This window comes from Camelus dromedarius, unplaced genomic scaffold, assembly GCF_036321535.1.
Source record: "Camelus dromedarius isolate mCamDro1 unplaced genomic scaffold, mCamDro1.pat HAP1_SCAFFOLD_19, whole genome shotgun sequence".
NCBI lineage: Eukaryota > Metazoa > Chordata > Mammalia > Artiodactyla > Camelidae > Camelus > Camelus dromedarius.
The window spans coordinates 14,093-158,271 of record NW_026989808.1 but is presented as its reverse complement, the minus strand read 5'-3'; the positions used below and the strand labels follow the sequence as shown (position 1 = coordinate 158,271).

At 37.2% G+C, this 144,179-nt stretch overlaps 1 long non-coding RNA gene and 2 pseudogenes across 13 annotated transcripts; 1 reads left to right on the top strand and 2 right to left on the bottom strand.

The window, feature by feature from the left end:
* Positions 1-71,514: 71,514 nt before the first annotated feature.
* On the bottom strand, positions 71,515-73,433 carry LOC135320818 (diphosphoinositol polyphosphate phosphohydrolase 2-like; annotated as a pseudogene).
* A 279-nt stretch (positions 73,434-73,712) lies between these two features.
* LOC135320819 (uncharacterized) lies at positions 73,713-113,787 on the top strand. Of its 13 annotated transcripts, none has more exons than XR_010380157.1 (14): positions 73,714-74,180; positions 75,150-75,301; positions 75,990-76,100; positions 76,487-76,631; positions 85,591-85,686; positions 88,288-89,539; positions 90,582-90,722; positions 93,643-93,816; positions 98,859-98,952; positions 100,613-100,725; positions 104,280-106,416; positions 106,515-106,637; positions 109,411-109,511; positions 111,462-113,787. It is a non-coding gene; the product is annotated as an uncharacterized LOC135320819 (long non-coding RNA). The 13 variants fall into 13 exon arrangements; XR_010380156.1 differs by having other exon boundaries at positions 73,715-74,180; positions 75,150-75,274; positions 76,502-76,631; XR_010380153.1 differs by having other exon boundaries at positions 73,715-74,180; positions 75,150-75,274; positions 76,458-76,631; positions 111,462-113,786.
* An 8,625-nt stretch (positions 113,788-122,412) lies between these two features.
* On the bottom strand, positions 122,413-133,065 carry LOC135318473 (guanylate-binding protein 6-like; annotated as a pseudogene).
* Between the last annotated feature and the right edge of the window lie 11,114 nt (positions 133,066-144,179).

The window sequence follows — 144,179 nt, the reverse complement described above, 5'->3', positions numbered from 1 at the left end:
ATATTTTAAAAATGTAACTGGAAAAAAGTCAGAGACCACAATTATCCTAATTTGGAAAGACTAAGAAGAAAAAGGAAAAAAGAAGAAGAAAAGTTGAACTCTATCAAAGATATACTGTGATGTTATTAACAAGCTTCATACAGCTCCTTCATGAAGCAAAGAAAACTAACACACTATATTATAAGAGAAAGAAATTCTGTACTGCAGTCTTCATTGTACCACTTAATCTGTATACATAAATATATTAAATTTCAGAAATAAAGGGCAATTTATAATCTAATCCTGTGGATTTTAAACTTTTCATAAAAAATAAATGGAATCATTTTGTTTTCAAATGAAATGATTTCTCAATCTCTAATTCTAAAAAGGTAAAAACATAACTGCACTGCTGAAGTGGAAGCCCTGTCTGTTCTAGCTCCCCTAACAAATATTTCTAAAACACACTAGAAACCTGAAGAATAGACTGTCTATTTCAAGAATCTAATTCTGTGCCCTCAAAGAGCAGAAAATTGAAGCTAAGAGGTAGTTAAATGACTTGCTAAAAGTAAGAAATTTTTTTTAAAAAGGTCTGAATCAGAAGCAGAACCCAAGCTTTCAGATTTCAAATACAGTTTTTGTGATTATCAGCCACAACTACTCCTTGTAAACCTCATTTAATATATATATATACTATATATATATATATATATATAGTAGTGAAAAGTTTAGAGCTAAGTGGGGACCTTAGAGATGGTCTAGTCCAGTGGTTTCTTAATTTTTTAAGGGTGGGAGAAGGATACAGCAGTGGAACCTTCTTCTATATAAAAGAAATACAATAGACACTACTCAGCTGAGGAAGAGGTGAGGTCACGTGTGGAAGCTAGAGCTTTGCCTATTCAGTGTCCACCACCCTGACCTTGCACCAGATGCTGAGGCACCGCACTGGAGCACAGTTTCATAATGATTGTCTTGGTCAAACTGATTTTATAAATGAGAATATTCAGGTGCAGAAAGGTAAACCAACTTACACAAGGCTCCAAAGGTGGAACAAGGCTCACGTGTTTACCAAAGAACATTTGTAGAAAATAGAAGGATTCCCATCTTCACTCAGAGATGGACAAATTGGTGGTGAAGCCAATGGGCCAAATGTCTCTAAATCAAATCATCCAGTTCGGGATTGAGCCCTCAGCAACCAACAGCATTTCTCCAGATGAATGATGTCTGATTCCTCCACTGACAATCAAATCAAAAAAGATTATAAAATCTCACTCTTCTCTTCTGGACAATTAATTAGTTCATCCTGATAATGTAACTTCTAAAGATACATTTTAATTTCCCAGTTAAACTGTTAAAAAACTACCTAAAACAAAAACTCTGAAAGACAAATATATTGTATATAAAGTGGCATGAAAATTAAATTCAAATTAACATAAAAGAGGCTTTAAAATGGGAAAAAAACTTGCAATTTCCCATTAAGCAGGCTGTTTAATTCCAACATGTAAAATAATAAACTAAGATATTTATTTTTTGCTTCCCACACTTTTATCTGTATTCACTTTGGTGATTTTAATCTCTATCTTGGATTTGAAAATTCTTGATCATAGTCTCTCCTGGCTACACAGGTAACACACTAATAGCAGAATCTCTGTTTGATTTATCCTGTCATTATGGTAACCACTTACACATTTAATACTTATTAAATAAATGTACAAAGGGGATAGACCTAAGCTTCTCCTTCTTGGTCCTAAAATTCTTACTACCCCTCCTATAAAGGCAGGAGCCTCCTCTGTAGGACAGAGTGTAAGTGTATCTCCTGAGAAGGATTCCCCAACAAGGGCTGTCTTTACAGCGTGCTTTTAGATAAGATGTTTTTATGGGACATTTCAATAAAAGGATCAAGGACCTAAGCTTCCCAGTATGGTGGGAGTTGTGATGGGCATGGGAGAATGCTCACTTGGGAGGATGAGATGTTAAAGACACTAACAGTGAAAAGGACAGGGCAAGATGAAGGGCGATTGGGAAACAGGACCACAGAGATGTGAAATCTACTTCCCACTGTCATCTAAGTGATACCTACTTGAAAGAAATATTTTTACAGTTAAATTCTATAATGGGGGGTTATTTAAATGAAGCACACATATACTCAATGAGTAGATCACATAATTTTTAGAGATTCAGAGTGCATTAGCATTTTCAGAGTACTTTTTACATCAATAACTAGTATTTATAAATTCCTGTGCACTAAATAATTATGTGGAATTATTTCCATTTTGCTTTTAGACTTACTACAGCTTAACCTATTCAATGCACTGATACAGAGTAATTTTTCTAATGAATAAAAATGATAATATACAACCTTGTTAAAGATTCTTTAATTTCTCCATCACCAGATTTATGAACACTTAGGCCTATGTGTCAGGCCCCATTTCTTGCCAGCTTTTTCACCAACACCTTACATTTAGGTTATATTGCATTACCCAGAGGTCGGGAAATGTTCTTTCACACATCCATGTCTTTATTAGGTCCTGTGTCCTCTGAGGAGAAACCTTCTCCCCACTTTCACATCCTTCCATTTTACAGCCTAACCACTAATCCTTCTGTAAACACCTTCTAATGCTTTCCAAACTCACCAGCTACCCCAGGGTTTTAACTTCTCTCCTCCACAACTGTCCTCCACTGTATATAGTATCCAATATTCAAGTGAAGTATGAGTCCTCATTTACAGGTCTGTGGCCTCTCTAGATTATAAAGTATTTGGATTCAGAAACCTTGTGCTTTTATCACTGTAGCTGCTAGAATTCATTTCATAGGACCTGATACATAGTAACCACACAATAAATACTTGCTGAATGAATGAATGAATGAATGAATAGCCAAGGCAATCTTCACAGCCAAGGCTTCCCCATCCCAGCTCAGTATTCTTTCTGTTATATCAAAGAGACTCTGCCCCATGAAACAATAGACCCTGCACATTTTAACAAATGTATACAATTATTAGGAACTATTATTAGAACAGAGACTAGCACTACTGTTCTCATAGTTATGTCACATAAGTAGTGTATTAAAGCTCATTCTGATTTGTTATTTATACAAATCAGCTATGTCTGTCACCAGTTTAAATATTAGTAATTTAGAAAACAAAAGTTATTGATTTATCCACTCATCAAAAAACATTATGACAGATCTACTTACATACCTCTTTTGTCAGTTTATATACCAACTGGAAAAGAAGGGGTATACAGTCAACTCTGAGAGTATAATTGCCTGCAAAATAAATAAGAGAGTATTTTAATACCTCCAAATGGACTTCAAACCTGTATTTAATTCTAACTTTATTTTCTAATTATAAACAAGATATAACAGATTTCAAATTGAAGGCATCATTCCTGGAGAATTAAAAATAGGGTGGACCCTACAGATTATCATATTCAGTGAAGTATGTCAGACAGAGAAAGGCAAATATCAAATTATATCACTTATATGTGGAATGTAAACAAACAAAAAAATGATACAAATGAACTTATTTACAAACCAGAAATACATTCACGACATAGAAAAGAAACTATGGTTACCCAAGGGGAAAGGGGGAAGGGAAGAGAGATGTTAGGAGTTCAGGACTAACAGATATACACTATTATATATGAAACAGATAAACAACAAGGACCTACTGTATAGCACAGGGAATTATATTCAGTATCTTATAATAACCTATAATGGAAAAGAATCTAAAAACAATGTATATGTATATGTATATGTATATGTATATGTATATGTATATGTATATGTAAACTGTGTAACTTCGCTGTACACCTGAAACTAATATTACAAATCAAATGTACTTCAGTAAAAACAAATAAATAAAATTTTAGAATAGATAGATAGGTAGGTAGATAAATAGACAGACAGACAGTCTGGCTAAAACTAAAACACAAGGTGGAAATAACTCTTCAGGAGCCAGAGAGGCTGCAGCACACACTCAGGATAGGAGACTGCAGAGGCAGACTCTGCTGCTAAGGCCGCAGCTCCTGCAGTAACAGTAAGGGCCATTGCTCATTATGGCAGCAGTACCTAGGGGTCTTTGGCAAAGGAAGTGGTAAGGCCATAATGTTCACGTTTTTATTCATTCATTCAATTCAATATCAAGACGTTAGACTAGAGCGTGTCAGTAACTAACATGTATCCTGTGACACTTACCTAGAAATGACCATAACACGATGAAAGCCTACAGATGCACATGCCACATGTCAGGGTCAAAAGGAAGTCTGTAGTGGGTGCTTATTTCAGAGTTGTTCCAATACATACAGGAACTATTTCTGTATGAAATACTTTAGCCCAACTTTTAAAAATAGCTCCACAGGAAGAATGTCAAAAGTACTAAAGTTTTAAGTAGTAATCCAAGATAGGCCAATGGTAAATATACTAAAGAAATTAGGATCAATAGCTTAGTTATGAATCATATTGATTCATTTGAATCATAATAATGTTCTCTCTGGTAAAATGGAGAAATGGAGGTATTATTGAGGCATCTCATAGAAAGAGGATAATCCTAGTTTATGAGTTGGACTTGACAGACTTAAATACTGGTATACTATTTAATGACAATCTGAAATAAAATTTACCTTCTGTGTATGAGTCTGCATTGATATATGCAACCTCTCTCTCCTGGAGTGTTTTCACATTCTCCTGTAGTTGAAGCAAAGCAGTCACTTAACTCACGGCATTTACAATTGTGGAAATACAAGCAAAACAAATTAACTCATTAAAAGAGTGGTTTGCAGATACCATTATAAATCAAATGCCTATGCCTTTGACCATAATTTTAAGAAAATGCCATTAACTGGTTGATAATACTAATGCAATTAAAACAAGAAAGAAAAATATTAGTGATGCTGTAGCCACTGTTCATAGCAACAGCAGGGAGACCCAGAGGAAAACTGTCCCTGATCCCCTGCACCATAATATGAAGGGGTAAGGCTCGGAGATGCTCAGCCTCACCCTGGATCTACTGGAAGAGAACTGCTCAAAGTAAGGCCTGGAAATCTGTATTTTTAAAAGGTGTCCCTGGCAATCCTTACAGACATTAAAGTATGAGACCCCTTGACGTTGGGGATCCAAGTAACTTTACCATATTAAAAGTGAGGAAGTTGGAAATTTGATTTATCAAGAATTTTTTGAAAGAGAAGATATTGATGAAAAAGAAAAAGGAGGGGAGGATAGAGAAAAAACTAGAGGGAGAGAAGAGTGGCTATTAGGACAAAGACAAGACATTTCTCTCTCACACATACATGCACACACGCACACACATTCTAGAAAAATACAGCAGAAGAAGACTAATGCCATCATACACATGGGAATATGCGGAGAGAGCTCTTTTCTTCTCTCTGTTTCTCTCTCTCTCTCTAGCTTGCTACCTTATAAGAGCAGTTACAGTAAAAACATTTAAAGCTGTGACTGGTCATCCCACAAATGAGAATTCTCACCTCTGCACTTGGCCACACGGGATAGATGACAGCTGATTCTGCTGCAGAGTTTCCATTATGACAGAGCTACAGTAGAAATAAAAAAGATTCCTTAACTATATGTAAAGGTAAATGTGCTGCTGAATATGATCAAGAAGCCAGTAGAAAATGGGAAACAATTTTCAAATTGTCTTTTAATTCAAATGAATTTAAATTAATGCAAGGCATATTATCTTGTATCTTGGATTTATTTTATCTGTATTCTAAGATGCTTAAATTATAGAAAGACACATGTATTTCTATATACATGTATTCTCAAGAAATTACATATTTCTAAAAGTAAGTGACCTTAATGAATAAGATCTGATTCATGTAAATAAGTGTATTATGAAATGCATGTTCATAACACCAACATAATAATAAGACTTTGCAATATACATGGAATCAAATATGATACAAGTAACTGTGATTTTATTCCCATACTTATTTGATTCATATTATTATTTTAAAGTATGCGGAAATGAGTCAGAAGGAAAGCATTTTAAAAACCAGACACAATGATAAGAAAGATATGATATTCTTTAAACCAATTCTATAAAATTTGGACTCATAAATGATGAACAAAACAGAGGATAGTCACAGGAAAGTGCTTTTTGGTGCACCTGCCTTTAAAAAAATACACAAGCCTACCTTGAACATGTAAGAACTTAGAGTTACTGGACAGAGAGCCTAAGGGAAGAAGATGAAAGAAGGGGGCCTATGAGAGACACTTTAAAATAAAGCATTAAGAGCCAGTGACAAATGAAAATTAAATCATAATTGAATTAAAAATAAATCCTTGAAATTTTAGAGTAATTCAATTTACAAAATCAATGTATTATACTTCCCAATCAGGCACTTTTGTAAATGGTAAAATATACGTATGGTTACAATTTAGTATGGAATCCATAAAGGAGAGACTATAATCAGAGTATAGTCATCTTAAAAGAGCATGTTGTTTTCCTAGATAGAAGAAATCCAAGGAAAATGTAAAAACTTGAAAATTAATGCCAAGGATCTATATCAGATTTTCAATAAGCTAATTCACTTGTCAGAAGCAGCTTCCTAGGTTTGACTATTTTCTGAGCTTACAGATTTTACTTATCACAAAACAAATATAAACAGAAACTAAAATATTTTAAAAATAATGAAAAAATTGGTTTGTACTTAGTAATTAAGAGGTTGTTTTGCTTTGCCAAACTGATGTAAAAGCAAAAACAAACTCTATTTCTTAAATTTTCTTGAGTATTTATCCAAATTAAAACAATATCAGGTAATGGAACACATCTGTGATTACCCTGAGTTACATGTTGACCAAGAAGATACATTTTCTGTCTTAGTTACCTCAGCCCATTTGTGGAACCCAGAAGTCCGATTTTTTCTTCATCCCAGCCGGCAAAAATGGTAGTTCTTCTCGGTCTCCAGCCTGTAATCATTGTTAAAATACATGGTTAAGTACATCTGCCTAAAAACAAAGGAAAATTCACTCAAGTCACTTTCTGTCATCACTTGCCAAGGAAACATTATTTACCTCTACTAATCAGTTTTCCAAAATTCTGGACAACTTCTAATAAATCAGCAGTTCCACTGGTTAGGTCAATACCTCCAAATACCCAGAAGTCCTGATGATCTCCCAGAATAACACACCTGTTTGGAAAGGAAGGCATTCAAAAGAATGACAACTTAGAATGTATTACAAAGAGCAGTAATTTATGTTTTTAAATTAAACTTCCTCCTGTTTGAGTTTCCACCATAGAAAACCATCAAGGTAGTGTCTCCTTTTAGAATTTACCTTTTTTCCCCCACATTTAATTATATCACATCAACCAGGAAAAAAATATTAAGAGTTGATTAAAATTTATCTTCTCTTACTCCTGTAATCTTTGTAAAAACAAAATGTTTTAAGACATTTTAAAAAATTCACCAACTCACCAAGTTTCACAGATCCTCAGGTAGTTCTGATTACACCGTAAATGCTTGTGATTTTCTTGATGTTATTTTAACCTTCCTAGAATTTCACAAAGGGAACAAATTACTTCACATACAGCATTATGTCTAACAGGTTCCTTTCAATGTTTTGTTATAAGTCTCAGAAGTACAGAAAACTGTTTAATAGGATGATAAATTCCCATATGCCCACCACCTAAATTCAATCATCGTTAATACTGTTGAACTATTTGCAAGCGAGTTGCGCAAATCATGACAGTTCTCTCCTATGTATTTAAGAATGCACCTTATGGTGAAGTTAAAAAAAAAAATCAGTATTTTATATTTTTCCTCCCTCATAGCTCAATTGTTGGTATTTATTTAAACTTCAAAATTATTATTCAACGTGAAAAAGAATCTTGTTCTTAGCAATTTTTTTAAAAAAAAAATGTGTATTTGTCCATTTAGAGCTCAAATCAATTAAGGGATATAAGCCCCAGGTGCTTTTTTTGATATTTTGACCAGGGAAAATTTCTGTTTCTGACTTTTCTCTTAAACTGTTACTGAAGCTACATGCTCTGTTTTCCTTGTGTCTGTATGTGTCTGTTTATAAATCACATTTGTCATTGTGTGCCTCTAGCAGGTATTAATACATGAGATAATAAAGTCTCCTATGTTAAAGGAACTCCATTCTAGTTGAGTTAAATATAGACTTTTTAAAAAAATTCTTATAAAATAAAACTGAACTTCTAATATCTTAAGAGTTCTGAAATTTTAAAACAAGCTTCTTACAGAACTTATAAAATACTTGCAGAATCCAAATTCACATTGCTAAGGCAAATCATTAACCAACAAGGCTCATTTAACCATTTTAGTTTAATAAAAACAGCTATCTCCTCTCTGATTCATCAGTGTGAAGTTTCCCTTTCCCTCTACCTTTCAAGCCAGTCAAACTAAAGTTCTGATCATGCCATGCTGTTTCCCAACCCTGCACAAGCTGTCCTCTGCAGCTGGCGTTTACTGCGTGTCTTGATTCCTTGGAAATCTTACTGTTTGTGTAAAATTAAGCTCAATGAGCACCTGTTCCGTGGTCATGCCTCCTTAACACCAGTGCTGTCTGGGGTTAGTAACAGTAACGACTATGATGGTAAGCGCACGGGGCCATGTAGCAGTTAAGCGTTCACCACTGTGACCATCTAACCCACCCCCACAGAAGTGACCGGTGAACTTCGCTCCTTTCCCCCTTCTCTCCTACTCCTTCCCTTAAGTTAACCTAGGGTTTTGCATGCATAGTGTTTTGACAGTTATCTGAAACACTGTTTTAAACCGTCAGTTGAAAAGGGAAGACAAAATGTTACACCTGGCCCGGAGGAGGAGAGGGGTGGGAGTGGCCCAGAAGAAGCCGAACGGGACGCGCGGCCTCGGATCACAACACAGCCCCGTTCCTTCCTGAGTTTCGCACCCGGGAAAGCAGAGGCCTGGGGCCCGGACCACCTCGGGGCCTTCAGGGGAGGCCGAGGGAGGGACGGAGACCCGCGCAGGGCTGGGGAGGGGCCCGCAGGGACTCACCGTCTGTGCAGCGGCTCCTGACCCACGGCTGGGCGGGCGGCGGTGGCGGTTGAGGGTGCGGTGCCGGCTGAGGCGGCGGTACCGGCTGAGGGGGCTAAGGCGGCGGCGGTACCGGCTGAGAGGGCTGAGGCGGCGGCGATACCGCCTGAGGGTGCTGAGGCGGCGGCGGTACCGGCTGAGGCGGCGGTACCGGCTGAGGCGGCGGTACCGGCTGAGAGGGCTGCGGCGGCGGCGGTACCGGCTGAGGCGGCGTCGGCTGCGGTGCCGGCTGAGGGGGCTGCGGCGGCTGCGGTACCGGCTGAGGCGGCGGCGGCTGAGACGGCTGAGGTGGCGGCGGTACCGGCTGAGGCGGCGGTACCGGCTGAGAGGGCTGAGGCTGCGGCGGCTGCGGTGCCGGCTGAAGGGGCTGAGGCGGCGGCGGTACCGGCTGAGGCGGCGTTACCGGCTGAGAGGGCTGAGGCGGCGGTGGTACAGGCTGAGGCTGCGGCGGCTGCGGTACCGGCTGAGGCGGCGGTACCGGCTGAGGGGGCTGAGGCGGCGGCGGTACCGGCTGAGGCGGCGGCGGTACCGGCTGAGGCGGCGTTACCGGCTGAGAGGGCTGAGGCGGCGGTGGTACAGGCTGAGGCTGCGGCGGCTGCGGTACCGGCTGAGGCGGCGGTACCGGCTGAGAGGGCTGGGCGGGCGGCTGTGGCGGTTGAGGCCGCGGGGCCTGAGGCGGCGTCGGCTGCGGTGCCGGCTGAGGGGGCTGGGCGGGCGGCTGTGGCGGTTGAGGCCGCGGGTCCGGCTGAGAGGGCTGAGGCGGCGGCGGTTGCGGTGCCGGCTGAGGCAGCGGCGGCGGCGGTGGCGGCCGCTGGAAGGACTTGAGGGACTCGAAGGCCTTCGCCAGCTTTTCCAGGGTCGCCATGGCGGCCTCCCGCCCCGCGGGGTCAGCCCCCGGAGTCGCCGGGCCAACCGGCGGCTCTGGTCAGCAGCGGTGGCAGTGAACGGGGCTCGGGGCTGCCAGCAGGTGCGGACCCCAAGCGCGCGGCCATCTTGGAGCCGTCCCGACAGCCCCCGCGGCCCTGCGTCCTGCCACGCTCCCCCGGTGGGGCGGGGCCGGGCCGCGGGATTGACAGCCGGAGGCAGCGGCCTCCGCCAATGGCTGCCGCGCCCGCCCCTTGGGCCCAAAGAGCCGACAGGGCTGCTGGAGTCACTGCGTTCTTCCCGGCGAGGGGCGAGGGGTACTGCACGGAGATCGGGAGGGCGGTTCGGGGGCGGGGTTGCGTGGCACGGCGAGGACGGTGGGGAGGGCGGGGTGACTTGTGATTGAGGGTCTCTCTCGGCGAGGGGCGTCCCCGGACGACGCCTAGCGGGTGGCAGGGAGGCGGGGCAGTGGGCTGGGAACCCGAGACCCCCGCGGGGCGCTTGCCCACCCCGCGGCGCGGGCGGTGGGCCGGCTGGCCGGACAGCCTGCTGTAATATGCTGACTGTTATATATTTGGCCTTACCCTTGTTAGTTGCCTCAAATCACTCCTTGTTCACCTTCATGATCATTACCATAGATATACGTCTTACAATCCTCGTACTTACTATGTTCCCTCATGCTACAGGGCCATACACATGCTATTCTCACTCTCAGGAATAATCTTTTACACATCAATGCCCTACTCCCCTCAAGAGATTTGCCTATCTAATTCCAATCACTCTCAGTGCTCAGCTAATTTGTGAATTCATAAAGCCCATTACATTAACATAATTTCTTAACACCATGTCATTCTCCTTTATCACATTATTAAAGTATGCTTTATAATAACATAAAAACTCTTCCATGCATGAAGGTAGATATTAAACAATTAAGTTCACAGTATAAAGTTGTAAGTACATATACTGTATATTATGAAAAATGTTAAGGAATAACATACTATCGTTAAATTCATTCACAATTTTTCATAGAAATATGGAAATATTTATTCCAAGTTGGATCATCACTATATGTGTGTGTGTATATATGTATATATCTTTCATCCTTCATTCACAATATAAGTTCTGATAAAATATTGCCAACAATTAACTTTTATACCCCAAATTACCAATAAAGGAATAGGAAAGAAGGGAGAAAAGAAGAAAGGAAAGAAGGAAATTGAGGGGTTTTAGAACTCTTGAGATTGAGACATATTAGATAAAGACTCAGATCTGTACATTTATGTATGATAATTATTTTCCTGAAATTATATAAAAACATAAAGAAAACTGAAAGCTAAATATAAAATTATTTACAACCCAAATTTGAGGTTAATTTATATCTTCAATTGATATGCATTTTTTAAATTTAATATTACACTGTTCCATTGCTATAATATAATCAAATTCATAAACAGAAAACTATATATGATATATACATCCTCTCACCATTGATAACATCTCTGAAAGCATTTTTGAAGTAGAATACTTTATATTTAAAGTTTTTATCATTAGAAAGGCTTTGAATATTTTAACACTATTAGTTTTAATTTGCTTCATAGTATTATTTTTTCCATTACATGAGAAATAATATCTTATATGGTTTTGATTCATTCTTTAAGTAGTTTGTTAATATTGTGTAATAAGTGAATTCATGGAATTGAGGAAAGAATGTATTTTAGGGCCTGACATGTAACAGTTTGACTACATATCCTTCCTTCCTTCCTTCCCTCCTTTTTCTCTTTCACTCCCTCTCATCTTCCTCTCTCCCTCTCTTCCCTACTTTCTTCTTATTCCTTCCTGATTTTAATAATCAGATTTACTAGCTAGCAGGACCATTTTACTACCTCTGTAGATCTAGTCTTCCACAATTATAGCCATCTTATTCTACATTATATTAGTGTGATAAGCACACATATAGATTACTTTTATCAAATATGTAACTTATAGTTTTGATTTTAAGTTAATTAGCTATTTAATTCAGATTGTCCATCATTTCTTAGAAGTCATGGAGTATTCTTTCCAACACTTAAATGAGATATGTAACCAATGGAATTTTTTCAACAGAATAGTGAAACTGAATTTTAGCAGTGACATGCAATAGTTTTGTGGATATTTATTGATAGAATTTTGTAAGATCTCTTCTGTAATGTATACAGTATGTACATTTTTTGCACCTGTCAAAGAACTCCAGGCTTTGAAAAGAGAGGTTCTAATGGATCATGTGTTAAACTGCATTGGTTGATTGATCCTTATAAAAGCATGTTTAGTCATTGCTGTTTTTGGTAGTGGTTTTAACAAAAAAAACTGACAAATTTAATTGTGATAGTTAACAAATAATTCATAGATTATGTGTTATCACATAAAATAGAATGAATAATTGAATGCAAAAAATTCAACATGACTACTTCTACTCTATTGAAGTGTTCATATTGACAACTACCGTCTCCTTACACAATAGTTGCATTTAGTTAAATGTCTTGAAAAACATAATTTGGAAAACTCAAGGTCCTCGGGTGCCAGAACCTTTAATGTGCAATTCATTTTCACAATTTATGATTCTAAGAGAGTTGCTCCAAGTCAAGAAGAGGGAATCTGTTAACCAAAATTGGCAGAGAGGTACAGAGAAGATTGCTTCCAGGTAGTTTTCTTTTTTCAAAGACACACAGGCATTGTGTGAACAAGACACTTCTGTTGTTTTTGTTTTTGAGTTAAGATTTTATTGTTGAATTCTGATCAAAATAATTTATAAATTTTAAATTTTCACTGAATGAAGGGAAAATCTGCACAAGATGGATCAGTTAGATTGAACTTTGTATTCTCTTTTGACAAGTGTGTGTCCCTATACTTTTGCATATAGATCAAAAACAATACTTCAAGGCATTCTCACCAACAGCAAGCAGATCTCCAATTTAGAGTGTCTTGTCTTGCTTTTAATTTGCATTTAGAGTGTACCTTATTCTAGTTGGGAAGTTGTAGTCTCACTTCTGTAAGTGGAATAGTGAAGCTGTTTATATGTGAACTTGTTACATGTTGGTATTATTGTGTCTGTTGGGGGCTGGGAAATAAGTAAGCTTAATAAATTGATTCAACTTTGAGTGTGTTTGAATTTAATGAAACTTAAATTGTACTGATTGATTCTCAACACTTTAATTACAGGTTAATTTCAGATCACTGAATTGTTTTATTTACATCAGGGCATCACAGATAGGATAGAATGATATGTTGTAATATTTTGGATACAGTTATTTTGGTTTTCACACTAATTAAAAGTTTTACCTCCATCTCCACCAAGGACAAAGGGACAAGAATACAGTTGTTTAGAAAATGATACATTTGTAGGCCATCTGCTCTTTGCATAGAACTGCATGAGCATTTGCTTATAAAAAGGAATTACGCTCCTCTTTTTAGTGTGCAGATTAAAGACAAGCCAGGAGAGAAAATATTAATGCAGACAATGAGAGGGCAAAAGCAATATGATTTGTTAATTACTACAGGAATGTAAAATGCAGGTGGAAAGGTACATCAGTGAAGGTTAACCTAAATCTTGAATTGTGAAACAAGCTATAACCGTGTAATTAAGCTGAACTATTTACAATTGTTCCAATGCTTTGAATTTTTTAATCTCAAATCCTTTGCTCAGAATGTTCTTCCCTGTGTCCTATTAGCTTGTTATTTATTTTGAAGATTTTTCAGAATTGCTCCATATTATCCTTCTGTAACTCCTCTGAACTACCCTCAGTAGAATTAAATGTTTCCTCCATTGTGCTCCATTAGTAGCTAGTACATACCTTTATCATATAACTATTCAGATACTTGTATATCTCTTCAGCTTGACCTTAATCCCCTAGAAGTCAAAGCTTTGTTCTATTTTTTCTGTATCTCCATTTCCTAGTGCATGCTCCCAGATTTTATTCCTCTACTCAAACCTTACTATTGAATCTATACTGGAAGTATCTTCTCTAGACACTCTTTGTTTTTATGACTTATAATTGCAGCCCAAGATATCTCTCATTATACCTCTAACTTCAATCTGATCACCTCCTCTGAAGTTTGACCTATACTCAGCTTTCCACCTGACATCTCTGCTTTAGTGCCAGAAAGGGTGTCTCTAACACATTTTGCAAACTCATCTCACTCCTTCCATAAACTATGTCCCCTATTTTGCTGCTTAAGCTCAGATTTTAGGGGCCATCCTTGATACTTCTGTATTCCTTAGTCCTCACATACAAAAAATCACCAATTCCTGATAATTATATTTCCAAAAAACACCTTCTTGATCTTCAGCATCAGGGCCACCACCCAGCACCTTCTAATATCTTTCTCTCCTTTTATTCACTGAATTTCAGTTGCACTGGACTCTGGTGTACTGAAGACTGTGACTTTTACCCATCTCAGTACTTAAATGTGATGATATTCTATCAGAAAAACATGAATTTGAATTCTTGGGCATGGCTATTTCCTTTTCTTCACTCAGCTCTCAGGTTGATTTACTTCTTTAAGGACAATATTGGGCTGCATATTCTATACAAGAATCTGCTACCCAGATTGTTTTCTTACAAAGCACTTGTATCTTTCTTAGTACTTAAAATGTCATTATTTTGTATTCATGTCTGCCTTTGTTATATAATATTCATTTCCCCATTCTAATTTAAAAACCACGAAGATAGTAATCATCTCACCATTATGTGCCAAACATGTAGAACAAAGCCAAGCACATAAGAACACCATAAATATTTGTTAAAAAGATGAATGCATAGATTGAGAAAGAATCAAGAGAAACACCATAATCAGAAGGATAGAGGATGCTATAATGCAAGTTTCGTGGAGGCAGGCATATTTTGTTTTAATCATTATATCCCTTTGTCTAAGGACATTCTGATGTGTTATATGTATTCAATATTTGTTGAATAAATGTAAGAATTTAGAAAGCAATGCTTAAAGCAGTTTTGAATGACAACATCAATGTCAGGATATAGATTCAAGAAAAATAAAATTAAATCCTTCCACATGCATGACACACTTCAGTTTTTACAAAATTTCTGCTAACTATATTCACTGCCTTATCAATCAGTAAATAAAAGGGGTAAGAGCAGTTTTTTGGATCACTGTATAAGATAATGTAATCAAGGTAATGAAGAAGCAGAAATAACTTAAAATCAAGGAACACAGTAATAAACTGACTAATTATCAAAATGACTTTCATGGAGAAGAAAAAATAACAAAAAGCACTCATTATAAATTTTGATCTGTAAGTAACAAAGGGAAAAACAAGAATTTCAAAAAAAATTAAGTATACATTTAATGGTATAAAACTTCTATAAAAATTGGTTTTCTGTCACTTTATACAATAGTTATCCAACTGCAAAACTGTACAATAACAGCTTTCACATTTATTTCTTCTAAAGTCAATGCGTTAGGCTAATTTCTCCTATCCCATTTCTGTTTCTTTTCACTCTCTCCAGGAGACAATGGAAAAGACTTCTAAATAACTACAGCATTTGGCCAGTTCACAATGGAGGGAAAAATGAATGGCGTAAGGAGCTAAAAATCATCTATAGATTGAGTGTTAACTTTCAGATGATAAACAACCCTCAATCTATTTTAGATTCTATTTTAGAAAGAATGAGAGGAGTAAATATGATATAACTAAATATCCATCCAAATAAATTTCAGAAATACACATAAATAAATTTTTAAAAAAGTTAACATAAAAGCATAATTTAAATTACAACTTAAACAAGGCTTATATTTAATCCTAATTAAGCTACACATATCTTTGTATAATGTTCAGTGTGAGGATCTCATTAAATAAGTGTTTTCTTCTAAGTCTTCTCAAAAAGCAAGGGCATTATATTGTTTTTCATATGCTTAATGATATCTGTTTTGTAGTGTACTCTGATAGACACTAAAAAAATTCCTTTTATGGGCCCCAAGATCCCTGACATCACAAGGAAATGATTCATTTACAACTTCGGTAACAGATGAGTTTTTAAAGCAGTGATTTGGGACTATTGTTAATAACAAGGTACATGAAAGCTTCTTTATAAAACTAAAATTGTATAATAAGTGAGGGTTTATTATATTAAATGGTAAATGTATTATGTAAATTGTTTCATGGAATCCCACACTGGGGACCTGGGCCTATTGTTTCCCTTTGAATAACAGATTCTTCCCTAAATCATTTGAAATCTGTTCCCTGTAAATTTTAAATAGGATAACATTATTTCGTTATAATAGAGTAGTTTAAATTTAAGCACAACCATTCTGTTTCAATTATAGAAGTGTCATTGGGATTTAATTACACAATTTGAAAGACTGAGAGCAAAAACTACCTGTGTGCTCCTGATCTGGGAAGGAAGGCCTATCTCCTCCAGACCAGGGTTTCTGGACTTTGGCATTATTGCCATTTTGGACGGAATTGTGCTTGTGTGTGTGTCTGTGGTAGGGGGGAGTGAGGAGGGATGCTGACTTGTACATTTTATGACATTTAGCAGCATCTTAGACGAGATCGCAATAGCATTGCACTCCTAGTATGACAATCAAAAATCTTTGCAGATCTTACCAAATGTCCCAGGGATGAATTACTCCAGGTGGAGACCTACTGCTTAAAAAAATAAATAAATAAATAAAAAACTCTGAGCAACCCACCTGGCCACTTAAAAGCATAATACTTCAGCCTCTCTTCCTTGGATACCTGGTGGAATCAGTGCTGCAGCTGTCAGCCATTCCCTACGAAAATCACTGCCTTTGTCTGAAGTAGTAAAGCTGAGATACTGCACTCAAGAACTCACTACCAAGCAGTGAGCAATCTCCTCTCTACAAACATCATGGACTCAAGTCAGGAGCCCTTTATCCTTTACCCTCTTCCTCCACCCTCTAAGGTAGATGGAGGTAGTAACCAGATGTGCTTTATTCAATCTATGGTTTCTGCTAATAGCCACATTAGAGAAATGAAGCTGCTCTTGTTGTTTCAAAAACTGACCCCATGCATGGAGGGCAAAGAGAGCCTGAAGAAAGAGGCAAACCACTCCAGACTGGTAGGTGGCAGGTTTAATAAGCATGGGAAGTTACATATGAGGTTTGTCTTGGGTGGCTGTGGGACAAATAGACTTCTGAACCTGCCCACCAGAATCTTAAAAGTTTATTTGCAGGCCTTTACTGGATTCAGTCACATGTACTTTCCAGATGGTCTGCATCATACATTGCTCTCTCAAGGCTGTGTCCTTGAAAACAGCTCCAGCTGTGGGAAAGGTAGTCAGAAGTTACATGGCAAGGGCAGGGGAGGGGCTGAGGAGCCTCTGATTGGTGGGTCCAGCTCATGAGTCAGCTGAAGTCACATCCTCTCATTGATGACCTCCAATAGCTCTTTGTTTCATTTTTGAAGCTCAAAGATCAATCTTTACCTAAGCCTTTATTAAGGACATGTATGTGTTAATAAGCCAGGGCTGTTGACATTTTATATCTATTTAAAAGAACATAGTGATGTGTCCTTCCATGGATTGTGATCACATGTAACCATAGGTCCACAGTTTCTGCTCTGGAGAAAATAATAAATAGGAACAGTGCAGAATCCCACCTTTAGATGAGCAGCTACCTTCAGATGTGGCTGACAGAGGACAAGGCCAATAAGCAGGCTAGTCCACTCTCATCCATCCTTTCTAAGAAAGAAGCAACCACAGCTCAGGGTCTCTAGAATTTCTAGACAGGTGAAGAAAGCCACATTCTGGCAGGGGGCATGAATAGTGAACTTAATATCTAGATATCACTTGATATTTAATTTGTCAGGGAAAATTTATTGAAATAATTTTGTCCAATTCCTGTTGGTCAGTGTTGTATCAGTTATTTTGTGTTGAATGAAAGAAACACCTGGAAACTTAACAACTTAAAAAGATAACCATTACTTCTGTCAGGTTCTCTGGGTCAAAGCAAGTCATAGACAAGCCCAGATTCACAGAACTGAGATGCAGATTCCATCTCTTGAATAGGAGGCGCTATAAAATATGTTAGTCATTTGTTTTGTAATTTTTCTTAGATGTTCTGAATTTCATTAATTTTGCAGTTAAAACAATTAAATGAGGTGTTTTTCAAAGAAAATATCCTTAATTTTGGCAGGAGCTATGAAATTTATAATATAGATTTGCACAATGTTTATAAATGATTCTATTTGAAGAGCAGGCATAGACAATTGTATTTTATAAAGTGCCAAGCCCAGGAAAAAGGTACTGCTTCTAGGAAAATTGACTGCAAGCCTTTTTTCTACTTATTTCTTTTTCTTCCTTTGTTCTTTCCACTCAAATTCTTGATACTTGGATGTCCTCACGTCGTAGAACAGAAGTAGTATTTTTTTTTAAATAACATTGAATAAATATTTTACTATATCCTCTTACACAGTTTCCTGTAATATTAATCTATAGGTTTATTTACTTTTAGGGGAAATCATGATTCCATTAATGTGCCCAGGATCTTTTAAAGAGTGTTTTTGGTTCATATTCAGATAACAGATGCTCTGAGGCTATGTAAACTACATAACTTTCTCTCTGCCATGACAACAATTATAAGCACTTTGCTTCTGGCTTATTTCCATAGCTTTTAATATATAAAAATTCCAATTTATATCATTTTATATTTGGTGTCTGTGTATTTGCAAACATACTATTCACATGGAGATTTTGCTTATAAGCTTAAAAATGACAAAAATATTTGTATAAAATTATAGATTTAGGAGTCCTATAAAGTTTGCTATTCTATGATCATATATATATTATATATTTTTCTCTTAAAAAATAAGATATATTCACAAATGTACTATAAGACTGTAGATCTAAGAATAAAGGCTTATGCCACAAAGAAACAAAGCACAGTATGAAAAAGGACATGAAGAAGGGACATAAGAAAGTTTGAAGCCATTAAGTAAGAAAGGACAATAGAAAAGAGGATGAGGAGGACAATGATATAGAGTAGTTTAAAAAAATTACAAAAAAGCAATGTATGTTTTCTTTCCTCTTTTTCATAATTTTATGTGCTTTTACTGTTTTCAGAGTAAGCCACACAGTAAAAGAAACCCACATTCTACTGCTGAATACTCAAGCATGCTTTGAAAGAAGCCATGGTTTAAACTGTGTGGGACAGCAGAATAATTCGGTGGACCTGAGCTCAGATCTAGTCCTACCCCGACATTTGCCATCTGAAATGAGCTGGGGGAGCCTCCCTGAAACTCATTTTCTTCAACAGGAAATTGAACATGATAATAGTTCCCTGTTAGTGTCAATGTAAATTTTGAATTTTTTTTAACACAATCTTTTTTTGAGGTGAGTGGGGACCAAGGTAATTTGGTCTGTTTGTTTGTTTGTATAATGGAGGTCCGGGATTGAACGTAGGACCTCGTGCATGCTAGGCATGCACTCTACCACTGAACTTTACCCTCCTCCTCAAATCTGAATTCTTGAAAAATTAAAATATGTGCAGAACAGTGTAATAGTCCAATAAATGGTAGATATTTTACAAATATACACCAACATATTTTTGAGGAACCACTTTCTATTCTGTTTCTGTTATACAAGAAATTTTTATATTTGTAGTAAATAAAATATATGCAGATACTTGAGAAGTCAACCTCTCAACCTTTGCTCAACCTTTAAGCAAACACGTGTAGACTGTTTAAAACTTCAGGGATGTCAAAAAATTTCAGTTGCATCTTGCTGATATTTATGTTTTTTGACAAAATCAAGGGTTTAAAAAATGTTAGTGTAAAGTTGATTCACCAATACTTAAATACTTAAAAAGTGCTTTTTTCCTCTTGTTCATCTGGACTGGAACTCAAAGCTTTCACAATTCAGTTCTCACATTGATTCCTTTGGACATCTTTCAGTACATGGTGTCCTATCTCTGTGTCTAGACAACTTTTTCATAAGACAAAAGATGTTTGAGTAGTGTGTGTGTGTGTAAATTTTTTAAGAAATTATCTAATAGATAATATCACTGCCTTAGAGAAAATGCTCCACTGAAGATCAATTGAAATTAGAAGAATATCTAAGACTTTTTCATGGCCAAATTGAGCCCATATTATTCCTTCACATCCACCCCATAAAACTTGTCATGGTTTTCTTCAATCCCACTAACTTTTTCTCATCTTTTTCTCTCTTTCTCTCTCTCTCTCCCTCTTCCTTCCTTCCCTTTCTTCTTCAATTCTTTGGAAACCTCAAGCCACTATCCTCTTTGGAAATTAAGCCTGACATTCTCTTCTCCCAATATCCTGTTGTGGCTGAGTGTCCATTTGTCACACCCCAGCTTGAAATGTAACTCCCTAAGAGAAGACATTCAGAACACTAGCTCTAAAATAGCCATGAAAACATCCTCACTCTATACCTCTGCCCCCTTATTTCTTCTTTACATTTTTATTTTTTGCATTCTGAAATTACTTTACTTTTTTTTTTTTCATTTACAGTGTCTCTCTCCCAGTTAGAATGTAAGTTCTTGGAATGCAAAAATTCCACAGCCCTTTAGTATAGAGAAAATGTGTGATGAATACATAGTATATATATTTGAATGACTAACCTTTTGAATCAATAGATGTATGAATATATTAATAAGGGCTGGAGAGGGGACAGGGAGACACACTTTGACTTACTCCATTCATAATTATTTCCTAAAGAATGGGTGAGTGGTTTATCTCCTGGAACACATGTAAGTCAGTGTTACACTCCTATGTGTGCGTGGGGAGGAAGTTTATTATGACATCACTGAGTGGCTCACTTGAATCTCCTTTTATCCTGAAAATGTTTAGATATATCTGCTGTGCTACACACAGAAAAAGTGATAGAGAAAGCTGGCCACCACTTGGTTTATTCCCTTCCAAGTCCATTATAGTTTTCAATTTAAATATGAGAGATAATCAATACACTGGGTGCATTCCAGATGTGTTTTTAAGACAGTAAACTGTAAATGTGATATGACCTGAGGTTGAAAAAAGAAAACTGTGTGCAGAGGCATCAGTGAATTTCAGTGCCATCACTGAGCAGAAGTAGCAAGAAGGATTTTGAAAGCAGGGAATGCAGCTTGTTCCTAGGAGCATTCTAAGATTTAGGCAGTTTCTGCTTTTTTTCTCTTCCAAAAATATTAAATGATCTTACCAATGTTATTCATCTTTCTTACAGTAATTTTATTTTACATATTTACCATGGCTGATTCTACTAGAACCTGAGTTAACCTATCACAAGAAAATCATTCTGAACAGAGACACAGTAAATTATCACAAGGTATGGGTTAAAGCCGTTTATGAAAAAAACTATCTTACTCAGGAAACAACTTAAAGGAAAATTGGATTAATTCTCTTCAGGAAGCAAAAACTGTTTGTTTATTTACTTATCTGCTTAGACATCAGGCATATAATGAAATTATAGATAGATATGCAAGTATATGTATATAAAGTCCTGCTCTTCTTTTCTTCAAAATTCCTAGATTTTCTATGAAGTCTTTTCTATTAGCTTCATTACATTCACCCTTTTATTCATTTATCTATAAGTAAAGTTGTATTATAAAATTACCAAATGCCAGGCACTAATCTATAGTAGTGAATTCACAGGTCCCTAGCCTCACAGTGTTTACACTGTATTGGAAATTATTAGCTGGCGTTTAAGAGCACTCCTGATACTCCAGCAGTCTTAGTTCTTTGGTGGGCATTATGTTAATATCATTTCTCATTGAAAGGACAAGGAGATGAAGTCTCAGAGCATGCAAATCATTTCTTCAAGATCATCAAGCTAGTAAGCATTAAATATGAGATTTAACCCCATCCAGTTTGCCCATGCCCACGAGTCCAGCTGCCATGCTATTTCACCTTTTTAACACATATTCTTCTAATACGTATTATCTATGCTACTCACAAGTTTCCTTGCGTTTTTAAGTAAATTTAATATTTTAATGGTGAAAATAGAAAACAACACAGAAATTTGGAAAATGGAGAAAATATTCATATTGACACCATGTTATAACTATTATTCTCTAAATATTCTCATGTTTCAATCTGTTAACACTTGGAATCATAGTTCATGAGCAATTTCACCTCCTGTCTTTTCCATTTTATTATAATGTTTCTATTATGTTACATGCAATTCACATACATTTTATTATAATGTTTCCACAATACTACACAGAGTTCATAATCATTATTTTTAGAGGCCACTTAAATGTATATTGAGTTGATATAGCATAATATAATTAATAATCTCATTGGTAGCTATTTTACTTCACTGGAGGGAAGAACCCCATGATTTTATCACATAAAAAAGGTCTTTAGAATTTCAATTCAAGTTAAATTGAACATGTGCAATTGTTTGACAACTTTATGATAGCTAGCCTTCCCGGTACTGATATGTCTCCAAAAATGCACTTCAACAAATATTTCTTGTAGCCTAACATTCACCACTCACTGTGATAGGTCTTAAGGATGTTTAATTGGTGGGAAACAGTCTCTAAACTGAAGAAGCTTCTAAATCAGTCACAGGTGACAGAAATCCAAAACAGTATTAGCTAGAACATATAAAAATGCAGCAAGTCTAGTAATGTGGTGTTGATGAAAATGGATGTGATAGCAAGGGCTTTGGAAAAGGTGATATTTACACAGAAATCTGAAAGGGTGGTAGAAATTGGTTGCTTAGGTTGAGACTGCTCAGGCTGCTATAACAAGATACCACAGACTGGGTGGATTAAACAACAGGCACACTTATTTCCATACCATTCTGGAGGCTGGCAGTCTGATATATAGTTGCCAACAGGTTGGTCTCTGGGAGACCTCTCTTTCTGCCTTGTAGATGATGATCTGCTCTCTGTGTCTTCATATGTCCCCTTTTTTGTATGTACATGGAGAGAGAACCGGTATCTTTTCCTCTTTTGATAAAGACAGAAGTCCTGTGGGATTAGGGTCCTACCCTAATGACTTAATTTAACTAATTACCTCATAACTGTCCTATGTATGGCCACAATCACATTGGGGGTTAGGACATCATATGACATCATATGAATTTTAGAAAGACACAATTCAGTCCACAACAGATAAGCAGAAGGGTGGAGATGAGAAATGAGTTAAATCCTGAGGAAGGGAAGGGATAGATGGATAGATAGGTAGGTAAAGTTCATCAATAATACATTTAGAAAATTGTTTTAAAAACTTATGATGGGGAGAGAAGAAACTAGTAAAATAACTTCATGCTATCTTAGAGGAGATTAAATTGAAATTTCCAGCAAAATTAACAATCACAGTTTGAACAGGTCTCTTAAAACAAGACAGGAAATCAATTATTTAATAGCATTTTTAGTTTATAGATTTGCTTCTAGTTAGGGTCAAGTATGAATAATTAACTTACTTGATTACAAAATCATTCTGAATAATCTGCTTATAATTTTAAAGATAATATGAAAACTATAATCATAAAATGTGAGAGAAGAAAATATATAGAGAGATGAAAGAAGGTTGTTAACAAGAAATATGTACCTCCAACAGAGGTCTCTAAAGAAACTAAACTAAACCTTTGTCAGGGCAGGAGACAGGAATAAGATTATAGACTCAGATTTTTCTTTTGACCAATATTTGGACAAACTTGATCAGATTGATAAAGATGAAAAGATGACACCTGCCTTAAACTTATTATCTAATAATGATGTACAAATGTTTTCAAAGGCTGTCTGTATTTCAATATATGAAATCTCTTTCTGTATTATGGGAGTTAGAGTTCAAAAAATCTTCCTTTGTGGACTCACAATATATGTGAATATGACAGCTAAATTTTTTACATATTTTTAGAAAATGAAAATGATTTATTAAATACAATTTTAATAATTTGATTTATAAAAGAGCTGGAGGTGGCAACCCACAATAAATTAATCTATTGTGAATTATGAAAATATTAATCAGCTTGATGTAAACATCTGTGGTTCACAGAAATGGCCTGGAATTATTTATCAGTGTCATTTCTCCTTTCTGCCTCACCTAACTCCACTTAATGACTGGGACTCTCATGTCTTTGTCATTACATAGGGAATAGAATATGTGCCAAAACATACAGCTCAGGGTTTAAAAGTTAAATTGCATGAATATTTATGAATACACTGTCTAGTATACAAAAATTCTAAAATACCTCAATGATTGAGATTTAGCATTCAACTTGACAGAGTGAGAAAATGTTCGCTTTAAATTTAAAACAAAATAACTACCATTTCTTAATCTGTTAGACTGTACTAACAGCTTTACCTCCCCTATTTAATTTAACTGTTCAAAACAATTTTATTTAAAAAATACTGAAGAATGCATGGGAATGCAAATTGATGGTAAGTTATAAAGCCAGAATTTGAAATCAAGTATATCTGATTCAAGATGCCATACTCATTTTTCTCATCAGCAAAATTGAAAAAATATATACCATGTCCTCCTTAACTCACATTATATTGAGGTTCAAATGTAAGAGTGAGAATATTGTAAATTGTGACATCAAAATAGTTGTACAATTATTTATTCAGCTATGGGTGATGGTTGCTAGTACAAGCTAATAACAACATAAAACTCATATATATGTGGATAGTTGAGTTAGAATGAAGTTCTTCAGTGGATTAACAGGAATTACTGAAAACTTGTCTTGTGGTTGTTAAGTTCATCAAATCATTGAAGAAGAAATGTTTGAAAAGTCCTTTAAATCACATAAAGAAGGTAGATGTTTGATCCAATTCCAAATCAATATCCCTTCCTCCTTTAAAAATATATGTCTAATTTCCAGCTCACTTTACAAAATTTTTCCAAATCTTTCAAACCTCTATGGCATTCTTCTCTGGTGTTTCTATATGAAAAGCTTCCTGGATGTCTGTTTTATATTGTTCTAGTACTTATCCAAATATTCATTTTTAATTAACATTCCCTATCTCTATTTCCTAAGGCTGTTATGTAACTGTGTCTATGATACCAGAGAGATCACGGACTTTGCTTCTGTAAGTCACAAAACCCTTCAACTAATTATCCTGCAATTAGCAATGCACAATGAAGAAGTAAGTTCTTAATATTTGCTTGTGGTTGACAAGTATTATGACAATGCAATTTTCTGAAAAGGTTACCAGCTCACTGGGAGTGTTTAACAAACTGGGGCCTGACATAATAGACCATATTGCATTCATATCTAACATCATGAGGCCCACTATAATATAAATGATGAAACTAAGCAAATAGCTAAACTGATAGAGACTTTATGCATGGATTAATGTCTTTGAAAAATGTTTATTAGTGTATTTGTACCTCCAGTATGTCTGAAAAATGTAGGTAATAATCTACCTTCTGGAACAGCACTGAATATATATATGTAAATGTGTGTATATAAATATATATGTATATGTGTATATATATGTATGTGTATATATATATATGTGTATATGAATACATTTACTTAGTTTCACATCCACACACCCAGAAGCAAACATACAAAATATCCATTATATATATTTGTAAACTTATATAGAGGACTTCCTTTTTTATGTGTGAACTATGCAAGTGGTATCTTATTTTTAAAACACATTATGCGTATAAGAAAGACTGCATTACACATATCCATATGTAGGAGCCTAAGCGATTGTTGATCTTTTTTTTAAATAGGACTATTACTCCATGATCTCTTATTTCTAAATCCAGAACTCTCTTCCATACTGTCCTATGAAGGGGAAAGTGGCATGTGTGTTGAAGAGCAGAAGTAGATGAGAGGCCTTTGTAAATCAAAGAATGAAAACTCATCATTTTGTCCTTAGATATGTGACATAAAATTTAACGACATTCGTCAAAGGAAAAACATTCAGGAAAAACTTTAAGTCCCCTAGTTCTATTTGTTAAAGGTGATATAAGTTGATCTTTTTTATTGCTTTATGCTTTTTTTTTTTTTTGAAAAATGGATTTTCCTCATTGAAGAAGTTTGCCCTGCCTTGGAAAACAACTTGCCATCAAACAAGTTCACAAGATATTTACAAGCTTGATGCATTAAAGGGAAGAATTTTTGTATACAAGTCTTTGCAAATTTTCTTGGATGAAATGCAAGAAGGGTTTGATTTCTATGAGATTCTACTTGATGGCAAACAGGGCAGAGCTATCACATGGTTCCCAGGAGGCTTACACCCAACAGCATGAAAACTTGGAAGTCTGGCTGTATTACCTTATGTGATGACTGCAGAGCTCAATCGCATTTAAGATTTAATATCATTGGCAATATGCCTCCAGCAGCCACTGAATAATATGGAGTAAAAATGTCTTAATCTCCAAAAGATTGCTGCCTTGTGAAGTAAATTACTCTAGTTACATTAACAAGTTAACTAGGTACAAGGTGAGAATATAAAATCTTAGAACTAAACTCTGGTTCATATATATTCAAAAGGTAGCAGGATAAAAGCAATGTATAGACTAAGAAGAAGCAGGGAGAAATTTGTGATGTTTGGACACCAAAGATGTCTGAAATTTATGAGAAAGAAGTATCAACCTAGTGTAAAAAGCCGGGTCTCCTTTGGCTCTAATACTAAGTTTGTCATTTATAAGTAGTGTGATCTTGGACAAGTAACTTAAATTCTTAATATCTGTTTTCTTGATTGTAAAATTGGATTAATAATGAAACTTAGCTCATGGAATTATCAGGGAGGCTTTAAAGGATAAAATACATTAAATTATTAGAACATCTAGACTTTTATACTATAGTTTTATGTTATTATCATTATCAAAGTCATTAAAATTAGGAATTAAAAGTGATCATTTTCTTCACTTTTCTATATGTAACTTCTATTGTTACCACAATTTCTTTATTTCTTAATGCCTACATTCAGTTCAAGCTCTAAAGAGAAAAGACTGAAATTTTTCTATTATTTTAAAGGTTTAATAACACATTCTTTAGAATGGAACAAAGTCTCTTATTCTTTATCCTAAAATGACCCACTAAAATAGTAACCTGTAAGTTACAGAGAATTTGGTAAATCTAAAAACTCACCTTGCTATTTATTTTAACATTAAATTAAGATGAATGCAAAGATTCTTTAATCTGGAAATAAAGATTAGAGATGCATCAGTACATATTTGGTGATTGAAGCCAAAAAATTAGTAATTTTGGACATTAGGAAATTTAAATCCTAGGACATTATTTAAGAATGTACAACTGCTAGACTGGCACTAAAACACAACCACTGGAGTGGAGGCTACCAATTGTAAAGCTAGTATTCATAAACACTAAGGACTTCTCTCACAATACTTTGATATTTTTTCCCCAAAGTGTGACCAAGGATAGAGCATTTATCGAGACTTAATTGTGATAAGTATCAGGATTATGTGTTTGTCTGAAATCCATCAATGAAACATAATGAAATAGTCTATAACCACGGATTTAATATTTCCCCCGTCATTTGATTGTGAATATGGGGGGTGGAGAATAAAGTTTAATAAAATTTCAATCACATAGATGCAATAGCATTCAATCTCAATATCCCAAACAAGTGGTTCAAAACAGAATGTCATATATCAAATCACTGATATGCTCATCCAGGACAATGACATTAGCATTTGTCATCTTGTCACTCGTAAAAACCCTGAAGACCTCAAGAGGCTGAAATATCCATTTTCCTGCCCCCAAAGGCCAGTCTCAGATAGGTTGATGTAAATTCTCATGTATTTAGAATCAATTGGAGACTTTTCAATAAAACTAAAATTATATAGCAGTTTTAAAAAGAATTTTACTCTCAGAGGAAACACAGCAGTAATGAGAGAGAGAAAAAATAAAAAAAAAAAAAAACCTTGCATTTACTTGGCATTAGTTTTGGCTATTTAGATTCTGCTTTCAAAGGATGTCCGTGATAATTATTTTTCTTTATTTTCCTTCGGATTGGCCCTTCATTTGACAATGACTGTGTAAGCTCTATGTTTTGAATATGTGGCTGATTGACAACAGCAAAAGAGGAAGAAATGGTCACTTAACTTGAAACTCCACAGGAAAACAGGACACTCATATAAAGATGATTTTAAGAGCTGAATATATGTTATTCTGTTTGAAAATCATTGTACTGAGAGAATTTTATTAATAATATTTTAATTAATGTGTGATGAGAAGGAACTCTGCATTTATGGTACTTGTACAATATCCACTTTGATTTCATGTCTTTTAAAAATATATTTTCTACAGTAACATATCTGGTTCATTGACAGTCATTTATACTACTCATTAGATGATAATACATGAATGAAATTGTAGTTAAATGCATAAACTATCACTACAGGAGGCAAAGATTCTAAAACAAATGCATTAAAGCTGTCTGTCATTCTGCCTGATGCTCCAGTTGATCGCTGATATTTAGGTTGCCATGACAACATGAAATGTGTGTACTACTTAGCATTTAAGAATTTATTTTAATTTTTATCCTTATTTGATTTTTTAATATATTAAATGATAATTTCTCACATATTTCTGTTATATATCAAAATAATAAAACATTTGAGCACCTTAAACTTTTCTAATGTTATTATAAATATTATTGTAATAAATTATATAGTTAATGTTTATGAAGTTACAATAAATTATATAATTAATAAAAATATATAGCTATATAGTTTTCTGACAAATTATTAAAATACTATAATAAAGGACACAAAAAGTTATGGCAAATGCTTTGCCCTCTTGGAATACTTCTTTATTCCTAGTAATACAAATAATTCTAAGAATTAACAGCAGCCCTGATATTTAATAATTTAGTCCATACACACACATGCAGACACACATACACTGACACTAACACACAAAAATCATATACTGGCCAATGTTAAGGGCTCCTTCTTAAGAAGAAAGTGTCATATCTAACACTTGTTTTGTTGTTTTGGTGGTTGAAACTCTCCCAGTAGAGACTTTGCTTTATTGGTAACCCTCTTTTCCCAAAATGCCATCACAAGGAAATGACTGATTCAACTGTGGCTAAAGAGTTTATGAGTGATTTGTTCACAACTTATTTCTATTTTTCATTTTGTGAAGATCAATGGAAGTCAGCAGTTATGATACTTAAAAATCTAAAAAGCATTAAGTGCACCACCACATATTAGGTCCAGGAATGTTCCCATGTGTGATTATCAGCTTTACTTATGCAAAAGCCTACAGCAAAACTCCAAAGAAGGACTCCATCTTTTCACCTCCTGCTCCTGGGAAGGCGGTGGGGATATTCAGCCTGAGGGGCCAATCATATTAAAATAAAAGGTAAAGAAATGGAGCACAACCTTATGCAAGGCCAAAAATAATATAGACCTTGTTTAGAACTATTACCTATTAAAGGACGTGTGAAAAGCAAGAACAACTACCAATAAACAAACAGCCTTTGATCCCAAAAGCCTGTCTTTCCTTCCCACTTCTCTGTTAAAAACCACAAATAAACTTAATAAGGTTATCAGTGTTTTCATATGACACCTTAAACTCAGGAAATGACCAATATTCAGCCCAATTGGCTTAGTTTGTCAGGGATTGTCTTCAAAGAGAACATAAGAGAAAATACTTGGTGTTTCAGGGAACATTATTTCTTCCTGATGAAAAGGGAGAGTAGTAAGAAAGATCTCCTCTACACACTTCTTCCTTGCTGCTTTCAGATGTTGTTAACTGAGGATTTGATACTGAAACCCCAGCACCATCTGATGAATGGGGGAGTAGCCCAAATACTCAGCAGAATGCTTGAAAAGGATTCCATCATTCCATCACTGGAACACCGTTTTTGATATTCTCTTTTTCTAGAATTTCTATTAAAGGAAAGCACACAAGTGCCTACAGTAGAAGCCAAAATTATTCAGATTTTCTGCAACTTGAAGACAACACATCCTCACTGAATCAGATGCCCACTTGGAAATCAGATTCAGGATTACACATATTTGTTGATTTTCTCCATTCTCTTATTCCACTAGGAAGCAGTTTTGGTTAATTTGTGAAACCAGAAAGAATTTGAAGCCATAGGAAATATATAAATTATGATGGCTATAGAATCTGCTTGCCCTCATTTTGTCCACTTGTAATTTTATCTGGTACCCTTCTTTTCTCTATTTCACTTACTTTTACTGCTTCATTTTCATGTGCTTTATCCTATCAATTGACATCAATTCATATTACCATATTTGGTTGGGCAAGATAAGAAATTATTACCCATGCTAATCCAAATAGCATAACATTCAACTATCAGTGAGTACACATGTATATCATATAATTTTGTGCCTTATGTTTATCTTTGCAATTATGCTCTGTTTACCATGATATCCAATTGAGGACAGAGAGAGGGCAAAGATAGAAAACATTCAGGAAAAAGTCAGAGCATACCACAAAAATGCAACAAATTAGAAAGCTAGAAGGTTAATAGTAACTACTTAATCCAGTTCCATTCATGATAAAACTAAGATGAGAGACACAAAGCAGTATCAATCCCTGTGGTGGTATAGTCAAGAAATGAATCCAGGTTCCTATTTACTGACATGGTCCTCTCTTAACTGCATTACATGGCATGCTTTCAAATGGAGCATCTTGGATGTCACATGATTTGCCCTGCTGATAAGCCAAGGCAAGTTAGCCTTACCTATGTAAAATATTAAATGAAGGATGGATGCAGAAATGAGCTAACAAGAGTGAAGCTAAAAGAACAATTTAATTTAATTCAAAACACTACAGATAGATTTTCTTTTTAATCCTCTCTTCTCCCAATTCCCCTGTTTGAATATTTCTTCTGGGCATTATCTTATTTAATTATAATTATTTGTTGATATCTTCTTACATCTGTATGTATATTTTTTAACTCTGGTCTTTCTATTCATGTATAGGCCAGGCATTTTTTCTAGGATCTAGGAAGATTGTGTAAATAAACTGACAAATTGCCCCTTCTCATGTATCTTTCACTCTAATGTGAGAAATAAATAATAACAAATAAATATATAACCTAACATTGGGTATTTTCCATGTGCCAGGCACTGTTTATAGCCCCTTAGATAAAGTAACATTATCACTATCAAGGTACTATTATTAGCCTCGTTTTTAGGGTTATGGAAACCAGAGCACAGAGTGGTAGGTAAAATTGCTCAAGGTCACATAACTACTAAAAAGTAAAACTGAGGAAATATGGCTCCAAAATCTGTACTCTTAATCACTATGCTATGACAGTTCTCCATGTAAGAAGAGTTCTGAAAACAAATTAGAGTGTAACTTGTTAAGAGAAATAGCATGAATGTGTGAAAGGTGAGAGAGTTTTTAGTTAAGGAAATAGATACATGCACCCCAATGTACATAGCAGCAATATATACAACAGCCAAGACATGGAAGCAACCTAAATGTCCATTGATAGATGACTAGATAAAGAAGTTGTGGTATATTTACACAATGGAATGCTACTCAGTGATTAAAAAAAAAGAATAAAATAATACCATTTGCAGCAACATGGATGGATCTGGAGGTTGTCATTCTAAGTGAAGTAAGCCAGAAAGAGAAAGAAAAATACCATATGATATTACTCATATGAGGAATCTAAAAAAAAAAAAAAAAAGAAAAGAAAAGGAAAGAAAAGAAAAGAAAAGAAAAGAAAAGAAAAGAAAAGAAAAGAAAAGAAAAGAAAAAGAGGGCACTAATGGACTCATCTACAAAACAGAAACAGATTCTCAGACATAGTAAACAATCTTATGATTACTGGGGGAAATGGGTTAGGAAGGGATATATTTGGAAGTTTGAGATTTGCAAATGTTAACAATTATATATAAAGATAGATTAAAAACAAATTTCTTCTATATAGCACAAGGAACTATAGTCAATATTTTGCAATAACCTTTAATGGAAAAGAATATGAAAATGAATATAGGTATGTATATATGCATGACTGGGACATGATGCTGTACACCAGAAACTGATACATTCTAGCTGACTATACTTCAATTAAAAAAATGAAATAAAATAAAAAAATAATAGGATAGCCTCAATGAGAAGATAAGGGAGTTAGCCAAGTAACTAGATGAGAAGGAACTTCAAAGGGGTCTGCAAAGGTAAAGCCTTACTGTGAGATGTGCTTCCTGTGGTCAGGGCATAATCAAGAAAACACCTTGAATGGTCTGCAGATGGCGGATGAGTCAACAGAGGGAGAAATGACCAGATCATGTCAGACTTTTGATTGCAGTATGTTTTTTATGAGTAATGAAAACATTTTGAGGAACTCTGAGCAACTAAGTAGCACATTCAGATGAAAAGGATTAGTTAGCCTTGGAAATACCATATAGGCACTAAAAGTGAAAGAAGAAGAATCAATAAATATTTGAGCTTTAACAGCAGAGGTGGTGAATGGTGGTCAGTTGTTTTTTTTTTTTTTTTACATTTGTATCACAATTTCCTGGACACTGGATATGAGGGGTGGAAATAGCCTAGAGTTAAGTCTGACTTCAAGTTTTTGACCTTAGCCCACAGGCAAATGACAGTGCCAGGTACTGTAGTCAGGAAGCCTAGGAGAGAAGCAGATTTGAGGGTAGGGTAAACATGCAATTTGTGAATCTGTAACTTTGAGACACCTGTTTTTCCTACATTGTTTTATGTGGTAGCCTCTGGTACTTAGCAGAGACCAAATTTTACATTTTATTTAATCTACTGAAGTTAAACTTAAATTTAAAGCTGCTACTCAACTCACTGAAAAATTTTCCTTGTATTTGGATCAACTTAGCTTGTGACTCTACTTTCTGAATTGCAAATTTTATAAAATCCAAATACAGATCAAGTAATTGATGAAAATCTAGTATCTGAATTGGGATATCTTTTAAGTGTAAAATACATGCTAGTTTTCAAAGATTTGAGTTGAGTACCCCATTAAATATATTGTCTTCCATTCATTAGAGATATTGAGATTGGAGATACGCATTTTGAAAGCATCAGTAAAAACATGGTGTTGAAGCTTTGGAAATTAATGATTTGATTAAAGAGTGTGTTTGGTTAGCAAGGAGTAACATCTTCCTATGGGTAGACAATGTGACCATGGTGAGCACCTGGCTTCTTCAGAGGAGGTTTGGTTTGCTTATTTGTGTTCAGGAGTTGGAGGATGGGTGGGGAAGGAAGGGAGAGGAAGGAGAGCTTTTATCCTCTTTGTTTTCATACAATCTTAGAAAAATAGCTAGATGCTTAGTTTTCAGTCCTTTTCACCCACCATTCTTCAGTACATCTAGACCAATTTTGGCAAGATAAAACTAACCATCAAATCATTTAGCTAATTTTCAAAAATTTTCCCAGAAAAGTAGTGATTAATTAAGATTAGTATTTAAATACATTTCAATGTATAATTCAGCAATGATTCCATTATCCTCAGGGTGACCAGATGCCCAGGTTTTCACAGCCTGCTTTAGTTAGAAGTTTCTTGTTTGATTTAATTATCAATAGTGCTCCTTTTCACCCTAAACTCTTTCCTGATTCAGATGATAAATTATATATTCACCCAAATTATTCTACTGTTTTTCTTTAGTCTGATGAATCAAGGGTTTTTTTTTTTATTAGTTTATTTCATCTGGTTTTCTGTTTTTGCTTTTATTTTGTTTTTTGGTTTTGTGCTTTACTTTGTTTAATTTCATATTTTTATTTTATATTTCCTAATACCTGTCTTATTGTTTTCCGTTCATCTCCACCACATTATTTTATATCAGGTCAGCATCAATTCTTACTTGGATTATACAATCAGATTTTTAGCTAGTGTTCCTGCCTCCTCATCTCATTACTCTAATCCTATCAACACTGCAGGACTGATCTTTCTAAACTACTATAAAGGAAGTAAATGTGAAGGATTCAGAATGGCAGAAAAGGAAGAGATTGATAAAAGAAAGACAGAACTGGAGGTGAGACCATCCTCACAATGTGCTGACATTTAAATTTGACCTTGATAAAGAGACAGACATTTCCCCATGGGGGTAAAAAATGAAAAGAAAAGGCAGAGACTTTGATAAAGAAGAAAAGAAGGTAAAACCAGGAGAAGGTTGTAGACCTCCCTGACATAGGACTGTTCAGTTTATGCTTTCCTGCTACAAAGCTCTTAAACTTTTTTTATCTCTTCTCAGAAAACATTTTTTTGCAGAATAATGTTTATTTTTTACATAAATGCATACTGAATGCACTATAAAATGTGATAACTCAACAATATGATTCCAAACAAAGACACACCCAAAAATGAAAAGAGGTTTCTAGTGACAAATTGTCTAGCTTGTACAATGTCACATGGGGCATTTTGAGTCACCTGCCATGTTTTGATGGACCCCAAGCAATTTACATTCCCCTACCTATGCCAATCAAGACAAGTAAAAATGTAGCATTTTCTGCAACTCCTCTATCTGTTTTGCACATGCAATATTTCCAAGTATTTTTAAACCCTCTCTAATATAGCCTTTATCTTTTCCTAAGCATGTTTTCTGTGTTGTAACAATATTTAAGGGCTGTTTGTTTGCCAGAATAACTGGCACACTAAAAGCCTGGAAACATAAACAAAGAATAAATTAACTTTCTAAGAATGATCCCTTTGCTGCTTTTATCTACCAACCACAAGTCATTTATTCTTTTTTTAGTGAGGCCAGCACACATTCAGTAGAATACATGTTATGGAAATAATTTTCTAATTAATAATTTGGTGTTTTAAATAATTACTTTTAGGACCAGAGATTCTTAGCATGTTAAAATGCTAAATGTAGCCACTTCTTCCAAAAATACACACCAGGCTCATGGCATCAGTGAGGTCACTTTCATTAGGGCATGGGTGAAATGAGGTAGGTAGAGTAATTAGGAATTGGGAAATCAGAACAAGAATCTTAATTCTGCTAAGAAAATCCCCAGACTTTCTTTTATTTACTGCGGTGTTCTAGCATCTAGACCAAAGCCTGACTTTCATTAGCACTAAATAAACACTGATGAATGAACTCAAGGATACCAAGCACAGCAGTTCTTCAGTTTTCTCATCTGATGTTAAAGGGTCATATCAAAGAATTCTGATGTTTCTGTTGCATCCTATATTCTATAGTTTAGCTAACAAAACAATGTTAAATGTTATTTTTGTTGCCTATCATTTTCCATATATCATTCTTCCTTCCTTCCTTTCCTTTCCTTTCCTTCCTTTTCTTCTCTTTGCTTTTTTCTCTTTTGTCCTCTCCATCTTTGTCTTTTTTCTTTTTTTTCTTTCTTATTAACATCTTAAAGATAGTAGAACTGAATCTTTTCAAGTTTAAATAGCATGAGTTATCTTTGCTTAGAAGCAGATGATAAGTAGTGGTCCAGAAAAAAGGAAACAAGAAGCCCTTCTCTGCCTTTCAGAGAATGCACAGAACATAGGAAACACTTCTTTTCACATAGAAAAGGAAAAGCTGTCAGCCCTGAGACACAGGGAGGTGCTGAGGTACAGGTAGAAATCACTGATTATTAACTCAATTTTTGGCCTATCTCTCCTCCCTGGAGAACAGGGGATGAGGCTGAAAGTTCCAAACTTCTGATAATGGCTTGGCCTGGTGACCAGCTCTGATGCTGAAGCTATCCAAAAGCCCACCAAGAATTTACTCATTAGAACAAAAGATATTCTCATCATCCAGGAAGTTACAAGAGATTTAGAAGCTCTGTGTCAGAAATTGGTGGCAGAGACCAAATATATATCCTATGTTTCACATATATTCATATATTCAAGATAAGAAAATATATTTAATAATTAAAATAATATGCCTTCAATGAGCATTTTACTTATATTGTAGTATCAATTGCCACAATCACTCATTTGGAAAGTACTATTTTAATCCTTAGTTTTACAGATAAGGAAACTAAAGCACAAAGGCTTTAAGTTACTTGATTATATCTAGAACATGCCTGAGCCAGAATTCCAATCCACGCAGTTTACTCTAGAGTTTACTATTTTAAACATTTGTACATTTATGTAGTGATAGCTGCAATTGTTTGGATAAAATAATTTAGAAATATTTTAAATAAGATTCTTTATATAAGTGGCTGTTCATGGTTCTACTGCACATAATCATATAGTGATGTCTGAGTTTACCATATTGAATGGAAAATGATATTGTTTTTTAAAATCATAAGTAGAAGGTTTGCCAGAAGTGTTAATAATTTCCTGGAAGTGCTATAACACTTGAGTAAAGAAATTGTTTTGATCTATGTGCTATGATTATTACTTTACAAGAAAGAACAATTCTGAGAATATCAGAGAGTGACAATTTAATTTGGATATATCACAAAACCATAAATGAGTTTGTAGATTGAAACAAATTTATGTCTGGGAGACTCATTAAACTAATTTGTTATCTTTTCCTGTTAATGAATTATATGAATATCAATAATTATCTATCCTATAGTACTGCCATCAATGACAGTTCATTTTTTTCTATAAAGTAATTTAAGATAAAACAGCTGATCAAAATGTTCATAATGATGCAAAATATTTTTAATGTATTAATGTCCATATGCATAAAATAGAAACGCTCACATGGTATCATGTAAAGATTAAAACATATTGAGATCACACGTGTTTTCCCCCCACAAGATTAGTCTCCAACTTTTCTAATGAAATCATCAAGACATATAAAATAAGTAAAATTTTCTATCAGCAAAATAGATTAAAATTTACTCACAGATTTGACATTTGAAAAATTACTCCCAGACAAAAACAAGTAAAGCCAGCTTCAAAAATTTGCCAACCAAAAAATCTGTAAAGCAGAATTGAACACATAGGGATCAAAGAATGACCACATTCATGGCCTCCAGTATCACACTAGATGAGAAAGCTTATTATTCTTATTCAGATTTGTTAAGAAAATTCTCAATTCTGTAGGAATCCCTGCTGGGGAAAAAAAATTCATCCATTCAGGACACAAATCTCATTGAAATTCTTAGTCTAGCCCAGTCTTTCATATGCTTATTTGGCTGTGAAATGCACTATGGGATCATTTTCATGAGTTTTTGATAATGCAGGCCACTGGGCTATTAATCCCAGCTTGTGGACATTGTTCTAGATAAATTCATTGACTTTGTCTTCAGAAAAAGAAATTCTTACTGCAGGATGAATTTACCCACCTTGGCTACATCAGTATGCAGCAACTTCCTTCCTGTTCATCAGCCATTAGCCTCATCTGAGGGCTGGACAAATCAAACACTCTGAGAATGGCAGAGAAGAAAGATGAGAAGAACTGGGTCTTTGTTGATGTCACTGCATGTCAACAAATACAGTTTCATGATGTCCTGCCTCTAAATGTCTTGTATACAAATAATATACATACAGTTAAATGCAAATTGTTTTGGAGTCTTCTGTTATTTGAAATCTAACAATATGCACCGACCTGTTGTGCTTGATTCTCTAGAAAATTTCCTGATCAACTTTATTGCCTTACAATGTTGTTTCTGGGATGTAGAAGGTTTGTATCTAACACTTGAATTTTATAAACTATGGCCTAAGGCTTAAAATCTGTACCTTAATATATTCTAACTTTTATTTTCAAATAGCAAACTTTGCAGTACTGAGATATGCTCCTCTAATTTTTGTACCTTCTTTATTTATTAAATACTTAGTGAAAGGAGCAAAACAAGCTGAGTTAGTGATTTTCATGTTACACGTTGCAGCATCAAGTAAAATATTCACTTGCAGCTTAGACTAATCATGAAAAAAAATCCAAGTTTCCTTGGATAAAATATAATCCTTGCCATTCAGTGGTCAGAGATAAATTTATTATGGTTATTTATGTTGTTATGTTTTATTTTATCTAAACAATCTTTCAATCCCCCAAATGTGAGGTTATTTGCTTGTGTTTTTTCTGCAATCTGACACCTATAGGTGAGAGAGAAAAGCCCTACACTCATTTCTTTCTTTATACACATTCTCTGAAAGCATTCTCAAATATATATCATGCCTCTAAAGAAAAGCATAGTACATCCTCTGAAATTTTCCTGGCTCCCTCACTAGGCACATTTCCAGCATCATGTTGATGGGCCTTTTCAGACTGTCAGCATCTGTGATTTTATGCTTGCACTGTAGGGAAAACTGAATGTGTAGTTAGATGATGCAACCAACCTATATCCTTTAGCTTGACCATGATAATTTCAGTTAGACTTCATCGAACTAAACGCACTTGGTTTTGTTCATCTAAAGCTAAAGAATAACAAAGAAATACAACATTGAATATCTTTGTAGGACAATTTTTTTTTTCAGGAAAATATATGTGCTGCTGCTTCTTTTTTTGCCTTTTACAGCAGAGCCTCTAAATACTCCACAAACAATATGAACAAATGAAACCAATGGATTTGTTAATATCTGAAGTGTTGTCATAAGGAGAAGCCAAGAACTTAGATATATTGGGAAAGTCTTTAAAAACATGAGGAAAACAGATTAAATGGAGACATACATCTTGAATAATCCTTTATAATAAGAAAAAAAAAGAAAAAAAAAAGACTCTAGAGGGAATGCATGGAACTACTGTGTATTCATTTTAAAGGTTCTATTTGTTGGTTCTTTACTTAAGACTCACTCCCTAGAATTCTAACTAGAGCACTCAGTTTTTCTTTTGTGAAATGGCATTCCCATTCCACTCTCTCCTTGAGTTCGATGGGAATGATTTATCTTAAGCTCCGTGAAGGACTCCTATTCTCCTAGCCACAGAATTCAGTTCTGAGATGACCACAAGACCTAATCCATGTCATGTGACATTGAGAACACTTAGCTAAGGCAGTAAGGAAAGAAGCTTTGTCTAACTCCTTGAGAACAACAGAATATTGGACTGGTGGGAGTAGCATAGGGATTTTAGGAACTCCTATATATATTTTACTCATCAGATGAGCTGTCCTAATGGTGAAAGTGACTCACAGAGGAAAAAAAATGCCCAAAACATCACAGAATACACAGAAATAAAGCAAAATTTCTGAGGATGTGTGAATGTGGAAATTAACATTCAAAAGAATCCAGGGCTCTTTTTAAGTTTTCTGCTCTGTGATCTAAACAGTTACCTTTTAATTTAAATGAGTATATATACATTTATTTACAAATATTTAATATATTAAATATAATATGTATATAGTTATATTTAACTATAAAACTCTTAAATTTTTCAAAGACCAAGTTCAAAATTGAGACTACCAATAAGCCTTAGAAGTAAGTGAAACAATGCTGAATTCAGATTTCTAATCACTTAATAATGAAGAAATAACATTGCAATATCATTTATTCTAAAAATTGTACATATTATAGCATACATAAATTTGTATTCATTTTAAAATTTTTTTATATATATATAAACAATCAAATATTTCAAGAAGGCAATTTTGCTGAGCATCTAATATGTCTCAAACATTGTTCTAAATATTTTCACATATTAAATCATGTAATCTATAAAACAACACCATGAATTAGGTTTCTGTATTATCTTGATATTATAGGAAAACACATCCAAGATATTGGGCATCAGCATCCAGGAACTTAACATTTATTTATTATATAAATAATAGGTTGATTGTGAAAAGAGATTGTAGGAGGTAAAGTATAAAACCAGTGTATCACAGGTTAAGATTTAAGTTTCACCCATTAGGTTAGAATAGCTCTATTTTTGTTTTTCCTCTCACTATTGCAGACTTGTAGTACAAGAATTAAGTACATATTTCCCCATTCTACTTTCTACATGCTTTCAATATCCCCAGTTCCCCAAACAGAGATATTCTAATGCTTTGGGCATGAATAATTGAATATATGTGTCTACACACATATGTTGAATATATATGTATCCTTTAAAGTATAATGTATTTTTCTTGCATATCTTCATTGTTTACATGCATAAATGTGATTGAGAAATGATAATACAATGACATTTTATTTTTCTTCTTGTTTGTGCTCAACTTCATGTTTTAAGATCCATCAAAATGCTCTGAGGGCCTCTAGTTTATACATATTTGTTTTGCTACCTATTATGGCATCGTATGTATTACACATATCCTACATTTACATTGTTATTTTTAGTAATCAGTAACAAGGATGGTTCCAATTGCTTGCTTCTACATAGAATGCTGTAATAAACGTCTTGAAAATATACACTAAAGGACATATCATGTATAGAGGCCCCTCTTTCCTTTGCTTATTAGTGAGCTTTGTCCTCTTCGCATTTGGTCTCTACTTTTTTTTATTATGTTGATATAAACTTGTATAGTGTAGATGTGAAATATTTTTCAGATACTAATTTTGCAAATACCTTCATTTCTCTGTTATCTCAGCTTATTTTTCAGTTGTGCCTTTGATTGAACAACAATATTAAATTTGCCAATACTGAACCAGAATTTTTAATTTTTGGCCTTGTATATGTGCTTTCAAATGCTTTATTAAAATCCCTTACTGAACACAATGGTGAATATAGTTTCCTTGGTTTTATTCTATTACCTTTACAATTTTACTATTCCCATATAGTTCTTTGTGTATATTGATATGTAGAGATCCAAAGTTATAATCCTCTCCATGATTCAGTTTTTCCAATACCTTCCCTTAAACAAGCTGCACTTTGTCCAATTTTTGTGATACTTTTACCACAGAATAGATTCATTCATATGTGTTTTATTTCTATTTTAAAAATTTCCAATTTATTCCAAGAAGCTGATTTGTTTACTGTGATGTTTATACTACATTGTTTTGTTTCTTTAAAATATGACATCTTCTCAGGTAGGAAAAGTCTTCCAGGTTCTTTTTTTTTTTTTTTTTTTGAAATGATTGAACTATTATTAAATAGATGCTCTTGTGTATGTATGTTGAGTATTTACTAAAAATAATTTGTCAGGAATTATAATTTAAACTTCACTGAAGTTATGATGGTTTGGGTAGTGATAGTGGGTGACCTGGTCTTATTGTCAATCTTAAGAAAATATGGAATGAGCAAATGCAAATTACAATATATAAAATAGATGAGCAATAAGGATTTACTGTATAACATGGAGAATTATACCTAATATCTTGTAATAACACATACTGGAATAAAATCTGCAAAAATACTGAATCACTATGCTGCATACCTGAAACTAATACCAAAAAAACCCATATAAATTTTTCTAGTACATTTAACTTTTACAGAAAGTTATATATCATTTACAATCTTAAAATAGCTACCCTCTGTTCATTGCATTAATAGGATAATATTCTTTAAGTACTTTTATGTATCTATTTAAATATAAACAAATATAAAGCACTTCCTGAAGTTGATGTCCCAATAGGGTAGAATAGATTTGGACTACCCCATAGAGCCTTATTCCTACAGATATCTTTTATTATTATTTGGCATGGCAGCCCCCTGTAAACCCAAATTCAACAGCTGCTTTTTATTTGATACGAGTCAGCATGTAGAGTGGAAATTTTTACCCCAGGACACGTGTTAAAAACCATCAGCCATAATTGTTTAGTACCACAACTGCTTGAGCCAATAACAACACCTGGAGCAAATGGGAAGATGACCAAAAGACTTAAAAGGAAAAATTGGAAAATAGGACATCCATAGGGGGTTTTAAATAGCTCTGATATATTCCTGAGAATGTGGAAGGTCATGTATAGGGCAGTTTTTAAGCCCAGGAGGAACTAAGAAGGTCTTAATATCTCACTTCTGGCTGATATTGAAACTTCAAAGTGAGAGATGAAGCATAGTGTAAACTGAAGGAGCATTAAAGATGTGTCTAACATGCACATAAAACCCCTCAACAATATCCAGGAGACTTATTGGAACATCGCATTTAAGTAAAATATGTGCACTTATTAGGTGACCGCTAAGCTAATAAAAAAGGTAGTTCTGGTGACAAGTGATATAGAACACAGACTTTACAGATTTGTTCAGGAAATGTAACAAAAAAAAAAAGCAGTAAGAACAAAAATCTTATTTCCACAATTGCCACATTATATTACTTTAAATGTTCAGTTTTCAAAAAAAAAAAATCAAATTTATGAGACATGCAAAGAATCACGAAACTATGCTACACAATAGGGAAAAAGAGTAAAGAAACTGTCCCTGAGAAAACTTAGATGTGGGATACACTTTACAAAGACTTTATATCAACTTCTACAAATATCTCCCAAGAATCAAATTAAATCATGTTTAATGAACTAAAGGAAAACATGAGAGTTATGCCTTCCTAAATATAAAAATGTTTCCATATACTTACAGATGACATGTGAGTGGATACAGAAATTACAAAGAATTTCACACACACTCAAACACAATTAGAAGTAACAAATGAGTTTAGCAAGATTGTTGGATATCAAATCAGTATAAAATATTAGTTGTTATTCTATACAATAGCAGTGGACAAATTTCATACATTTATGATCTTGCATATAAAAGAATAAAATGTTTAAAATCTATTTATCAAAAGAACTATAAGACTTGTACACTGAAAACTGTAAAACCTTTTTTAAAGAAATTAAGGTAAACTTACATAAGTGGAAAGGAATCTTGTATTCATACATTGGCAAACAATATTTTGGGGGGATCAGTAGTTCCCAGACTGATTTAGATTCAGTGAATTCCCTATTGAAATTCTACCTAACTTTTTCACAGAAATTGATAAGCTGACTGTAAAATTTATATGGAAATTCAAGGGTCCAAGATACCACAAAAATGGAAAAGAAAAACAAAGGTAGAAGACTCACATTTCCCAATTTCAAAACTTTCTATAAATTACATTATTCAAGATGGTGTGGCACTGTCAGAAGGATAGAGATCAAGTTAACATAACCCACCTCTTGATAAACAATGTTGGAGGGATTACAATTCAAATGATATTAAAAGAAAAACATAGTTACTAACAACTTGTGAGCCATGAAAGTATAGTGCAGAATCAAATATATTGAACAAAATACAAAACACTTAAAGGAGGGTATTAATTCTGAAAATGATCTGTTCCATAATTTGGAAAATGTTTGGGAAATTGTTTTGAATTCTCAGAAGAATGTTATTGATTAAGTGACATGGGGAACAATTTGAAAAGGTTTCCCTGAATTCACAGGACAAGATGAAAATTAACAGAAAAAATATGCAAGTATCTATAGAAGCTGTAAACTGGTGATTCTAAAATGCAGATTACTGGTGATTACTGATAGAACAGAACAAAAAGGGAAGAAGTGGTAGCCAAAATTGTAGTGTGGATATGTTTTCTAGACAAGTAAAAATGTTTAAAAATCATTGCATGTGCAATGAAATGCTCCCTATGTTACATGTAATATAATTCTTAAGACACCTACATGTAAACACAGAGGAGAGAGGAAGGAAATTCATCCCATAAAATATATAACAGAAAAGTCAAAGATAAAGGTTAGCTTCATACTAAAAATAGCAAATAAACAAACTCATATTCCTCACATTTTCTTTTGAAACACAAAATGATAGAAGAAAAAATAAACTCACAGCATCATCCATAGTTTAATATTGAAAATAAAAGCTCATGATCAGATATTCCTTTTCAAGATAAAATCCACTTAAATTAAACAGGACTCAAGAAGAATTTAAACCTGTTTACTTTGCCTAAAAAAAAAAAATAAATAAATAAAGATCTATTTTAACCAATTGATAGAAAAAGGAAAATTAATACTCTTAAATAGAAAGATTGATTAAAATGTCTAACAATGAACAAGGCTTAATGATAATTCAGAGATGATATAAATAATTGTTAACTTTATTACAACTGTAATAGCAAATTATAATTAATAAGATAATATCTATAGCATATTGGACCATTAAAACTAAAACTGATTGTGATTATTGTGTATTTATTTCTTACATGGTTGTAACAAACACATACACCCCCTTTTTTTGGTTATCTATTCTTCTACTTTGTGGAAATTTCTACCAAAATGTGTCATTTACCATTCCCAAAATTAGGCACATTGAGGTTGTTTCAAACATGTTCTCAAATTCTCACAAGATATATGAGTCTTTGGAATATGGACTGGTTTATTGACTCATTTCTAATGAATGTAATGTGTCAGAAGTTACATTGTATAACTTGTAACTCTAAGAAAAAGGAAACACAGCTTCCTTCCACCTGGATCTCTTGTTCTGGAACTTTTGAGCTGACACATTAAAAGCCTGATTACCCTAAGCTTCATACTGAGGTCAGGTGATGAGACCACATGGAGTAAGGAAGAGATGCCATAGGATTCCTGTCTATTCTGTCCCTAAGCTGTCCAACTCCCTCTAACTTCAACCTGCAGACATATGAGTGAGAGAGACTTCAGATTACTTCAGAACCCTGCCTCTGAGATGCCCTGGCAGATGTCAAGTGAAGCAGACAAGGCTTCCCCTCCATTCCCTGTCTGAAACACTGACCCACAGAACCAACCAGCAAAATGAATTTTCACAACAAAAGTTTTGATAATTTGTCAAGAAGCAGTCACTGCAAAACACAGAGACCAACATTTCAGTTCGAATGTATCTTCCACAGATTGCAATTGGTTTAAGGATGATTATGTGGTTTAAGCTAAGCAAGACAGAATTGAGATTGCTTGCTTGCCTGATTGCTTGATTAATTTGATTTATCTTGACTGATTCTTTTTTCTGGGTGGTAGAAGTAGACATATGTGGAGTTTTCAACGTGGAATTTGGAAAGGAGGATATCTCTGCATGTGAGGTCCTGAAAAATAAGTTCCTTGTTAAACTGGAACTCTGAGCAGCATTCATAATGATGAAGAGAGGGTGTCTCAGAAAGAAGTCAGAAATGAGATGCAGAAAATGATACAGGTTGCTAGTTACATATTTGAAGCCTGGAATCCATTCTCACCTGAAATAAGCATTTTTCCCCTTGGTTGGCCTGCTCCCGATCCTCAGAAGTGTACTCTCTTTTAGTACCTTTTTACTTTACTAATAAAAACCTTGCTTATATCACACTTTCTATCTCTCATTAATTTTTTTTCAGTTCCCTAAGAACCATGATAATTCTTATTTCCCTTATCACAGTATCTATCCTTCTCAATGTATGGACTGATAAGTAATTTTTTATGGCTTAAACTAGTTTGAATCAATGTCACTTTTAACCAAACGGTTACTGAATAATGCAGTAGTAAAACATGTTTTATTGTCCTCTTACAAATCTGATTCTCACAGATTTCTTCCAAACAGTATTCACTTTCTATCAGTGTTGTTCCTCAGTAATTCTCCAAAGGGGCATAATACCCTCTGAGAGCTGCCCTACATAAAAGAAAATAAAAAAGTCAGTTTATATGGTTATAATACAAATTTGGGAACACTTTTTTATAAGGAAGTTGCTTTTTAAAAAATTTGGATCTGTTACAATTGTGATTTATTACAAGTCATAAAAACCCCAGACAATGTCAAAACTTTGAGCAATTGACAATGGATATTTGAAAATAGATAATTGAAAAGAGATATTTGACAGTATCTCATTTCCATACTCATAAAGGAAGACAAGAAGGGTTGCAGATGATCTTTCTCATCTATTGATATTATGCTGTCTATCAGATCCTAATAACATACCTGATGTATATAGTTTCAGATGCATTTAAAGCTATTTTTAGGACATTCAAAAATTAATTGTTGTAAGATTATTAAAGGAATAAACTCAAAATATTTTCTTCTTTAAAATATTAAAATACTGTTTGAGAATTAATATTTTAAGAGACTAGTTATATTCTCCATTTCAAACTTGGGGATTGTAAATAAATAGAAACAAGTATGAAACTCAGTTTTAGAAAAAAATATGGATAACCATACATTTTGTTCTACTATTTTCTTTTCTTTCTTGTTTTAAACCTGAAGCTGCCAATCATGTTTTTCCATAGGACATATATTCTTCTGAATTTATTCCTTTCAAAATCTAGTTTTTCCCTTAGGGAAAAATTTTTATATTTTAAAAAAGGATCTGGAATTTCTCAACAGAGTCAAGGAACCATGTTGTATGAGTCAAGGGTACAAATGGTGTCTTTTTCCCTGCACCGCTCCCACCCAATCAATCTGCATGAAACACTGATGCATGGCAAATTCCAGAATAAAAAAATATACTGTCAAGAGGAATAAAGCATGACAACAAGAGTGATACAAGATTCAATTTTCTGATTGTGTGCACATTCTCCATTTCCCCATTGTATTGTCATTAAGTTCTCACACTATGTAACAGTGCAGAGTGGCCAGAAGTTGGTGAACTATCCTTTCCATCAGAAAGCATACATGCATAAACAAACAAACAAACAAACAAACAAAAAAGTACAATTGTAAAACACAAACCCCAAAAAATAAGGAAAGAGAAGAGGAGTAGAGGGGAGGGGAAGATCATAAGAGAGAATGCTGTCAAAAACCCACTAGCATAAATATTTAACACACAGGAAACAGAAGCAATGTAGCAGGTGTGACCCAGAAAGAGAGCAATTGACTTAAGATACAGGAGAAATTAAGCCTTGGAAAGATAACACAGAAAGAAGATTTTCCTGTCACAGATTTGACAGGATTGTTTAATACATGTTAATTCCTGTTTTATTCTTACAACTGTATCCCACACAACAAAGAGTGAGAGACCAAGGTAACCCTCCTCCTCAAAGTCAGAGAAGCATTGTGTCCTGGGAATTGTGGCTATTCTAGACTTAAACGGACAATGGTGAGAAACTAATTTGAATATTCAAATTTTAGAATTAGAGTATTCCAAAATGTGTAAACGAAAAAAGAGTATAACTGAAAGACAGCTGCATGGCCCCAAATGATGATTTTCATAGAGTATTTTCCTAAGCTCTGGCTCTATTACTACATGCTGCATTTGTTGCTGTGCACCATCTCTGGGTCTTGCCAGGTCTCTTGCTGAGCTAAAGAGAGATAAGCTGTCAGATGTTGAAGTAGTTGATCAAGACAAAAGGCCAGATGAATGTAACAGTCAAGCCTTCTATCACTTGTTGAGATGACACAGTTAGAGGTTAAACAGGAGAAAGTGCCAGCACCCATGGTGGTTCACTTTCCCCCAGGATATTGCCCAAGACAGTGGTCAGGTGGATCAATGAAAATATTTGTCTTACTTTCCAGGAAGCCCCCAAACGAAATGCTCCTGTCATGTTGGATCTGAGGTCTGTGGGGAGCCAAATGGTAAGGGCTAGGATACCACAGAGAAAAATATTTTCAAGGGTCCCTGATAAGGTTATCAGGGCAGAGGTGCCTGAGAGCCTCCTCTGCAGTGAGACACTGATGATGAAGCCTCCAAGAGGAGGGCCTGGGCCAGGAAATGAGGTAAGCATAAAGACATGCATGACTAGGGTCCCTGGGTTCTGAGACTGCAATTCATTGGCTGGGCACTGAGTCTGGGTGGGCTGAGCAGCTTTCCCCTGTGAATTTCCTCAAGTAAATCCTTTGCAATTGCCTATAGTTGGACTTAAATTAGACATAGGCTTTTGGCCTGGAGCCTGACAAACTCAATTCTGTCTATGTGAATGATAGTAGTGATAGGACATTAGCCAACTAGTTTGGATGCTTTCAAAAAGAGCAGAGACCTAAGATTGATGTGCTGAATAGATCATGTCAGGGAGGGAGTCTGTGTGTAGGGGAGAGCATTGTCTAACTTACCAGCCAGTGAAAGTCCCCAAGGGTCAAATGTAAAACTGCCAGTGAGGAGGAAACAGCTACCTATTGAGTAACTTGGCTGAATAGAATAAATATTTCTCACCACATAAGGAAGAGGTGTTAATATACAAGTGGTTTGATTTAAGGAAATTAAAGCAACATAATATTTCTTAACCTGAAAGATATTCAGCAAAAATATACCCATTATACAACTATAAAAATATACCAGTGAGGATTGTATTCAGCAGAATATTACAACCTCATGTTCACCACAAACACAGGACTTTTTTTTTTTTAAATTATTTAGCATCATTCCAAGTGATAGATTTTACAAAGGGGACCTAATTTATGTTATCCCAGAAGAGACTTAATGTCTCAAGGATATGTAGGAGATATTCTGAAAAGTGTATCCCAGGTGACAAACATGTGGACCACAAGATACCAAGGATCCTGGGCTGCTGGAGGGTCTGGATGAGGCCTCCCTGGGCCAAGTCTGATGGCAGGAGATAAAATTGGAGAGGCAATAAGATATTCTTTTCTGATATAAATTTAAAACTCTCAAAAAAAAAACACTCATGACATTTTCTTTTATTGTACCATATGTCTCCCCCCTTATAACTGTTAACCTAAGATATGAAATATTTTTTAGTGATATGTACTAATGATTTCCTAGAAAGGCATTATAATATATTCAGTCTAGAAACCCATTAGAATTGCTCTTTTAAGATTTATAGTCATGACTTTTTACTGTATGATTTTTCATGATTTTAGAAATGTGTCTAAATTTTCCAAATTGTGAAAATAGCTTGATTTCCAGTTATTCTTTTCCTTCCTATTTTTATCTGAATGTGAAGCTATCATCTGAACAATGAAGCTGTCTGATCCCTCACAGCCAAAATGAAAAAGACCCTTAGAAAAGTAGTCCTTCCCTGAGAAAGCAAGAATATGCAGCTTCACTTATAAGGGAAACTAGAACATCTTAAATTTACCAACCTCACAAAGAATACAGGGATGTGATATTGGAATGAATGGCTAGAAGTAATTATAAAACTTTCATCCTTACAACCCTAACAGGTTTACTCCCATTTAGAAATCTCCAGTGCATGAGAAATCAAATATGTCAATTTATGAACTTTTAATTCCTTATCATTAAGAGAATATGCTTCACGTTTCACTGTAATTTACTAAGTTCTTTCTGAAACTGCATTTCATGTTCTCCTTACACCTATCTGTGAGATAAAGTGAGCAAATGCTTTAATTCCAATTTTGTACATATGGAAATCAAAACAGAGAGAAAGGAAATAATTTTCTCCAATTTCTTGAAACCAGTCAGTGACCAAATTGGGTTTCAAATCTAAGTCTTCATTTTTCAAACACTTAATGGCCTAAATAAATAATTGGATCTGAAGGGCTGTAAAGTTAACCCAAGCAACAATAGATTTTCTCTAAGAAGCTTAATTTTCATGGGAAAATTATTGCACACATGTGGGTAGATAATATCATCCAATGTAGCTCAAAGAAGCGAAAGGATAGGTCAAAAGAAAAAACATTTAGAGATGATAAATAATCATCATCCAAGAATACTGTAAGTATCTTCTTAGCTATATAAGCAAACATAAAATTGGAGAGTTGAAATTATTTAAGATTAGAAGTAGAATAAGAATCAGATGGCTTTTTTCAGGTCCTCAACATCAATTATATCTTTTTCTTTGTGATTAGTTAAAAGGAAACTATTTCTTCCCATTCAACTTCTGAAAGGAGAGTTAGGCAGTCTTTGCCTTTGACTCATAGTAGCTGGTAAAGATGAGGTGTTCAATAAACATTTCTCAAAAATATAGTCTTACAGAATGTTTTTAGTGCTCTTCATTTTTAAAATTCTTGTTTATTCTTGTCTCCAAAACAGACAGACAGTTTAAAAGTAATAAAAAAAAAAAAGAGTCATTGTTTTGGAATATAATGTATGTTTTAGCTGTGGTGTGTGCAATTAGCAGAGCAACGCTCCCCATTCTCTCTTGACTCATGAATCACAGCTGAGCCCAACACATGGCATCATCAAGTGACACACATACAAATTTTCATAAAATATAGTAATACATTTCTCACATAAATTATATTTATTGGCTATTCGTCAAGTCACAGGTTCTTTCCCTGAGTTTTCACAATGATTCAGGACTTAGGACAGTTTGGTTTTGGCAGCTGTTCTCATAATTGCCTGATTGTCAGTCATTAAATTTGCTCTGTTTTTTTAATAACCTATGGGTTCACACACACTTGGTGTAACAATGATTAAGCCTACACTTATTCAATTATCACTTTTTTATTGTAAAATATTTCTAAATAATTTTGAAAAGAAATTCACTTAACTCTTGCAACATCTGTTAATGAGGGAATCAGATCACCAGTATTGTCTTTTTGGTTTTATTTTTGTTTGCTTGTTTTTGTTTTGCCAATGACCAGCACCAAGAGGTTGTTGGCTTTATTTTATTTTTTTAAATTAAAGTATAGTTGATTTACAATGTTGTGTTAATTTCAGCTGTACAGCATAGTGATTTAGTATATATATATTATTTTTCAGACTCCTTCCCATTATTGGTTATTACAAGAGATTGAATATAGTTCCCTGTGCTATACCTTGTGCGTCTGTTGATCCCAGACTCCTAATTTATCCCTCCACTGCCTTTTCCCCTTTTGTAACCATAGTTTGTTTTCTATGTCTGTAAGTCTGGTTTAGTTTTGTAAATATGTCCATTTGTATCATTTTTAGATTCAGCATGTAAGTAATATGATATTTGATTTTCTCTGACTTCAGATAATATGATAATCTCTAGATCCAAAAATAATTAATAAAAACCATTCTTAGTTTCTAATCAATTCTCTCATTTGGTGGACTCAACACTTGTAGATTTTAACTTTAAACTTTTAACTCTTCCCAAGGAACCCTACAAGTTCATAGCATGTAATATTTTGTATCTTAGTTATAGTGAAATTTAGATTCACAATTTCTCTTGCTGGGTTGAAGAAAAATGTTTTTGAACTATAATAAATTCACATGACCATCTCATATAAGAATATCAGTGCTTTTTCTGGTTCTTAATTCCCTGTCAATGCATAAAACTCGAGAGGAGTGCTATGAATAATATTTCCTAAGGAACAAAAACATTGTTTTTAAATTTTAAAACATTGAGTGAGAGAGAAAACTTCTGCCAGAAGTGAAAAGTTTTGCTATGTAGATATTTTCCCATGACATATCAAAATATAGTGACTTAAAATCACATCTACCTGTTATTTTTTGCAAGGTTTTGACTCAGTTTGGAGGTCTTGCTAATCTGAATTGAGTTGGACTGACATTGCTGAAGGTTCTTTCTCCTGTATAATAAACTTATGAGTCAGTAGTGAACTGACCAGACTTGGCTGGCTTCAGCTGGGGTGACTTAACCCAGCTTGATGGGGTCTCTTAGCTGCCAGGAAGCTAGTCTCAGCTCATTCTCAGGTTGATGGTGAGGATTCAAGAGAGAGTAGGTCATGTTATGAACAGGACAATCAAAAGTGCACTCTTCTATCTTCAATTAATTTTCAGCTTATATCACAATTGTTAACATTGCTTTGACCAGAGCTTGCAACGTAGAAAAGTCCATTGTCAAAGGGAAGAGCAGAAAATTACAAAGTAAATAACAGGATTTAGAAAAGAATTAATGAGACCATGAATGAAATTAGCCTACCACAAAAGGTGATTCACTTGTTAATAACACTGTTGAAGACCTGTCTTCTAAGACAGGGACTGATTCTCCATTGAAGGGTGAAGACAGTAGTAGTAGTAGTACTACTACTACTACTACTACTACTACTAATAATAATAATAATAATTAATAATAATAATAAATAATAATTAGAACAGATATAGCAAAGCAGACACAGACTCACAGATACAGAGAATGGACTGTTGGTTGTCAGGAGAGAGGGGTGTGGGGTGGGGCAAAGCTATTATAGAGGATTATGGAATACAAGCTACTATGCATAAAACAAGATACAAAAAGACCTAATGGATAGCACAAGGAAAATAGTCACTATTTTATAATAGCTTTGTATGCAGTATAATCTATAAAAATATAAAATTTCCATGCTGTACACCAGAACTAATATATTGTAAGTCAAAAATACTTCAGTTTAAAATAAAAGAACTTAGTGAATGAAATGAGGGTCATTTGGTTTTTTACTATAAAATAATTACCATACAATAATTACTAGCTTCCTGATGGCATTTATAATGACTATAACTTTCAGTTAGAGGCAAACTAGGAACCTCTAAGAAGTCAAAGAAAACACATATTTTGCATGATTGACAAGTCTTTCCTTCCAAAATACACTCATACTTCAATTTAAAAAAAAAATCTTTATTGAGAGCCTGGAAATACCGTTATGTTCAATTCAGAGTCCTTGCAGTTGAATTGGCAATTGAAATATAAAGAAATCCATGTGCCAATAGAGCTAAATACATGAATTCTATGGAGTGCTACATAATCAAAAACTAAACTTTGCCACATATATGCTTTACTCTAAAAGTCTTTATTGAAATATATAAATGATAAGACAAGTGCATAAAACTTAACTTTAAAGCTTGATGAGATTTCACAAATTGAAAACACTGACATAACCAGCTCTGGGATGCTTTTGAATGTTTTCTCTGTGTTGTCTCTTTCTTTCCCCTTATTATTGGCAAATACTTAGAATAGCAAGTGCGTGTAGTGCAAAATTTGTGGCTCAAACTAGACCAGATAGCTGACCATGTTTTTTTTTCCAGATGCATTTTTCTTGAGAGACATTAAACTGTAATATAATTGTTATCAGTGCATTGCCTCTCTGCTGCAAACCACCCTTAAATGACTGCTCTGAAATAATATATTTGGACCCTGTAGATGTTTCTCCTGTGGCAGATGGCATGCTTTGTTAGTAGAGAGTACCAGAGAGACACTAGAGTAAGAAAGGGGTTTCTCTTCCAAGTCTGCTGTGTTTTCCTAGGCAGGCTCCTGCACCATGTCAACTTCCAAGCTCAGCAGAGGGCATAGCTCCTCCAGTCCCTTGACTCCAGAAGTACATGACTTATAAGCAGCTCAGGATATTCCTGGGGGGTAGATTTCTCCACCAACTCCACAGTGGCTTCTTAGTGGGGATTTTCCAGCAGGGTACCTCCTATTAAAAATTTCTTCCTGTACTCCCTGGGAGGCTTGTGGCCTCGGTGAACTTCTCCACTCTCTCATGAGCCATAGATATACACACCCTCTAAAAAGAGGTCTGGGTGTTCTCCACACTTCAGGAAATGAGTCTCTCCCTGTGGTTCATGATCTTATCTCTAGGAGATCTGGTTGTTATTTTATCTGTTATTTCTAGATTTTCTATAGGACCCTTTACATTCTAGTAGATGTTTCCCTGTTATAGTTAATACTTTTAATTAAAATATCCACATTCAAGGTACCACATGGTTCCTGCCTCTGGATTAGTGCTTGACTGATGTGCTTGCTTTCTTCAGGGTCCCAGAGCTCTTCTGATTCAAGACATGATTCACAGTAGTAAAGTTGGGTGCATTTTGCATAGTATTATTTGTCAGTTGAATCTATGAAATTTAAAATATCTGTCAATGAATATTAAGCTCAACTTAGTAGAATATTAAAATCAACCTGAGATATTGGAAAGGTAATTATTGAAATTACATTGAAAGAAAGAAGCAAATGTTATTGAAAAGCAAATCAAAAGGGAGTGGGAAGGAATAAATTGGGAGTTTGAGATTTGCTGACACTACTATGTATAAGATAGATAAACAACAAGCTATACTCTTTAGCACAGGGAACTATGTTCAATATTTTTCAGTGACCTGTAATAAAGAATACGAAAAGGGATATATGTATGTATATGTCTGATTGAAATATTATGCTGTACACCAGAAATTGATACATTGTAAACTGAATATACTTATATTAAAAAAAAATCAGAAATGTATATTATTTGAGTACAAATACCGAGACATATTTTGTTTTATCATTTGAATATATAATAGCATCAGAATATAATTTTAAATTGTCTTTATTAGTTATTTATATATGTTCATACAGTTAATTAATTGATTCATTGATTTGTACACTATATATGACTGGGTGATCCAACTTCTAGCCAGGAAAAGCATACTTTACACGGGATAACTGACCTTGTTACCTCCCTTCTCTGATTTCTCTTAACCCCTTTGGCGGATCATTCACTCCTCTAAATTATACATCATTTTTTTAGGCACGTTGATAAATTTATTCTGGTTCCACCTGGTCTCAAACACCTGGGAGACACCCCATTTCCTAAAGATGATCATGTAATTTTCTCTGACAGAGTTTAATGCTTCCCTTCATCTTTGGCCTTTAGCAGTATGAATTTATTTCTAGGTTGTTTTTTAATTCATTATTTGTTGAAAATTCTTGACCATTCATTTTGCAATTTTTTTCCCTCATTCTTTTACTTTCTTTTTCCTTCTGGGACTTCAATTAAATATATTTCAGACTGATTGGCCTACATCTCTTGGATACTCTGTTCTTTTAAATTTAAATTATTAAAATTTTCCAAGAATTTCCTCTTTTGTTTTCATTTGAGTAATGTCTGTTGACCTATATTCAAGTCCACCAAGGCTTTCCTTGAATATGTCAGGCCTACTGATGAGCCTGTCAAAGACATTCTTCATTCCCTTTGCTGGGCATGTGTTTAAATTTATTCCTAGCCTGCTCTTTGACATTTTCTTATTGTTTCCATTTCTCTGCTGAAATGACCCATCTATTCATGAATGTCTTCAAGTCTTTTCACTGGAGCGTGTGATGTATTAATCATAGTGATTTTATATTCCCTGTCTGATTTTCACTTCTATTATTTGATTTATCTTTCAACAGTGGATTCTTTTTTCTTTCCATTTCATAGGTCTCATAACTTTTAGTTGAAATCTACATATTCCATGTAGGGGGTCAGAAGCCTAAGTAAATAATGTTTAAGGCTGGAAATAGGCACGCCTCTTTTCCTGCTAGGCTTTCATTGAGGAGCTGAGCTGTGTTTCTGTTTTGCTGGTAGTTTCAATTACCTGCCATGCATGGCCAACCTCAGGTTCCTTCAGTGTCACCTTGTGGTTAGGGCGGGAGCTAGACTGATAGACTATCTGAGTTTTATTCTGGAATGTGCTTGGTCCACCTTCAGTTGTAGATGTTCCCTGTGACCCTGCATCTTGGTCCCTGTGTGCTCTTATCCCTCTGCTGGGGGTTGGTCTGCTGTTGCTTGTTTCTTGGTCTTGGTTACTCCAGGTGGTGAGGAACAAAGAGGCTTTCCACATTTTCCTCATTTAGCATCAGTCTTAGGTAGCTCACGTGTCTCTGAGCCAAGTTTCCTTGGTGATCCTGCCCTGCCCTCCATGGTAAAAAGAAATCTTTAATTTTCTGAAACTAGGAGGATGTCTGCCTGTCTCCATTAACCAAACTCTGAGTTTTCAACCCCCTGAAAGTGACAGGATTTACTGCCCTTTATTTTCAGCATCTTAAGACATTATTCCACTGGGGAAAGCATCCAGGTAAGAATTGTTTTCTCCCTCAGCAGTGCCATCCCAGGGCAACAGGAACACACCAAATGTGGGAGGCTTTCTCCACTCTTTCCTGCCCCCAGGCTTTTTCACAAGCAAACAGTGAGGTCCATGGAGAAGGGGCTGTGACCATCTGTGCTCCCAGGACTCCATACTCTCCCAACTGGGAGTGCTCAGCTTTGAGCAGTTCATTAAGGAGTTAGTTGATACTTTTGTATCTGTTTGCATAGCCACCTTGTCTCCCTCTGTTACCCTAAAAGGGGGAAGGAAAAGGCCCCAGTTCTTGACTTACTCAAAAGATAAGAATTCACAAGGGAGATGAAAGCATTGTGCAGTGAAAGATTTTATTAGGAAAGGTGAAGTACCCCTCCAAGAACAGGAGGCAGGCTGATCCAAGTGCAGACAGCAATGGTCTTTGCTCCTTCCTCTTGTACCCTCACTTAGAGGTGGTCTTTTGATTGATTGATGGCTCTTGCCCCTGGAGTGCTCAGTCATGTTTGTCCCCTTTTGTGAATGCCCTTATCCATGATAAACACAGAAAAACCCATGGAGGGGCCAGAACCTCAATGCTAATTATATTACAATGAGAACTGGGTCATGTCCGGTTAGGTCCTTGTCACTACCATGAAGTTCCAGCCTTTTAGTTCTAACTGGTTTCTTGCTGACACTCACTTAAAAGAAGTAAAGCCCTTTTATGCTGGAGGCAGTCATGCCACCATCATCCAGACCATCCTCTCTCTCCTCCACCTGTCTGCCTGGTACCCCCACTTATCTAACTACCTAACACTTCCAGTGCTCTGGGACAGGTGAGGGATTGCCAGTGTCTCGTCTGTCTGGAGGCTCATGCCAGCGTTCCTCAAATTTTACCCTGATGGTAGCCGTTCAAAGTCAGCACTCTGATGGGTTCAGCAGCAGTGTGATTTTGCAGATTTCCCAGCTTCTTCTTATGGTTGGTAAGTATGACACTCTTTCCATGTGTCTATCCTTAGATGGAATCAGGTCTCTGTAATACATGTGATTAAATCACTAATTATTCATGGTTACCAAGATTCCAGGTATTTTTGGTTATTATGTTATTAATATTTCATGATGAAACCAAAATAAAGTTGTGTTCTCCTTTGAAATATGCCAAAATATAGCTTAAAATCTAAATGTTTTATTTTTATTCCATTAAATTAAAAAATACAGTTCCTGTCTATTTAAAGCAATAAGAAAGAGATGTGGGATTTTCTATGTATACTTAGGGGAACCTATGTACTTTGAAATATGTGACAATTTTTATTGAATTTTTTATACGTATTGCACACATGAGGGTATCTATAAGCTACATACGACTTAAAGTAAAATAATACTCTGATAAATGTAGAATTAATAATCATTTAAAAATATACAATGGCAAAGACACTTGAAGCCCTTGGAGGCTCCTCCCCACTAAATTCTCCTTTTTCTCTAGAGGTAACTCCTACCATGAGTCCTATGTTAACCAGTTCTTTGCTAGTCTTTGTATTTTTACTGTAAATGTATGTATCTGTAAAACATGCCATTTATTTTTGCCTGTTTGGAATTTTACATAAATTAAGCCATACCTCATACATGTATGACAGAGTCTGGAGTTCCATCTGTGTTAATATCTATGTCTATAAGTGTGGACTTTCAGAACAGGGACTCAAGAGCCAGAAGGCCTTGTTTTGAATATTATATCATTAACTTAACAGCCTTCATATAGAAGTTCCTTAATTTTCCTGTCCTGTTTCTTTGTGTGTAAAGCATATTGTCATATTAATTAAACAAATTAATGCAGTCGATTCATATAGCTAACTAATACAGCTCAAGGCTATATGACCCTTTAACTTTTAAAGCCCCTCCATTTTGAAGCGGCTCTATTTAAGAAATAGAAGACAAATTATAAATAACTATCAGTCACAAAATAAAATATTAATTACAATAAGAAAAAAATCACAATTATAAATATATTTCAAAATGTAACAAAAATAACTGACCATATAAACACATTCTAGGACTGTTTTCAGGTCCCTGGAACGGTTTGTACAAATGAGGTGCTCGGAAACAAATTCCATCAGCTTCATGGCAAGTCTGACTCCGCATATGTAAAACACTTTGCATAATAGTTCTTTAAAAGTGACTGATATTTTTACGTATTTTCATTATGCATGTTAATAGAAATTTTTTACAGTATTGTTTCCTTAAGTGAAATAAAATTAATCTAACTAATTACATGTACCATCAAATAATATTTTCACATAGAATTTTCATACTTTTGGTTTTAGTTTTCTTTTGTTGTTGTTCTCAAAGTTTATTGTTGCAGGGATTAAAAAGAAATTGAAACTAATGCTGTTATTCACTCGTGCAGTTAAATACCTTCAGGCACATATGAGACACGGAGTGAAAATTTGAAGCTTATCTTTCTGCAGTCAGGGATTGGGGACGAGGGAGGGAAGCACGCTCCAGTTCCGGGGGAGGGGGCTGTTTGCGAGTGTATGCGGTGCGCGGTCCAGATCCGGGGATGCCCGCGGGCAGCGGGGTTCCCGAGGGGCGATCACGTCTCCCAGGTGCCCCCCTGGGGCTCTAGATCCCGCGCGCTTGGCACGACCAGCAGCGCTCCAGCCCCTCCCGCTCCAATTCGGACTCGCGGTTGGGCGGCAGAGGACGCACATCTGTCCCGCTGGAGACCTTTTCTCTCTCTGACTTGGACACCAAGCTGGGCCCAGTCAGCCCAAAGTCCCAGCTCCGGGAGCCAGGCTCTGACCCCGGATACTCGCCGGCCCTGCACTGAGGCCTGCGTGCCAGGACCTGACCCCCAACCTACCTGGAGAGGTTCTACCCCGGGCCAGGGCTGGCCACGCGGGCAGTCCCCTCTTCCACGCCAGGCCTTGATGCTGGATGTCCCCGCACCGCGTGTCCCGCCGCCCCTGCCCAGGTCCGAATCCCGGCTGGGCGACTTTCTGGGCGTCGCAGCCACGTTAGGGACAGGGGTGCGCATCGCTGAACGGTGGCGCCCGCGCCGGGCTTACGTTGGATCGGGAGCGGCGGCACAGGCTCGGGCGCAGCCACGCCGCCTGTGCCCGCGGCGCGGGGCGCTCCGGTCTCGTCCTGGAGTTACTTTCTCTCTCGGTCCCAACCCTGCCAGCACCCCCCGGCCTGGGCCCAGCTCCGCGCGGCCCCTCCCCTCCCCTTACCGCCTCCTCGCCCTGCTCTCCGGCTGCCCTCCCGCCGCTCCCACCCCCTGTCCTCCCTCCCCTCTCTCCAGCGGCCTTCCCCGATGGCCTGCGAGAAAACCAGCCCCCACCCCAGCCGGTAGCTGGCGCCCCACGGCGGCCAGCCCAGGCGCGAAGGGCAGCGGTCCGGCTCCCAGTCACCCAGCGCGGCGCGCGCGAGCGGGAGCGCGCGGCCACTCCTGGCTGGGGGCTCAGCTGCGCCGCCTGGTGATAGCTTTTCTACCAGATAACGCATTTGCTTCACTTTTTGTTTGCTACCAATTTGAAATAAGAATTTTAATTCTTGTACATTTCGTTTTCTGCTGTGTTTCTTTGAATTGATACATGAAATTTTTTTTACTTTAGGAAGGAAAGTTGTTAAGAGTAATGTATCTATCAAATTCAATTTATATATTTAATTTATATTTCACTGTGCTATTTATTGATGAAAGATTAAATATCTAAGTAAATAGGCCAGTAAGAAATTGCCATAATTTTTAGAAAATCACATAAATTTTTAGATAATAGTATTTCTGTGACCTTCAATAATTAGAAGCTTGCCTAAATTACTTTTATTGCTATTTTATAAACATATATTTTGCGCACATTAAAAGCTAGGAAAATAGTTTTCACAATATTACAAAGTAAAAAGCATACTGACATAATCAAACTTAGAAAGGAAACGACTTTAATGTCACTGTATATGAAAGCAATGCATGTTACATAGAAAACTGCATTTAAAGTGTACTAATATGTGGAGACCATGTAATTTAGAACCGTGAGTACAAACTAATATGAAATGGGAAAATAAACTTAAATTTACAATTGACCACATTGTAACAGACAGAATTTATCTTTTACATCGTAACAAACGCCTAGGGTTAAATACAGGTCTGAAATTCAGCTGCTGGAGTCCGGTGTAATCACACCTGATGTTCACTGCCTTGTACATTCTGACTGAAAAGTGCTCATCACCTACAGGTTGTCAAACCTTGTGATTATTATTCTCACACAATATATTACAGTCAATTAGCACTAGCCATACAATTTTCAAAATTTTAGAAATGTACTACAAATTTTCTCCCCCCCACCAGTTCCCTTCTGTGCTGTCTTGAAAATAAAATTAGCAATCAACTCAGTATAATACATTATTTTAGGTATTTCCTATTGACTTTCCAGATATTAGCACCCTGAGGCAACTGTTTAATAGTGTTGAGGCCTATAAAGATTTAATCACTGAGAAAATATTTATGGAGTGTCTATTAGCAGCAAGACTATAGAGACGTAATAAGGGTTCTGAATAAGTCAAGATTTTGTCCCTGAATATAAGAAGTGTCGGTTCTAAGGCCATAGCTCTCCCTGGTGACTAAACATCACAATCACACATTTGACTTCATCTGTTTAAGATTGGGAGAATGCTGAGAAAATCAAAGAGTAAAAGATCAGAAATGCTGAATCAGGATGGAGGTAAAGAGTAGAACTGATGTATCTGTGTTAAAGAAAAACTCAACAGATGATTTTGATGTTTCACTAAATTAGTGGAGAATTGGGAAAGAGGAAGATGGGTTAGTAATTGTGATATCACAAGAGCAGGTCAGTTCTAGAGTCTGACTGGTTGGATGCCAATCTTAGACCATTGCTTTGACTTATGTCTTATTCTGCTGGGCTGCTGTGACAAAATCCTACCACATTAGTGACATAAACAACAAAAATGTCTTTCTCACAGATCTGAGGCTAAGTCCAAGATCAAGGTATGAGCACGTTAATGTCCTGGGTGAGGGCCTCACCTTATGGCTCATAGCCAGTATTCTCCTGTGTTCTCAAATGATGGAATGGGTGAGAGATCTCTGTGGGGTCTCTTTTCTAAGGGCACTGACCCATTCCTGGGGGCTTCACCCTCACAACCTAATCACCTCCCACAGGCACCAGGATTTCAACAGATGAACTGTGGGGTGGGGCACACATTCAGCCCATAGCGGTCGATGACCCCCAAACTTAATTTAACATAAGTATATTTCAGTTTTCTTGTATATAACATGGGGCTAATAGTAGTGCATTTTAAAAAGATAGTTTAAAGGATGAAGTTTAATTATTTATTTAAATTCTTAATCACAGTGCCTGACATATTTAAGTGATCAATAAATATTTATCGAGTTTTACTTTAAATGTAGTGAAAAGATCCATGCTTTATTCAAAGTGGGGAGGCAATATTAAAATATGACTTATTCAGAAATGCTGTCTGGAATGGTGATTGTAAAGTTGAGTCTGGAAGATTTTGCTTCCACTTAGAAGAAAGAGGAAAAAAACATGGAAAGATATATAAGTTAGAAGTGATCACACAATATTCTGATTGAGACAATATCTAAATTAAAGGGATTTCCTGTTGCAGAATGACACAGATAGCAAATTAAGATACTTTAATAAACATTCTCAAGGTTATATTCTTGGATAATTTTCACTTCACTGGGTGAAGGGATCTTGATTATAGCAGATAGCGAAGGGCTGTGCTTTCTAGATAGCCATATAGGAAAACGGTGGAAAACTTGTTTATTTCAGGTTTTAAGGGTTATTTTTAAAAGATTATTTGAAAATAGACTTTAAAAACATGTATGCAGTTTGGGATAAAAGAATATATAAATGTAATTACAAATATCAGGTATACTTTGTGTTTGGATGATCGTTTCCAGTTATTCTCATCCAGCAAAGGGGCTCATCTTTGTTCTGATGTGGTCCCCTGAGCTGTTCTGCTTGTGAAAAAGCTTTCTCATACTTGCATCCCTGTGTGCTTGTCTATCTTACACACACTGGTTATCTTACTGTTACACTTCAGGTCATCGAGAATTCTTTTTGGCTTGTGAGATTTTTCAAAATATTTTTAACTTGAATCATCCTGAATTGGTATCTGCAGAAGTTTGACCTCTTCCTTATGATACCCGGCCATGTGTCCACTACCTGTCTTGGTGTTAACTGGAGGGATGGCTCTGGCCTTTCTGTTTGGAATCTCTGTTCTACTGCCTAAGTGCTCGCCCAGGAACCCTGTTTTTCATGATAGCCTACGGTGGTGTTGGGGGTGTTATCACACAGTAGTGTTACACGGTTATGTCTTTGTTAGGGTCTAAGCCCCAGATCTTCTCCCATTGTCCAGGTCATGAGGCTTTTCCTGTAAGTCCACAAAAGCTCCCCCTGGGAGCTGCAGAAACATGATATGCATAATCTTCTATAATATGACATTGAGAAATTTTATTTTGTTTGATAGTTATTAAGAATGTATTCTTCTTGAGCTAAATAATACGGAAGCCAGAACACACAGGATGTTTCCCTTTCTCTTCAGCCCCTCCTCCTCTTCACCCTCTCTTTGACTTTCTTGATGGAGAGAATATTTTCATCATTCGAGACCTAGATTCAACAGCCCCATAATAATTTTTTTCCTTGATTGCCATCAATCTGTGTCTATCAGTTGGAGGGAAGCCATTTTTAACAGAAATGCACATGTTGTGAATACAGGTAAATTCAGAAACACAATAGAGAAGATTTTTGGAGCCATGCTTTGTGGATATTGCTAAGTCCCTGAATACTACAATATTTTAAAGATACAGGGATAAAAATAACAGATGAGGGAAAGTTTTCTTAAACAAATGATGCTGACACAATTAGTTAAAGTTTAGAAAAAGAAGTAAAGATGGATACTTACTTCCTTAAAATAAATTTGAAAGGAAATGTTAAAAGGTTTGATGGAATTGTTACAACAATAAGGGAATGAGTGAAATGTATTGGGAAATGTATTAAATTAGAATGAAAAAGGGTTTTCTAATCATAAAGTTGACATAAAGAATGAAAAAAATCCCAATCAAAAATGTTCTACACAAAAATTAAAAGATGAGGAATACATTAAAAGTAAAATTGAAGAACAAACATGAAAAATAGTAAATTCAATACTTAAAAACTGGAAAAGATAATAAACAATTCTTAGAGGGTACATCCTAATCATTACCAAATATATGAACAAAAACCTTTAAATAACACCTATAGTAAGAGATACTGAAAATGTGCAAATCACAGCTTAAGAAGACAGGTGCACCATCCCCTCCTGGTCATCCTCATTCTCTGCTGCTGAGACAGTGAAGACACCACTTTTGACTCTAGTTTACAGGCTGTTGTTTCCTGACCTCAGGAGATCTGTCAACTTTTCTCCCCTTTACCCATTCATTTCCACTGTATTTCTAGCCTCTCGTCTTCAGCCCTATCAGGATATTTGACCTCCTTTGATTTGGGCATTTTTCTCTCTGCTTGCTTCTTTGTTCTCCTTTCCTGTCTTTATTCCTATTTCAGTTCATGATTGACAAGGTCAGCAGTGTGTGTAGGGGCTTAAAGCCCGGCCTCTGGAGGAAACCTACTGGTGTCTGAGCCTAGCTCTGCTAACTAGGGGCCAAGTGAATCTAAGAAGATGACTTGACTTCTCAGTATCCCCCGCTCTAAAATGGGAGGATTGTAGTAGTCTCTTGTCATTGGTTTGTTATAAGATCAAATATGTCAATATGTATGGATTACTTAGATTAAGTATCTGGCATATAATAGCTGCTATGTAAGTAGGATTCAAATTCACTGATGATCTGTTTTTTCATTTTGCATACATAGTTTGGGTTATTATATTTCAAGCTTACAGTGTTTTGTAATTCAGTGTTTCTTCTTTAGAGAAACATATTGATCATTCTTTCTAGATTTCTAATTTTTTAAAATTCATAAAGATTCCATTAGCCAAAGTGATATATGGCTTTATTTTAATAAACTTAATTTTTCATTTTTATGGACTCCATACATAATTTATTTTTAATAACAACTTTATCGAAATATAATTCTCATATGATAAAATTAACCCCCATAAATGTGCAATTTAGTGGTTCCTAGTATATTCCCAACATTATTCAGTCATGAAAGCTATTAAACTTTAGAATAATAGGATTCCATAGCTATTAGTGGTTATTTCTAGCACCCCACCCCCTCAGCTCCTGGTAAGACTAACATATTTTCTGTCTCAATAGATTAGGCCATTCTGGTCGTTTTCATATAAACTGACCCCTACAATTGGAGGCTGTTTTCATTATCATAATGTTTTCAAGGTTCATTTATATTGTAGTATATATCAGTACTCTATTCCTTTTAATTGGTAAAAAAAAATTCTATTGTATATAGGTATTCAATTTTGCTTTTGCCCATTCATCAACTGATAGCTTTTTGAGTTGTTTTCACTTTTGGTTACTATAAACATTCGTGTATAGTGTGTGTGTAGACATATGTCTTTATTCTTTTGGATATATGCCTAGGAATGCAATTGTTACACACAGAATAACTCTTTGTTTACATTTTGAGGAACTATCAAGCTGTTATTTAGAGTGGGTACACCATTTAATATTCACACCAGCAAAGCTGAAGGTTCCAACTTTTCCACATCCTTCCAAAAGTTGTTATTGCCCTTTTTTTTTTCATTTTAGCCATCCTAGCAGGTGTGAAGTTGTATCTCATAGTGATTTTTATTTTCATTTCCCTAATGACTAATGAGGCTGGACATTTTTTACTGTACTTATTTTTTATGTGCTCTCTGTAAATTTTGTTTGAACAATATCTATTAAAATCATCCAAGATGTACTGCAGATAATGGTTATCGTGTCTCTTTTCATGCCAATACTTTTTTTTTTTTTTTTTTGCCTGGGGGCACTTGCTAGAACTTGGGAGTAGCAGGCACTTTTGTATTTCTGACTTAAAAAATAATGATTTTAGTGTTTCACTGGTGATTACTATAGGTTTTTGTAGAAATGCTTTTTCAGGTTAATACAGTGCCTTTGCATTCCTAGTTTACCAAGAGGTTTTTTTAAAAAAAAATTTATTATGAATAGATGTTGACATTTAAGGCTTTTTGTATATCGGCAAAGATGATTATATAGCTTTTATAATTAAGCTCCTAACACGGTGAGTTACATTGATACATTTTCAAATATTGAACAGTCTTTTATTTCATTCTTGAGGTAAACCCTAATTGGTTACGAAATATCAAGTACATGCTAAATTGTATTTGCATATATTTGGCATTTTTGTATCAATATTCAAAAGTGAGATAATTTTCCTTTCTTGTACTAGTTTAATCCAGTTTGTATATCAGAATTTTACTGGCTTTGTAAAATTAATTTTTTAGCTTTCTTTTTCTATTCTTTGAAACAGTTTATATAAGATAGGAATTATTTATTCTGTAAAGGTTTAGTAAAATATATGACATTATTTTGGGAAACATATTGGATATTTTTATTTTAAAAATTACTATTGTCAACTGCTGTAGCAGGTGTTCTTAAGATCCAGAATTTATATCTAAATCTTTAGATGAAATCTTCCTTAGATACATGGTCCCTAATAATCTTCCTTAGATTGCCCTCAGATGACTTTTTAGCACTTGGAGAATAGCATGTCTTTTCTGGTTACACACATTCTATTTTTAAAAAAAAAATCTTCAAAATGTTTACATTGTTCTTTATTGAGTTTAATCTCATTAGTTTTGATTCATCATTACAGCTAACTGAGGTGTTTTAATTTTTAATTTGTTTAAATCATTTAAAACTATTTTTTGTCTTTAAAATATTTTATTTTGAAACAACTTTAGAGCCACAGGGAGTTGTAAAGAGAGTTTAGAAAGTTCTATTTACTCTTCTTTCTGTTTCCTCCAAAGGTTACATCTTACACAACTATAGTACAACATCATAACCAAAGGTTTGACATTGGTACAATGTAAGTGCAGTTCTCCGTTATTTCATCCCATGTGTGGATTTCTGTAATCACCACTACAGTCAAGATACAGAACTGTCTCATAATCGCAAAGATCTTTCCTACGCTATTTCTTTATAATTACACACTCCCCCTCCCCTCCACCATTCCTGACCTCTGACAACCACTCATCTGTTTCCATCTCTATAATTTTGTTATTTTGAGGATTCTTGGTATATACTAGATATGAGTCCTTTGTCAGATGTGTGTAATTTCTCCTATCACATAGCTTGCCTTTTCACCTTCTTCCCAGGGTCATTTGCTGAGCAAAAGTTTTAACTTTTGATGAATTGTCTTCTTGATTCATTGATTTTTCTCTATTTTTTGTTTTGCATTTCATTAATTTCCTCTTTTTATTTCCTTTCATTTGCTTGCTTTGGGTTTACTTTTATCTTCTTCTAGGTTATTAAGGTGAGAACATAGATTATTGATTTGAGACTTTTTCTCTTTTCTAAAATTTTTCCTTTTGGCACTGCTTTAGTTATGTTCCACACATTTTAATATTTTGTATTTTCTATTTTCATCCTGTTCATATAGTTTTTAGTTTCCCTGAGCCTTCCTCTTTGATCCATAGATTATTTAGAACCATGTTGTTTAGTTTCCAAGTGTTTGGGGGTATTTTCTCGTTACCCATCTCTTGCTGATTTCTGGTTTAATTCCATTGTAGTCAGAAAGCATTGTCTGTATGGTTTCAGTTCTTTTAAAGTTTTGAGGTTTGTATTATGATCAGTATTAAGTTTACTTTGGTCCCCTGTGCACTTGAAAACAATGTGCGTTCTGCTCCTGCTGGGCGGAGTACTCTCTTCGTGTTGGTTAGACCCTGCAGGTTGATAGTATTGTTGAGTCCTGTATCCTTGCTGAGTTCCCCTCTACTTGTGCCATCAGTTGCTGAGAGAAGGGATTGAAGTCTGCAGCTGTAACTGTGCACTCTTCTACTTCTCCTTTCGGTTTTTGCTTCATGTATCGTGCAGCACACTTCTTTGGTACATGCACATTTAGAATTGCTATGTCTTCTTGATGGATTGACTTTTGATCATTATTTAGTATCCCTCTCTGTTAGTGGTAATTTTCTTTGCTATAAATTTTACTTTTTCTGATAGCAATGTGTCCACTCATACTTTCTTTGATTAATGTTTATGTGGAATATCTTTTTTCATCTGTCTAGTTTTAACCTACATATAGGCATACCTTGGAGATGTGGTGGTTTTGGTTCCAGACCACTGTAATAAAGCAAATATCACAAAAAAAGCCAGTCATATGAAATTTTGGTTTCCCAGTCCATTTGAAAGTTATGTGTATACTGTGCTGTAGTCTGTTAAGTGTGCAATAGCATTATGTCTAAAACAACAATGTATGTACCTTAATTTAAAAATATTTTATTGCTAAAAAATGCTAACCATCACCTGAGCTTTCAGTGAGTCATGGTAGTTACATCAAAGATCTCTGATCACAGATCTCCATAAACAAATTAATAATAATAAAGCAGTTTGAAGTGGTGTGAGAATTACCAAATGGTGACACAGAGACACAAAGTGAGCAAATGCTGTTGGAAAAGTGATGCTGATAGACTTGCTTGATTCTGAATTGCCACTAACCTTCAATTTGTAAAACTCAATAAACTGAAGTGTAGTAAAACAAGTATGTTTGTATACTGTTAAATTGAAGTGTTTCTTATAGACAACATAGAGCTCAGTCATTTTTTTTTTAAATTGACTGTTATTTAACTGGTGTGTTTAGACCACTTAGATTTATTGTGGTTATTGATTGGTCCTTTTTCTGTTTGTTCTGCTTTTCACTTCTCTGTTTTGCTTTACGTGACTTCTTGTGGATTACCTGAAAATGTTTTAGAACTTAATTTTGACTTATCTGTGGTGTTTTTGAGTGCTTCTCTTTGTGTATCATTTTTTTTTTAAATTGAAGTTGAGTCAGTTTACAATGTTGTGTCAGTTTCTGGTGTACAGCATAGTAGTTCAGTCATACAGATTTATTCATTTTCATATTCTTTTTCATTATAGGCTACTACAAGTTATTGAATATAGTTCCCTGTGCTACAGCTTTTTGTGTATCTTTTTAAGTGGTTACTGTAACCATTACATCATATACACATAACTTTTCTTAGTCTGCTGGTGTCAACACTTACCAGTTTGTTATGATAGTCTTGTATGTTTCCTCTTCACACACTGAGAAGTGCATCAGCACTATAATTATTGCTTCAACTACCAAACAAAATTTAGCAAACACAAAGGAGTAAGAAAGTGTAATTGTCCATATTTGTACTATTTTTATTGTTCTTTCTTCCTTCCTGATGTTCCAGGATTCCTTCTTTTATCATTTTCTCTTTGTTTTGTCCATTCTTTTAGAGTAGATATGTTGGTTGACAAATTCTGTTAGTTTTGTTCATCTGAGAATGCCTTATTTTGCTATTTAAAAAGTTTTTTTTATTAACACAACATTGTAAGCTGACTATACTTCAGTTAAAAATACATACTTAAAGTAAAAACATTTTCTTTTATTGAAGTACAGTCCATCTACAATGTTGTTACTTTCTGGTGTACCACAGAGTGACTCAACTTTATATATATAGGCCATTATGAGGTACTGAATTCCCATGCTGTACAGGAGGACCTTGTTGTTTATCTATTTTATAGATAATATTTAGTTGATTTGCTCTTCATTTTTGAAGGATATTTTTGCTGAATATAGAATTCTGAGTGGGCAGTTCTCTCAACACTTGAAAAATGTAACTTCCTTTTGGGCTCCCTGATTTCTGATGAGAAATTTGCTGGAGGCATTCAGAATTTTTTCTTTGGTCTTTAGTTTTTAAGTGTTTAACTATAATATGTCAGAGTGGATTTCTTTGGGTTAAGATCCTGTTTGGAATTTGTTCAGTCTTAAATATTGAGGTTTGATTATTTATTTATATTTATTTATTTATTTATTCATTCATTCATTCATGACAAATTTGGCAAAATTTTAGCCATTATTTCTTTGAATACTTTTCTAGCCCTACTGCTTTATCCTCTCTGGGACTCAGAATGCATAAATGTCATATTCATTGATATTGCGCCCATCTGTCCCTGAGGCCCTGTTCATTTTTCAGTCTATTTTCTCTTTGTTTTTCAGTTTGGGTAATTTCTATTGTCGTGTCTTCAAGTTCAGTGATTCATCTGTTCTTTTCTGCTGCTGAGTCCATGTATTGAGATTTTTATTTCAGGTATTAGGTTATTTGGTTCTAAAATTTCCATGTGGCCTTTTACATTTGCTGTGATTTTGTGTTTCTTTGCTGACTTTTTTGTTTGTTTGTTTGTCTTTCATTTGTTTCAGGTGTGTTTGTAGTTGCTCACTGAAGCATTCTGTGATGGCTTTTAAAGTCTTGTTTGGTAACTGTTACCTGTGTCATGCCAGTGTTCTTATCTATTGATTATCTTTTCTCCTTTCACTTGAGATGTTCCTGGTTCTTGCTATGTTGAGAGAATTTTTGTTATTCAGTGCTGGACATTTTGGGTATTATATTATGAGGTTCCAGATCTTATTTAAATATTATGTTTTAGTAAGTCATTTCTGTTAATGCTCCAGCAGGGAGAAGGGGATAATGCCAGTTAGGATTTGAAGCTCAGATTTTAATCTTGGCCTTTGCTGACACTCATCTGGGGAGGGGCTCCATGTTACTGCTGATTGTGGACCAGAGTTTGGGCTTCCCCCCAAGGCCTCTGCAGGTACCTTCTGGCTGGGATGGCAAGGGGTGCCCTACTGTCATTGGTGGAATTCCTGATGTTCCACTGGGCCTCCTGTCATAACCCCAGCATGGAGGCAGTGAGGGGGATGGAGGTCCTCGTTCCGCATGTGGTGTCTACATTGCAGGTGGGGGCTTGTTTTCCTGTAATGTTTGGCTGGAGTCAGGCAGTAACTGTGTAAGTTTTCTGTGTTTCCACTGTCCCTTCATCTCCTTTGGCTGGAGAGAGCAGGCTTTCTGGGGACATTTTTTATTTGCTTCCATTGGCGTTTCTGGGTTGTTGGCTTCCCTGGCACCTAGTGTGGGATGCATGAGACAAAAAGAAAACTCAGGAAGTCACCACTGTGTAGTTCCTCAGGTCCTGATCCCTGGCCAGTCTGCCACATTCTCTTCACCTCTCAGCGTGTTTTTGTTTCTTTCAAATATAAAGCCTAGGGAGTCTAGCCATGCTTAGTGGGAAGAACAGGGAAAAGTATGTTTATCCATCTTTCCAGAAGCAGAAGTCCAAATTTAATTAACTTTGAATGGGTAATACATTCATGTGACATACAAGTTGAGTGATATAAAAAGAAGTTACAGTGAAATTAACTTTCTCCCACCCACTTCCCCTCTTAGATGGCAACAGTGCTTCTGGTTACTGTGCTTCCTTCTGAGGTAACTTTACAGATACCAGCAAGACATACACAGATGCGTTGTTACCCAGGTGGTGGCATACTGCATACACCATATCCTGTTTTTTTTCTCATAACACTGCATTTTAGTGAACCTTCTGGATTCATAAGAAGAACTTCTTTACCATTTTTCATGGCCTCATGCTGTTGCAGTGCATGGAGATGCCATGTGTATGTAACCACTTGCACTTTTTAGGTGTTGGTCCTGTTACCTGATATATTTATTTTCCCTTCCATCTTAGTGTCTTCTGCACATTTCTTGTGTTTTCTGTGTACACCTGAGTCAGGGTCCTGTGTAAGCTGAAGTGTGTTGGAGACAGCTGCTGGTGACTGAAGTCTTCATTTTATGATAAGTCATATGTATACTCCATAAGTATTTGGAGATACTCATTACAGCTGCTTTCCTAGACTTGGTTCTCCATCATGTTCACAAGGGCTCTTTGGTCCACAGCTTGCTTTTCATAGGTGTCAACAAAAGATTTTGGGTATAAGCTCTATATACCCTTATTCACTTTCATGAGTTTAGGTGCTTCCACATAACAGTTAACAGAATGTATGTGCTTTGTTGTTGTTGTTTCTAAGGGGCATGAAAACACAGGTCTACTATGATTTGGGGTCAGACTACTTGTATCTACCTTTTGGGAAAGATGAGATTTACTTTGTTATCATTTAAATTTTTGAGCATGGTAGTTTCATTCTCACTAAATTAGCACTTTTTCTTTAGGGTGGTGATTTTTTTCTTTTGAGTAGAAATATTGCCCTCAAATTCTTGGTGAACTTGAGTAAAGTCATGAATTGAAGAACCTTTTTGCCTTTGTCTCTTGATAGTCTTTCATGTTCTCTTGGCAGTTTAATGCTAAATCCATGCATAATTAAGTTTGATCTTGCGCAGAGGATGAAGTCTGGAACTTGCACTGATAGACTGGAACTTGCACTGACAGACTGTGTGAGGATTTTTGTTTTAATTTCAATTTTTTAATTTGATATTTCCAAATATATAAAACATCAAGATTCTTACACCAGTTATCTCAAATGAGACCATACAAAGCAATTTTAAAGTGTATACAACAATCATTCCCCCCTTCAGTTTTGCTACTTTATACAACTATGGGATCGACAGAAAATTGAATGGCATGTGCCTAGTTGGAAAATTTCACCTGTTTACAATAAAAAAAAGGAAGAAATTAAGAAAACTCAAAATCAAACATGTAGGATACTTGCTACTTTGTGTCTGCAAGTCAATTTACAAACTTTTTTTAATTTAGTAGGCACATGGGACTGAAAATTTTAGCTGCCCAGTTTTATCCAACTACCCAACAGAAAGCAGCACAAATGAAAGTCCCAACACTCTATAAACTTTGAGGGACTGAGAGAGTAGACACTATTTTTTATCTGTAGTAGATTCAATTGTTGAGCCTGCAAATGTAGGCTTTTTTCTCTTAACAGAAATAAATATCCTCAGGGCCTTTCCTCTAGCTTCAGTGGGCTGAGTACAAGAATAGTGAAGAACCCCTCATGTGAAATTTAAAGTGTGACAACTCTGAAGTATTCTGATGCATTATACAAAATTTTCCTAGTTGCATAGACCAAAGACAGATGTTTTGCTAAATGGCACTGAAGAAAATCCTGACCCAAGTGGCACTACTTGGTCCAAATGTTACTGACCAAAGAAAATGATACAACAATATTTTTAGGCTCAACTTTAAGAAATGGTTGACATTAATACTGTACATATTTTACACATCAAATACATAGTCCAAGAGTTTATAAAAGAAATTCATGCATTATTACCTTTAAGAATATCAATGTACAACATACCCAGGCCCCCCAGTACTTGTGACATTTCAGGTGGACACAGTGTTATGTACAAAAACAATCAATTTATCTTCTGTGTTAAGTATATAATTTAAAGAAACTTCAGAGATTACTGAGGAAAAACTTAGTCCACTGAAGATTGATAACAAGTGTCAATCTGTGGGATTTTTAAGTATTTCCTTTAAAAAAAAAAAAAACCAAAAAACATAACCTCTGTACAAAGAAAAATATAAAAATTCTGGAAGATCATGTCTGATCACAGTACATAACTTAGAATGAAATGTCAGTGGATAAAAGTTTTTCTGTCTTATTCCTTTGGAAGCCTTAATTTGTGAAATAATACTCGTATTTAGCTCAGCTGCTTTTATGGCACAAGAGCCCAGTTTTAAAATGGTGGCACTGATTTTCCTTATAACAGCACTATTTTCAGCAGCAATTATATTTTTAAAGGTTAACAATTTGTACAACAAATGTCTAACTATGCTTATTCCTACTTTATACTCAACAGTTATGATCTTTACAAAAAGCTAATATCTACATAGAGAACCATCTTTTACTTGCCCCATCTCATCTCTGACTTGGTTGAGGAAGTACAGGCATTTCAGATTAGGTATTTATGTGTTTTAGATGGGATTCTTGGATTTATGTGAATATAAAAATAAGACAAAATAATTCTTAGGTACATTCCAGTGTCCCAGTAATTAGTTACATGATAAATAGTACCTACCTGCTGACCACCTATAAAAGATGAGACATTCTGAGGCACCCTAAAAACCTAGGTCTGTAACAGCTGAACAAGAAGGCCATTTTACTCAATTCTGATGCAGTCACCACTGACTGCTATTTAAGGTGTTTACTGGTAACCAGCAAGTTTAACTGAAGAGATGTCACTAAATTTAAACTGAAAATATATATTTAAAAGCAGCAATTTACATTGAGGGAAATATGGTTCTTGTGTGTTCTGTGTAAAGAGAGATTATGAATAAAGGGAATTGGCAACTGAGCACCCTAATTCAATTCCATGAATACAGGTTCCATGATAAGATATCTACTACATGCATTTTGCTTACAGTAACTGCCTAAAACTCACCAGCTACATAGAGTTAAACTCTGTATTAAAGGACTATTGAGTTACAGGGGAATTGGCCATATCAGGTAGCTAGTGACATAGTACCAGTTGTGAAAATTGAGATAAACGAGTTGACAAATGGATTCATTGAATATGTTAATATTGTGAATGAGAAGACGATTCACCGGGATAATATACCCACAAGTATGTTGATCTGACAAAAACCACAGACTGACATCAAATGGATAAAAAAAATACTGGGGAAAAAGTGAAAATGCCAACCAAAATAACAAGGTGGGTGGGCTGGGTGGAAGAGCACATTTAAGGCATCTAAAAAAAAAAAATTCCACATGGCTTTGGCTTATTAAAATATTTTACACTATCTTTTTTCTTTTTAAAGAAGATTTGAAAGCACCTAAAAATCAAGCAGATTGTTAAAAAAAATCCCGCATGGCAAATTCAGTTTGTAAGCGTCCTTCAGATATTTGTCAAGGAAAATAAAGAAGCCTCTGCCCATGAGATTGCACATGGTGGAAGAGGTCCTTCCAACCCTGTCTATCTTATGCTGGATGGCAGCCCAGAGGTTCGCTGTGCAGCAGCTACAAACAAGGTGTTACTCTCTGGAAGGGAAGGGACTGTGGAATTTCCACTGGTTGGCGAGCAACCCAGCTTTAATTTTTCCAGATACTCTGCATGTACAGGCTTATGACACTGGAGAACTTGATGGCATCCTTTACTTTGAACCACTCTATCTCCCTTCCTGTATTAACAGAATCTTCCCAGTCTTCTAATATTTCAGTGACAGTAAGGACATAGACATATGTCCTGTGCTTTCTGTCTTGGTTCTCATATATGCCCAGGAGTCTGCCTGACTTTCCTTTGACTCCAGCCTCTTGGTAAGCCTCCCTCACGGCAGCACCGGCAGGCTCCTCCTGGGGCTCCAGTCCTCCTCCTGGGCCAGTCCACTGGTCAGGGACCGACGCCTGCCCACCTGCAGCACCTCGTCCTCCTGCTCGCTCCGGAAGCACAGGGACGCCGCCCGCTTCTTGAAGCCCTCGCGGTCCTAGGTCCGCGGCCTAGGGGGGCTTGGACCTCATCCCAGAGGCGGGCTCTCGCTGCCGCGGCCCCTGCGGAGGCCGCCACCCCGCCGGGGCGCGGGGGCGAGGGCAAGTCGGGGCCCAGGGAGACGTGGCCGGTCAGTCCCAGAGCCGGCGGCCGCTCCGACGCGGGGCGAGGAGCGAGCGCCGGTCCCTGCAGCCAGGGCGCCCTGGAGGGAGCGCGGCCTCCGCCCGGGCGTCTGCGGCTCTCCCCGGAGCCCGCCGCCCGCTCGCCCCGGTTCCCGCCGCTGCCGCCGCCGCCCAGGGCGGAGCGGGGCGCGAGGTGCGGGGAGACGGCTGCAGGGGCTCCCGCCGGCCCGGCAGCAGCGCCGCGGCCGCGCGAGGCGTTTGGTGTCGGCTGCGGGCCGTCCCGCCAGGGCCCTCTGACGTGCTGCGTGTGCACAGGTGGCTGCGCGGTGCCCGTCAGTGCGCCGCCCGTGGCGGGGTCTGTGTTCGGGGACGGGTGTGTTTGTGGCTGCAGTTGCCGCAGTTCGTCCCGGCCCTCCAGACCTCCCCAGCCCCACTCTCGGCCTCGTGTTCCTGGCACGACCGCTGCTTCTGCCCCGGATGCTTCCTCTGGGCTCCGCCCCCAGCACGTCCACGTCACGCCTGCTGCCTTAGTCCTGCAGAAATCCTGCGCTTTGGATTTGTGTCACCTTCTGTAAGTTGAAAGCTTCTGGACCAAGTGCGGCAGTGAGATGGAGTCAGAAGAGGAGGTGAGCAAAGTGATTTCTGTCCTGTACCTCTTTTTTTTTCCTACCTTTTCAAGCTATTATTTCAAGATGCCTTTCTGAGGGCAAGGGTTAAAATTCACTCCCTTAGCTTTGCTGTTATTCTTCATTTCTAATAAATTGGGAACTACAAATACTCTACTTTTAAAAATGGTTGTATATGTTTACTCATTTGTTTTGGAATAAATTTGATGAAGATGAGTTTATGGGAAAGCAAAGTGTGACCAGGGGTTAGGAATTTAACTGGAAAATTGAATCTTCATGAAGCTTTCCACATTTCATTAGATGTTAAAGTCTACAGTGAAGTTTCATATGATTATTAACTATAAGTATATTCCTAAATATCGTGGTTAAACTGTTATTAAAATAATATATCATAAAGCCATTAATATTTTTACATAATACAGTTGTTTGATTATTGAATTTTTCTTGTCAGATATTAGTCAGCAACCTCAGTTTTTTCTTTTAGTGATTTTGTAACAAGAATAAAAATATATTTTTATTTTTTTTTGACACAGTTTTATTAAAATGACTTGAGAGCGTATGAGCATTTTTCAGTTTATTTTCTTCTTTCACATTATATTTTTAATTTTGTGTCCTTCTACATTGTATTCTAAAATTTGGAACCGATTGATATGTGCTTTTCACTTCACTATCATGAGGGATGTTTTTTCAGATGAAACTGAAAAATTTAGTAATTCATCTTTTGTCAGTATTAAAAGCAGACCAGCTAGGCTCCTTTGTGCCGCACTAAAAATAATACCAGAACATAAGAAAGGTTTCTGTATTACTTTATGTGCTCTGTGATAGCGTCTTTTCTGTGAACACACTCAACTCCTAATAAGACCCTGGCATTGAAAATTTACTTGTACATACACAGGGTTATATTGTGCTTCCTTGATCCTTGAAATGAGTATGGATGCTGACAGAAATCTTTGTGCTGTTCTCCCAAAGGTATTGCCATCAGAGAGTCAGCAAAGGTGGTTGACCATGCCCAAAGGAGGGTGCTGAGGGGAGTTGATGACCTGGACTTTTTCATAGGGGATGAAGCCATAGATAAACCCACGTATGCCACAAAGGTAAACTCCCCACCGGGATTTGCTTCTGTAAGTGTATCACCAAGAACAGAGCAGTAGGATGAATCATGGAAAATGGTAGATTTCATAGCAATTGTACTTGTGAGCTGTGTATTTTATTCTTGTGTTGGAAAAGAGGTTTTGTTGTTGTTGGTTTTGTATGGGGTATTTTTCAAAATTGAAGTATAGTTGATTTACAGTGTTGTGTTAGTTGAACAAGGTATTTTTCATGTGGGGAATCAAGTGAATTTACAAAACCCCGGAATGCAGGATTGACTCTGGGAATGCTGGGCTTCATGTGAGAGCAAGACCTGCTTCTGTGGAAAATTGCAGGTTGACTCACTAACCTGTCAGATGTAGAAGAGCTGTAGATTGATTAATTAAAAAGAAGCACTAAAATTGTTTAACTAGGCATTTGTTCTAAAAACCTCCAAACTCCAAATGGAATGGTATGGCAGATTAGCTGTACTTTTCCATCTGTTACTCCACTGTTAAGATGATACTTTGTACTTAGAGATGTGAAGTAGAATATAAATGATAATATAACTTAATATTTCTGGTAAAGTGTCTGTTATTTCTTTACATAAATTAACATTCACCCAGTGCAAAGGACCTGTTTTCTCTAATAACTCAGTCTCTTCTGGGCCAGTGCTTTTAAAACTGTTGCTTTTACTGACATGGACTGAAGCTTGACATAGTTTGTTTTCTCTTCCTTTAGTGGCCAATAAGACATGGAATAATTGAAGACTGAGATCTAATGGAGAGGTTCATGGAACAAGTTATTTTTAATTTTCCCTGAGCTGAACCTGAGGGCCATCACTTTTTGATGGTGAGTAACTGGGACTGAGAGAAGAGCCCTGTGGATTCTGGGTTGCTTAGATTTTAAACCCAGGATATTCTTCTCTGGGGAGTTTTTAATTCCCGCTAAAGCTCTTTGTATGAGTTGGAGTGCTTTTTGGGCAAATAACAGAAGGTTCAACCAAAATGTCCAAAACCAAAGAGGGCTTATTATCCCACAAAACAGGATGCCAGGGTCAGGCCACTCAGGGCTGGTTACTTGAGCAGCTGAGAGATGGAGGTGAGAACCCAGCCTAATTCACTTGTTTGGCCTCTTGTGCTGGTTCCCCTCAGGCCCCAGGGTGGCTGCCCGAGTTCCTGTACTGACTCTTGGTGTATTTAGTTTCAGAGTTTTAGAATTAAGACTCTCTTCCTCAGAAACCTTCCTAGCAGATTTGCCCTGTCTGTCCGTGCCCAGTGTGGGCCCTAGAGGGGAACAAAATTACTTTGGTACATTTTGATGAGTCAAGATTCTCTCCTGTTGCTGGTGAGGGGACCACATCTCATCACCTGGCCCCAAGAGGTAAGTACCTAAACCGGCCTCCAGCAGCAAGGAATGAGGAGGGAGGAATGGGTTTGGGTAGGAAACCACCTGTGTAGTTAGGTGTCCTCCTGAAATAACTGGATGGCTCTGACCTTTGCTTCTTACAGCAGAGGGAGCTGAGTCAAGGTGCTGTTTTGCCAAGGTTAAATCTCACTCTAACACTGAGCTGAGTTACGGGCCCTGATATTGTGGATGTAATTGATCTTGTTCAGATGAAATAAAACAATACAGAGAAATGAAGAGAAGTGTCTCTTGGTTGTGGAGCCTGTTTTCATTGTTTTATGTTCTTTTTAAGTTAAAATTAATTACATGTATAAAACACTTACTTTAAGGAGAGCAATTGCATGTAACATAAGCTGCACATTAAAACCTACATAATTTAGCTTTGCATTTTTTCCATGCTAGTGCATTGTCAAATGGTCCCTGATCCAATTATATAATTCTTCCTAATGTTAAATATGGAATATTCTTTAGAATTATCTGGCTTAAAATATGTTAAGTACAAGGCTGTTATGGTAGTTAGTGGAATCTATATATTTTGTGTCTATTAAATCAAGTCCTTGAAAGTGCTCTAAGCTTTTTCCTGGCTGTATCTTCACAACTAGGAATTGCCACATCCAAGTACTGTGTTTTACAGGCCACTGTGTATTTTCTCTCCTGTGTATCTACGATGGTTTATGTAAAATACATGGAGCCAGGAAACTGACAGTATGTCTGAGTGGCTTTGTCTTTACAGCCAAAACAAATTACAGACTCCCACCTGCCATGCTTGGCATGTTCCCTTCTCTCGTACGTCACATAACTACCTGTTGGTAGGACTCCAGGCATGGGCCTGGGGCCCAGCTTCCTCTCCCTGCCTGCCCCATCCTGCTCTGCTCAGAGGGAGTCTGAGTCTTAGGCCTGTGGAGCAAATGCAATCACCAGGACACAGCCCACAGGAAATTTTTCCTACCAGGAATTTTTCTGCTCTAGCTGGCATATACACCGCAGTACAATAAAACCAATTGCTGGGAACGAACTGGAGGTGTTTGGTATGAATATGGAAAAGCTTAAATCCTTTGCCAAAAATGAGTATCTGAAGTGAATGTTCAAAAATAATTGTTTATTACATTAAACATAAGAAAATATTGTGTTACATTTATTGTACTTTGAAGTTAGCAGGTGTGTTTGCTGCATGATGTGACAGAGGAAGTTATGAGAAGGGTGGTTTTATCTCAGGCTTATGTCCTTCCTCATCAGTTAATGGGATAATTGAAGGGGAGTGAAGCAGGTACAGGGATTTGTGGCCATGTCCAGAAATTCATTGAAGACATTTACTGAACCACTACATCAGCTAATGGCTTCTTGGTGTAAAAGAGTCTAAAAGTTTTAAATTAAAGTTCCCTCAGTAGCCTATGAAATTGTCCCTTCTGACTGCCATGACAGACATCTGCACATCCATGGTGGGAATGAGCTCAGTACGGCTCATGTTTTTCAAGAAGTTTCAGAGACTCAACTCATGTTGGTCACGTGGACTAAACAGATAGCAAATGGGAACCACACTCTTTTCTCTAATACTGAATTTCCCAGAGTTCAAGACAGAATCATATATTCTAAAGAACTGCAGTGCTCTTGAAGGGAAATTGAATTGTAACTGTAGAGGAGATTTGCAAACCTTTTTGAATATGAATCAGGGGAGAAAGAGCAAGCAGCAGTGCTGCCCAAGGATGCTGGGAACCAGGAGCTCTGCCATCCACTTGAGAGCAGGAAAGATATGTGTCCCAGCTCAGGGATGGAGGGTCACCCTTCCTTTATCCTTTTGTTCCAATCAAGTCCTCAGTAGCCTGTGTGCTGCCCACCCACATTGGCAAGGGCAGGTCTCCAAACTCAGTCTGCTGCATGCTAAGCTCTTCCAGAGACACCCTCTCAGACACACCCCAGAAAGAATGGTTTACCAGCTCTCGGGGTACCCCTTAGCCCAGTCAAGCTGACACATAATATTCACCATGACATGTGGCTTGTCCTGGCTTACCGCAGTAACTCCCTTCCTGGTTCATGAGGGTGGCTCAGACCTGCTCTGTCCTGTACACTAGCACTGGCCGGTGTGGAGCTGGACATCCTTGGCACTGCTGAGTCTGTTACTGCTGGCCCGTGTTCTTCCCATTTTCAGTATATTGTCATCTCCACTCCTACTTGCCCTTCCTTGAGGATTTATGTTTTTAAAAATATTTCTTTACTGCAGTTATGGAGAGGTTTGGGACTGGAGCAATATTAGTTGCATGTGTTCAGCTTGCTTTCTTTATCCAGAAATATGGATTGATTTTTATATTACTGACTAATTATTCATTTTTGAATTAAAATTTGATGATATTTTACCATTATTATGAATAAAATGCTTATGTAACTTACATTCATGTGAAGTTTTAATCATATACTTCAGTATTTAAAAAATAAGAAAAACTTGATATCTCCAATTTAGATCTCGTTATGTATAAATAATGGTTTTTGGAAGGTTTTATTTAAATTAGTCCTCTAAAGGAACAATTACTGGTGGTAAACATAGGAGAAAAGGAGGATTGAGGAAAACATAGATTTATGATTATGGTTCTGAGAACCCAGAAGAATGTGTCTTTAATAATGCTGAATTTGATTCAGGAACCAGGAGAACCTAATTTTATTGTAAACTTTCTCTTAATGGAAGTGTATAGATTTTAATGTTAGTTCTTCACAGATGGTGAATTGTTTGGCAGCAAGTACTAAAGTGTAAAAATCAGTGATTTAAGCAAGTTAAAGGTTTTATTTTTCTTAAAGTCATTTGTAGCAGGGAGGGCAGTGCTGGTAGGTCAGGTTTCTGGTGTCATTAGGGATCTGTGTGCTCTAGTATATTTAGCATATGGCTTCCATTCTAAGATTGCCTTAGATCACAAGTTAGCTGCTGCAGCTCCAGTCATCACCTCCATATTCCAGGAAAGAAGGGGTTAAGAGCAGAAGTGGGCCTACTACATGAGTCTACCTTCAAACTTGTAAGGAGCTTTCCCAGAAGACACATCCAATAACTTTTGCTTCTTATTGGCCAGAACTTACTTAGCCATCCCTGTACACCAGGAAGTCTGGGAAATGCTGTTTTCTGGGCCTGTGATTGATCAGTGGTCTGTCATTAAGGCAGAAGGCAGAATAGATACTGGGTAGGGAAATTGCAGTGCCTGCCATAATGATGTGACTACAGGTATGAAGACAGTGGCAGATCAAGAATTCAGCTGTCTTCACAACTGTGGTTGGATATGGAAAGTGTTTTCCACGTTACAGAGCCAACAGGCTAGGGAAAAGCCACACCAGGATGTGCTGTGGCTTCTGCCCTGGGGTGAAGTCTTTCTTCTGTTAGCTTCTCCGCCTGTGGAGAAATAAACCAGGAAGTTGTATTGGGAGTTTCTGTGGCCTTCGCACACAGGCTGTAACTCAGGGTTTCACAACTCTTGTAATGAATATTTTTTTCTTATTATAGAACTATAAGTGCGATTTAGAAAATTTGGAAGATGCTTGTGGGGCTTTTCACACTCCTATCCCATTATCATAAATATTAACATTTAGTATAGATATACTTAATCTTTTCACTCATGTTTTTATATGATTTGCATTCAATACTGTGTCCTCCATCCCTATCCCCCATTTTCTTGCACGGTTTTCATAATCCTCGCTTTAATGGTCATGCAATCATGTATCCAGTGGTTGTTTCCTGTCTGTTTAGCAGCCCCACTATTTTTAGATGTTTACTTTTGTTTCCAGTTTCTTGGTTTTGTAAGACATAACATAAAGTAATCTTTGCACATTTTTTCTATATTTAGAGAATTTTTATATTAAGAATATAAAAGTTATATATATATATAATTTGGAGGTCCAGATGTGTTAATAATTTTGAATCTCTGGTATAAAATTTCACACTGAAATCTTCAATGTACAAGAAGCCACATTATTTGAACTCTTAGGATTGATTAATATCATTTTTGATTATTTGACTTTTTAATTTGCAGTTTGAATACCTTTGATCTTAAGCAGTTTTTCATGTATTTATTAGTTGTATTTTCTCCTTTGTGAATTGCCTATTCATGTCCTGGGTTTTGTACATATCAGTGTTTTATTGCTTTTATTGTTGCTATGATTTCTTTGAACTTTATTCTACTTAAATTTTTCTTTTGTGATAAAATGCACATACCATAAAATTTATCATTTTAACCATTTCTGAATGTACAGTTTGGTGAGTTGTGTACATTGACATTGTTGTGCAACCATCACCACCATCCATCTCAGGAACTTCTTCATCTTCCAAACTGAAACTCTGTCCACATTAAAGAATAACTCTCTTTCCCCCTCTCCCAGCCCTAGCCCCCACCATCCCCCCTCTGTCTCTATGACTGTAACTATTCTGGGTCCTCATATAAGTGGAAACATCCAGTATTAGTCCTTTCATGACTGGCTTATTTCACTTGGTATAAGGTCTTCAGGGTTCAGCCACCTTGTAGCATGTGTCAGAATTTCCTTCCTTTTTTAGGGCTGAATAATATTCTGTTGTATGTATGGCCACAATCTGTTTATGGTGTGAACTCTTTCATATAACAGATAAGAATTTTTTGTCATAAGCAGATACTTTTTCTCACTTGATTTTTTGTAGGTTATGTTTTTGAACATCTATAATTGTAAATTTTTATGTAAGTAAACCTACTTTCCTTTGATGTTTATATATATTTTTCATTCATCTGGGATTTATTTGGAACATCACTTGACACTGAAATTAAACCCAGGAAGAATCCAGAGCCAGGGTTAATCTACTTCTTGTTGGAATGCCTTCTATAGGCTCACATTTTTTTTTAAACCAGGCAGGAAGGAAACATTGCATGACTATGCTCCCACTTTGCATACCTTTCTAGCCTTCCTCTCTTCATCCTATTCCCCCCTCTAATCAGTTTAAATGTTATGTTTATAAAATTAACTTATTAAGGTGCTTGGATTCCTCTTCAAGGTAAGAGAAGACTCTAGGTCTCTGGAGTTAATTCATTCAATTTCTTCTGGCCTGAGATATATTCTTGATATTACAGTTGATTGTTGATATATTCAGCACTTGCTAAAGGCCCAGCCCTCTCCCCACCAAGCATTTGCATGAATTAACTCACTTATTTAATCCCACAGACAATTGTGGGGTAGGTAGTTATTACGCCTGTTTTTCAGGTTGATAGGAGGTGCCATAAGGAGATATATTGTAACCTAAATATTGGAATCCACAGCTATTCTTCATGTGCTTTAAATGAAAGAAAACTAAAAAAAAAAATCTGATATAGTAATCACTAACACAGTGCTAAATGTGTACTGGGAACATTAAGGTATTAACTAATTTGATCTCAGCCCCTTGAGGTAGGCACATTAAAATAAGTAATGTGTTGTGAATAATGTTTAGGTCACTTACTTACAATCTGCTTTTGATGACTTTATTATTTCTTGTCTATGTCTTAAGATTGCTTTCTCTCTCCCATTCAGGGAGTGTATTGATTCTAATCAGAGTAATTAAAACTTACTTGGGGCATGATGTTTGAGCTTTGTATCAGACAGGAGTATAAACTAAAGCCCTCAGCTAGTTGATAGCCAGATTTGATTATTTGCTTGAAGAGTTAGCATACACACAGCACAGAATTCAAAAGCTGCAGTAGGATTTCCAGTGCAAGAGTGTCTCCTTCCCACTTCTGTGTTGCCTTCCAGATCCCCTTCCTGGAGGAAACCAACTTTACTGGTGCTTAACCAGCAATAATTATGTGCAGGCACATGGATTATACATAAACTTGCTTCATAAAATGGTAACAAAATTGACATACTATGGTACATTTTGATTTTTACTTTAAAAATTTTAGAAATTATAATTTGAAATATATGAAATTTACCCACTAAACACAGTTTTAAATATATCATTTGGTAACGTTACCTACATTGATATTGTGGTGTAACAGAACTCTAGAACTTTTCCATCTTGCAAGATAAAACTTTGTGCCCATAAACATCTCCTCATTTCTCTCCCTCATACACCTTGCTTTTTAAAAAAAATGTTGTAGATACAGAAGTATATTTAAGAATGTGTATGTATGGAGAGGCCTATTTTCATGTAGCAAATTTATAGTAGATATTGTTTCATATCTGCAGACACACTGCCCATCCTTTTTAATTGCTGCAAAGTGTTACATTTTATGGATGTGACCTAATCTGTGTAATCAGTTCCTTGTTATGTGCAGTTATGTAGTTTCTGATCTTGGAAGCTGTGACAACTGTGCACCTCTCTGAGGCACCTTGTTTTAGATGTCCCTTGGCTTGACAATGGAATTTGATTTTGTCTCATAGTCTTTATTCAGAGACTTTCTCTTCAGTAGGTGAGTTTCTCACTGGTACATGCTGATGATTTTAGTGATAATAATGCACTTTCACTGAGTACATTCCCCATGCCAGGTGCTGCCATGAGCACTTTGTTTAGACTCCTGTGAAGTCAGTGCTAATTATGCATGGAGAGAGGAAATCACTTTCCATACTTGGTAAAATCGAAGGTGGGGTGTAGCTGGGCTGATTGGAGTTGGAGCTCTCCCGTTGCCCGTGCTGAAATGGCCTGGGCTGTGTGGCAGGTGTGTGTGGTCACAGCTGCTTTTCTGGTGCTGTGCTTTCTGGTTTTAGTGTGTTTTATTTATGTATGGATATTTTAAAACTCAGGCTTGGCTTTCTCTTTGGTTTCTATTGGGTGCATATTCGTTCTGATAATTGGTAAAACATATTTTAACATAACTGTACTTTTGTATAAGATATTTACCTGTATTTGTTTAGGGATGATTACTTCCAACTGTGCTTAGTGACCACGTTGGTACATGGCCACATTTCTTACCTCCTCCTCCTTTCTTCTATCACCTGCTTTTGATTGTTTATGTTAGTGTACTTACTCTGATATTTATGTTTGTGACTTTATGTTTAGTGGTGTCTCTGTTGCTCTACCAAGAAAACAATATCTTTTGATTCCATGACACAAGGGCATCAGTGTCTTTATATTTTCCTCCTTTCCATCTGTGCCTGTCAACTTGATACTACTCCTGTTGTTTTAATTTATAATATTTACATTCTGTTCTATAGCTATAGATTCTCCCAGAAAAGAAAAGCATTTATCCCTACATCTTAAATGGACTACTTGCTCACTGTAAGTCTTTGGCTGTACTTTATGCATTCTTATTATTTGGCTAAAGCTTATTGTCTGATGGTTAATTCATGAAGGGTTCATAGAAACCAAATTCTCTCAAGTTGTTGTATGTTTAAAGATATTTTGTTTTTGCAACAGACTTGATTGGCAGTGTGGCCAGATATAGAATTCTGGGGTCATATTTTCCTGCCAGAAAACTCTGTAAATGTGGCCCTGTGTGTCCCAGTGTCCTGCATGCAGCTGTGCCAATGGCCAAGACAGGCTGCCCTTTTCCTGCTTTAAGAGTATGTTGCTCTACTCAATAAGCCTAACAAAACACCATAGGCTGAGTGACTTCAACAACAGACAGTTGTTTTCTCACAGCTCTGGGGGCTTTAGGTCTGAGATCAAGGTGCCATCATGGTTGGTTTATGGTGAGATCTCTCTTCCTGGCTTGTAGATGGCCTCCTTCTCACCAGGTCCTTGTGTGGCTCTTCCTCTGTGTGTGAGTGAGAGAGAGCTCCCTGATCCCTCTGCCTTATCCTGCAGAGATGTTAGTGCTGTCCCGTGACCTCACTGATCCTGGATTACCCCTCTAGGGGCTTCATCTCCAAACACAGTCACCTGAGTGTTGCAGCTGCAGCATAAGAGTTTTGGGACACACAGCTCAGTATATAACAAAGGGTAATGTGGATATTTATTTATTTATTTTTTTTTGCCAAAAGGCCTAGATTTTTTTTCCTTTCTTTGTTTTTTATTTTCTCCTTTTCTCTCTCTTTTTTTCCCTAGCTTAAATATGTGATGTAAATCCATATTTATTAACATGGAAAAATGTTCAACATATTGCTGAATGACAAAAAGCAGCTCTATTTATTTTTATTTTTATCTAATCCTGTTAATTTCCTCCTATTAGATAATAGTTATTATTTTAAATAGACATTTCAAAAAACTCGGATACCTATGTCATGATTTTCATCTGCTTTATTTTTATATTTTTCTGGGTACATGTTTTTTATCTGCCATTTGTTTTTTCCTATTTTTCTCTCTCCCCTCTCTTTTTCTATGAGTGTTTTTATTTGATGTTTGGCTAGTCTTCTTGTGTTCTTTCCTCATCTTTGAGTGAGGGGAGATCTTTCTGAACTGGCTGTGTGTTGGGTTTAGGCTGGGTGGTGGGCAGTGTCTGGCTGAAGCAGCTTCTGTCCCAGGCTTGTCTTTCTCACAGCAGATGGTGGAGGTGTAACTTCTCACCTTGCCGCCTGTGCTCTGAGGGGAGGGGCCTGGGGAGCGAGGCTCCTGCAGCTGTGCTGCTCAGACTACTCTGAATCCAAGCAAGGGCTCTCTGCTTTTGCTCTTCTCTGGAGAACTGGATATTGCCTGGTATCTGAAGTCACTGGTGTTCTCTTTCCATGTCTTCACTCATCTGGTCTCAGTGGGGCTGTTATTGCCCTTGGCAGCTCAGTGCACGTCTCTTCAGATTCACGGTGTTTGGGTGTTCTGTTATCCGAGGTGGAGTTTCCTTTTCTGTAGCTTGTTCTTGTTTTGGGGTGGATTAGTAAGAGCAGAAGTGTTTAGAGAGGCTTTGCTCTCTCAAAGATTTTAAACCTCACAGCCAAAATGTGTTTAATCAATCACTCTGGGTGTACTCTGTCTGTCAAATTAAGGAGTTGTACAGCATCTTAATGAACATGCTTTTAGATTAACTTATTGCCGTTCTGATGTAATTACATGAAATTTGGGTGAACACTAAATATAGTGAATATTTCCTTACAGACAGAACCTCCTCTGAATACACCAGAAAATAGAGAATATCTTGCAGAAATTATGTTCAAATTATTTAATGTACCAGGACTCTACTTTGCAGTTCAGGTAAGGACAAGTGACTTTCATGATTCCCAAGTGACCTTAGTTGTCTAATGTGGAAGAAATGGTGATTCTAGAGGCCTCTGTAAGATTGTGTGGTGTGGTTTCCTTTCCCATGCACTCAAGTGCACATGAACTCATCCCATTCAGGTCCGAGCTCAAACACTGTACAGAGCAATTTCTGTGATTTATGTTTTTACTGCTGGTGTAGAGTTTGTCCAGCTTTTGTCTGTTTACATTCATTAAAATCTAAAGTATCTTCAGGAAGACAAGATCAAGATGTAGGTGTGGTTCTTTGGCTTTTTTTTACTTCTGATCATAAAAAAGAAAATATACTATAGAATCTGTTAAAACAAAACAAAATGAAACAAAATAAATGTCTTTCAAGGGTTTCCCTTTGTGGATCTGAGCTCCTGTGGTTCCATGAGTTTGCAGAACTTCCCCTGAAGCTGCTTGTTCTTCATGGGGGGTTTTGTTGTTTTTAGGTGTAATTTATCTGCCTCTATATAAGGGAATTGACTGAAATTTGGGGGAATAAATGATAAAATTGTTTTCCAAAATGCTTCCTGCATATTCTATTCCCTTGTAGGAAAAAAGAGGAGGAGTTGCATAGATGATTAACTTGGAAGATTCCACATGCTGTGTCCTCTGTGTGGTGATTCTCAGTAGACAGTGATGTCTTAAAGACTCTGAAAATGCCTACATTAGAAAACTCTGTTTATTCCACCACTTCCAAATTTAACCAGAAATATTCCCCAACCCCTAAGCTGTTTCTGTTCCATGGACTAGGAGACACTTCAGGAAACACTGGCCCAGTGGTTCTCAAAGTGATCTATGCAGCAAGGTCTCCTCAAAAGTGTTTTTTCCAAAATACACATTCTCAGAATTTATATCAGACCACGGGTTTCCAGCCTCAAAGTTTTGGATCGGGCAGTCCTCAGGGGAGTGGAGGGTACTGAGCTGTGTGTTGTGGGATGTCTAGCAGCATCTCTGGTCTTGACCCACCAGGGGAAGCACCACCACCAGCCTCCCCTCCCTCAAGTGTGACAGCGAGAAATGTCACCAGATATTGCCGGGTGCTCCTTGGGGGCAAAATTGCACCTGGTTGAGAACCACTATCCTGGTTCTGCCAGATGAGAATTTCTGGGTGCCAGGCCCAGAATTTTGTCTTTCTAAAGTCCCCACAAGTAGTCTTATTGAAATCCATCTGTGGACCCACACTGGGAACCAGTGGATTAGAAATTAAAACCTCCTGATTCCACAATAAAATTCCTTTCTCTCTGGCTTTTCTTTGCAAAGCTTTGATTTATCTTACTGAGAAGTTGACTCCTCCAGATTAAGTGCACAGAATTTACATGTTAGTTGTCCACTTTGGAATTTGGATTTGGGAGGAAGATGGAAGGTAGGGAAGGGAAAGGTCATTCAGACTCAGTAAGAAAGAAAGGGCCTATTGCTCCAACCTGAAGATATGCTTGTGGAACACTTGAGAAAGTCCCCATGCTGATGGTCTCTGTGGTATTTGTGAAGGCAGTGCTGGCCTTAGCTGTGTACTGGACATCATGACAAGTTGGTGAACACACATTAACAGGAATCATCATTGACAGCAAGGATGGGGTCACTCACGCTATCCCAATGGTCAGCAGGGCAGCGAGTTCTGCTCTGTCTGTGGGCCTAACCTGATTTGAGGTGAAGGAAGCAGTGAAAGAAAAAAAAAAACCCTTCTGTTAATTAAAGCACCACTTTTGAAGACATAACTGTACTTAGCAAAGTTAACAAGAGCCTTTAAACACAGTTGTGTGAGAAAGTGGAAGATGCCTAGTGTCTGTGGCACTGGCAGTTGGAAATTTGCAGTAGCAGATTTGTGCAGTCTGGTGTCAGCAGTCGTCTGATGTCCCTGGCTCTGCTTGGCCCCGGTGTCACTTTGCCAGGAGGGTTTTCCTGACTTTAATTCTGAACTGTAATCTGGATATCAGTGGGTGCAGCACATGAACATTTGGAGGATGATTTTGTGTTCTGTGACAATCCTCTGGAGAGGATTTGTTTCTTGCTTTTTAAAAATTTTTTAAGAGCCAAGAAGGAGAGATTGTTCCCCTTGACTTGCAGGATGCTCTGCAATGTCACTTTTTGGTTTTAATTTTCAAAATATTACAGAAGTGATTTCTAATTCAGGCTTCAAGAGACTATATATATATATATATATATATATATATATATATATATATATATATACACATATATATTTGGTACAATGGACTAGTTAAATGAATTATTTAAAGATTTTTTTTTAATTAATTGAAGCTATCTGGAGGGGGTTACATTGGGAATTCAGACCTGCCTTTCCTCCTCCACGTCCCTTCTTGGAGGCAACCCCTGATACTAATGTTTGTTATTTTGTGTATTACAAGTATCTTTTGTGCAAATATAGGTTTGTGTGTGTATGTGCTAAGCTCCTTTTAAAAATGCAATAAATGAATCACTATGCTATACACTGGAAACTAACAGAATTTTGTAAATCAACTAAGACAAATTTAAAAAATGCAAACTAGTTTTTTTTAAAAAAAACAATTCATTTATTTCATTTAAAAAATAGTCACTGTTTTATTTCAGGACGTTGCAGAGATGATGTACTAATGCTGGTGCTTTAATACCTCAAAGTTCAGAAATCACTGCAGGGGGAGGCTGATGTGTCTACAGTCAGGAGGAAAAAGCCAAATCTTTCCCCTCTGTCATTGCACCCTGCCAGTGTCCCCTTTGCCCGGGGGTGAGAAGAGGCAGGAGGCCTGCAGAGCATGCTCTGTGCTCGCAGCCCCTTCATCCAGTCTCAGAACACTGCCCCCTCCTGGGTGTGAGGTGTTTAGGTGCCACTTGCTGTGTGGTCCTGCCTGGCTCCTCTCTGAGGTCAAGTCCTCAGAGGTCAGTGCAGGCCAAGGTCAGGGTCTGTGCCTGTGGGTCTGCTTCCTGGCCTCCCCTGTGCATCTGAAACAAGTTTCACACTACGTGCAGGCCCACAGAGAAAGTTGTTGTTCAAATTTTTCTCTGTTTCTTAATGCAGTTTTTTTCCCCCTATTTATAAAAATTTCATTTACTGTACAAAATTTAGGTAAAATGGAGAAATGTAAAGAAGAAAATAGAATGACCCACAAACCTGCCCAGAGGACTGTGCCACACTTTTTTGGTATAGTCTACTGAGCTCTTTTTCTTAGACACACGATACACATTTTAAGCACAGTTGGGATACCCTCCATCTGATTTCATGTTCTAATTGTACAATGTGCTCCTGAGGTTGTATTTTGCATATTGACTTATCCCTGATGTATCTTTATGGTTAAATACTCTGTGGAAAGATATTTAGTAACTACCTGACAGCCCATCATGTGGGTGTAGCACAACTCACTTACTTGTTTTCCTACCATTGGCTGTGGGTTGTTTTAATATATTTAATCTGTGATGAAGCTGATACTCAACATGGGTTGAATTAATTTTAGAAAATGTTATATGTAATGTATTGAGTATAGAAATTGTGAATAGTTTCTGTTTGCGAGAGCTACTGTTCTTATGACTTTTTTATTTTAATAATGTGTACATATCTTTTATCTTGATCTTAAATATTTTACAATTGGCTTGGGCTCCTGAGAAAGGCTACACACTCTCTCACTTCTAGAAGTTGGGCACCTCAGAAGACATAAGAGGAATTCAGTCACCTGTTCTTGTAACTTCAGTGGTAACTGTGCTTGTACATAGTGGAACTGATCCATCTGTCAGATGGATGAGGATTTGCTCCAGCCTTCTGTCTCCATGAGTGTGTGACAAGCAACCAGTGCCATCAGGGAGCTCAGAGTGCCTCCTCTACCTGGTGCAGGTGGGGACATTGTCCACTCTGCACAGCTACTCCCACCAGCATGAGCTGGACCTTCCCAGCCTGTGGCCTGCATGTTGAGTGGCACCCCAGGGGGCTGGTGAGGACCTGGGACCACACAACAGCTCCTGGCCTTCTCCTGCTGGTGACGGCTGACAGCCTGGTCACTGGTCCGGGAGGGCAGCTGGGTGAGCGGATCCAAACTCCCCCCAGCATGGATCTCACATAGCATAGGGTTGAGGGGAACCTGCCAGACTGTTCCTTCCTACCAAGTGCAGCTCTTACTAGAGTGAGCAGATCGGTTATTGAGTCTTTAATGCATGCCTAAACCATGCTGTGTACTTGACCTGCTGCCTGTCACTGGGTCTCTTCTGTGCACCCACTCACCGCATATGATGGGTGAAGGTGCCAAGGTTGAAACATATGTGTTAACAGATGTGGCCATGGTTACTCTGCCCACAGATGTGGAACCAGGATCTGAGTCCAGGTTGTCACACCCTAAGTCCTGCATGCTAACCAGGTGGTTGATTTTTAAATGCAAGCCAATTTGTAGTTGGTTTAAAAATTAATAGTTAAACAGCAAAAAAAAAAGTGACAATGAATATATACATGTTCATGTATAACTGAAAAATTGTGCTCTACACTGGAATTTGACAAAACATTGTAAAATGCCTATAACTCAATAAAAATGTTTATAAAATTAATAGTTAAAACTTTTTCCTTTTTGTTAGAGGAACAATAAAATGACCCATTATTCGGACAGACAGCAGCATTTTGGAAATTAACTGCCTTCTGTGGTTTTCTCTTCACATTCCTAATGGAAAGGCCACTTTGTTTGCTTACAGAGCATCTCAGGTTCTCCTAATGGAATTGCATGCATGGTCATTTTATTCCCCCTCCCCCAGTCCTGAGCTTTGCACAGAGCGGAGATTCAGTAAATGCTTGCATTGCCAGGGCAGGTGGGGGCAGGAGTCTAACTTAGAGTCCAGGGAGGGCTTTCCTCCTGGAGTTACTCACATGGTGTTTTGCCTCTCTGTCTCCCCAGGTGGAAGGTTAGGTAATTGGAAGCTGCATCAAACACATCCCTATTGCAGGTAGAGATATGAATTTCATTCAACAGCTGCCAAGGGAGAGGGAGGTGGGAATCCCTCCTGAGCAACCACTGGAGACCGCAAAAGCCATTAAGGTAAAAACAGATGGGAAATGGGCCAGTTTGGTGGTGAGAGAGAAATAGTGTTTGCACACTTCCCCTTGTGGCCACCACCCCTGCTCCCACTGTGCCTTCCCTCCCCTCCCCATGAATGTGGGTCTCCATCTGTTTACCACTTGAATTAAGGGGCTGAAAGCTTAGCCTCTTCTCTGAACATGGATGCTTGTGGAGTTCTCCAGCTGTAAATGAGAGCAGCTTGATAACTGGTATTGAGCATCCTGCCTAGTACGATGTCATTTAATTGGAGCCTGATTAGACAGAACCTTCAATTAGCCAATGTGTCTTGCACCTCTCCCTCCAGGCTTCATTTCCCGAGTAAGGAGCAGACAGCAGCAGCAGTGACTGTGAGGAATCCTGTGCAGTCAACCAGAATTCAAACTCATTTCCAGCTCTTGCTGTGTGTGGTTCTGTACCCTGAGAATTACCATTCAGAGTGATGCTGTTCTAGGGTGAATCATTGAACAGAGTCCACCTGTGTTTTCTAGACTCCGTTACCATGCTGGAGGAGTTACAGGAAGCTCTAAAATTAAATCAGTAAGATTTGGAGGAAAATGGCTCATTGGTCCTTATTTAAAATGCCCACTTGACTGATCCATCGGTTTGGTCTTTGTGTCACTATGAAGGTAGCAGTTGACAGACCCCTTTCAAAGCAATTTTCTCTTCAGGTTGCAAAATCAGGACAAATTACTGTTTTGTTTTTGTTTTGTTTTAGTCAAAATGAAGAGATTCTTAGTAATACAAGGATAATTATTATATAAAGAGCAAAGATTTTGTTTTTGGAGAAAAATTTAAGCATGGAAGTGACATGTGACCTTGAACACATAGTTTCTGAGCTGCAGGGGAGTTTAAGGGAGGTTAGCCTCCCCCCTTCCCTCCCACTTTTGCACCCAGTAACAAGCTGGTTGAAGGAAAGCTAGTGCCTGGGGGGAGTCCCACATTTTGCATGACACTCTTGGTGGATGGAGAGGTATTTTTAGGACAGGGTGCACAGGTGCGAGTCAGGGCCCCTGTGAGTAGGGTGGCTGGGTGCCCGGGTATGCCCAGGACTAGAGTTTCCAGGGATGGGTCACTTCACAGCTTGGGTGTGTGGTCCTGGGCAGCCCATGGGAGTCAATCTTTTCCCCCTGGGGGAAGGTTTACAGAAGTAGCATAAGACTTTCTTTTTATGTTAAAATATTTCCTAGAACTTCCCCTAGTCCTTTCCTTGTGTTTCTTCAAGGAAATAAATTTGGATAGTTGACCCAAGTTCCCTCACCTCCCCATTCCTGTTACCAATATGTCTCACAGCCTCTGGCTCCTGACTGTCGGGGTGGCCATGCAGGTGAGCAGGGCCCTGAGTATGCTGACTGTGACAGAGGCTGCTCTCCTAGTCCTCATGGTGGGCTTTACCTTCCTCACTGGCTCTCTGGGGTCCATCTCTGACCCTGAACCAGGTTTGGCCCATTTGGGCAGTGACAATGTATCACTCAGCCATGAAGGTAGGCAGTGGAAGAGCTCCTTGTGTTCCCTGCAGGTCAGCCACCCCAACCCTGCTGTCAGTTAGTTCTTGCCCCACTTCTCTCTGTGGGAGTGGGTCAGAGTTACCCTGTGTCTTGTTGCCCCTGTGGGCAGGAGTGGGCCTGTGGATGCGTGGATTCTGTTGGTGGGGGCAGTGGTGGTCCAGGACTTGGGGCTGACACACTGCACACCATCAACTCTGTGGAGGCACTTCCTGCCTTCAGTTAAGCCTCTGAGTTGCTGCGAGACATTGACCTGGTGTCTTAGGACAACTTACTGTTTCTGCCCTCAGCCTGGTAGATTTGAAGTTGTATGGGGTGACCCACTCAGTCAGTTATCAGTGAGCACAGGGGTGTGTAGCAAGTCTGGCCCATCAGTCTTACAGTTGTGCAGAGTATACCAAGGATGGTATTAGGTTTCATTTCAGGGATTCTAAGAAATTTTGAACTTAGTATCATGAAAATGCCTTCAGAGGTCCTCCTGAGCACCAGCTTTGGGCCTGACAAAGTGCAGGCATTGAACAAAGCCCACCTGGCCCACAGGAAGCTGACTTTCAGAATCCGGTACCCAGGGGCCAACTGCTGTTCTTGTGAGGTTAGCTCTAAGGACAGATGATCAACCCAGAGACCCCCAGTCAGGCATCACCAGCTGAGGAAACACTTTGCACAGCACAGGCTGGGGCTGGCACTGAGTGGGTTCTCATGCCCCAATGTGTGGCAGATCCATTCTGTCAAAGTCGGGCTTTCCTTTGGTTCATGGTCCCAGCACCTTATAAAGTGCTGTGCCATTTACTTATTTATCACTGTCACTTGTTACTCTGACTCTCAGCTAGTGTATGGGCCAGTGGGCAGGGGTCTGTGTGTGTTTTATTCACTTGTGCATCCCACGTGCCTAGGCACTCACTAACTCTCTGTCATGTAGCCACTGAGTGTGCTGTGTCAGACCGCAGAGCAGGTTAACCACCTGCCAATCGGATGTGGTGACCACAGGGCCAGATCTGCTGCCTTCAGATCTGGGTTGGGCTGCGATGCGGATCTGCTTGTCCCAGTGGGTGGCAGCGAGTGCCTGGGCAGGTGCCACGTGGGGGCATACAAGGAGTAAGAAGAGAGGAGATGGAGACTAGGGACTTGATAGGCACCGTCAGACATCATCTCAGATAGTAGGCAGCAACATGTGACACAGTGAGGCTGGGACTAATAGCAGAGCTGGAAAGAAAGCAGAGTACATGGCCAGAGCATAGCTGTTAGACATCACTGAGCCCAGTAAGTGTCCCTTGGAGTTGTGGCCTTGGGCAGGACTGATGTCGGGGGTTTGTGGTGCTGGAGTTACTGGGTGTTTGCTGGAGGGCAGACTGGGTGGTCGCTAATGCCTGGTGACATCTCTGTGTGTGCATCTGCAGGAGAAGTACTGTCACATTTGCCCCAATATAGTCAAGAAGTTTGCCAAGTATGACGTGGATCAGCGGAAGTGGATCAAACAGCAAACAGGGAACAATGCCATAAGCCAGAAGAAAATCATTATCGATGTTGGCTAGGAAAGTTTCCCAGGTCCTGAAATTTTCCTTCACCCAGAGGTAAGACATTTGTTTTCTGAGTGTGCAGAGAATGACGTGTGTGGAGCAATGCTGTCACCTCGTGTGTGCAAGAGTGGCTACCCGTGGGGCTCCCGAGTGAGGTGGCCACCTTTCAGGGAGGACCTTGGGAGTGTAGGCTGCAGCTTCAGTGGCTGCTCTGGCTCCTGCATGGTCCACGCACTTGACTGGGTGTTTCATCGTGCTTCTCTTTGGGTCTGGCTATCTGTTAAACAGTTAATGGTTGGTTAAACCAAGAGCAGTTAGGAAGAAGCTTTAAGAGCAATAGAAGAGAATGGATTTGAAATTCATCTCCTACTGATATGAAAACTAGTTTATCTCGAGGACTGATTGGAATTTGCCTCTGTATAAGAGTACGATAGCGTACATATAACCTTCCCATCACACATGACGATCCATCCTCAGTCCAACATTTAACCCAGTACAGCTGGTCCTGCTGTGTTCCCTGCTGCAAGTTAGATAAAACTTCTGTCTGAGGACAGCCTTGGAAAGAAGAATTAAAGATATAATCAGTTTAGCAAGTAGTCACAAAGAATTATTACTGCGTTTGTAAAAGCAGTAACTAAGAGGCAATATTTTAAGGTTTAAGTAAAATGGACTTTATTTGTATTTTGGTATATTTTTCTGCCTCATTCAGTTTACATTTAATAGGTAAATACAAACCACTGCCTGTTCTTCGATGTGTATGACTGTTCAGGGAAATGGCACACAATGTATGTCTGACAGTACCTGATATCACGGCACTCATTCGCTCGTGATAGTCTTCAGTTAAAATACACATAAACCAGCAAAGTCCAGTGAACAGCTGCATGGCGCCTTCTTCTTCCCTAGAGCACATTGACACTTTTCATGATTTTTAAAGCATTTTTAAGAATTTTGTAATTGAATTACTTATACTTTAGCTTATTTCACTTATGGAATTGAATGTAAGATTTTTTAGTTAATAACATGGTTATTACCATATTGATTGTTTCACCTAGAAGCCACCACCATTCCCCATTCCCAGTCTTCTAGTTCAGATTTACAGTGTGAGTCACTGACTAGGTTTTTTCTTATAACCTGGCTAACTTTTTCATGACATAAGTGTCTATACATCACATGCTCATTATCTACAATATTTTTCATTACATGTCACATACACTGAGCACTTGCTTTTTACAATCTCATATAAACTTTGAGTCACTGTGTATTCTAAGGCAGGGCTGGTCTGTCTTTGTTACTGTTTGATTTATTTTCCCTCTCTAAACCCACACATTTCATCTCTTGAAGGGACATGTCACCATCACTCCATGCACAGAGTCACTTGGATTAATTTGACACATTCATTCCAATGTGATGGTTTAAAAGGCATAGTGAATTCTGTATTTGTTAAAGTTACATTTTAAAAAAGTTGTTGAGAGAAATATGTATTGTTTCTTTTATATCTGTACAAAATTCTGTTCACCAACCCGGATTTTATGCAATCCATCTCAGATGTTGTTGACAAAGTAACACAGAACTGTCCCATTGATGTCCACCATCTGCTATATAAGGTATAAGCTGCTTGGGTAACATGCTTGGATTTCATTCTGAAATTAAAGGCCCAGCATTCTGAGAATAATAGACCCTTACCACCAGTCTGCAGATAGTCCTATTTGACTTCTGTTTTATAGGATTTGTTAAGGGCCAGATTCCTGGTAAAATATTTTTCTTGGAGTGAGGGTGACTTAAATGCTTGGCAATATAACTCAGTTAGCCAGAAGTATTTGATTTAAATATTCTAGTATCTCTTATTCTTATCTGCCCAGCTGTATTTTTAAATTGGACAATTTTAACCCTCCATGTTGACTGAAAGATCAAGGGGTTCCTTCCCCTCTTGCTTTCTGTGAGTTCACTGGTCTTGCTTCATGAGTATTTAGATTAGTGACAGATGTGTTGTTGTCAGAGAGAAGGAGGAATCTGAAATGAACAATCAGAAAATGCTCATGTAATGTTTCTCCAAAATTCTTTGAGTGCAGGGAATTTTGAAACTTGAAAGGAGAAAAAGGCAGTTCATGTAACTGTAGGATGAAGGAAGTGTTGCTGAAACCCAGAGGGGAGGGGCAGAAAGTGGCAGTCAGCTGGCCCTGCTTCCCTGCCTGCTCACCTCTGTCTGCACATCCTGCTCTTCCCCCAAGACCACATCTCCCCTTCACAGATGCAGGGGCCTGCACCGTAGGGAGGAGAGGACCAGGCTCAGTAGGGAGGGCTTAATACAGTTTATTTCATCTGGACAGTAGAATACTATTCAGCCTTTAAAAAGAATGAGGTAAAGCAATGTAAATTCAAATGAAAAGATGTCTACAGTATAAATTGTCAAATGAAAAAGCAAGTTGTAAAGTTTACACATTGTATTATTTCATTTTATTTAAAATATACTTTATGTATATATATATAAGAAAAGGTATTGTATGATATGTGTTAAACTCCTTAAAGGAAATAAAATATATCTGGGCAAGAGATGGATAACTCTTACTTTCTACTCTTTGTGTTTTAAAATTATTTGAAATTTTATGATTAATAAATGCTATTTTTATTATTGGAAAACATTTTCTATATAGACAAATTTGATGGGTAAAAGCAAATAACAATTTGGTTTTTATTGGTATATAACCTTAATTAAACACATCTCACTTCCAATAAATGTGCAAGGAAGGGAAAGCAAAGGCAGATGAGAGTATTAAGTTTAGTGCAGTATGTGGCTTGTTCTCCCTACTTCCTAAATCTCACATAACATCAGCTGTGTCTTCCTGTCCATGAAAGCAAGGAACAAGTGTGCACTATCTAGTCCTCATTTCATCATGGTGGAGATGGAACTTCTGCCAGCAGTAAGGATTGCTCATGCTGGGGTTGAGTTTTCTCATTTGATCATTTAGTTTGCTTTCAATAGATTTACAGGATTCTTGAAGTAGAGCTGGCCTTCTAGCCTGAGTACCTTATTTAACAGATGATGACACTGAGCCCTACAGATAGGAAAAGGAGGCAAAACTGGAGGGACCTGGGTCACATGGGGCAAACTGGTCTTCGACGTTTTTCTAATTGAGGTAGGGTTGATGTACAATATTATATAAGTTCCAGGTTGCAGTTTTTAAAGGTTATACTCCATTTATAGTTATTATAAGATATCAGCTATATTCCCTGTGCTGTATAACATATCCTTGTAGCTTATTTATTGTATAAGTAGAAGTTTGTACCTCTTAATTCCCTATCCCAGTCTTGCCCTCCCCTCTTCCCTGTCTCCATGGAAACCCATTAGTTTGTTCTCCATACCTGTGAGTCTTTTTGTTGTTGTTGTTGTTGTTGTTTTCGTTATGTTCACTAGTTTTCTTTTTCAGAGTTCATATATAAGTGATATTCTACAGTATTTGTTTTTTCTGTCTGACTTATTTCACTCAGCATAATACTCCCCAAGTCCTCTATATTGTTGCAGATGGCAACATTTCATTCTTTTTTATGGCTCAGTAATATTCCATTTTACATATACCACAACTTCTTTATCCAGTCATCTGTTGATGGACACTTAGTTTGCTTCCATATCTTGGCAATTGTAAATAAGGTTACCATGCACATTGGGGTTCATATATATTTTTAGGTTAATGTTTTCATTTTCTTTGGATGAATACCCAGAAGTGGAATTGCTAGATCATATATTAGTTCTATTTTTAGTTTTTTGAGAAGCCACCGTCCTGTTTTCCATAGTGGTTGTAATAGTTTGCATTTCTATTGTTCCTTCTTTTCCTAGTTTGGGTGTATAAACTATACTGACTAAACCCAGAGTGAACTAGTTGCTCACAGTGTCTCTCAATGTGACTACACATTGAATCAAGTGGGAAGCTTTTCAAATCTGGATGCCTGGGCCAATTATATCAGAATCTCTGGGTGGGGGTGTGTGATTTTGGGGGACTCAGCTCCTGAGGAGACTGATGCGCATGGACAGCCAGGGCTGAAAACTGGCTTCAAGCAGCACATGCTGCCTGCAATGACTTGACCTCCTGGATAAATCACAGGCCTCCAGGACTCAGCTCTCACACACTAGTCTCTGTATAAACTATACACCAACAGTATATATGGGTTCAATTTTCTCCACATTGTTGCTGAATGTTTGTGGTTTTGTGGTCTTTTTGATGATAGCCATCCTGGTAGACACGAGGTAATATCTCACTGTGGTTTTAATTTGCATTTCTCTGATGATTAACAACACTGAATGTCTTTTCACTGCCTGTTTTCTTGGCTCAGTGGCAGGAACTATAGGTCGATTTTCTTTTGATGAAGCAAGTAGGAGGAGGCTTGCTTTAGGTCCTGCTGACAACACCTGAGATCTTCTTGGTCACTGAGTGAACACCTTACTCAGGCTCATTGACAAGAAAAAGGTGGTGGAGAATATAAAATGTGGCTTTGAAAATTCAGACATTTTAGAAAACTAAAACTTTTTTTTAAGAAGTAGTCATAATCTAATTTTTATTTCAGTCTGTTCTGTAGATAAGGGTGTTCACATGCTTCCTTTTTTTAATTTATTTTTTGTTCAGTTTCCAAGTGTGTTGGAGGTTTGGTCTGGGAATGGTTCTTCTTTTTCATTTTATTATAGCTCTCTATATGGGTTAAAGATTGTCAGTTATCTGTTGTAGACTTGAAGGGCTTTTTTTAAGTGGAAGATTTCCTATGTTGGCTGCGCACATTTCCATGATATTGCTGTGAGATCTGTTTTTGGTATGGTGTGGTGCCATGTCATTCTTGTGAGTGCATTGCCTGTTATTTCTATGATTGCCAATGTGGTTTTTGTTGTGGTGAACACAATCTACTTTTGTTGTTTAACAGAGCCTCATTTTGATTAGGTGTTTATCACAGATTGGAGAGTGGCTAGGGCTTCTCCTTTTATAGGAATTGAGACTTCCAAACCATTTCTGGGGTGCAGGCTGTGGTATGTGGTGTTGGAATGTTTCCAATACACACTCATAACAGTTCCTTTGTCCTTTCTATTGCCATGGGAATGTCCAAATTCTACACAGAAACACCAGTGGAAACAAATCTAAAGATGTCATGCACTAGGGCCTGCTGTAATGATCCTTCAGTCCCCCAGCTGGGTCCTCAGTGAAGTACCAGGTCAGTGCCATCCCTATTGTTACATTTGCATGTGGTAGACAAGGCTGATGGAAAGGCTTCAACTTCCCCTTCTGTGCACCCAGATCTCTGCTCTTGGCTCTCTCTTCCTTGTGGCATGGGACCGCCAAGACAACCACAGAGCATATCCACACCCTCTGCCTTTGACCCAATAAAAATCACAGTTGTGCCTATGAAATATGCAGTTTCTTTGGCCATGGATTCTGATTTCAACCCGAACTTCCCCTGGGTCCCTCAGACCAAAATTATGATGGTTCTGATAGAGCCGTGCTTCTCTTCTATTGCAAAAATGCCAAATTTGGTCCTGGACCTGCAGAGATAGTGAATATGTCCATGAGATACCTAGATAATCCACACCATGTGCGTCAGCAATGTTGCTTTTTGAATTCAGGTCCCAGGCAGTTCTGTTCTGTAGACACTACCAATCACAGAAAACAACACACTCCAACCCCATGAGACTCAGTCTGTGCCATCAGCCTCAGCCCTCTCCCTCAGCTTCAGCAGACATTCCTAGCTCAGCATCAGCAGCTCAAGTCAAGGTCTGGGGATTGATTACAGGGATATTTTGTGCTGGTTTCTTTCAGTTCTGTCAGCCAGGCATCTGCTGTGCACTCTTCTCACCCTCATTGGATCTCCTTCAATCCCAACTGATCTCCCTGTGTGTGTCCCAGTAAAACAGTGTTTTCCCCTTTTTAGCTCCCTCACCAAAAGTCAGGTCCTGCACTGATTTCCTTTTCTACTTTTCTTTTTCCTCCTTCCCAATTTTGTGAGGACCTTTTCTGTCTCTTGAAGTAAGAGACAGAAAAGGTGAAATTGATGTTCAACCAATGTCCAGCAGGTGTCCTGAGCCAAGGGGTGGATGTACATGGATGAGAGTGAGCTAAGAATGCACTTGTAATCAAGAAAAGATATCAAACACAAGAATGTTATATGGGGATTAAGTTTTATAGGAGAAGAGGAATGAAATGAGTTCTGCAAGGGAAACAACTATGTAAAATTCCTGGCTTTTCTAGAAGAGTTTGTTTATAATGTGTTTTTTTTTTTTATATGGATGACACGGTAGATACAAAATCACTTTGGTATTTAATTTAGCTTCCATTGTGTACATTAAAAAGAGTGGTTTTTGTAAATCAATATTTATAATGTAAGAAGCACCATCTTTTATAATGATTTAAAGTCAAGATAAAATTTTTACATATTATCTTTTTAAATGGATGAGGAAAGGACACAGTGTTTCAAAATCCTTTAAGAGGGTAGTGGGTGAAAAAACATTCAGGCACTATGTTCTAAACTGCCTGGAAGCTGAGAACCTGTGCTGACCATTTAACATTTTGACCCAGTGAAATGATAAAGCCAGAGTCATTTCAGAAATGTCCAAAAGCTATTTCAAGCATCCCCTGCAATTGGCCACATCCAGAACTCTGAACACAGTAAATGTTCAGTTAACACTAGCTCATTGACAAAATATTTTGGCCATTCAACTGATATCTATTAACAGCATAAATACAATATCCCTTCTTCCTAACTCTAACCTTCAAGGAGATCTTTCAATTTTTCAAATATCAGTCAAAAGTATGTTATTGAATGAAGCCCTCTACTAGATAATAAGTACACTGAATTTGGTTGTTTTGTTCTTTTCCAGATACTGATTAACATGCCAAGTATAATGCCTGGCCCAGGAAGCTCAGGAGATGAATCAAATAACTTGACCATGAAGGAGCACTGAGGAGGAGGCAGAGATGATCTCTGGCATGGGTATTATAATAGGCGTACTACAAGGCTCAGAGGCAGTGCAGAGGAAGAAATGAGGAGCTCTTGGAAGTGGTGGGGAGAGGGCAAGTGTTTGGAATGTTCTTTAAGAATAGGTACACTTGAACTGACTCTTAAAAGATGGGCAGGTGTTTGACAAGGCAATGTGAACACCACAGATAGAGGGGAGTGAAGCCACCTGGAATCCTTCCTCTCTGCACTGCAAACAGTTTGGGATGGTTGGTGCATATGGCACTTGACTGTGCACATTCTGTCCATGTTGTGTGCACTGATGATTTAGAAATGACAGAAGGGCAAGTGGTGAAGCTGGAGAGTTGCAGAAGCACACAGAGGAAGACTGCCTTACATGGTTCTTCAAGGTATTTGGACATGATCCTGTGGCAAAGCAAGTCATTACATGATTATTAAACTAAGCAGTATTGGTGTGGAATTTGCCTTCCACAACAATTATTTTCCTGCAGTGTGGATGACAAATTTGGGAAGTGGAAGAGGGGAAAGAATACAAACTGAACTGCTGGTTGGAAGACAATTATCAGTGGTCCTGGAAAGACTCAAGGCAATCAAGAAGCTGTGAAGGAAGGGTGCTGAAGGGAGGGACCTTAAGGATATGGCCTCTGGACAAACTGATTACTATTGTTTAAGGAATAGTTTAGTGGGGAGCAAAGCAAAGACAAGCACAAAATGTGTTCTAAGTCTTTTGGGGTTATGTAATTGGGTAAATGGTATTGATATTTGCAATATATCCATATATATATATGGAATCAAAAAATTAGTCACAAGTTTCTGGGAGAAAAAGTATCTTCGGCACCCTAACTCCAGGTCCTCAGTTTTTCTATGAGGCAGGAAGCACAGGTGATGTTATCCCTATTTTATGTCCAAAGGGGTAAACTTTTTGCCTACTATCACATGCAGCAGGTTGGGAAGTTTACTCTCTACCAGGCTTAAGAACAGGTAAACAAGGGAGACAAGAACCATGCTTTCACAGAACTTATATTCTTGTGTTTGTGTTGGGGGGAACAGAATATGAACAAGTCAGCAAGCAATGAACCCAGGTCTGAAGGACTATGATGGTAGCAGGCAGTGGTACTTTATCTAGATATTAGGGAAAGTATCCCTGAGGTCACACTGGAGCTGACCTTCCATTGAGAAGGAAGCAGTCATTCAGATTCTTAGGGGAAGAATGTTCTAGGCAGAGAACAGCAATTGAGAAGTCCCTGAGGTCGAAACAAGTTTGCTGCACCCTGAGGGAGGAATTCCAATTACAGAGCAATTGAAGAGCTGGGGAAATTCCTAGTTCCAATGGCATTCCTGGGAAGGTGAAAGTGAAAGGCTTGTGACGCCTTAGGGTAAATACCTAGTACAAATACTCTTGGGGAGGGCTGGGAACCTGCCCACCGTGCACAACACCATGCCTCTAGAAACTGCATCATGACTCACAAATGCTTTTGGAAGACAAGCCCTTGCTCAGTTGCCTATTTTGGTACCTCATTTAACTAAAACTCATTTAGGTTTGCCTACAGAGATGAACTTAAAAATCTTTAGATGAATGGAATTCATCTTAAATTTATCAGCTCAGAACAAGAAACCACCTACAGTCCAATGGCAGGCAGCTCTTCCCCCGAGGCTCAGTCATTCCCTAACATGTTACATGGGAACAGAGCCTCCCAGCCAACTTCCAAACCCCTAAAAGAGACCAGAGAGGCAACATTTTCCCCAAAGGATGCCCCGTTAGCTCAGCTGGACAGGACAAGGAGAAATGGTACCCCACTGCCAAGGTGCCAAGCTGGGTTCTTGTCTATGTGAACCTGGAATGCCTTGGAGAGATGGGACATTGGGGCTGCCTGCTGGCTCTGAGATGGGCCATCCCAAGCACAGTCCTGCCTGCTCTCTGGAACACACTGCTCACACCTCTCATCCTGTGGTCATCCTCCACTGCTACTTTGTGGGCTACCTATTCTTCTGCCAACAGTGTTTCTTATGCCACCCCATTCAGCCAAATGGCTTCAAATTCAAATTCTCACTACAGGTAATGCAGATCAACACTCTGACCCTCTCTGAAAAGATCCTACTTTACAGCCAATTTTCTCAGATATCTCTGCTTGGTGTATCAAAAAAAAATATGTGAATTTAATATTTATCAATATAGCATGAATAAATTATGAAATAATTAGATTATTCCTAAGTTATGTAGCCCCTTTCAGAGTATCACATTGAGAAGTTATATATCACGGGCACTTATTTTAAAGACAGCCCCAAACCATGAAATGCATTCTTTGGAGTGGTGCTGGAGACTGTGGCATGTTTTGGTCCATGCCAAGGGCAGGCTCACCTTGTGTCTGAGCTCATTTCAAACCATATGCTCTTAACATCTCTTTACTTCAACTGACTGGTCAATTTTTTGTTCCTAAAATCACCATTCAACCTTGGATCATAAGATGTTCGCACATACTTTCACAGCACCGGTATGTCTCCTTCCTAACAACTTTAATAATGGCAATTTTTCATTTATTTTCAGTGATTGATTCACCTGTCTCCCTCAGTAACTGCGACTTCCACAGCAGCAGGGACCATGTGCATTTCTGCTTACCAATATGTCCCCAGAAACTAGCATAGCTTCTGGGACACAGTAGGGGCTTAACAACTAGCCACTGGGGGAAAGATGCTATGGAATATACTCATTGGTGGAAATGTTTCTGCTTCTAAGAGTGGATCTGCCAAAAATCATTCAAATCAAGGCTAAATAAGGTTAAGGCTCAGCTATGCTGTTTTTTTCTTTAAAAAATTACAAGAAAGACTTTGCTGCTATTTGGGTTTAAACTGATTTTGGAGACAATTATCAAAAGGTTTGACTAACAATTTAACAACACTCATTTGGATATGTATGGCGATGACCAATTTTAAAACTTTTTTTTTTTTAATGGAATAAGAGTTCATTTTCAAGAAGGTTCACCCAGATTAGGCCAAATTTAAAAAGATAAGAAAAACTATCACTTACTTTGTCAGGCGCTCTCTCTCTATTATTTTCATTTAATCCTCATATCTGAATCTTACCCCAGGTCACAGATGAAGAAATGGAGGGAGCAAGAGGCTGGGGTTAGACACTGACTAAGAGGCAGAGCCAGGATTCACATCTAGGTCTATTTGATTCCAAGAGCTATGTCTTAAATCTAAGCCAAACTTTAAGCTAAAAAATAAATGCTGACATTGAATAATAATGTATTTGTTGCTCCCTCTTATGAAAAGGTACAAGACTACAGCTTAGTACCATCAACTGGGGCAAGTATTTAAAATAGAATTTGGATGCCAATGATGGGGTATAAGGGAAATGAGAAAATTCACAAAAAAGGAATAAGGAGGGATATTAACTAACATTAACCGAAAGCTTGTTTTATGCTATATACTGTATTAGATGCTTTCATAGTAACATTTATTTTAATCCTAAGACTCCTGTGAGATGGGTAATAACAGTCAAGAAAAAAGTGGTATAGAATAACTGGTATTTGGCTACTCCGATGCTCCTTTCCCCCTTTCTTTCTAAGGATGTGAACCGCCCACATTTCAGCTGAGTATTGTCTGGAATAAGGACAACATTCCCCAGTCTCTATTCCAGCTTAGTGAGGTCACAATACTAAATTCTGGTCAATGAAATGTAACAGGAAGTGTATGACAGCCTCTGGGAAATTTCCTTAAGAGACCAAAGATGCTTGCATTCCTCTGTCTCCTTCCTTTCCTTCCTTCCTCCTTTCTACATTGCATGTGATGGGTAAAGCTCCATCTAGGGCCATGAGATTGAGGGCCTCATCTGATGTTTAGCAAACCTAAAAGGTGGAACCAGCCTAAGCCTCAGGAGATTTGTGAAATCATAATACCAGTTCTGGATTGTCTCTCTAGAAATTTTTTTAATGTGAAAGAGAAACAAACATCACTTTGTTTATGCCACTGTTCTTTGCAGTCTCTGTAACTGGCAGCTAATTTTAACTAATCCAGAAACTTATCCAAAGTGATCATGTAAAGTTCAAACCCAGGCCCACCAGTCTGCAAAATCCACACTCTTAGGCAGAAGCCTGAAGAACTCCTGCTTATAATCTGCAAAAGATTGGTGGTGGGGTAAGAGTGTGTGTGTGTGTAAAACTGCTGACAAGAATTTGACAGAAGGAAAGAAGGAAAGTTTGAATATGCTCGCAATTCTGCATACCTAAGAGACAATCAAAGGGAATATGCTACTGGACAGTAAAGAATGTAGTCTCCATCAGAGGTGGACAGAGAAAGATCTGTCACCTGCATGGATCTGGAAAGAGAAGCTGTGTCTCTGAAAGATGCTGCTGTATTTTATTTCCCATCTATATTTTATAAATTTCCTATATATATTTATTATTCTGTTCATAGAAAATTCTAAAAGACTCAGTCACTATTTCCACAGCCAAATTTGTCAAAGTGTAAAATTGTGTTTAGAAGTCTCATCATAATTATTAAGCACTCATTCTGTGCCCATCAGTATGCTAGATATCAAGCACAATATCAAAAAAGCATCAATATTGGTTTCTGACCTCAAGCAGCTCAGAACTTAGGTGAACACATAGAAAACAACCAAGTACTACTTACATGAAGAGATGGATCAGTGCAGGTGATAATAATCAGAAAGAGACTCATGAAAGAGAAGTAAAATTTAGAAAGACCTAAATTCTATATGTTTGCCTTATCTGCCCCAAATATTGTCTTAAAATGACCAATCCACCCTCAGGGCTCAGTCAATCTCTTTCTGGTAACCTGAGAAAATCCAGAAGAAAAAGACATAGAAATACTCTGTTTTTTACAGCATCCCATTGGTTTGGGGCAATATCTAGTGGTAGGCTCCTCACATTCATATGATAAAGGAGATGACTGTGAGCAGCAATGTGGCTGGTTCCTCTGCCCAATGGCACAAGCAGAGTCACAAATAACAGAAATGAAAGGATCACTACAAATTGTGTTATTGAACTGCATGACCTACATGGAGCAATCAACTCACTCCTAGGTTTGGCAGGGCCTTTCTGAGTTGATTCCCTGAAAAACAAAACAAAACAATAAAACCCAAACCAAACCAAAAAATAAAAAAAAATATTTAAAAAAGAGAGACTCTGAGTGTCAACATCTCTGCTCCATGTGGCTGCCTTGATAAGAGTTCAGATTTCTCTGTGTCATGAGAAAATTTTTATGATTAATGGAAGACAGAATATTATCCAATATTAACAGTTATTTTCCAATTCTGTATTATAAAATTATTTCTGATAATGAAAAATTCTCTATTTCTTTAAATTAATTAAAACATTGAAAGTCTACAGTGTATAAAAGAAAGCACTGGAATTCTGGAGAGGTGAGGCAGAATACGAAGGTAAACAGGAATCATTATTCCTTTTCTCAGAGGTATGTAATCTACAGGGGAAGCATGCAGCACCTGAAAGGGGAGGAGAGGTTGGTGGGCCACGCAGGGTTGAAGGAGGAGCATAGGAACATGGGTCTGGGAAAGTTTGGCTAGCTTTACAGTGCTCAATTGAAATACTACTTTGCAATATTTTCTCAACACCAGGGTTCAAGTTTGTTAGTCCTACTGAGACATCAGGTCAGAAGAAAAGAACAAAAGTGAGAAGGCATTTATGGCTTTGCATTCTCAGAAAGTCATCCTGCTGGTTCAGCTGTGTATGATTGAGCATATTATCATTGATGAAGAATTTTTATTTATTTTTGATCAAAGACTTCACCATGTTTTCCTGACCTTTTCAATCTCCTGGTTGCAGAGTTTTAACGTGAGCTCTCCTCGGGCCTGGGAGAAATTCTGAGAATGACCCCTGAGAATGAGCTCAGTGGTGAGAAGTCCAAGGACAGGATGAGGTCGACATTGCAAGTGTTTTTGGAATAAGGTAGCTTGACTAGAAACTGTAATTGTGCAAGGCCAGCTGTGCACTTCTGTGTGAGCTGATCCCTTATCATGGTCCCAGTCTTAAATATTCACGACCAATTACTCTGTGTTCTCAGCCCACTGTGCTGATTGACCCTCTGCCTTAACTATATGACATCCCTTCCTTTTATGACAAGTGTTAGGAAGGTGATCTTCCAGGCTCTTCTTCAAGGGAAAAACACGATTTCCTGCAGCAGGATGCCCGCCATCTCCAGCTAATCTGTCTTCTTGGAAGATGTCCAAATATTTCTTTGAAAGTTTCCCATGCATCCCATTTAAAGAATATGTACTGTCATCTGGGTCCCATATTGGAATCTGCCACACAGGAGCCAGCCAGTTATTGACTATTGTCTCTTTCCCATCCATAAAATGAAGACTTCTAAGAAAATATTTGCAAGTGAAGCCAGGCTGAAAGCTTAGAATTAAAGCAGAGTTAGTGCTCCTTAGCTCCTGTGAAGTGATATAAAAAACGCCCTGATGGGTTCTGCTAGTGACTGAGACAGTGCTTGCTGGGATCCCTGTAAGAATTCAATCTGTGTTCCCTGGACCATGTTGAAATCTGGGCAAAAGTTTTCCTGATACTGTGAAAGCAGCTGGTTTCTGAGGTTCCTCATAGTCAACTTTTTCATTTATTTGATTTGAAGTAACCCAGGTCTAATACCAGCTAGACCTTGATTCCATGCCCCTCCCATCTTTTTTTCCTCAATGACTGTGTGAGTATGTATTTGTGCATATGTGTTTCTTGGCCTAATATTAGGCTATCTGTTAATTGTAATACACATTTAATACTGAACTTCAATTCTAACCTTAACTGATTCTCTAAGACTAGGACATAATATGTATGCAAATGTATGTGTGTGTGTGTGTGTGTGTGTATGTATATATACACACATATATATAGTTTGTTAAGAATTTTTAAGAATCAATATAAATTGTAAAAGAACAAGATTCAGAACATTTTAGAAATAGAGGAAAAGAGATATGAGTCAGAAAGTGTATGAGAATTGGTATCTTGGCTTCTGCTGGTGGCTCTTCTGTCAGTGAGATCTGGGGCAAGCCACTAACAGTTTAGGCAGGAGTTTCTGTTTTCTATGTGTTTAATGTAACTATCCTGGACTATATCAGAAAAGAAGATAGGAGTATTTCATGTTCCAGATATCTCAGACTTCGTTTCATCTTACCACTCATTTATCATCCAACAAATGTTTATTCTATGCCTACTGTGTGCAAAACACTGGACTGGTTTCTGAGGATACATTGGCCCATTTGATGGATGTGGCCTTTGCCCTCCTGGGGTCCACAAGTCTCCAAGCATTCCTCCAGGGACCATTAGGCTGGACATGATAAATCAGTGGGGACTAACTAACCAAACCCCAGTGCGTCCCCACACCACAGTTCTCTTTGTCTTTGTCTCCTGAATCCTATGTATCCAAATGCAGGCACACCTTCCAATTATCCACTTATTCTACTAATTTATCTCTGCTAACTTCTTTATCTCCAATTCAGTCTCTCCACCAAATTGTTTTTGGAGGATATAAAAACAAATAAACATGTGCCCTCAAGAAACTTAGAGTTTTAAAAAAAAAAATAGAGGCAAATATGTAGCTGGATATATGAGCAAATTCAGGGCTGATTAATATCTCCTAGTACAGGATATTGACATGTTTCAGAGCCTATGACTCAAATATGCTTTATAATAGCTGAATGTAACCAGGTCACCTTATGAAAAAGAGCAGTATGATAATAACTCAGGCATCCTTTGTCTCATTACAAAATTGAAATGCAAAAGTAGTTGGGTCTTACATTGGTAGATGAAAGAGTGGGCTAAAGTGGAGAGGACTTCCCAGATTTCTCAGAGAAATTGAGACCTAAAGGGCAAATTAAAAAAAAAAAAAACTTAAGGCTTAAGGAAGCCTGTTGTTTTTGTGAGCAGAACAGCTTTTGGTGTCTGGTAAAGGCATCTGTGTAACTGGGGGAGTTACAGACAGATTGATTACAAGTAAAAATGAGGGGGGAAGCATACTAAAGGATGAAACAAATATGTAAGTGGGTGTAAATTTTATAATTTTACCTTCATTTTTGAGTGAACTTGATTATCAAATAAAATGCCTGGATTTGCTTAATTTACTTAACCAATTCAATAATCAGATACAAAATTTTGTTCTTCAGGGTCCTCAAGGACACAAACACACAAAAAAAGATGTGTGCATTCTGACAAAACATAATCATAATGCAAATAATTTCTATTTATAAACTATTTTATAGTTCATGCATATCACTCAAACAGTGTATTACTGTCATTTCAAAATAACATGCTCTCTCCTCTGTAGTCTGCACACCTGAGTGTGACAGCATCTCTTAGCAGTCCCCAGTCTTGTTGAGTCATTCTGTTCATCCTCCTGTAGCTCAGGCATCATTCAGAGGCCCAACAGGTTGAGAATTGACAAGTGCTTAACTATGGATACCTAACTTACTCTGGAGGAATGCTGTAAGACTGTGGACCTCAGGAGGGTAAAGGTCACATCCATCACATAGACTAGCTCATCCCCAGAACCCAGTGCATTGTTGTGCATATGGCAGGCACCCAATAAATATTTGTTAGTTAATAAATGAATGGGTGAAATGAAGTCTGAGGCTTCTGAAATGCACATCTTCTCTATCTTGTATAGTGCAGGGTCCTCTCAAGATTTAATCCCTAGCTCTGTCTACATTAACATGTTCTTATTTGATTGAAGAATCAACACACTTAAAGACTGGGATTTGGAAGTGAGAAGGAGTACATGGAAGTGATTCAGGAAGACAAGGAAATGAGACACAAGTGGCAACATTTGTCAAAGTAAGATAAAAGAATACTTATTACAAGATTACTTATTATATTTCTCATGTCTGTGCATGTCTTCATCTTCACCTTCTGGTAACATATACATCCATGTTGAATTGAGCCATTTTCCCCAAATCGAGGATCTTGTGATTTTGAAGTACCATAATATCTTGAGATTTCTTTGATAATTTTTGACCAATGGGTTCTAGAGATGCTGGAAACCCTGACAGTATAAAATAACAAGACAATGTAAAAACATGAGTCAGAAAATCATGACTGCCTTTAGACATAGCTACTTAAATATAGCATGGTGACTAAAAGTATGGATTCTGGAGCAAGACTACTTAGATTCAAATCCTGACTTTGCCCTTGTGAGCTGTTTGATTTTTGTTGTTAATTAATTTCTCTGTGCCTTAGTTTTGTATTTCAAAAATGAGTTGTGGTGAAGATTAAATAAACAATACTGTTAGAGCAGTTCTAGGCGTATAGGAAGTGCCATATTAATCTTAGCTCTTGTCGTGATCGTGGGTAAGTCACTTATCCACTCTGGGTTTAAATTTTCCAGGTATAAAATGAGAGATTTTGACTAGATTTTCTCTAAGGCCCTCCTGAACCTACTGTTTGCAAATGCTTACAGTCCATGTGCTTTTCTACATATATGTATGTAGTTTGTGATAGGAAAGTGCATGATTAGTAAATGCTTTCCTTGATTGATGCAAGGAGATGTTATTAGGGGATTGAGACAGTCTTCTTCACTAGGCCAAATTCCTTGAGGGTAAGAGTGTATCTTTTCCTCCTCAGGATCCCAAGGCCTAATGTGGTGCCTGGGGACAGTGGGTGCTCTGTAAACTGTTAATGGATATGGAATAAATGCCTATGTCTTGTGTACCCAGATATATGGGAATGGGAAATGGTTGTAACTCCTTCCTAGGCCTTATCTCAATTAAAGCTACTTACACCGAATATTCAAAAAGCATTAGTGCTCTCTACTGGAGACATTCCTAGTACAGGAATTCAAGTTTGAGTTTTTGATGGCAAATTCTGATTTGAGTTCATAAGTCCTGGATTTGAGAAGTAGGGTATAGCAGATACACATAGTTTACTGTGTTGCAAGCACAGATTTGGTGTTATGGCACTGAGGATGGCATGATCAGCATTAAAATGCCAAGTCTCATTTCTTTGCCATGTATTTATGCGTTTTTTTCCAGAGCAGCTTTATCTATAGATTTGTACACATGTTGCGTTTGCTTTGATTCATTTTAAGTAAAAAAAAAAAAGAGAGAGAGAGAGACATAGCATTAATTGAAAAAGTAATGTTAAGGAAATGAAAAGACAACCCACAAAATGGTAGAAAATAGTCACAAATAATATATCTGATAAGGGACTTGTATCCAGAGTTCATAAAAACAAAACTAAGCAAAACAATAGGATTTACATTTCTCATTTAAGTTATTATTTTCTCTACACCTCAAGTCTTTTTTTTGTCATTACTGTTTTCTTTTTCATTAATTGAATATTTTCTAATATTACTTTTTAACTTCTTTAATGATTTTCTTGCTATATATTTTTAGTTATTTACTTAGTGTTTGCTTTAGGCCTTACTATATATGTCTTATCAAAAACAGTTTCACAATTACACCAGCAATTTCAGAGAATGTAGAAACAGCATTCCCATATAGCTCTACTCTCTTTTCTTTCTTACTGTGGTATTCTTGTCATAGGTATTATCTCTATGCATGTTATAAGCCCAACAATACATCATTATAATTATTATTCCTTTATGTAATTTTATGTCTTTTAAAGAAGCTGAGAGGAGAAAAGAGAGCAAGTTTATACGTATAACTTTTTTCTTTTTTTTTAATTGAGTTATAGTCAGTTTCCAGTGTTGTGTCAGTTTCCAGTGTAGAACACAATTTTTATGTTATATGTATAATTTTTCTCATATTAGCCTTCTTTCCATTTCAGGTTCTATGCATTTGTTCCTTTGGATTCAAGTGAAACATCTGGAGTCAATTCTTAACCCAATGTTGGTTTGTTCTCACCAACCTCTTTGCCCTGCTATTGGAAAATATATTACATTTCTGTATGTTATATGCCCACAAATACAATTAAATGTATACTGCTTTATGATTTTTAAACAAGATAAGAAAGGATAAGAAATAGGCAATTATACTCCTTTATAATTGCATAATTACCTTTATCAGTGTTCTTTGTTTTGTGTGTGTGTGTATTCAAATTACTGTCTTGGGTCACTTGCTTTCAGCCTGAAGAACTAACTTTAGTATGTCTTGTAAGGTAGGTCTACTGGCAGCAGATTCCTTCAGATTTTGTTTTCCAAATGTCTTTTTATTTCATCTTCATTTTTAAATGATAATTTTGCTGGATATATGATTCTTGATTAAGAACTTTTAAAATTTGAGGGCTGAGAATAGGTTATCCTATTGCCTTCAGCCCTCTATTGTTTCTGATGATAAGTCAACTGTTAATCTTATAGGAGTTTCCTTAAGCAAGATGTCATTTTCCTCTTGCTGCCTTCAAGATTTTCTTTGGCATTTTTACTATGTGTCTATTCATGGGTCTTTTTGAGTTTATCCTACTTGCAGTTTGTTGAACTTCCTGGATATGTAGATTTAAATTTTTTAGGAAATGGGAATTTTTTAGCCACTAATTTTTCAAATATTTTTCTGCTCCTTTCCTTCTCTGTTCTTCTGGTGCTGCTTTAAGTGTCTGTTGGTATACATTAGTGTCCCACATTTCTCTGAGACTTTGCTCATTTTTTCTTCATTCTTTTTTCACTCTGTTCTTGGATTGCATAATTTCTATTGATCTATTCTTAAGTACTTTTACTTTCTGCCCATTTAAGTGTATTATTGATTCCATCTAGTGAATTTTTAAATTTCAGTTATTGCTCCTTTCAGTTCCAAAATTCCCATTTGGTTATTTTTAATAATTTCTGTCTCTTTATTAATGTTCTCTATGTGATGTGACACTGTCATCATGCTTTACTTCTAAAATCATGGTTTTCTTTGTTTCTTTGAACATATTTATAATGTCTTCTTTTCTCACATCTGGTCTCTCCTGCAGGTGGCTTTATTGCCTGCTATTCTTCTGGTATCTAGGCCATAATTTCCTGCTTATTTTGCATGTCTCATATTTTTTGGAAAATGAACATTTTAGATATTGCAGCAACTTTGGGTACTGGCTTCATCTCTCCCCTCTTTCAGTGCTTGTCATTGTTGTTAGCTTGTTTACTTGTTTAAAGACTAACTGGATTATTGTAGTGTTGTCCATTCCCTTCTCTTCCTCCTCTATCCCCTAAACAGACACAGGGTAAAGCCTCTGATGTTTTTCCTCAGGGATTCATCCTTGGACATGCCCAGCCACTTTGGGATAACAAGGTTTTAGCAGGACTTAGGCAGTGTTTGTCTAGTTACCTGACCACACTAACCTATGAAACTCCACTAACTGCTGGTTAAAAGCTCTATTGTTCATAACAATGCCCTGGAGAATAAATTATTTACACCCTAATCCAGTCAAATTCAGGCTGCTATGAAGGGACAGTTCCTGATGGTCAAATTTTGAAATTTATTCAGACTCTAGTTCTTGCAGCTGGTTTCTTATTTTTCTCCAGCAACTAGTTGGCTTATCATTTAGCCTGTATCTTCAAGCATTTTATCAGTCTCCTCCCCATTGCCTCTCACCAACACTTCTACTGTTTTTGAAAGCACACTTAGATTTGAACTTCATATGCTGTTGCAAATAAAGTTGGCTCCTTTGGGGAGATAATTTGAACTCTCTGTTCTATGGTCTGCCTTTCCTCCCAGGGAAAATCTCTGAGCCACAACTCTGGTGCTGGAGTAAGGAACAATAGGTCAATTCTAAGTGACAGCCCAGTTTGAAGAAGTAAGTGCTCAGTGGATATATGGGCAAGAGCCCCAGGTGTCCTTGGCTTGTCTCCCTTGGCACAAGCCCCTGTCCTATGAGCTGAGTCAATAGCAATTGGGATCTCAATGTCCTACCATGCCCAAGGTAGAACCTTTGTCTCATGAGAGGAAACGTGGTGGAAGAATGGGGCCCCCACCTGTTGGCTGCAGTAGTACAGAACTTTGCCTCAGCAACAAGTATCTAGGGGCAGTATGAGAAATGCTAATGTCATGTCCTTCCCAGGAAGACAACCCTCCAACCAGGACCTGGGGGGAGTCAAAAACTTGTGTTCTTGGTTGTACAAGTCTGGGTGGAGTTCCCAGCTCAATGAGTGGAGATGGGAAAAGTGCAGATCTTTAAATACTAAAGACTCATCATTTTATGGAGATTTAGTAAATATTCTTGAGTAAATGTGTCCTCATTTGCTGTATATCTGTAGCGGCATTTCCATTTGTGTATGCTCATAAGGCCAACTATTTTTAAATGTGTTTTAAAAATAGTTTTCATCAGTTTTTTTGAGGAGTGATACTGAGTTGCACACCATCGTGCCAGAAGTGGAGCCAGGAAGGGGAAACTGATACAGTATAGATTAGCATTCTCTTTAACTGAAGGCTTGCTGTATCTTTGGTTGCTAGTGGAAGGCCTAAGATATATTTGTAGTATTAAAAATAAAAATTAAAAAATAATTTTCTAATGTTAGTATGTTAGAAGCAAAGCCTAAGATGGCAATTCCTGTAGATGATTTGTTGCTTGAATCCTCTGAGAAGAAATCTTTAGAGAAGTGGAGACATAGGAGGATGCAAGTTCCCAGGCATTTCTCAAGGGAGATCATGTAAGCATTTCTAGAAGCCAGCACTCAAAGCATCTTGGGATGGATACTCTGCTGTAAAGAGACTAAGAGAGTTCAATATCAGCTATCAAAATCAACCTCATAAAAATAATCATATTAAAGAGTATGTAGAGTAAAGAAACTCAGTGTAGAGTTTACTATCAGCTGCTCCAAGAACCCAAATCAACCACATAAACAAAATTGTAGCAACAGTAATAAAAACAATATAACAGCCACTCTTATTGGACACTTTCTACCTTTAAGGAAGTACACTTACTATCTCTAATCCTCATGATCACACAGTAAATTAGATATTATTCCTACATTTATGCAAGTGAAGAGATTAGACTTAACATATTCTAGGTCACTTAGCTTGGTTCTAGAGCTTAGTCTCAGATGCAAGCTCTCTGACTCCAAGGCCTGTCCTCTGTCCATTACTTACACAAAACTGTCCAAAAAGGGGTGAAGAAATGAGAAAAGAAAGAAAAACAAAGGGTAAAAATAGATAAGAGAATAAAGTGGTAAGGAAAAATGTATGAAAGTATAGTCATGCATGGGAGTGCCAGGGCAGGATCAACAGGTTCCCCTGTAGCTCTTCATTAGCACAAATACCCTCCAATTTGGTCTAAGCCTTCTGAGGCGAGCTTCATCAAGGCTCAACAATGCTGAACCCACAAATCCTTTCAATGTAGCCCTATTTCTACGTTGGGTTTTTGCTGAGAAGTCTGAGGAAAAACTCCCTTAAACTTTCCAGAAGCCCAATTGTTTGAGAGCATCTATGATACATACTGTATCTCCTCGGAGAGTCTTTTTCTGATTATGTCATACTCCAAGGATGCAACCATAATGATTCTGAGGTTTAAGGAAAAGAATCTTCAGTCATGTCCTTCATTTCATATTTGACCCCTCCATCTTTTTTCTTTTCTTTTCTGGCAACACCCTGGATTTGTCCTTTGCTTGGAAACCATTTATGAATTTAATTTTAGGATCATTTCCCTTCCTGGGAACTGCTGCTTTGTGTCTTCCTATTCCCCTTCCCAAAATTGAGTTTATGGTCTCCATAAGATTATATATCATGACAAAAGTATCTTACAAGTCTCCTTCAACTTTCACTGCATTTTGCAAATTTTGATGAGTTGTATTTTTATTTTTATTTCATTGAATACATTTTAAAATCCCTCTTGAGACTTATTTGACCTATGTATAACGTAGAAGTGTGTTGTTTACTATCCAGGTATTTTAGGACTTTCCAGCTATCTTTCCATTGTTGATTTCTAGTTTAATTTCACTCTAGTCTGAGACATACATTATAACATTTCTGTTCCTTTCAATTTTTAAGGTGTGTTTAATGACACATAATGAGGTCTATCTTGGTGAATGTTTTATGTTAGCTTGAGGAAAATATGTATTCTGATGTTTTTGGTATTCTATAAATGTTGATTACATCCTGTAGATTCCAAATAGAAAAATCAATCAATATAATATACCACATTAAGAGAGCAAAGAAAAAAAATGGTCATCCAATTGATTCACAAAAATCCTTTGATCAAATTTAATAATTTTTCTGTTAAAAAAATACTAAAAAATTAGGAATAGAAGAAAACTTCCTCAACATGATAAAAACCATGCATGAAAAATCCACAGCTACATCCTACTCAATGATGAAAGACTGAAATCTTCTCCCCTAAGATAACAAAAAAGACAGTAATGCCCATTTTTCCCTCCTCTATTTAACATAGTATTAGAGGTACTAGCCAGTGTAATAAAACAAGGGAAAGAAATAAAGAGATTTAAAATTGGAAATGAAGAAATAAATTCTCTCAACACACGACAAGATATTAAATATAGAAATATCAAAGATTTCACCAAAAAATAGAAAAAATAAACGAATTCAGCAAATTTGGAGGATACAAAATCAACAATTAAAAATCAGTTGCATTTCTATACACTAACATGACAATTCAAAAAATTAAGAAAGCAATCCCATTTAAAATAGGATCAAAGTGATTAATTAAAAATAAATTTAGCCTAGAAGAAGAAAGATTTGCATACTGAAAACATTGCCAAAAGACATTAAATAAGACATAAAGAAATAGACATCCATGTTCGTAGGTGGGAAGTTTTAATATTGTTAAGCTGTCAGTACTACTCAACAGATTCTACAGATCTCATGCAATTCTTATCAACATTCCAATATTTTTTCCAGAAAATAAAAAGTTCTAAAATTCATAGGGAATTTCAAGAGATCCCAAATAAACAAATAAAAAATCTTGAAACAGAAGAACAAAGTGGGAGATATCATACTTCCTGATTTCAAAACTTAGTACAAACTATTGTGATCCAAATAGACATATAGACGAATACAGTAAATAAATCTTCTCATATGCGGTCAAATGATTTGGTAAAGGTGTCAAGACCATTCAGTGGGAAAAGCACAATATTTTCAACAAGTGATACTGAGGAAATTCGATATTCACATGCAAAAGGATGAAGTTATACCCTTACCTTCCTCCATATTCAAAAATTTACTCAAAATAGAACAAAGATCTAAATGTAAAAGCTAAACAAAATCTCTTAGAAGAAAACATAGGGGAAACTCTTCATTCTATTGGGTTTGGCAGTGATTTCTTGGATATACACCAAAGGTGTTTGTAGACAACAAATGAAAAAATAAATAAATTGGTTTTTACAAAAATTTAAAACTTTTGTGCATATCAAAGGACAATATCAAAAGAATAAAGGGTAACTCACAGGATGGGAGAAAATGTTTACAAATCATACATTTGATAAGAAATTAATATACAGAATATATAAAGAACCCTTTAACTCAGCAACAACAAAAACAAAAACAAAGAGCTCATTTCAAAAATAGTCAAGGACTTGAAGACACCTTCCCCAAATAACAAAGATAAATGGCCAATAAGTACCTGAAAAGGTGCTCATCATCATTATTCATTAAGGAAATGAGATACATTTCACACACATTAATATGGTTGCCATTTCTTTAGAAACAGAAAACAAATTTTGGTAAGGATGTAGAGAAATTGAGAATCCTGTACATCATTGGTAGGAACAAATTGAACAGCTAATGTAGGAAACAGTATAACTATTCCTCAGAAAATTAAACGTAAAATTACCATTTGATTCAACAGTTCAACTTCTATTTATATATCTCAAAAGAACTGAAAGTAAGAACTCAAATATATAGTTGTACACCAATGTTTATAATAGCATTATTCAAAACAATACAAAAAAATGGAAACAATCTAGTTATCCACTAACATATGAATGGGTAAATAAATTGTAGTGTATTTGCTGGTCAGAATGGCTGTCATCAAAAGAACACAAGCAACAAATATTGGCAATGATGTGGAGAGAAGAAACCCTTGGTGGGCTCTTGGTGGGAAAGTAAATTCATGCAGCCACTGTGGAAAATAGTATGGAGATTTCTCCAAAAATCTCAAAATATAATTACTATATGACCCAGATTCCACCCCTGGGTATATAAAAGCAAAACCAAAACCAAAACCAAAAACACTAATTTGAAAAGATACATGCATGTCAATGTTCATAGCATCATTATGTACAATTGCCAAGGTATGGAAGCAACCTAAGTGTCCATGAACAGGTGAATGGATAAAGAAGATATGATATACACACACACAGAGATAGATAGATATAGATAGATATAGTATGTATAGATATTTATTGTATACTACACACACACACACACACACACACACACACAATGGAATACTACTCAGCCATAAAAAATGAAATTTTGCCATTAACAGCAACATGGATGGACTTGGATGGCATTATGCTAAGTGAAATAAGTCAGACAGAGAAAGACAAATACTATATGATATCACTTATATGTAGAATGTATAAAATACAACAAACTATTGAATATAACAAAAACAACAACAAAAAAAGAAGCAGGCTCACAGATATAGAGAACAAACCAGTGGTTACCAGTGGGAAGTGGGGCAGGCAATAAAGGTATGGAGGAGTGGGAGGAGTGGGAGTAACACACTATTGAGTATAAGACAGGCTACAAAGATGTACTGCACAACAAAGGGAACATAGCCAGTATTTTGTAATAATTGCAAATTAAGTGGAAATGTGAAAGTTCTATAATAATTAAAAATTAAAAAAATAAAATAGAGTGTAGTACATTCTTACCATGGAATGTTATTCAGCCTTAAAAAGAAGGATATTCTAACACATGTTACAGTCTAAATAAACCTGAGGACATTATGCTAACTGAAATAAGACAGTCACAAAAAGAAAAATACTATATGATGTCATTTTTATGAGGTATCCAGGGTAGTTAAATTCATAGAAACAGAAAGTTTACTCACACTTACCAGGAGCTTGGGGAGAGGGAAATGGAGACTTGTTTATTGAATACAGAGTTTCAGCTGAGCATGATGCAATGGGTTGGAGGTAGATAGTGATGATGATTGTAACATCTATGTGAATATACTTAATTCCACTATATTGTACACTTTAAATAGTTAAAATAGTAAATAGTTGTGCATATTTCATCAAAATAAAATAATTAGGTACTTTAAGTGGGAGGGAAATAGAACTTGATTGTCTGCATTTTCTATATTAATGGACAGTCAGCAGGGGCAGAGAGAGATTGGGGCCTTAGACCAAATATATCAGGGGAGGAATTCATTACTCATGTTTTATCAGGGACTGTTTCCTGGGCTAAGACTGAGCACCATATTCAATGCAGCCTGGGACCACTGTCCACAAAATAGTGGTCAGGAAATAAGATCACATTATCTGAAGTAAAAGGAATTCCATCCAAATGACACTGTTGAGTGGCACAACCACACTTCCATGGAAAAAGAGACACAAAGAAGAATATTCCAGAGTTGTCATATCAGTCCTAGTACAGTCATAGAAACAGAATCCACTTTAGTTTGTTTAAACATAATAAATTTGTACAGGTGATAAAGGATTAGAGATCAAAGAACACAAAATTCTTCATCAAAACCTTTACTTTTTGGCCTATAGGTAATGAGGGATATTTATTACCCTTTGAAATAATAAACAAATGTCACACTTATTCATACATCCAACCATTAATCTATTTATTCATTGTTTCAATCACCATGCACTCTAGGTTTTACCTTACTTTAAAGTTACCATATTTGGTCCTTAGGGCTCTATAATACACAATTATATCTCCAGGCAAGATGCACTAGGTTGAAACCAAACTTAAAAAATGACTATTTGGTTGCTACTTAGATTCTTGATCACTACACATAAAATATTTATATATATACACACACACATACACATACATACACATACACATATCTATATACACACACACATCTATATACACACACATATATATATATATACATGTATATAATTACAATATTTATTTCTGCCTAAATAACATTATGTAAGGCCCATATACAGTGTAAGCTGCATGAGGACAAGATCTTTGCTTTTCTCTCTTTACATAATCCAGAACAATGGCAGGGAGGACATAAGAATTTAACAAACAATGTTAATAATTAGAACCAAGCATTCCTTAATGAGAATTAGAATAGATGTGTGAATAAATTGTTAACTACTTTTTAAAGCCTTTTTATTTTTCTAAGTGACCATTGTCAGTTTTATTATTTTTTATTGAAAGAAAATAGAAACAGTATTTCAAAGAGATATCTGCACTCATGTTTATTGCAGCATTAACCACAGTAGCCAAGAAATGAAAGCAACCTAAATGCCAACACATGAATGGATACAAAAGATGTGGCACATATACATATACACAAGGGAATATTATTCAGTCACAAGGAAGGAGGATATCCTGCCATTTGCAACATCAATGGACCTTGAGCACATTATGCTAAGTGAGATAGGTCAGAGAAAGACAAGTACAGTGTGATATCACTTGCATGTCGAATCTAAAAAAGACAAGGTTTCTCTTTGCTCTTCAATGCAGGGTGTGTCTAGTCCAAGGGATTAGAACATCTGCTTAAGTCAAGCTCTCAGTGGGAACAGATATACAGATATTTCTGTAGAATAGTTTACTTTTCCATTAAACCCCATGATACATTGGTCACATATTCATTACTATATGGTTTCTTCTTTAAAAGGCAAAGCCATTCATTCTTCCTTCTGAACACTTGAAGCCACGACTAGACGGAGTCATTTAAATTCTCCAGTGGAGATGAGTTAACATCCTCGCAGAGATACTGAGACTGTGGTGAATAAGGTCACATAGGGGGAAACTGTACCGAAAGATTTTCTTCTGCTCCTCTGGTCCTTAAGTCAAATTAGAGACCTTAATCTAATATCTAAAATCCAAACAATCTATTATCTCAGAGGTTTGGTGTGATCATGGAATTCTGGCAATTGAAAACAATCACACATGTGTCAGCTTTTTGTTTTTACAGAAGTTTCTTACTAAGTACCCTCTGTGCCTAAACATACACTATGAAGATGTAAAGAAAATACATATATATATATATATATATAAAATGGTGTCTGTCTTCAGACGAACTATACTTTTATTTGAAAACAAATACTAGACCAAGTTAGTTGCACCTGGGCCAAGACTGTGTTCATACCAGGATGTCATGTACCTCTAACAGGGAGACTGTGATGTCTTTTCAGGATCTGAGCATCACTCCTAGCTTGGATCCTGATTCTGAGAGTCCTTGAAGTGTTTGGGTATTCTCATTTCCCAGCATATGGATCCAAGTACATTTCCAGAGGTCCCCTAGGAGAGGCACTGTGAAAATCATTATCATTTATCCTCATCCCAGAGTTGCAAGGTCCTCTCTCCTGGGATCCTGCCCTCCCCTCCAGGTGATAGTTCCATCATCTGAAATTGGTTTAGACCAAGGGTACGGATTATAACCTTTTATCAATGTAACCTCTCAGCTTCCTATAAATATCCTTGATTCCAATGGTTTCCTCCCCATTCTTTTTTTCTCTACAGACACCTTGTTTTATTTGCCATCTTCAGAATTTTCTCTGGTCAGGTCTGCTGGCTGCCACTCCAACCAAATTATAGACTGAATGTTTGAATGTGTTCTCCAAAATCTATTTGAGGAAACCCCAACTACCAATGTCCCAATGTGCTTGGAAATGGGGTTTGGGAGGGATTAGATAATGAGTGTGGGGCCTTCATGAATCTAATTAGTGCCTGTATAACAAAGAATCATGAGATTCATTCTCTCTGTCTCTCTCTCTCTCTGTCTCTCTCTCTTCACCATGCTAGGACACAGTAAGAACCTTGTCATCTGTAAAGCTGTAAGAGGACCCTTACCAAGAAAATAACAATGCTGGCACAGTGCTTTTGGACTTACAGCCTCCAGGACTGGGAGAAATAAATGTTTGTTTTGTAAGCCACACAGTCTATGGTAATTTGTTATAGCAGCCTGAGCTAAGACAAACCACAATGCTCATTACTCTTATTGTATGTACTTGAATTCTGATGTTTAAATGCCAACACCTGGCCTCTGTGTGTCTGGGTTTTTCATTCCCCATTACTATCAAGGCATCCACTTCTGCAGTGGTGCATCACCCCTTCTGTACTTGTCTACAGCAGAGACGCCACCACTGAACTTAAGGATGTTGGGAATTCCTCTCACCAGTGAATATTCTTAGTGTTTAGTAATTTGTTTCTAAACACTGTAAAAGTGTAATTAAAACCTATGAAGCAAAGGTTACTGTTGTTGAGATTTCAAGGGGTAACAGGAAAGTTCATACCTTATTTTTGAAGCAAATATAAGGGATTAAAAACCAAGGCCAAAGCAAAAACAAGATTAGGATGCAAACGTTATTTTCTAGTATTCTGATCTTAGTCTTAGACCCCTCATTAAGCAGGCTAATGTCATTTCTGGAAGCAATGAGCAATTCCATTTATTCACATTCCATTTACTATTTTAATTATTAGTATTTTAGTTTGTTTTTTTTGTTATTCGAGAAATAACACAAGCTAACTTTGCAAAATTGAAAATATAGAGTATATAATGAAAAGCATGTGTCCTTTCCATCCCTGATGCCAAGCTGCCCTCTCCAGGAAGAACCAATGATACCAATTTCTAATGAATCTTCCAGAAATGTACTATACATACATGTGTATGAGTGCCCAAAATAATTGCCTTTTTTTTTTTACGGTGAACACATTATACAAACTGTTTTGTGCCTCATTTTTTCACTCTACATTCTATCTTCCAGATTGTTCTATATTTATACGAATAGAGCTCCACTATCTATTTACTAGCAACCTAGTATTCTAGTATAAATGCATGCAAAATATATATTACCAAATTACATAAATGAGCATTAAGTTGTTTCCAATCTTTTGCCATTAGAAGTGAAGCCTCAGTGAAACTCTTGTATATATGTACATACACATATATATGATTTTGCACACATATATATTTCCTAAAACTGAACACACTATATCAAAGTGTCCATGCATTTATTCTATCTAATGTGGGCCAGGCATCAGTATTCTCTAGAAATCACTTTTTATATTTAAAGCATTGCTGGATGAAAGTGAAATGCATGCACATCAGAAATAGGCCAGAGAACATACATGTATATTATATTATATATCTGATTTCTTTACAAGGAGAGCTACTTCTTTTTAAATAGTGAGCTCACTACTTTCATAACATTACCAAGAATGTTAGCTGGTGCAGGCAATAACGAAGCGATCCTTTTGCCAAGGTTGTCCAAGGCTTGTACAAGCAAGGAACTATCATCATTTTTAGTATCAATAATTCTCTCTCCCAAATCATTTATCTCTGTACTCATCTCCTCACATTTCTTTCTAAATCCTTCAGTACACAGATCTTCTTGGACCTAAAAAAAAAAAAATAAAAATGAGGAAGGAAGTAAAACTTTTTAAATCCCCCATTTTTTCAAGGATTACATTTTGTCAAACTTTAAAACTTTGTCAGACTATCTTTGTTTTATTCCTAAAATTGTTCTCTCTTAATCATGAAAGGAGACTCTTGTAACAAGGAATATTTCCTGGTTTGGACCTAAATATTAAGAGGAAGTGTAGTTTACAGCCTTAATAATATTCATATACCTTAGGGTTTTGCCAGGAGGCTAAGCCTGGCATGAGGACAGATGTAATATTTTCCAGTCAAAAAATGCAAATGAGAGGTAGCCTTGGTCTGACTGCACTAATTCTCAGTCCCACTCAGGATGACACTGTCACCCATATTATAAAAATCTGTTATAAACACATGGCCCCTAAATTATAGAAATCTCTTATAAATCATGTTCAGATGAACAATGAGAGAAATCCCTCCATGCCACATGATAGCTTGGGGATCTGTCCACACCTGGAGGCAATGTAGCAAGTGTAAAATCTATTATTTCTATGTGTTTTTAAGTCTGGAAATTTCTGGTAGTTTTATGTCAGCACAGATCTACCTCAGGGCCTTGGGCTGAGCAGGTCTCCTGGTAAAAGGTAGTGATCTTGTTAGAGCGTACTAGTTGTTGTTCATATTAAACACACATAGTTGGAATATCTGTTGAATCAAGCCCTGTGAGATCATTTTAAAATTCTCTAAATGGCTATTCAACCCTATTTATATTCTCTGAGGGCTTGGAGTAGAGGGGGGAATACTCATCCTGAACTCTCCAAAGTCTACTTACAGAGCCGAATTTAAAGGTTTTGGAAGGATTCAAAGGCTTCAGGGTTTTAATAAATCACAAGCAGTAGATGCACTTGTGATCTTTGCATGACCATGCTGTAACCTTCACCCATCCCTTCCTGGGGTACCAGGGCAAAGCTATCAAGCTCTACTACTGCCACAGCCTGATTCACCTTCAGCTGATGCTCCAATATCTTGTTTGGCTCTCTCAGCAGGTTTTCTCTTTCTCTCACCAGCTTCTCCATCATCTGGACTATGTGTTTCTGGAGAATTCTCTTCTGAGCCTCCACCTGCTGCTGCTGCTCCTGCAGTTTCTGATTCAGCAGCTCCTGTTCCTTCTCAGCTGTCTCCTTCCAGGTCCACTCTTCTGCCCCAGGAAGGTATTAGAGAGGGAAAAAATAGGCAAGAATTGACCTCCACCCTCCTGAGCTCAGAGGCCAAGCCAAATTGAAGAGGGAGGTAGGAAATCTCTGAAGTCCTCCCCCCACACCCCATGTCCACACCATCGAGAGCACACTTCAGAATGTGAGAGAAAATGCTCTGCCTGTCTGGCATCCAATCACAGTTTCCTTTGCTGTTTCCAAATGCAGCAGGGTTGTTCCACAGAAAGGAAGGAAGCTCCGGTATTGGGAAGGTTTTGCTCTCACACCTGTCAGAGGGCACTGCAAGAACATACGCATCCCACTGTGAGCCCAGCCCTACCCCGTACCTGCTATGGCCTTCTACCCATCAGTGAGGGCTTTATCTGCCTGCAGGATTTCTCTAGTGCCACCTGGGACTGCAGAAACCTCTGGAGGAACTCATTTGCCTGAGGAACCAAGGAGGAGCACAGAAATTAGATTTCCAATAGGGAAATTAGTGATGCAAAGACAACTAAGTCCATGTAAATTTTGCTTCAAGTTTAAAGTTCCACAGTGGTTCCTTACAATGAGTCCAAGCTCCTTAGAGTGACCTGTCTCTCTCCAGTCTCTTGCCCAGTGCTACTTCCTTCTCCCCACTCTAGAATCCAGCCAGTCAGAATCATGTTCAGTTCTACAAACCCCAAATCTCTGGTGCTTTTACATATCTGCTTTACCAGTGTGAAATAGTGCCTCTAAATTGTGCTGCTGTTCTCCTCTGCCACTAGCTGGTTATAACTTTAGACAACTTATTTTAACCTGCCTATGCTTCTCAGTTGAGATCTTTAAAATGTTGATAATGTAGATGCTTCTTAATGCTATTTGAAAGATTAAGTTAAAGAGTCTAGGGAAAGAGCTTAACATTTTGGCTATAGGAAACAACAGTTCAATATATATTAGTTGCATTTTTATTGTTGTTTTTTATTATTTTATTATTATTATTATTATTATTATTATTATTATTATTATTATTATTATTATTAATTATTATTATATTTGTTTCTAACACCTAAGTAGCTCTTTCCTGACTATTATAACTTGTCTATGTAGTTGACTTCCTGTCTCACTTGTGATCATCCTTGTGTACAAAGGCTGACTTGTAAATTATCAGTGCTCAACACTTCAAATATGTTATTGAGTAAAAAAAATGAATAATTTCTGTTCTGTCTCTTGTGGATTTAAGAAATCTGTACTCATGGTTGGGAGTTGACATTTGTACTCTCTTCAGGAATAAATAGCATGCAGTGAACCTTAAAAGCCACAGCTGTTTGAATGGCCCCATACTCTCTCTTTATGCATGCATGGAGCTGCACTCTCAGATTTTCAGGAGACCCCTTTGAGTATTCTGTAGGTTCCCAATGTTTCCCTTATTCCTCACCTTCACTCCTTTCATGGGCACTTGGTGATATTCCTTTTCAATAATTTCCTTTGCTTTCCTGTAGAGTTCATGACCTCCAGGAACATAGAAAGTTCCTGCTGAGATACTTTTTATTAGTGTCTTTGAAAGCTGATCAAGTTTAGTCTGGCAGTATTTGATTGATGTCTCTTCATTCTGCATCAAGAAATCCTCTTTCTTATTCTTTATGATTTCCTAGAGGGAAGAAAGTTAGAGGGCTCTCACCAGAAGCAAGGAACAGAGGAAGTAAATTTCCAAAGGATCTGGTAAAAGAATTGGTCTAACTGTGTTCCTCATGAGAAAAGTATTCTGTTGGAGGACATGTAATAAAACAGCAGTCACAAGATTTGATTTATTCACAGCTCTGAAAACTCTGGAAGACCATGGGGAAGTTCCCTAACCTCCTTTGGGTATTTCATCTGAGCTGTTGGAGTTGCATTACCTAATCTCTGTGGTTCCTTGAAGCTGCCACATTCAGTGATTCTCTCTGTCTTCAATGCTAGATACAACAAGGAGCAACCTAAGCTGAAAGTGGCCAGAGATGTGGATCTGAAAAGAGAAATTTTGGTTCCCAGCCATAGGAGTGTGTTCACAGAAAAAGAAGCCAGCTAAAGAATGTCTTGGGTGTTCTGGACAGGCTTGGAATCCACAGAAGTATTTATTTCAAGAGGATATCCATTCTGATTTTTCATTGAAGGTCAAAGAGAGTTCCAGATAAACTGCCTGAGTTCTGGCAGTCAAAAAAGAAGGAAATGTAGTCCTTTGAAACTCTGTCCCTCATGAGAACATGGACTACTTTATCCTTGAGTGAGAGATGAGCCATGGGACCGGTAACAACATTTCTAGGTTTCGTTCTTCAAGGGGAGGCGACATACGGTAAATACTAAAACAGATTACAACAAGATTCCTCTGTAACTCCTGCTTGTCTTCCTTGAAGGAGTGCTCCATGAAGACTGCAGGGGCTTCCCTCTCACAGGCAGCGTGCGCCTCCAGCAGCTCCTGCAGCATGTCTGTGGGGAAGCTCATTCGCTGGGCTATCTGCTCGCTGTAGTTGTTGTCTGCCCTCTGAATGGCAGCTGAGTTCTCCAGCTGGGCCAGAGTTGTCACTGCATTCTCCAAGCGAGGTACTGCTCCGCTATTGATATTATCCACGTAGGTCACAACCAGAGTCCTCAGCCCTGAAGAAGCCAGGAAATTTAGGGGCTAAATATCAAGTTATCAGTCAATGGCTCCAGGATTCTGAGACTATGCTTCTAAGGTCATATACACATGCATACACACAAACACACACACGCACCCCTACCTCCTTCTAATATTATCACCTTCATTTTTTTACTGACTCTTCATTTTTATGGTTTTCCAGGCCACAGGACTAAAAAAGGTAATATCTACTTCTATCTAACATACTAGGGGCTACCTGGAAAATACAGTTCCCCATTTTAAAAATTGAAAGCAATATAGATTACATAGATAGACAGATGAGGCAAAGTGTACCATGTTTAATTTATTCCTAATTCTGAGGCTTTGAATGGATTTTCAGTGATTTATGGGCTAATATTTATTTTTGGACCACTCTAAATTCTCAAAATATCTTTTGAATTCTCCTTGTGAAGAACACTTGTTGTATAGGACTTCCTTTGAAAACATGCAGTATTCTGTCTTTACACCAAGAGAGTGATTATATTCTAAGTGGAGGATGTTTTCAGATAAGTGGGAGCCACAGATATCAGTCACAAAAGTTGCAATTTGGGGAAGGAATTTGTAAAGCCCCCAAAGTGAGATAATTATAAAGTATACAGATTTCTTCATGGAGTATAAATGTCTGTAAAATCAGAATTCTTTATAGAATCAAACAAAAATACTAGAAATCACATTATATAAAATATTCAACACATAGCAGTCCCCATGGAAATGGGAAAAAGAGACTCACCTTTCCCAGTGACCATGATTCCTTCTGTGAGGGTCTTGGTCCTTGCGTCAGCGAAGATGTAAGAACAGAAATTTTTTGTTTGCTCCTGGAATTTAGGATCCAGTTGGTCTTGAGATACCATCCCAATATTGGCTAGAATTTTTTTTTTCCTATGTTGACCAGTCAAAGACAAAACACTTCCATCTTAGAAATAAATGCCTGATGCAGTCTCTGGGTAGATTGGATGTTTGGGCTTTGGGATTCTTCCCTGAGGGACAGAAAAACAGGGATTAGAGTGTGTAGAGTCTTGAGGCGAGGGGGTTACAGGTGTTCATGGCAGGGATTTGTGTGTCTTTGCCATTTCTACACACAGAACTCTTTTAACATAGACATTCAATACTTCTTTGCACATCAGACTTATACCAATGATATAACTGCAGAGAAATTTAGGGAGACATCTAATCAAGTAAAGGAAACCTATGGCTGGTCTCTCCAGACATGCACATAGTAGAGTGGTTGTCTATGATGTGTTTGCTTAACTAGCAGCTAAAAAGATGAAAGGTCACATGAAACTTTCTGCTCAACTCAACCTCATGTAGGAATTGAGCTTTGGAACCAAAAAGGAGAGCTACAAACAAGGGATCATGGACAGTAATTGGAATATTAGGAATGACATCCTCATTATTTAAGGAAAACTGTTTTGATGCTAAAAATAATTGATGCAGTGTTATCTATTTTTTAGTAAAAACCTCTGAAGTAAAAATGTACCTGAAATGTAATTTTAAGGTATCACCACTAATCTATAAACTCTTTGAGGTAAATGATTATATCTGGTCCTCTCCTGCCAGCCAATTTCTTAATAGCTGTTTTGAGAAATCATAAATAGAAACATGAATGTAAGAATGAATAAATTGGGATTGATATTTCTCTCAAGGATTCAATAGACACACATCCATGGAAATGTAACCCATGAAAATAATTTTTTACCTTGTAATTAATTCATGGTTAAACATGTGGGAATTAGGAGAAAGCTATGATGTGGAAGGTAAAATGAATGTTCTAATAATTGTCAGTATTATTGAATTGGCATAGATTGTAAAGACAGTCACTTCTTCAGGTTCATTTAGAACATATAATCATTTTGTAGATGATATAATTATACAGGATTAGAAAGTTTTATATCCCTCTTTGAAAAGAATAATATGTGAAATCTATATTTTGTTCATTAGATAAGCTTTTCACTGCAGTTTCATGTCTAACAATTAGCTGATTAGTTGTTTTCTTCAACAGAGACAAATTGAAGGAATAGGAAACACAGTGTCCAGTCTTTAGAATGTTTCAGCACCCATTTAAATCTGGATGCTAAATTTAAAGATGTACAAAAAACATATTGGTTTTGAGTAATTTCACTTTACACTTTACTTTTCTTGAGTAAACTTCAACTGTAGCCCCTAGATCTTTGCAACCCACTTTCCAGCCACCATTTCCACAGGCTTTGATTTAGTCTCAAATACAAATGCAATCACAGAGATGAGGGATATTGTTTAGTAGATCCCACACTCTATTGGACTGTACACTGCCCAGGCCATACTCTGATACCTGGAATCAGCTTCAGGGCATTCTCCAAGTACTCATCTTCTGTGATAGGCTGACCACATAACTGCAGCTCCAGGGTGAAATCCCATACAGTCCAGATAAAGTCTGGAAAGAAATTCACAAATTCTGTGGAATCTTCTACTCTATCAGGTGTTTGAGAGGACTTTGCCCTGATGTTTTGCAAGCTCTGTCACATAACTAAGATTTGATTAGGGAAAAGAAACTCACTACCAACAATTCCCACATTTCTCTAGTATAAAAATATTATAAACACACGCTTTTGCCATGGGTCCCCTCTGCTCCACCCAAGAAAACTAAATGACAGGAAAGGAGAGACTGACTCTATCCTCATTCCCATGAATTCAGTGAAACATGGTGGTTCAGGACCTGGAAGGATACTGCAGATGCTCCAGGGCCTGGTGGTTGATGGTGCTCATGCTGTTCTAGACAAAGCTACTGCACAGAATCACGGCCAGGGCAAAGATCCATGAATCCTTCTTAGACTCATCCTAGAAAGCACATTAGAACAAGAGAGTTAGAAGTTTACCCCTACATTAGAAATTCATCTGTACACTTCTTCAATCATGGTTTCATTTATTATTTCAGCTAACATACTCACCATGCAAAGAAATTGCTTGAAGACAGATGTAAATGCAGATGTCAACTTTGACAATTACAGAGACACTTCTTGTTTTTGCAAATTTTTCATATATAAAAGGATTCTAATGTTCACAGTGCTTTCTTTTTCCTCAATTGGATAAAGTAAAATAACATATACAGAAAAACTAATACAGTACCTGTTGTGTAATTAGGAATTCAGTGATGAGTGTGGGCACTTATTCATTCTGCATATATTTATTAATCAGAGTCCATATAAAATATACCATAGTTGGCATAACTGGGTATTTAAATTATATCCAATCAATAAATACTTGCAGGAAGCTACTAAATATCCCCCACTGTTCTTAGATTTTAAAAAAGCAATGCTAAAATTGAAAATTTTCTTTCAACATGATTATTTCAAAGCAGTGGACAAACATCCATAACAGTAAGTGCAAAAAAGATAGAAGTATCTGTAAAAGGCTTACTCTCAGTAATGTATATAAGCAGTGAAACCTATAGCTATAACACTAAACTAAAATTTAGAAGTCTATCAAGGAAGAACAGAGCTATGAAATTTGGAGAAAGAATATGTGATCTGAAAGCTTCCTCAAAGTCTTGAGCTGAATATTAAAGAACTGGTAAATGTGGAACTGAAGAAATGAAGGTGAACCCTTTAGACAGGAAAACCCAGAGAAACAAAATTAGAGATGGGAGAAGACAGGGATCTTGTAGTTAGAACAGAGTCATTTGAGGGCAGAGGGCAAGTGGAGAAGTTAAGGTGAGATTTCATGCAGCCTAATCAAGGGCCTTAAAGCCCAGGCTAAGTTGTATAAATCATAGCATTGTCTAAATGATGGCATAAACTGGAAATATTTTTTTTTTATTATAAATGGCATGTAAAGTTGCTCCCAGTGTAAATGCAAAAACTGTGGTTTATGTTGAGAAGATTCTAAATGGGAGTTTGGGGGGATAAGAGTCTATTCATTACTTTCTTCCCCCAAAACCCAGTTTTTAAAAATAATCAATTAGGATAAGAAGAAGTAGCATTTATGACAAACAATTATTTCAACAGCAAGATTATATCATTGTTTGATATATGGCTTTAAAAATAAGCACAGACTTTCTAACTCCTGTTGAGAAAAAAGAGAGAGCTATAAAAATGTAGGTACTATTTCCAAATAAGTCTCAAAAGGGGGAAAGGAGGGATAGTTCATTTCACCCATTAGCAGAAAGCTAAAACACCAAAATCCATTTTAAATGTTTCTTGTAGGACAAAAACTTACTTTTATAGAACTTGCACATTCAGGGGTGTCTCACAGATTTCCAGAACACTCTGTGAGTAGTTGATGAACTTCATCATAGAAAATGTAAACCCGTCTCTTAAATCCAACTCTCAAATACACTCTTCACCATGTAGCTGAGAAGGTGAATCAGAAATATTTCCTCACTCACAGATTGATACTTCTCCTCTTTCTTAGTTATGCTTAACTGTAAGTTCTCAAAACCAGTCAGGTGCTGCCTGGATTGCCTTTCAAAACTGAAGGACTTATTCCCCCAGCTGTTGGGAGTGCTGGTGGAAGACAGTATTCAGGTGTCAGCCCTCTTAATTAGAAAGGCTGCTGGAGCAGCTCTTCAAAAATGTATCAGCGCCCCAGTCCCAAAATCAGGATAACTCAAAAAAGCCATTCCAGCCATGGAGCTCCCATGAAATTCCCAGAAATTGGGGATTGCAATGCAATGTAATTTCTTCTTCTCTCCAGCCTGCTTCTTTCCCAATTACATGGTATTAAATCTGACTGCAGTTAATGTCTTGTCAATTGAACTAAAGACTCTTTTAGGGCAGGACATTTACTTTGGTCACTGATATCTACAATGCTAAGTCCAAAGGCCTGGAACTCAGCCGTTCAATAATGACTTACTAAATGTAATCAAGTCTTCCACACAGTGCCAAGAAATAAAAGAATTTATCTAAGACACCATGATAACTTACCTAGAAGTGAGATTCAAACAAATCATAGTTTGCCTTATTTACTATAATTGATTTCTAGATTTTACAGATTAAAGAAGTAAAATTTCTAGGACCATGGAGAGATAAGGGGAAAATCCAGAATAAAAAGTATTTAACTGTGAATTTCTGCTTTACCATTCGCACATCCCCCAGGCTCTAATTGTGCAGAAGGACCACCAGAGTATGATTGGGCTTGCGTGGGTGAGGCACACACCACATCCAGATGCCCTTGGTTTCAGACTGCACTGTAGAGCCTAGAGGAAAGCCTGTGAGGAGAGGGGAGAAAGCAGCATTAAGTTAGAGCAGATAATCTAAACCACCAAGGGGCTACAGAGTCAGATCTATTGGAATGTCAGTATCCCAGCATACGAGTTGGTGCTTTCTCCATTTCCTCAAGAATGTCCTACTTTGTGTGTCATCTGTTTCAAGGAGGAAGGAATATTAATTGTGATAAAGATACCAAGCAAGGGCTCAACATAGAGGCAAAGGGGAATCCATGAATCAGACAAAATGGAAGTCACTGATAATCATAACAAGAGTATCTTGAAAGAATGGTGAGGTTCAAAGCCAGAGAGAAATGGACTGAAGACAGACATGGGAAGAGAAAAAGGTGGGAAAAAAATCAAGATTATATTTTTTGTCAGACAAATTTTTCAAAAGTGGGGAGAGGTGTTAGCCACAGTAGTATATGACATACAGGAAATATTTTTAAGATTATAGACATTTGAACACATTTATATGTTGATGAGAATAGTCCATAAAAATGCAAAATGTGTTTCAAGAGTGAGTAGACACAATTGTAAGAGTCCAGTGCTTAAGCATGTAAAATAAGGTAGGATTGTGAGAATTGGTAGGAGAAATTTTGCTTTACAGGAATAAAACATACAATATGATAATGAATTACAGTAAGACAGTGGTTTAGCAGTGAGAAATAGGAGTGGAAAGTTGATTTGTTAAGAGAAGTTTGGTTCTCCCTACACATGATCAGGACAAAAATTAAGAAGCTGAGGTATTAGCTAGAATCAAGCAATTGGTCCTTGACCCAGTACAACACTCACCATGATTCTGACCTGCAAGATGGTTCATCAAGTAGGATTTGCCTGTATGATACGGTCCTACAATGGCCACCACCAGCACTGGCAAAGAAATCTCACCAAGAATCTGCAGAGATTTTTGGTTCACTGAAAGCTCCTTGACACTTTCCAGCAGACAAATGGGGTCCATCATTTTGGGTCTGGATGCCATGGCAACCTGCCAACCTAGAAGAGCTTCTTAGTTTAAATCAGATTATAAAGTCATTCTCTAACTCAGACTTATACAAAGCATGTATCAACTTAGGGTAAGGTAAGTAAGAGTTCTGTGCTTTCCATGAGACAAAATGTAACCTAGAATTAGCATACTGCAGAGGTTTTCCCCCATCATTCCCTCAAGTCTCTCATGATATTGGTAGTGAAATAATATAATATCACTCTCCAAAGTGTTATTTCAAAATAATAATATAATTAAAGTTATTGTTATGATGCACTGAAGGCCTACAATATACCAAGCCCTTTGATAATAACTTACATATCCAGCTAAACTGATATTCACAAGAGACTGAAAGTTAGAAATTAATATAACTACTTTGGAAATGAGGTAAATGGTTCTCACAAAGGCTGAGTGAATGTCATTGAGAAAGGATTGAAAATCTACATACTTGAGCAAAATGACAGACTAGCAAACTCTAAGCTCTTGTTTCCCCAAGGAGATATAAACAACAACCAAAATACTGGCTAGAATAACCTTACAGTAGTTCCATAAAACAGTCAAAGGTCCAAAGCAACCAACCAAATACCAAATCAAGAAACAGCCTCATTCAAAATGGTAGGAAATTCTGTGTTTTTTCTGTTGCCCTCGGTCCCCATTGTGGTAAGGTCTTTAAGGAAGTGGCAAATCATTTCCCAATTCCCTCCCCTGATTCAGAGAGAGGGAATTTTATAATGTTCTAACCTGTCAGGGCTGCCTCTTCAGGTCTCTGTTTCACCTCACATGAAACTCGGGGAAGGGTGGCAGAGGGGTAGGTGGTGGTAAAACTTGGATATCAGGTGGAAAGAAGCAGCAGGTATTTCTCAAGGAAAAATGTGGAGAGACAGCTCCACAGATGCCTAGAGCAATAGGTTACCAGTGAATATATAAAATAGACTATCTAAGGCATCAATTGAGTTTCCAATTCCCTTTTTCAAAATAAACAGAACAGAGCAGACTGCATTTACAATGTTCTGACATCTCATGGGCTGCCTGAAGGACTGTTATGTTTTCCCTTATTTGGATCTTAGGCAGGGAGAAGCAGTGGGCATTGCTTGGGAAAGCTGCAGGGAGAATGACCTGCAGACACCTATGACAAGATATTATGGGTGTGTAATATTGAGATGTATAATAAGAAATACAAATTTGATCATTGTCCTTATTCCTGGTATATAGCTCTTAAAACCCTATGTGATGAGAGAGATGAAATTATTTTTCTTGTAACTTTTGGTCTTTTGTCCTCAATTCCTAAAGTAGCTCCAGACTGATAAAGATGAAAGGAGAGTCTTTTGTTATTTGTAACAAGCACCTTTCAACCACAACTGAGTTTATGTTAATGAGGTGATTTTGTAAAGCTCCTAGATCACTACAGAATGGAGTTGGTTGCTAGATGAATCAATGTTATTAGAAAGTTGCAACATTTATCCTGAAGCTCCAACCACTGGGGAGCAGAGAAGAGTTGAAAGTTGAGTTAATCACCAATGACCAATATTTTACTCAACCATATCTATCTAAGAAGTCCTCCATTAAAAAAATAAATAAAACCTAACTGAAGGGGTTCAGAGAGTTTCTGGCTTGATGAATATGTGGAGGTTGTTAGAAGGTGGCACATCCAAAGGGGTCATGGAAGCTCCACACGCTTTTCTTGATATCTTTCCCTTTGCATCTATTTTGCTGTTTATAGGCTGTATCCTTTTTTAAAATAAACCAGTAATCTAGTAAGCAAACTATCCTTCCTGAGTTCTTAAGCCATCCTAGCAAATCATTGAGCCTGGGGAAGAGATGGGAAACTCCAATGTACAGCCAGTTAGTCAGAAGCACAGGTGACAACCTGGATTTGTAATTGCATCTGAACTGAGAAGTCTTGTGGGACTGAGCCCTTAATATGTAGGGTATAAACTAACTCTTGGAAGTTAGTGTCAGAATTGCTTATTGTGAAAAAATGCTCATGTATGTGGTGACCAGAAATAAGTATAGAGAATAGAAAGTTGAGAAGAGAAACTGAATTTTTCTTTTTCTTTTCAGGGTGGAGACACACAATAGACAATCAAAAGTTCAAAGGAGACATCCTTTGGGAAATTAATATACTTAAAAGGAGCACATATATGGGAAAACTGAAAAAGCAACACACAGGCCCAGGGAAGATGCATGCTCAAAAAAGCCTAAAAAGACTTTACAACTTCTCCTAAGCTTAATCCCAAGTTTCAAAATCAAGAGCCAGCTTAGGAAAAGACTTCCTTCTCAAAAGGCCAGTATGCAAAGAATGGGAAAGGTGACTGCTTTCATAAATGCTCAATTTTCAGGGGGTGAGAGGGTAATAACTCAGTAGTAGGGCATGTACTTAACATGTCCAAGATCCTGGGTTAAATCCTGAGTACCTCCATTTAAAATAAAGAAATAGATAAATAAATATCCAATTTTTCAACAACAACAACAAAAATCACAAGACATACAAAATAAATGAAAATATGGCCCTTCCAAAGGAAGAATATAAAGTGGTAAAAAAAAAAAAAAAACAACCCTGTGGAAACAACTGCATTAGATGTTTTAGGCAAAGACTTTAAAATAACTTTTTAAAAATATGCTTAAAAAGCTAAAGGAAAACTCAGAAAAATAACTAAAGAAAATCAGAAAAACAATATGTGAACAAAATTAGAAAATGAACAAGGAGATAAAAATAATAAAAAAGGAACCAAACTGAAATTCTGAGGCTGGAAAATACAATGAATGAATTTACACATTTTCTACAGGGAATTAGACTTGGGGGTAAAGCTCAGGGGAAGAGCATTTGAATACATATAAAGGGGATTAGACTTGCACAGGGAAAAAGACTCAGCAAACTTGAAGACAGGACATTTGAAATTATCAAGTCTCAGGAGCAGAAGGAAGAAATAATTTTTTTAAAGTGAATACAGCCTAAGAAACTTATGGAATACTGTTACATAGACAGGTATATACATTATGAAAGTCCCTAAAGCAGAAGGGAGAGGCAGGGCAGAGAGATTATTTGAGGAAATAATGGCTAAAAAATTCCCAATGCAATGAAATATATAAATCTACAAATGCAAGTTATTCAACAAACTCCAGTAGGATAAATCATCAGAGACCAATGCTGAGGCATATTATAATCAAACTGTCAAAAGACAAAGAGAGAATCTTGAAAGCAACAAAAAGCAGTAACTCATCACATCCAATAAGATTGTCAGTCAATTTATCAACAAAATATTTGGAGGCCAGAAGGCAGTGGAATGATATGTTTAAATTGCTAAAAACTGAGTGATGGGGTAGGGGGGAACCTACCAATCAAGAATACTGTTTCCAGAGGAGGGGGGTCAAGATGAGGGATAATAACTTCTCACAGAAAAATGACTGAAAACTGGCAGAACTCCTATACAAACAAGATTTCAAGAGATATTTCCACATAATTAGGGAGGAGTAAAAACTTCAGGTTGGGACCTGTGCAACTAGGGAAGGACTAAGAGGAAAAGGAAGACTGTGCAAACAGACCCTAACCCTGAGGAGTGAGTAGGTCAAGCCACAGACTTGGCATCCCAGTCCTGGGGTCCTACACAGAGGAGACAAGTCCCATTGGCTACTTGGAGAAAGACTGAAACAGATAGAAAGGCTGGAGAAGCCTAGACTACAAGGAGTGAATGGGTGCTGGTTTGCCACCAGACAGGTTGGAGACAGGTCAGCCTGAGCAATTACCACCTTACTGTACACCCCAGGAAGATTTTCTATTCAAATAACAACAAAAAGAGTACTGTTGTGGTTATATCTATATGAGATAAAAAAATGAATTTCAAGCACTGTTAAAAGAGACAAAGAAGGATATTATGTTAAAAGAGTCAAGTTTATCTAGAAGATAAACAATTCTAAATATGTATACCTGAACATCAGAGTTCCAAAATATATGAAAAAAACACTGACAGAATTGAGCAACAGATCACTTAACAATAATACAATAGTTTAATACCTTACTTGCAATAATAGGTAGAAAAAACAGAGTACTTGAATAACACTATAGATTAATTGAACCTAATAGACATGTACAGAACACGCTCATCCAACAAGAGAAAACACATTTTCCCAGATGGGCATGGAATATTTCCAAGGATAGACCATATTTTAGGCCACAAAACAAGTCAACAAATTTTAAAGGTTAAACTCATAAAAAGTATCTTTTCTGAACCCAATGAAATGAAACTGGAAATTAATAGATGGAATAAAACTGCAAAGTCTACAAATATGTGAAAACTAAACAAAATACAATTAAGAATAAAAATAAACTACCTGAACATAATGAAGTCTATATATGGAAAAAAGCACAGGTAACATCATCCTCATAGGTAAACTACTGAAGACTTTTCCCACCCTCCTGCCTCCCCTTTTTGAGAAGGAGACTGCACACTTTAGGTCAATGTTCCCACACAGTTGCTCCTTCTTCAACTTGCCACTCTTCTTCTGTTTCAGGAGGATGTCCTGAATCTTGAGAGATTTAGGCCAAGGTACTTAGCTGAGAAGGGTCAGGATTTTTGCAACTTAATCCCATAAATGAAAATAAGAATGAAAATGCAAATATTGTTTTATATTATATTGAGAGACATATACATATATTTAGAGAGAGGAAGCAAATCTAGGAAAATGCCACCAGTGGGTAAATCTAGGTGAAAAGGATATGAGATTCCCTTGTAATTGTTTTCCAAGGCAAATTTGATTTTAAAAATTAAGTATTAAAAACAGTTGTACCATGGTTCTTCTGGCATATTTCTGATTGGCATTATATTAAAATTTCCCTATAATATCTATGCATATTTCATAATCAGACTATATAAACATGATATTATATTCAAATGTCTCAACTATTCAGTTCCATATTTATAGGTCAAGTATTCAAGATGCCTCAAATACTATCAAAAATATTTTTAAAAAATACCAGCTTTATCAGTTACTACTTGTGTGGCCTTAAACAAGAAGCCTCACCTAGCTAAACCTAAGTTTTTAAGAATAATTATAGGGGTAATATGAAAAAAATGGTAAGTCCAGTCTGGAGGATGTTTTGATAATAAAATCAGATAAGTCAAAGCTTATATATGAGCATAGAATGCAGCACAAAATGGGATTTCAATGCATGCTTACTGAATTAGATGGAGATTTATCCACAACAACTGCACTAAACAAATTGGGTTACATATTTGAACACAACCTGCAAACTTCAGGTTACTAAGAAACAAGGTCTATAATTTTTTTTTCAGAGCAAAGCAGCAAGAAAATTCAAACACTGCTCCTGTACCATCTCCTTTTGTCTGATTCTTCATTGTGGGAGAAAAGAATACAAAGGTAAAACAGGATCCTCTAACAGCTACATTATAATGACCAGAGTTGTCCAGTCCCCCTCTTTAAATGGAAAACTTAAAGGAAGCTGCAGGAAAATGTGAGAGAAACAACTTTATAAAAACCAGGTCTGTGGAATAGAATAGAAAGCCCAGAAATGAACCCACAGGCTCTTGGTCAACTAATCTTCGACAAAGGAGGCAAGAATATACAATGGAATAAAGATAGTCTATTCAGCAAATGATTTTGGGAAAACTGGACAGCAGCATGTAAATCAATGAAGCTAGAACATTCCCTTACACCATACACAAAAATAAACTCAAAATGGATCAAATGTTTAAACATAACACAAGATACAATAAATCTCCTAGAAGAAAACATAGGTAAAACATTATCTGACATACAGCTCAAAAATGTTCTCCTAGGGCAGTCTACCCAAGTAGTATAATTAAAAGCAAGAATAAACAAATGGGGCCTAACTAAGCTTACAAACTTCTGCACAGCAAAGGAAACCATAAGTAAAACAAAACAAAAATATAAGGAATGGGAAAAAATTTTTGCAAATGCTGAAACCAACAAAGGCTTGATCTCCAGAATATGTAAGTAGATCATACGACATAATAAGAAAAAACCAACAGCCCAATTCAAAAATGGGCAGAAGATCTAAACAAGCAATTCTCCAAGGAAGACATACAAATGATCAATAGGAACAAGAAAAAAATGCTCAATATCACTAATTATCAGAGAAATGCAAATCAAAACTACAGTGAGGTATCACCTCACAATAGCCAGAATGGCCATCATTCAAATGTCCACAAATGACAAATGCTGGAGAGGCTGTGGAGAAAAGGGAACCCTCTTACACTGCTGGTGGGAATGCAGTTTGGTGCAGCCACTGTGGAAAACTGTATGGAGATTCCTCAAAAGACTAGGAATAGACATAACATATGACCCAGTGATCCCACTCCTGGGCCTCTATCAAGAAGGAACCCTACTTCAAAAAGACACCTGCACCCCAATGTTCATAGCAGCACTATTTACAATAGCCAAGAGATGTCAACAGCCTAAATGTCCATCAACAGATGACTTGATGAAGAAGAAGTGGTATATTTGTACAATGGAATACTATTCAGCCATAAAAACCGACAACATAACGCCATTTGCAGCAATATGGATGCTCCTGGAGAATGTCATTCTAAGTGAAGTAAGCCAGAAAGAGAAAGAAAATTACCATATGAGATCTCTCATATGTGGAATCTCAAAAAATTTTAAAATGAATATAAATACAAAACAGAAACTGACTCATAGACATAGAATACAAACTTGTGGTTGCCAAGAGGGCAGGGCGGGGGGAGGGACAGACTGGGAGTTCAAAACTTGTAGATACTGACAGGCATATGTAGAATAGATAAACAAGATTATACTGTATAGCACAGGGAAATATATACAAGATCTTGTGGTACCTCACAGTGAAATGTGTGACAATGAATGTATGTATGTCCATATATAATTGAAAAATTGTGCTTTACAGTGGAATTTGACACAACATTGTAAAATGACTATAACTCAATAAAAAATGTTTTAAAGAAACAGACCTGTGATTTCTTAGCTGTGAATAAGCCACATAATTTTTAACATCAAATTAACAAACTGCAGCTATTCAATCCTGTTCCAGGTTGGTTTTCAAAATGTGATCTACAGAAAAAATAATCACCCAAAGGGATTGTTAAACCTAGGTTGTGTATGTATAAAACATGCTACAAATGATTCCAATGTTCTTATGAAAAACAAACCCACAAATGAGGGGGCGGGGGTTGGGGGACAGGGGAAGAGAGAGAATGAGAGGGAGGAAGAGGAAGCCAGAGAGACAGAAAGAGAAAGATAGTTTTGATGTGATCGTAAAGTTTAACTAATAAAGATCAGGGGTGAGGGGACTAAATTTATCGCTACATAGAGATTTACAGAGCTCTCACTGTGAGCTTTCTTAAATTGACTAATAGAAACATTAAAAAGAAACAATCTCTATAGATGACAGTTCCCTATAACCTCCTTGCCAGGGATTGTCTTATTCTCTGAATTCTAACGCCAGCCCAGAGACCTTGACAGAGCAAGACAGGCAGGCTCCCAGGAGGACTCTCTCAAGGAGCAGCACATCGAGGGGGACACAGTGTGTCTGGCTGTCACTTTGCAGCTGCTACTGGTCCATACAGAGAAGCTGAGCTTCCTTTGAACTAAAGCCAGCCACAGACCCCTGCATGCCAGACAGCAGGCTACTTGCCCTTCCTCAGGTGTCACTTTGAATCTGAAATCAATCTTGCTAACTACTACATACAGAATAGATAAGCAACAAAGTCCTATTGAACTATATTCAGCATCTTGTAATAACCTATAATGAGAAAGAATATATATATATATCAATCACTGTGTTGTACACAAGAAACTAAGACAGCATTGTAAATCGACTCTATTTCAATAAAATCAGAAAAGAAATCAATTTTGTACTGCATGTAAAAGACAAGGACATACCTGCTCCACACACTGGGGATACAAGAACTGTTCTCAGTGCCTCTCACACCTTGCTCACTAACTCCTCCTACCAGTCTGACTCTCCTTCATGAAAGCTAAAAAAGAGTGAGGAGGTTCATCTTTTCTTGGTCCATCTAGTATGATGGTAATAAAACTAAAGCTGAAAGCAAAAGTAATTCATGCTGTTTTTCATTTAGCAGAGTCATGCTAGATCCACTGATTACAGTACGAATATGGGTGTGTAGTTCATGGTGAGAGGAGATTAGAAAAAGCTATTTAATAGTCACATCTTAACACATGCCACCGCTTTCTGTGGGCTGCCCTGCACTGGAAGGCCTTCATAGCCCCCCTTCTTGATACATCTCTCCCCCCCCCCGTAAAGTTGCCAAAGGCGGCTTAAGTTTCCTTGGCAAACAAGAAAAATAGAAAATCCATGGCACAAATGTAAGCAAGGCTGTATACAACAAGTATAATTCAAGCATTTTCCTCTTGGCGGGGATTCCTGGGTATTTTTGTTAGTAAAGGGCTTTTAACATTTTACATCTGTTCCATAATTATATATGTTTAGTTAAATGAATATCTTTTATCATAATTAGAAAATAAAGATTAAAGATGGAAATGAACAACCCTTCATTGTATTATCTGGAGATGCTCACTATTGGCATTTTGCTCAGCATGCCTGTACTTCCCTAACACATGGACCCTCTCCTAACATAGATACCCTCTTTCCACAGGAATTTAGCCAATTGGACCAGTTCCAAAGGGATGTATTTGGTCAGATAAGAAAGTGACTGGGTGCACACATTTGTGAGAAAGAAAATGGAGCAGTGTATAAGGGAAAGATGAGAAGTGCAGCAGGGAGATGTCCAAGGAAGCCAGACTGTGAAGGTATAGGGAGTACTTCTCCTTCCTCCTCTTCTCCACCTTCCTCAGCATTCTCCGTGTCTATGGGAACTTCTTCATAAAAGGCCAGGTAGTAAATATTTTAGGCTTTTTGAGATATAGGTTCTCTGTCACAACTATTCAGTGAAAGCACCCATGCAATAGGTAAACAAATGGGCATAACTATGTTCCAGTAAGACATTGTTTACAAAGGTGGACAATGGGAAGTCATCCTGGTTTAAGTAAATGTGGTGCTACGATATACCAGAGGTTGTCATCAGCTCATATATGTATCATTGTCTTACAAGCCAAGTAAAATGGTCCAAGTCCAGAATCTCAGGCTGAGTGTCTGCTTCTAGTGCCATTTGGGTTAAAGTGTCTAACTATCCTCATTGTCTTGGAGCAGAGATGCAGAAAAGGAATCTTTGTACTGTCCATGTGTCTATGCATCATCCACATTGGTTCCTGCCTGGTCCCCAAGCCATGCATCCACACGTCTATGCCAGTAACTGTCTCACTCCCAACAACATAGCACTGCCAGTAGCTCCTAGATCAGCCAAAGAGAAACAAAACGTGATGAAATACACTCAGTGGTAGTGAGGAAGAGGCTGGTTTGGTGTGTGACATCTGCCCAGGTCTGCAGGCCTCTGTGAGTGTGGGAGGAAGCCTGACATCTGGATACATGTCAAGGTGACTGTAAACTCAATTTTGGAATGGGGAATAGGAAGACACCAAGCAGCTATCTGGGTATTTTTCAAATTCATTTGAGTTGTTAAAATATCCACTCTGTTTCCAATTAGTCTTTTCCATATGTGGTAGTTGCTTTTAGGGTCCCTACATTTCCAAAAATCCCCAGAAGGGCAAAAGAAGCCTAAAGCTGAGTGATTATAGAGAGTTTAAGGGCTAGAGTGGGAAGGGGAAAGTCTGATAAGGGTGGATTGAGGGTTGAAGTATATAGTTATGGGAACATTTAAATAGACCTCAGGATAGAGTTCTATTAGATTTGAAGGGGAACATGTTAGAATCTCCAGTCTTGGAATAGCCAGTATCCTTTCCATTTGGCTTTTAAACAGCCAGAATGAAAGTGTTGCATGGGATACAAGTAGGAACCAGGAGTACCTTATCTAATAATTCTTGAACTATTAGCACCCATCAAGTTTCTCTTGTGTTATGTTATATTGGGGGATCTTGGGGGGGTGGGCATGGACAGAACTACTTCTACTTACCATAGCATTCTATTATGGGGTTCTCCACCTCATACATGCCCAATTTCAGTTAAATTCCTTGTCTATAAAGAAGAGAAGTCCTGTCCACTAATTGACTTAAGTCCACAGTAAGATTGGTACTAGGTTGAAGAGGACAGAGAAGCTTAAGGAAGTCAGGTAAAGCCATTAGAGGTAACAAAAGTGAAAGAAATGAATAGGAGACCTGTGAAAGAAGTCCTGCAGTATCACAATGAAGTATAATACCCCAATCCATGAAGTTATTGGAGTAGTTGGTCTAAGAGGAAAATTGTGTTGACACAGAAGGGATCTTATAGATATACTGAGGGACTGGGAGGCAAACTATGAGGCAAATTATCAAAACCCACCACTGGCAGTTTGGTGACTTTGAAGAAGGTGCCAGAAAAGGAAGCAGTGTTAAAAGTGAAATATGTCACTCCAAAATTAAAGAGAAATGTGGTAGGGTGCCCTTCAACTCACAAGGGTAACCTCACCCTGTGAATTTAGTGGGAACTGTGGTCAAAGAATGCTTGCTTCCTCAGAGCTAAGTTAGTATTCCTCCTGTGTGTTTTTGGGGCTTTTCTTTCTATTTGGAGTCTAGACAGTCCAAAATCCAGTGAACTTTTCTTTGTAATGCCAGCAAGTATTCTGTTCAATGGAAGCCCATATTTTGGGGTCCTGTCTTTGTTCAGATTTTTGTAATTGTTTTAGTTGTAAAGCCATGTGATTTGATAGTGAATTTTCTATTTTTTAGAAACGTTACCCTCACAATGCTGAGCTGATGTCTGAAATTCAGGCATCTCAGCATTTTAACAGTAGACTTTTTTCTGTCATAAAGTTCAAGTCTTATATCATTCAGAAAGCTGCGGCTAGAGCAAAGGCTACTTTTGTAATTCAGTTCAAGCCTTGACTGCTCTTTCCAAATAGTTTCTAATTGCTGGTGTTAATTTGCTACATTTCATCCTTCAGTTGTTTACAATTTTGAACAAAGGACCAAACGATTTTAACAAGATAAAACTTAGAATGGCTTCTAACCCTTTTTCTCTAACTCTTACTTTCTGACTGAACTCAGCAGTAATTTGAGACCCCTCCAGGTCTTCCAAGATAGTGGT